At 44.1% G+C, this 144179-nt stretch overlaps 3 protein-coding genes and 1 long non-coding RNA gene across 9 annotated transcripts in view; 2 read left to right on the forward strand and 2 right to left on the reverse strand.

Moving 5' to 3' along the window:
* The window catches only part of AMZ2 (archaelysin family metallopeptidase 2), a 17008-nt gene extending 10991 nt beyond the window's left edge, over positions 1-6017 (reverse strand). Inside the window, exons 1-3 of one of the 4 annotated variants that reach the window (XM_083427884.1) lie at positions 5675-5845; positions 2761-2896; positions 1196-1478 (exon numbers count right to left, since the gene is read on the reverse strand). In XM_083427884.1, coding sequence (XP_083284010.1) covers positions 1196-1478 — 283 coding nt within the window. In that variant the 5' untranslated portion in view covers positions 2761-2896; positions 5675-5845. The other 3 variants (XM_083427886.1, XM_083427883.1, XM_083427885.1) reach the window with 3 other exon arrangements.
* A 5371-nt stretch (positions 6018-11388) lies between these two features.
* Positions 11389-40013, reverse strand: GNA13 (G protein subunit alpha 13). Its single transcript, XM_083427827.1, has 4 exons — positions 39502-40013; positions 32893-33119; positions 17522-17572; positions 11389-15708 (listed from the first exon to the last, which is right to left on the reverse strand). The coding sequence occupies exons 1-4, from the start codon at positions 39782-39784 to the stop codon at positions 15133-15135; spliced, it is 1137 nt and encodes a 378-aa protein (XP_083283953.1). The 5' UTR covers positions 39785-40013; the 3' UTR covers positions 11389-15132.
* On the forward strand, positions 16159-27358 carry LOC310671780. Its single transcript, XR_014508182.1, has 2 exons — positions 16159-16612; positions 20221-27358. It is a non-coding gene; the product is annotated as an uncharacterized lncRNA (long non-coding RNA).
* A 4963-nt stretch (positions 40014-44976) lies between the features above and the next one.
* On the forward strand, positions 44977-112756 carry RGS9 (regulator of G protein signaling 9). 3 transcript variants are annotated; one of them, XM_083427511.1, is made up of 19 exons: positions 44978-45191; positions 53032-53128; positions 60762-60812; positions 61638-61744; positions 66183-66234; positions 69083-69141; positions 70002-70078; positions 71872-71953; positions 76191-76253; positions 83000-83029; positions 85774-85835; positions 87577-87690; positions 89279-89394; positions 90003-90090; positions 90973-91111; positions 93418-93506; positions 100407-100524; positions 107589-108088; positions 110401-112756. In XM_083427511.1, the coding sequence occupies exons 1-19, from the start codon at positions 45129-45131 to the stop codon at positions 110555-110557; spliced, it is 2064 nt and encodes a 687-aa protein (XP_083283637.1). In that variant the 5' UTR covers positions 44978-45128; the 3' UTR covers positions 110558-112756. The 3 variants fall into 3 exon arrangements, with proteins under 3 accessions (XP_083283638.1, XP_083283637.1, XP_083283639.1); XM_083427512.1 differs by lacking the exons at positions 107589-108088; positions 110401-112756 and having other exon boundaries at positions 44977-45191; positions 100407-101858; XM_083427513.1 differs by lacking the exons at positions 100407-100524; positions 107589-108088; positions 110401-112756 and having other exon boundaries at positions 93415-93506.
* Positions 112757-144179: the final 31423 nt, after the last annotated feature.

Below are 144179 nucleotides of genomic sequence, written 5' to 3' on the forward strand. Positions count from 1 at the left end.
TTATATAACTAGGACACCCTTTTTAAAGTTCTTTTGCTCAGCAGTAGAGTGCATACTCCTCTCTGAAATCTTGGAGAACTGCTACCACTCAGTGCAAACTAGAGGTTGGAAGACTTTAGGCTTGTAGCCCACCTTGTTTTTTACTAGAACATCAAGAATCAAAGCCATGTGCAAAATACATACATTAGTTTGAATAAATGAGGGTGACTATAAGCAAACTCTGAGCTTAGGAATTTGTTTTCAATTCTAGAACTCAATTTTGCTCACAGTCCTTTCACACAAATGGCCTCTCCTGTTTAAAAAGGTAAAGGACCCCTGACAATTAAGTCCAGTTGCAAACGACTCTGCGGTCGCGGTGCTCATCTCGCTTTACTGGCCAAGGGAGCTGACGTTTCTCCGCAGAAAGTTTTTCCGGGTCATGTGGCCAGCATGACTAAGCCACTTCTGGTGAAATCAGAGCAGCGCACGGAAACGCCATTTACCTTCCCGCTGGAGCAGTAACTATTTATCTACTTTCACTTGGATGTGCTTTCGAACTGCTAGGTTGGCAGGAGCTGGGACCGAGCAACGGGAGTTCACCCCATCATGGGGATTTGAACCGCCAACCTTCCGACTGGCAAGCCCCAGGTTCAGTGGTTTAGACCATAGCGCCACCTGCATCACAAATACCCACTCCTGTTTAGCCTTCTTTATTTCAGCAGTCTAATTTAGGTATAATAAACCGCTTTGTTGTTGCTACAGACTCCCTGGCTAGACATAACTTGCAAACCACCCAGAGATCTACCAGCAGATTCTGATCTACTTTCTGCCCACTTCTGAGCAAGACGTTACCCAGGACTCTATATAAAGCAGGTTTCTATGCTTCTCATGTACCTCATTCCGATCTACCAATTCCTATGTGTCATGAAACACTTTCTAGACTTCAAAGGACTGGATATACAATAAGGCACATGGTGATGCTTCACAGGTGTCCTGTGTCAACCAAGTGCACCCCAAAATATGAGTGATATCTGCTGCAATGTCCAAGGGCTCTGTGGTAGATGGGCACAGACTGTTCAAAGTGAAAAGGCTTCCCTGAAGGTGGAAAGCTTGAAAAACAGCAGCTTAATTAGCTCCTATTTAATGACTCATTAAAGAACCTGCCTAGCTTGGTTAGCATGCTTTATTGGCCATAAGGTTCTGTAGGCAGCATTACCAATGGGCTGAACATAAATCCGATTTTTCTGGGGAGTTGGTGTCTTTCTGCAAGGGTCATGATAAAACTGTGCAAAATCCTGGGTGGGTTCTGGGTGTGAGGAGATCCAATCCGACTCAGAATGCAGCGTGATGGGCTTGAAAAGAACACTGCCTGGCCGAAATGCTTCATTTAGCAAACCCTTCTCCTTAGGGTTAAACTTCTCATAAAGTTTTGCAAGCTGTGTGTCCTTGGAAACCAGGGCTGCCTTCAGCACCTCCTCAGAATGTTTAATAACCTTCATCTAATGAAAGAGAAAGACGAAAAGTGTTACAACATCTGCACACATTTTTTTTATTTTAAACTGTTCCCTTTCTTCCATCACTCCTCACAAGCTCCTATTATTCCTTTCACGATTAGTAACTAGCCACCCACCAGCCATATTTTGCAGCTTGCTGCTTACTCAGCAACCATCAAGTCCTACATGTGCAACATTCAGCTTCCTCATTCCTGTCCTATTTCCATACCCAACCATCATTTCACAATCAGCTTCTGCTTTTGGACAAGACGAGCATGTGAAAGGCTTGCTACAAACTCACGTCGTCAGCCTAGTTCCATACAATGTTCACTGGGTCACTACATCCCAACTTTCACCAAAAAAAAAATATCTAGCCACATTTACATCAGTCTGAAACCCACATTGTAACAAGATCTAGGTGGTTCTTAAATCCAGTTACAATTCATGACGTCTGTCCTAATGAAATCGAAGCAGTGGTTTATTAGACTCGTCACTCTGTCTTCAACCACAGCCCATTCTGAACATCTGAGAAACATTAAACAGCACAGGAAACCTATTCTATCATGAATGGCCTTTTAAAATCACATATTAATGATGAGCAGTGCCATCAGTACAGGATGTTGTGGTATGTTCTTATCTTCCTCTTCTGACATGCATGTGTTTGGGGCAGGAGGCGGGGAGAGGTGGAGTTAGAGAAGAAGTCCCAGACCCTGAATCTTCCCTAATGAGAACAGCAAGACACACATGGCTTTGAAAACTATCTGTATGATTTACCAATTTGCTCATTTACGTAGGCATTTCTGGGTCTGCGTTTTCAGACTATGCCCTCAGAATATTTAGAGGAATATCTAATAGCTATAGGAAAATCCCAGTAGAAAAGCGACTTTGTATATGTGGCAGTTGAAGATCTATACCATTATGTACTATATTGTCCTTTGTATTCTGAACTGAGAGCTAAGTATATTCTTGAATTGTTATGTAAGATGACTGAAGCAGACTACTGAGTAAAGATCACGTATTTGTTGTCTGACTTGATAACTTTGTGATAAACAACATGGCAAGATTTGCAGTTGCTGCCCAAAAACTAAGAAGAATGTTCATCAAGGATAATATCGTGGACTGCAAAGATCTGATCATCAATGAAATATAGAAACTCGTGCTTTGGTTTGCATTTTAAGATATATACGTATATGTATCAATTGGCTAATACTGACTTTTAATGGTGTATCTAGGTACATACCGTATAGCATGGATAGGATGTATACAGTGGTAAAAAAGGTAAAGGTACCCCTGACTGCTGGTCCAGTCGCGGATGACTCTGGGGTTGCGGTGCTCATCTCGCTCCATAGGCCAAGGGAGCCGGCGTTTGTCCGCAGACAGCTTCCGGGTCATGTGGCCAGCATGACTAAGCTGCTTCTGGCGAACTAGAGCAGCGCACGGAAACACCATTTACCTTCTCGCCAGGGCAGTACCTATTTATCTACTTGCACTCTGACCTGCTTTCAAACTGCTAGGTTGGCAGGAGCAGGGACCGAGCAACGGGAGCTCACCCCGTCACAGGGATTCAAACCGCCGACCTTCTGATCAGCAAGCCCTAGGCTCTGTGGTTTAGACCACAGCGCCATCCGCATCCCATGTATACAGTGGTACCTTGGTTTAAGAACAGTTTAGTTTATGAACAACTTGGATTAAGAATGCTGCAAACCCGGAAGTAGGTGTTTTGGTTTGTGAACTTTGCCTTGGAAGCAGAACATGTTTCGCTTCCTGTTGAGTGTGTTCCATTTGTAAACTGAGTCCTCCGCTGCTATGGGAAAGCACGTCTTGGTTTAAGAATGCTTTGGTTTAGGAACAGACTTCCAGAACAGATTAGGAACAGACTTCCAGAACAGACCAAGGTACCACTGTATTTATTTGTAGTAATGGTTTGACCATGATGATCGCAAATGACCAGGATGGCCACAACAACAAATAAATTCTATTCTGATTTGTATTTTACAGGAATATGTCTGTTGTAGGTGCCATTAAAAACTCCAGGAAACACCAAAAGATTACTTTAGGTCTGTTCAAGAGCTTGGGCCTGTCCAATGGAAGTTTAAAGGAAAAAAGAAGGGGGGGGGGAACCATTGACATCTTAACATATCCCAAACTTCTTTCAAAAGTTCCCTCAGTTTCAAAAACAAATTGCTACTTTACTTGGGGAAGAAAAGCTGCTCTTTTACACCCATATGCCAAAAGCCACCCTGAATGCATGAAGCTAAGGGTCCTAGACTGGGTTTCATGGGAGCACTTCTTAAGGCACACTAGCTTCAACTAATTTTTCGCAGCTTGTTTCCCGAAACAATTTTCTATAATTTATTGTTTGTTTGCTTATTTAATACATCTTTCCCTTGCCCTTCCTGCTATCAGAGCTCAGGACACCTTGGCAATTAAAAGCCATAGAAGTCATCATATGAACATAACCTTAAAAACAGTAACTACTCGTCATGCTCAATACAGTAGAAATAATGGGCTGTCATTCCCAATCACCCTTCCCCAAAGGCTTAGCCAAGTATTTATTTTTACTGTTAGCAAAAAGAAGACAATTATATAGACCAGCCACAGTTCTGTGAAGAAGGTTCTGACAGAACAATGAAGCTGCTTAGCAAACCTCTTCATCATCTAGGCTATAAAATATATTTTTGTTCCTATATGCATTGAACAGTGTGCAGTTACCCAGACCCCTTGCTATTTTATTCTAAGCAAATCAGGTGCCATTGCCATACACTTACAAACACATGACAGGACCAACTTCAGGGGCTCCTTGGGCAAGATGCACCAAATGGGTCCCTTTTCAGAATGGATTTAATGGATTTACCTCCTCCTTCCTTCACCCCTCTGCTGACTTCTCACTCTTGTTCCCCCAGAGCAGCCTTTCTCAACCTGTGGGTCCCCAGACGTTATTGGACTACAACTCCCATCACCCCTAGCTAGCAAGGCCAGAGCTCAGGGATGATGGGAGTCGTAGTCCAACAACATCTGGGGACCCACAGGTTGAGAACTGCTGCCCCAGAGGGAAGGCACAAGGCAAGTGAAGGAAGCTGCTCTGTCTTCTCTCTTGTATGCTCAAAGGGGACAGGTGAGCAGGATGTGACAGTGAGGAGGAACAGGGCCAGGAGGCGGGGACAGATGTGTTAGCAGTGGACCGACCGCAGAGATGGGGCCCTCAACAATGCTGCTTTTTGTTGAGATTCCTGCATTGCACAAGAGGACTAGAGGAAATTGAAGGACTATTTGAATAAATATTGTAATATAGAAAATTAGAAATTACTTGAAAGAAACAAATAGGCCTAGGATTAAACTAAGTTATATTTAAATAAATGGGATTTAGAATGTTAACCAAGTCAACCAAGATGTTTAAAAGGTTAGATTTGTGAAGAATTAAGTTTGTTGTTATTGTTTATCTGTTTATTGTTCCTTCCCCTCTCCCCCCCCCCCCGTTTTTGTGTATCATTTTGCTTTGTGGTTTGTGTTATCATTGTGGAAAAATCTAATAAAAAATTATTTAAAAAAAGAAAAAAAGTTTCCTGCATTGCAGGGGGTTGGACTAGATGACCCTCCGGGTCCCTTCCAACACAACAATTCTGTGATTCTCTAACTTTTCAAGAGACTGCATTTAATATTTCAGTTTCCGGCTAAGTGCGTGTGCTTTATATTTGACTTGGTTTTGTAATGTTTGGGTTGTTTTATTTGATGTTTTAATATAGGTTATAAACTGCTTTGAGATCCCCCCCCCTTAAAAATATAGAGAGAATCTCTCTCTCTCTCTGTGTCTGTCTGTCTGTCCCTGGGAAATGGGGACTCTTGGGAGGGCCTGAGCAGTTTGCACCCCTGACCCAGTACAATACACCACCCCCCTGCTCTGACTGTGACACCTTCATCCTTACCGGAACTCATTGGTGTAGCCAAGGGGGGCAGCTGCACCCCAAATCAATCAAAATCAATACATGAGGTTCTGCCCCCCCCCGCCCCCAGTAACAAAAGCCTGTCCCCTCCTTAAGAAAAATCCTGGCTATGCCCATGCTAAAAGGCCGCCCTCCCTCCCTCCGGCGTCGTCCTCGGGGCCCTCTGCCTTGACACCCACACCCAAGCACCTCTCCCCACACAGCTGAACCCCCCAAACAAGGCGCCGCTTCCGCGGGCCGCCACGCCCAGGCGAGGCCTACCTCCTCAGGCACGCCCCTCTCTCATAGCCTCGCGGCTCGGCCTGCTCCGCCCTTCCGCGTCGGCCGCGAAGACCGGCTCGGTTCCAGCCGTTGCCAGGCGGACTGAGAGGGCGGAGGCCGGGCGGGGAGGAGGGCTGGCTCGGGCCTTCTCCAGACGCGAGGGCTCTGCTCCCGGATTCGTAGCCCGGCCGGCCGTGAGGGAGGCAGCAGACCGGCTTGCCGGCCTTCCTGCCTCAGAATATGTAGGGCCTGGTCGGCGGAAGAGATGCTGCCATCCCAGCTTCGGAATATATATATATATATATATATATACGCCTACGCTAAGGCACAGTCATAGGAGCTAACTCCTAGGGGCCGAGGTCCCTTCGCCCTCCCCCCCTACAAAAAAATAAAATATTTGAGGGGGCCCCCTCCCCTAAAAAAGTTTGATGGGCATTGCGGCCCAAAGTGGCTGGGGAAACTCAGCCAGATGGGCGGGGTATAAATAATAAATTTATTATTATTATTATTATGGTGGTGGTGGTGGGGGTGCGCCCCATCATGAGATCGATTATGCAGGCTTACCTGGGCCTCCCCCCCCCCCCCCCAGAGTATATTATTCAAGTTGGCACCCCTGGGCACAATGCAGTCACACGCAGGTAGTGAGTGTCTCTAAGCATGTGCCGAGTGCATTTCTCTCAATGCTGTTTTAAGGGGGCTGCCGCTATGGCCGTATCCAGGGATTTATGTTGGCACATCCACCTGTCATCCTCCTCTGTCCGGCTCTCTTAAGTTTTGGAATGAAATGTCTCCACAACAGCTCTTTTCAATTACTTTCTTTTGACCCCAAGCACTCAGGAAAATCTGTCCAAATCTTCAGTCATTTGCAAAGTAGGAAGTTAAATGAAAAAAACTGCATCAGGGAGAACCTTTCATGAGGTTAAGGACTGTATTTTGCAAAATTACAAAGAACATGCCTTTTTCCATTAAAAAAAAATATCTATAAACTAAAACAAGCTTTCTTGGATTTGCTGAAAACCTTTTCAGCACTTCTCAAATTCCTCCTTTCCCCACCATAGTTTTTCTGTGCATGCTCAGTAAGCATAGCCGATTGAGATGCTCCTGTCGTCTTCAACCTTAGCCAGGTCTTTACTCTGCAAGAATGACTACTCTTTGGTACAAGTGACCACAATGAGCATTTTAATTTCAAATATTACTTCAACTTTTAATTTGTTTTATTTATTTGATTTAGGGGCAGCTTTACCCTCCCCCCTCCAGCTACTCCCATGGCTCTTGCTGCCAACCTGGTCATAGGGCAACCAGGCAAGTTCCCGTGCAGGATCTCTTGAAAAGAAGCACTGGAATATACAGTAGGGCAAAGTAATATGTATATTATGCGATGAGTCCAGCCCAGAACATCACGTGAGGAGACGTGATGCCTTTAGTGTAAAACTAAGGTTTCGGACTGGTTTTCATTTTGAACAGGAGCCTTTTCTAACTTGATGTGAGTTTTAGGAGATTAGTATATCAAGTATAGATTTTCCCTCTGCAACATGCAGAAATTTAGTTTTTAGATTTCTCTATTATGTTACTTTTATTGCAGAACCAAACAATGACAAGTATTCTGATTTCATTAGTGCAGAATACGAACAATAGGGCAATGCTGGGGAAGGGTGTGTACTAAATGAAAAATAGCTATTTCCTGTTGTCCTAGCTGCAAGATTGTACAGAATAAGTGTGTGTGAATGAATTGATGCTCTGGGATGGGTCTTACCTTATTCAGGAAGAATAAAGTTACACTTTATCATCGGTCAAGAAAAAAGCTCTCTACCTTTCAATGTCATTTCCACTTTATTATACAGTATATATTCTTGTTGCATCCTAGCTTTGTTCTCCACTGTATACACGTTGCAGCATGTGCAGTTCCCACATATATGAACCAATTCATCAAATTTGGGCTTTAGCTTTTCTTCTATTAAAAAAATAGAATTTCTGCAACATATCCTAATTTTGTATGATGGTACGCTGAAAAACTGCAGAGGGGGTATCAAGAAACAATTGTCAAATAGGTAGATTCTGAGATAGCAAAGCCAAGTTTAGCTTCTACAAAAGAAATTAGTTTGGTGTTAGCATAATGTTCTGAATTAAGCAATTTTTTAAAAAAGGTTTGTGTAATGAATGAAAGAGAAACAATTGCAGAGACACACTTCTGTCCAGTCCAATTGTGCAAAGGGTTTTACGGAGGAGGTACAAGCTTTTGTACAAATGAACACCACTTCCTTATCTGATTTCCTGTAGCAGAAAATCCTCTTGCTTAGACACACCCCAACAGTAATACTGTGTCTCAAATTCACAATAAGAGTGTGCAGCTTACACTATTGTCTAAATAGCATATTGTGTTTCTAGGTGTGCCAATGTCAGTTTATTTGGGCTAAGTAATTGGATTACACTGGATCTATAGGATATTTTGTGTCAACCCCATTTTCAAATACTGCAAGACAAAAGAGTACGCAAGAGTACTCCATTTTTCTTTTTTACATAATTCTCTAAAACTTTATAGTAAACTCAAATTTAATGTAAATTAAGTAGCCATATTTTTGAGAATATTTTTAAATGTTAAGTTCTACTGCTATTACGAAATCAGGACAACATTGTTTGTTTCTAACAGCAGTACAGCATGCAATTTTTTTTGGAAATGCAATACTGTGACAATACAATTGAATCAAATATTTGATGTGCTCAGAAACGTGTTCTGTGTGTATTATAGAGAAGCCTTTCTTTTTAAAAAAATATTTCCTGTGACACATACTCAGAGAGGGGAAGATTTTATCACAGTAACATTTCACTTTAAAGTAAATAAATGAAATGTGCCTTTGCCTTTTGCACATTTTAGATACATTTAGTTTCTGGAATTCCTGGAGATAAAAGAATGAACTGTACCAACTAAGTCTTGAATGCATACATCAGAGAAAATAGTGAAGTAGAATGTGTTCAGGGAACAAGGAAACAGAAAATAGGGGTAATAATGTTCTTTTTTTATAGAGGGGAGAGTCAAAATTAAATATCAAGCCTTCTTGTTTTTAAAGTTTAAAAAGTGAGCAGACTTGCTTGATATTGGCATATAGATAGAAAAGCAAGCAACACCATCTGAAAATCACCACCTAAGACCCTTACTAGTTTTGTAAAGTTTACATTTCCTGGTGTTCCTTCTGCCTCTTAACTAGGTTGGAGCTGTGTTTGGACGAATAGCTAAAAGGCTTTCAAATCTGTCCCTGTGCTCCAGTAGATAGAACAAAGGCAACAGGTTTTTACAAATCAATTTAGCTCAGTATTTCCTAATGATATGCAGCACCTCTCCAGGATTTCAGACAGGTCTTTCCCAGCCCCACCTGGAGATGTCAGGAATAGGTGCTCTGCAACTGAACCACAGCCCTCCCGTGATGTCAGACACCCCTCAAGGTGTTTCATGGCCCTGAAAGGCAATATAAATATCCAGTTAAGTTTTGCATCACCAGAACAGGGATCAATGTGGTTTTAAATGATTTTGCCATCTTTCTAAATCTGCCCAACCCTTCAGAGCAGCATGACACATGATATAGGAATATCACCTCAATACCTATTCCACTGACAAGGCGCTGCTGCATCAAAGAGCCTTAATATCAGTGGAGGCACACTCATTGGATGCAGCCAAAATGTCTCAATTGCTTTAGCCTAGGGTAGCTGGAAAACTAAAGTGCTCTTCTGCAATTCCTAATGAGGTTATGTCGGGGTAAAAAGGACTCCTGTGGTTGGAGGCTGTATTCTTCTAAATACCAGTTGCTGGAAACTACAGGCAGGGAGAGAGCTCTTGCACTCAGTTCCTGCTTGCAGGTTTCCCATAGACTTCTGGTTGGCCATTGTGAGAAAAAGAGGCTGGACTAGATGGGCCACTGGCCTGATCCAGCGGGCTTTTCTTGCAACTGCACCCAAGGGAAAAGGGACACTTCTTTCCTTCCTTTTGCCTCTGCCACCCAGGAGATTTGAATTCTGAATGATTTGGCTGGTTGTGTTAATTCCACACAATTGCATGTCCAAAACACTACATGGATCATTTATTTTCTAGATTTGCGAATGCTTAAATGCCATCTACCCCTTCATGGATCACTGCCTTGCCGTGGCGAAGGGGCTTGAATAACTCAGAGAAGCTATGAACTATGCCGTGCAGGGCACCCAAGATGGACAGGTCATAGTGGAGAGTTTTGACCAAACGTGATCCATCTGGAGCAGGAACCAGCAAGCCACTCCAGTATCCCTGCCAAGAAAACTCCATAGGCAAAGACAACAGGCCTGAAGTTGAGACTCCAATACTGTGGCCACTTCATGAGAAGAGGAGACTCCCTGGAAAAGACCCTGATGGTGGGAAAGATGGAAGGCACAAGGAGAAGGGGACGACAGAGGACGAGATGGTTGGATAGTGTTCTCGAAGCTACCAGCACGAGTTTGACCAAATTGCGGGAGGCAGTGGAAGACAGAAGTGCCTGGCGTGCTCTGGTCCATGGGGTTACGACGAGTCGGACACGACTAAACAACAACAAACAACAACAAATGCCATCTTGGACTGTGTATAAAAGAGGTATTAATTAAAACAAGCACACACACACACAAACAAACACACAAGTTGAAACTTCATTTCAGCTCTGATAATCCTGACCGGAATTAGGAATGCACTACCACAATGAGGCCACTCAGTGAGTGTTTAGCAAAACGTCACAAAAGGATTGCTCTTCCACTTTTTTCTGCTCATTGTGCAACCTTAAAACTACTTTCAGAGGAAGGAAGGCTTGAGAAATTTCACTCAACACGTAGAGGGCTTCTTGGGGAAAAGAACGAACTTCAAATCAAGTCACATGGATGTATCCCGTAAATAGAGACCATAAAGCTCTTTCCTAACACTGACCTATTGGTTTCTAAGTAGCTCTATTACTCTGCTAAGTCAACATGCTAATACTATTGTGCAGACTGCCATCTGAAAGTTTTCCTTTTATAGGCAAGGATCAAGCTCTGCTTCTAAATACTTGTTTGTTTTGGGCAACGTGACACCAGCACATGTCTGAGAATAACTACTACATGCTGCAATACTATGTAGAATAAAACTTAAATAGGAATTACTTACAAGTTATCAAGGTTAGGACTGTACTGCTAGTGACATGTGAAATGTGAAATAATTGAGTTAGTAGTCATGCCTACAAAATGCCTTGGACTGCAGAATATAAAACCTAGGACTAATACAACCAGAATTCTTTTCAACGTTCCAGCCTTGGCAAGCCCTCACTTCACTCTCTATGCTTCTACTCTTCCCACTATTCTCCTCCTCTTCCAAAGAAATTCCAAATTACACCAAAATTCTGTATTTCAACATAGAGTAGCTTCCAACCCTTGATATTTTTGTTTCTCTTCTTTGAATTCTTTTCCAGAATTGTATAGGATGAGATTCAATGTTTAGTAAACTTTTCGCTTAAGTATTGGACACTTGGGTGTGTCAAAACTCTAAAATGGCACTTATTTTTCCAATGTCAAGAATGCACAGAGTTGCTTATTTTGCAGCTAGAGAAGACAACGCAAACCCACAAAATACAATTAAGTTCCACATACATTAGAATTTTAAATGTTTCAAAGACAGGCAGTTGTCAAAATCTGGCTGCATTGCCAGCAAGTTATAAAACATCAAATATACACAAAGATACAAACTCCATATGCACAGTGAGGATGTATATTGTTTATTTACCGTCAGTAATTTACATAAGGCAAATATTAATAGTTGGAACACCTGCAATGTATGTACAGAGAGCAACGTAAATCTCAAAGAGGCTTTTGTCTATTAGTAACCGAACCATTTTAAAATTATGCCTTTAAGACCTTCTTTAGAAATAATTTATTGCTGATGCTGAACTAAGGCAAGAGGGATTTTTTTTTTTTTTTACAAAGTAGCAGATTCTCTTAGTCCCTGGAAAGTTACAAAAGTTACAAATATAAAAAAAAAATGTAAAGCCACAAAACACCCCACATTTATACAAAGCTAATACAAATCCTGGTTTCATTAGATAAATATTATGTGAGGTTGTTACCAAATATATTTTTAGAGAAAAGGTTTCTAGAATGTAAGCTCTCAATGTTCTTGAAGAATGAGAAAGCAGTTTTAAGTAAGTGGCAATTTGCTTTCAAGTACAAGATAAAAGAAAACTGCAAATGGCAGTATTACAATGCTGTGTCATCTTTACAAGTCTGGTCTTAGGGATGTCTTTGTTGTGGTACCAGAAAAAGGCCTATTAAAAAAACCTGGTCTTTGTGCAGTTGACTCTAGCACAAAGAAAATCTAATCAGGGGCTCAAGCAAGAATTTGCTGCCAATGTGGACTTAAGTCATGCTTAGAACAGATCCACTGAAATCATTATGGGAAGAGTCCCATAATTTTCCAACTATGACCAAGTCTGGATTCAACCTAGGCTTCTTCTTAAGATAAGTTTCCAAATAATCTTACAAGAAAATCACATTTGGTTTAAGTGAAAAGCATCTTGAGAGTGTGCAACCATCACCTTGTCTTCAAAGGCTGTTTTCAAAGTCTCCCTCTAGTTTTTGGGTTCTTCAAACTGCTCTCCCACACTGCAGTGAACTTTTCAAGAAGCCTGAGAGTGGGCCAGCAGTAGTCTCATCTTGCACTTCAGTGATAAAAGAGGGTTCTTTAAGCTTTGAAAAGTGGCTGTTTATACAGTGCTACTCCAAAATAAGGCATGAGGCTAAAGGTAAGACTGGTTTTTTGTTGCTTAAAAAGAACAGTTGCCTTAATTTTTCTACTTAATTTTTAAAAGAATTTTGACATTAAATGTTTTATTTCAGACTTTAAAACGTTGAATTTTGTTACAGTCTAAAATATTATATGCAAGATCACTCCATGTTTATTCCACGGAGGTTAGAATGAAAATAAACCTCTAATTTTACTTAAATACAAATCCCGGAATTTGCAGAAGCATCTTGGAAGCATTTTGTTAAGCGACACTTGAGAAAAAGTGTTCTTGCAAACCAGCCCTGTATTTGAAAGTTACATCTGAAAATGTGAGGTTCTACCAACATGACACACAGTTGTGTGTATCTTTCCCATGACTTTTTTTGAGGTTGCCATGAAAGGTTAAGCGGATGAATAGCCAGGAGCTGCTTCACTCTTTTCCCTCTAGCTGATTTTCCTATCAAAATGACACCCCCACCACCAAGCTGTGGAGGAAAAGCAGCTGTGTTATGTGTGAGACTGAGTGGGAAAGCTGCCAGCCGGGAAAGGACCACCCCTCTCCTCCCCAGTTCCCTTAATTAAATTTGCAGCCCCACCCCCAAATGTTTCCTTTTGGTTAAAAAAGTCAAATACTCCAAATCTCCCCACTTCTAGCCATTTTTCTGGAGTACAATGAAAAATTTGTGCACCACACACTTTAAAAACTATACCCATTAGCAACATTATAAAACTGAACCAATGAAACCATTTTGTTTCTTCCTATTTGCTTGTAGTTCCACATAAATCATGATTTGTTAACACATTTAAAAACAAATACTGCCCTTAACTATATATTACTTAGAAGACTAGCAAAAAGCGCTTTGCATACCGATTTTGATTGACTCCTGAAAGAATACAGGAGTGGGAGAAATATTATCCTTAGAACACCTACACCTATACTGTTACACTTCAGAATATCTGAGTGGGTGGTTTCATTTTTATTTTCAGTATTTTCTAGCAAATATGCAACATCTCTGTGCTGTAGCTAAGTTTAACCTGGCAATGGAGTCCCCACCCCACCCCACAAAAGGCCACATTCTGAAACATTGGCATTTGTGTTAAGGCCACCGCAAGGAAAAGCAATTAAGAGGCACTTTAGGTTAAAGGATTCTGCATCAATTAACAGCGTTTTCTGATGCTGTAATAGGCTCACTATTCCACACTGAGCCTGTTCTATTAAAGCACTTAATTGGCACGAGCTCTCAAGTTACCTGGATCTAGACAGCAAAACTAAATTGGTTTCAAACCTATGGATTTTGCTGACTGACTTCCTTCCACAAAGATTACGGAATTACAATAGCAATGCATCAAATTTGGCCTGTGTAACAAAAAAAGGGGGAACTGTGCTGCTAATCTCTGATCATGTTAACCATTAAAACATTGATGAGAGTAAAGCGTTAGAACAGGCATAAGTATCCATTGCTTTTGTAGATGTTCCCTTTAAAGCATAGCATAAAGTTATGTTTATAGTTAACTTGGAAATCCAGAGTAACTAGTAGCATATGGGCTTTTAAACCAACACCTGAGAAATCAAAAATGTCACTAGCCTCCTCAGAATTGAGATGAAAAAAGGCAGTTAGTTCCACAAAACGGTTGTGTTTTCAGTGAATGAGGTGCTTACAAGGCGGAGTTATTGAGGTGTGCAGCAACTGAGGTGGAAAGTGGAGGCCTTTTAAAATTTCACTGTCTTGCAATATGGCATTTCAAGGTTATCATTCAGTTCCCTTATAATTTTTGATAATCACTTTCTGCCTTTTTGGCCAGCAATATAATATTCAGTCCTGTATGTTAATACAGTTATGTGCATTCTCAGTATTGTCAACACTATAGATGCACCTGACATCTATAAACACTGCTGCTGCTTAACAGAAACAAATCTCTCGCTTGGTTTCCTCCATCATCCAAACCATAATGTATGAGCTAACTGAACAACAACAACAATCCTCAAGGAACATTCTTAAAACAGCTAATTCACAGCAACTGGCAGACATCTAAAGCTGCAAACAGCTGTGTGATTTAAGCTAGTTAGTTCCAAACTTAAAGCATAGATTTTTTTGTCAAACCACATGATCTAACAATGACCAATTAAGATCAGAAGTCCCTTTGCATGATTCTTTTTGATTAAAAAATTCCCGGGTAGCGGACCTCCTTTCTGGTACCATTTGGCGAACATCCTATATTGGCATGGAAGCAAAAATGCATTTGTAAACTTCAAAGACAGCTTAATTATTTGACAGGGTGGAGCTATTTGCCACAAAGAACTGACGGCGGTGGTTGGCCAAGCTTGGAGAGCAGTCCAGAGTTATACAAATCTCTTCTATAGCCCTTTCACATGCCAAAACTGCTTTTTAAACTTAATCAAGTTTCCGAAGTAAATTCTTTAAACTGCATGTCTACAAGTTACTTGTTATTGGAGTACAGGCTTCGTCAGGCTGAAAAGAGGGAAGAGGTTAAAACTTGTGAGTTAGCTTTAAAAAAGTTGAGGTCTGTTAAGAAATGAAAACTCTTTCAAGACACGAGATATAGCGGAAAAGATTTAAGCCTGAATTTTGAGAGAAGTTGGCAATTAACTGGAACAGCAGCAGCTTTACCCCACACATCGTGAGGTCGGACAAGACCTTTTTCCAACTCCTGCTGTAAACTATTAACACAAATCAAAGTTTTTTGTTGTTGCTGCGCATCACTGTAGCATGAGCTGCTTGAGGTTGTCATGAAGGATGGTATCCTTTACATCACGGAATACCAGGCGGATATTTTCTGTATTAATAGCAGTGGTGAAGTGGTTGTACAAGGGCTTCTGCTGCTGCTGGTCCCGGCGTTTTGTGCGAAAACAATCCACCAGGAATTTTTGGACGTCTGTTAAGTTGTGGGGATCCCCTTCAAACTCTGGGAAATAGTCTTTGATGCTCACTTTTTGCACTTTTTCCTCAAGTAAGTCTGTCTTGTTTAGGAAGAGGATTATGGAGACATTGCTGAAAACCCGGTTGTTGACTATAGTTTCAAAAATGTTCAGAGATTCTGTAAGGCGATTTGTTAGTCGATCCTCCATAAGTACCTGGTCGAATTCACTCGATGAAACCAGGAACAATATAGAAGTGACGCTGTCAAAGCATTCAAACCAACGTTTTCGCTCTGACCTTTGGCCACCTACATCAACCATCTTGAAGGGAACATTTTTAATCTCAAAATCATACTCATGAATCCCTTTTGTAGGTCTTCGTGCCAGTAGAATATCTTGCTGGGAGGGAAGATAGTCCTAAGAAACAAACAAACAAACAAACAAAGTTAATTAAGGTGCTGTGAATGGTACTGAACATTAAAATGAACTGCCCTGGAATATTTGAAACAGAAAAGATTTTATCATCCTTTGTTATCTAAATGTGTGGTTTTTTAAAAAATAACTCAGTAGTTGCGTGTACGATATAGTGCCAAAAGTATAATGAGAATGATACCATTCTAAGTTTATCTCATTTAATTGATTAAAAAGTTTTCAGTGACAAATATATGGTTTCAGAAAGAGAAATTATTGGGGGCAGGGAGAGAAGAGAAGGGAACCATTTTCTATGATTGTGTTTTATTCAGGAAAGCACTTACCTAATTTCTAACATTCTGCAAAATTAGCTATGTTATTAAGTAACTAATAGTGTGTCTGAACATTAAATAAAGCCCCTCATAAACTTAAATTCATAGAATTTAAAGTTGGAAAGCAGAATTAAAATGCTAACATATCCTAGCTGATTTGTTCTAATCAAGAAAAGAAATACAGAAGAGCTTAATGTACAGAAAAGGACACAGCTTGCTACTTTTCAATCTTTTTGGCTATGCAGATTTGCAATGCTATTTCTTCTCCGCATAATATAGTTCAAGTTTAGGATCTTTATCTTTCAGAAGCAGACACCTAAGCCCAGAATAATGCTGCTTAACAAGCAGAAGAATGTGGAAGACAAACACGAGAGCTGAAGAAAGGCGTGTGCTGCTTGATGTGAAGGCAAGATAGATTGAGAAATGCTGGGAGCTTTCCCGCCTTCCCAAGACGCTTGTCACGACTTCGCTGCTGCTGGGGCCTAAAGCCCAATTCAACAGGCTCACAAGATTAACCAACTCAACTAAAACAGAACTGTCTAGCTGAAAAGTGATTATGGCTCAATTTGCACATCATGGTAAGCAGTAAGTCAGGGGTCAGCAATCTTTTTCAGCCGTGTACCGGTCCACTGTCGCTCAGACCATGTGGTGGGCCGGACTATATTTTGGGAAAAAATTAAAATGAACGAATTCCTATGCCCCACAAATAACCCAGAGATGCATTTTAAATAAAAGGTCACATTCTACTCATGTAAAAACAAGCTGATTCCTGGACTATCCGCAGGCCGGATTCAGAAGGTGACTGGGCCGCATCCGGCCCCCGGGCCTTAGGTTGCCTACCCCTGCAGTAAGCCATGGCTTGCCGTGAATAAGCAATGTGCTCAAGCACACTGCTCAAATTGTTCCTGCTTCATCGTTCCATCCAGCCTAGAGATGTGAGAAACAACCATGAAACCCAGGCTTAGTGTTAACATGCAAACCAGCACTGGTAGTTTGTTTCTCTCCAAACAAATCATAAACAGAAGTCAGGCTTTGTTCCTTACTTACCCATTAATGTTTAGAGATAAAACAAACCGTGAGCACTGGTTTGCTCATAACACTAAGCCAAGGCCTGTGTTAGCTTCCACCTTTTTCGTATGCCTTTGGAGCTTATAAACAATTCTATAATCCTGATGGAAACTGTGGCCCTGAAGGCGCTGTTATTCGCTTTACTGTGTTTTAGAGCTGCCCAAGAACTGGGCAACATGCAATTTGAGCAGACAAAAAACACCATTAGCATCAACCATAGCACTCTGAGTTAATGGAGGAAGCTTAGTAGAGGACGCCAATGACTACTGAACACAAACACCACATAAGCAGTTTGTTGGCATGTTTTCTCACTTTTAATTTGCAATATAAATTAACTTTCAACTGTTACAAGCTGTTAAATAAATAAAAACATTCCAAACATACCAGACTGCTTTAAAAATCAATGAAGTTACACTTACTTGTTCTCCAAGTTTATCCAAGTTATCCAGAAAATATTTCACAGATTCCCCCTAAAATGAAGGAATTGTACAGTTAATGGCTTTTCATAGGTAATATATGAATACAACTATCTAATGCAAATTAGATAAAGCAGGTATATTGCACCCCATTCCTAAACACACTTGCTTGAAAACAAATGCCACCAAGATCTGTGGGACTTGCATCAAATCAATGGCCACAATCTATCATAGGGCAAGCACATTGATTCCAGGGAATTTAAGCATTCTGAACACTCCTGGATTGGGACCAATGTACATGGGATCAGGGTGTGCAAGGTAACTGTTTAGAAATTCTGCTTACAAGGAGGTAAAGATGGGGAAATGACTCCAAGTGTGACAATGATTTCTGAACTTCTGCATAATTTGCCTGCACAAATTTGCTGCTCATCTGTTTAAAGGGGGAAGATTGATCCATTGACATTCATATGAGTTACATGCACATAAGATTCTATTTCAATAAATACAACTGGCTGTAGCAAGCAGCAACCCAAATTTCAAGGAAGTGCAAAGTCACTAATAACAGAGAATGTTGGAATATAGCTCCCGCCATGTTCACCACAAACTAGTACATCTTTTTAAGAAAGTGTTTTAAAAAACACACATTTCAAATTACCTTTCCATGCATACAGAAAGTTAATATAGCTGGCACAAGCCCGAGATGGCTCATCATCCGGGGGGGGGGGGCGGCTATCATTTGACTCAGTATCCTTCAAACAAAATATTCTTTAAGTAGTTAAATGCTTTGTTATGTATGGCAGGTTTGAGAAAGATTACAACTGCCCTATAGTACTGGGGCTAGCACAGTGTGATTCCTAGAAAACACAATTGCTATTAGAATAAGTCAGCATGCCCTGCAACAATGCTGCAGTGTACCCCACTTCTCTTAAAATATGTGCTCTTATCCACCATTTGATGCAGCCATTCTCTCCAAGCAGAGCATTGCACTCTGTATCCTCCACACTCCAGTATTTGCAGTTCTCATTGGATGTTTGCCTTTTTCGTTCCCTTATTTTTTCTTTTTTCAAAGTTTACTTTTTCCCTGCAAATCTCAGAAAACGCTCAAGCATGCTCTTTTTAAATCTAAAAACATTTATTCCATATTTTCCCCCAAAAAGAACCCAGAGCAGTTTAAAGCAATAAAACAAATATGCCCAGATAATTTATTAAAACACCATCACAATAAAGCAGAACACAAGAATAGTACTCCAGAAAGCACCAGTCCATAAGACTGAACTCAAGATAAAAGATAAAAAGAAAAGCATCAACATACCACTCATGTTTCTCACAGCCCCCTTTATGGTTACAATCCTGCTAGTACTCACAAAATGCACAAAGCATATCTTCAGGCTTTAGATTTTAATTTGGTCAAATCAGGTTTTCATAATAAGAAACAAATCTGCATTTAGTGCAACTGCAGGGCCTGGGGCTGATGCATGTAATAACCACTGTGAACAGTGACAAATTCTGGAAGGATAACCGTGTCATTCTCCTGACGTAAAAAAAGAATCTTGAGGAACTGTAAGCATGAAGATTTACTGTGGTGTAAACATGCACTCTATTAGATGTATAAATGTTTATCCTCAATTGGAAGATTTTCAAAGATCCTCTTTCCCTCTTTTAGCCACTCCCTTTTCTCTGTTCCCTTTCTCCCACACAGTCGTCCCTCTCACTTTCTCTCCTTTTCCATCTTATGTGTACAGTTATCATCGCCATCAATCACTGCCAGTGTGAATGGACTCTTGCATATATCTCACATTCCATGACGATTTGGCCTCACTAATGAATTTTATCTTTCCTGTAACCAGTCTCCTGACTCAGGATCACATTTCTTGCACCTAATGAAGTGGGATTTAGCTTGAGAAATCTTGTGTCACAACAATCGTGCTAATGTAAATGTCCCACCCGACTTGTGTTGCACGAAGCACTCCTGTTTGCCAATGTGAAAAGTATGCAATGGTTACTCATAGAATCTCATAGAAAACGAAGTTCCAGCCAAGGACATGTTTTCACTTTGCATAAACTACATACAGGGTAGATATGGGACAAACCTGAGGCTCACATGCATCTTTGACCCAGAGAATATGTGGAATAAATCTTGGCTTCCAAACTGTTGGGGAAAGTCATGCAGAGGTATGAGGTTGAAGTGTCATCACTGCACTGATGACACTCAGCTTTACTTCTACGTTGTTCTGCACAGCACCATATAATTGCAATTGCGTCATATAACACTTAGCAGTGGGGAGGGAGAAGAAATCATAAATACAACTGGTATGGTGCAGCAAGGCAGCACTCAGCACATCTCCTGGAATCTTCTCAGTGTCCATTCACGAATTGCATGAACTTCCGTTGTTCTTCACCATCTTTCAATCTGAGAGTTATTTTAATCAGGGGAACATGCTGTAATCTCACATCCTGTTTTATTAGGCTTTAAATCTATATTAATGTGTACTGGCCACCTTACCAGGATACCTGATGTATTCAGTGGAAGCAAACTGTTGCCACAATAAAACATTTAGGATTATAGATGTTACAGTACTCATTCAGAATCATTTATTGAGAAATACAGTGTGCTTGCTTGCTTGCATTTCACTTTCTCAGATCTGTGCTTACTCTAAGGGGTTATCCACTGTGCAGGTAACATATGATGAATTCATTCCCAGATCCCCAGTAGTGATGTATGGAAGTGAGAGCTGGACCATAAAGAAGGCTGATTGCCCAAGAATTGATGCTTTTGAATTATGGTGCTGGAGGAGACTCTTGAGAGTCCCATGGACTGCAAGAAGATCAAACCTATCCATTCTGAAGGTAATCAGCCCTGAGTGCTCACTGGAAGGACAGATCCTGAAGCTGAGGCTCCAATACTCTGGCCACCTCATGAGAAGAGAAGACTCTCTGGAAAAGACCCTGATGCTGGGAAAGATTGAGGGCACAAGGAGAAGGGGATGACAGAGGACGAGATGGCTGGCCTGTGTTCTCAAAGCTACGAACACGAGTTTGACCAAACTGCGGGAGGCAGCGGAAGACAGGAGTGCCTGGCGTGCTCTGGTCCATGGGGTTACGAAGAGTCAGACACGACTAAACAACAACTGATCCACTGTCCAGAAATTTCCATGACATATATTGTGGCATTGAGGATCAGAGTAAGTTTACAGTTCACCATTCATGTCTATGTCTATCTATTCCTTCATTTTACAGAGGTTAACCCTCTTCTGTTGTTATTCTGAACACACTTACCTGGTAGCAAATCCCAATGAACTCAGTGGAACTTACTTTTTAGTAGATATGTGCAAGGCTATGTTTTTAATCATTCCTAGACTATGCTTTTAATGATTCCTAAATTATAGATTGCGCTATAATTTAATCTGCACCTTTAAAGAGGAAGAGATCAATCACTCGGTAATTTGCTTGAGGTCAAAAAGAACTCTGTGGTGAAAGAGGAAACTGCACTGAGGTTTCTTATAACCAAGGATAGCATTAAATGATGAATTTTTCAACCACATAGCAAACCATGTTCTACCAGCAAAAAATACAGAACAATTTAGACAAACTTGCAAGCCTATAGTATTGTCTGACAAGCTTTTGCTAACTTAGGGAAAACTTTTACAGTACTCACCAAATAACTAATGTTATTGTTTGTAGGCTGAGACAAGCTAGTTCTGAAGGTTGTATTTTATGTACTTTGGGATGCCAAGTGTGAATTTTGCTTTCCCCTAAGCAAATGAATAAATAGTATTTTACCTGAAATTTAAGATGATAGCCATTTGTTCTAGATGTCTATAAAATCCAGACCACTTGCCCAAACTATGAAATAGAGCACCTAAGTGCTGAATGCCGTACTCATATGAAATCTCAAACATTTCTGTTAAGAAGTCGCCAAGATACAGCAAATATCTTTCCTTGTTTCGTTTCTGTCATCCCCATTTACAACTCCCGCTCCACAGTGTATCTTTGTTTCCCCCTTTTCTTTCACCTAGAGATGCATCAAAATTTCAGGAGAATGCCAAAGGACTTGCTCTTCCAGGTTTTTGTGCAAATCCACTGTGTATTTTATTGAATATCAGACTTAACTATTGTAATGCACTCTACGTAGGGCTGCTCGTGAAGAGTATTTGGATGCTGCAGCTTGTGCAGAATGCACAACGAAGCTGCTAACGGCCAGCTCTGACCAGACATGTATTACACTAGTCCAGAAATCTGCATTGGTTGTGAATTTGCTTTTGAGCCCAATTTAAGGTGTTAATACCGGAATATGATGCCCAAAATATATGAAGGAGAGGCTACACTCAAATTGGGCATAGAGCACTAGAATATCCCATTTAAAACCATCACAGAACATGTCAAGATGAAAAGTATAAAAATATGAGAAAATCACAAGCAACTTCAAACACACATACATGCCATTCGTTTCCTTATACAGTCAGAAGCTATCAGTAACCAAGTGTTAACTCTCTAAATCTAACAGACTTATGACCACTGATATCTGAGCTTGGATGTTTCCACAGGGTTACAAATAGAGATCCTCCAACCCTACCCTGTAACTGAACATTGTATGGATTTCTGTACACTAAGATGGCAAAGAAGCTTAACAACATCACTGGTGTACAAAGTTAAAAAAGGCCTTCTGTCATTTTGCTGGCCTTCAGCCAGTGTCTCTGAATGCTCACGGAACATCTGCTCTCTTGTTGAATTCATCAGCATTATCCAGGGCCAAACTCAGCTACAAAGCCTGGTCTTTTTTTCCAACTGAAAGATCTGAGTAATCTACAGATGCGCACTGTTAAATACACTGATTCATAAACAGCAAGTATTCCGTTTTCAGAGGGGCTGTATTTAGATAGCATGTGGTTCTCCCCGTAGTCTTGTGATCAACTGAAGAAAGTTTAAGCAAACATTTTAGTACAGTTAGACAAGTGCTGGTTTGTGATGAACTGTGAGAAAGGAAATACTTAGAACCTAGAACTTGATGACACATCCAAAGCAAAATCTGTATTTTCTCCTTAAATATTGTATTCATTTACAGAAGCCTAGCCTATTTCCATCTGAGTCAGACATCTGGCAAATTAGTCATAGAATCCAGTTTCAGTTTGCAAACAGGCAACAGCAGTAACTATCTATGCACTATAAACCAATGTGCCCTTCTGCAGGCGAGGCAGTCAGAATTATTCACAAATGGGAGAGCTGAATATCCAAAAAGGCTTCTAAGAAAAGATCCCTTGCAACTTAACTGCACAATTAAGTTGCCCAATGCAACATGTGTTACTTGTCACACCCGACCTGGGTCTCCTAGTACCACCAGTTCTCCAAGTCAAGCTGTTCCATCCTCTTCAAATGCAAAGGGTACTTAAGATGCCTACCTGAGAGACCTGAGCAATTGGCTCTGGACCCCATTGTTCAGCAAGTCAGAGGTCACCCCCTCAAAAGACAGGGGAAAGAGCCTGTAAAGAAGCTGAGCTGCCCTGCAGTTATGCTCTTCCCACCACCAGAGATACAGACCAGACTATCCTTGCCCACTACTTGTCAGTAAACCAGAACAACTATAATACGCTAGGATTGGTTCAGTTTTAGAGCCACATTATTCTGAATTCTGTTCTACTTTGTCCTTCACCCTGAATGAGGAGGAAGAGGAAGAAGAGCTGGAGTGGGAGGACCTGGCCCCCCAAGAAGAAACCGGGGGAAACTCAGATGTGGACACCAGCTTCCTGCCTGACGGTGACAGGAGGAAGAAAACCGACGATGAGGTTCTTCACCTACGAGAAGAACTTCGCCAAGAGTGGGAAGCCAAACAGGAGAAAATCAAGAGTGAAAAAACCCCTATACCAGAATGACATTCAAACAAGGTTATATGACTCTTTGCTAGTTACTCTGTGCTGTCCAATGAGAGATTAAAGCTTGCAAGTAAAAATGGAAAAGGGTATGACTACAAATTTCATTATGTGATCTGGCACTGGGGTTGGGCATTTGACTCGTCAACAAAGATTTAGCTGATTGATCGGTAAAACATTTGTCAGTGTTTTTTTGAAGCACTGTTAAAACAAAGTAATACTTGAATCCAGTCTTCCCCAACTTAGTGCCATCCAAATATCTGGAGGACACTAAGTTGGGGAAGACTGGATTAAAGCATTGATTTGTTTTAACAGTGCTTCAAAAAAACACTGACAAATGTTTTACCAATCAATCAGCTAAACTGGCCAGAAGAATACCATGGTCAATGGTACTGAAAGCCACTGAAGAACCAACAGGGTCACATCCCCTCTGCCCCACCCAATCTACTCCCTAATGTAAGCCGTCCACATGAGACAGAGACTGTTCTTACCCAACCTAAGGTATGAAGACTGATTGAAACAGATCCAAATAATCAGCATCAGCATGTCAAGTTGGGAAGCTATCATATGTTCTAATACTGTGACTAATAATGAAATATTAGCGATTGGAGGCTAGTTCAAGGTTTGTGGATTCAATAAGGATTTACTGTATTTAATGAATTTAACCACCACCTCCAGAACGATAGGAACCACACCCTTTTTTCTGTGAAATGTTCACTACCTTCATCTCCAGCCCAGTTCTATTGCTGATTTCAATAGCCACAATTGTCAAGGATCCAGAGTATACATGTTGGGATTCAATTATCTAAGAAGCTTATCCACATCCTCCAACTGCACAAGCCATGAAATTCCAAGGTCCTCCTGACAAAGTAGCCTAAGCGTGGACATTAAAGTCCTCAACCCCATTGCCTTGGAGTCTTCAATAACACCCTCAAGACCACCTGTATCAGTTCAAATAGGGTTTGTGGGCAGAAAAACAATAGGTACAGAACTGGCCAACTGCTGAATAGGGCATCTGATGAGGCAGATGCTGTCCAGAGTCCAAAGCTATACATCCTGCCCCTCAAATTATGCTTGGTGCTACATCCAATAGCTTGGGCATCCGGGAGAGGTTCATACCTCCCTCAATATCCAGCAATGTCTCAGTAACACAGCCAGACAGCTCACTGATCACAAATCAACACTTATAGTGTTTTCCTCCACGGCTTACCAAAACATTCACAATTACAGTGGTACCTCGGGTTAAGTACGTAATTCGTTCCGGAGGTCCGTACTTAACCTGAAACTGTTCTTAACCTGAAGCACCCCTTTAGCTAATGGGGCCTCCTGCTGCCGCTACGCCGCCGGAGGACAATTTCTGTTCTCATCCTGAAGCAAAGTTCTTAACCTGAAGCACTATTTCTGGGTTAGCAGCGTCAGTAACCTGAAGCGTATGTAACCCGAGGTACCACTGTAAAATGCACAATACTAAAAGCCTTTGTAGTATGTGCTAATGACTAAGTAAAATTCAGCACCCACCTGATGCCCACTAATTTCTAGCTCTCATTCTCCCCCCCCCCCCATTACTAGGGTCAGAATGTTATAGACAAAGGTGAAACCATGACTGCCAAACCACCACTTTCAGGGTCTACAACCCTGTAGCCCTAGGTTTCATGAGCCGCATATGCCCCCCCTCCCTCACCTGTCTATTTCCATACTGCTGATAATTCATAGTCCCTAGTTTAGTTTTGCCTCTGACAGCTTTCTTCTTGGTTCCTCAGTTCTGTGCCTTCGCCACTGTTTCTTCATGCCCTCCTTGTCAGTCCACAGCCTGCTTTGTCCCCCTTCCTTCAGCCACCTTGTCTTTTGACTCATCTTCCTTCCTGCCCCACCCCCACAACCTTTACTGATCTTCAGGGTTTTCTTCGGATTCTCCTTTAGCTGCAGTTTCTTATTTCCTTCATCCTTTTCCTGAAGCCTCGTTCTCCAGTTAGCCTTCCAGTCCATTCCCAGTGCTGATTTCAACATCTATATAAAATTCTGGAGAAAACTAAAAGGAAAAGTAGGCAAATAAATAAAGCATTTGAGTAGTATAAGCTACTCATATGAAAGGCCTGCTGCATTTAGCAAACTGTTTTTCATGTCTTTCCACTGACAACATTTGTTTCTGTATCGCCTGCATTTCCTGCCTGGGCTGGAAAACACAGTGTAGCAACTTCTTCATGTCCTAATTTAAATTTACTTCTATGAGATCAGAGGAGAGAGTACTGCAAAAGTTTAATCCAGAAATATTCCAACAGGCGAAATGCAGCCTCTTAATAAGGGTGAAAGCTAACTCCTAGTGATGAACAGCGGATCAAGTATTGAACTTGGACGGGGGAAATCAGTGTTCATGTCCCCATTCAGCCACGTAGGTTCACAGGGGAACACAGAGAATGGAAGCTGAACCCTTATTGCATGTCCATTGCTAATCTCTTTGCAAGTCATCCTTCATGAGTTCTTTTCTTATCTCCAGGTTCAGCGTCCTTACAGGAGAAAAGGAATTCTGGAAATCAAACACCCCAAGCTTTGTACCTCACTAGGTCAGAAGCAGGTTTAAACAAACGGGTCTGGCGTCATCACATAAAACTTGAGCATTGAAGACATACAGAAACAAAAAGTTCAGTGAAATATAGCTACACAGCCATGAGCATTTCTGAGGCTGGCTCTCTTGTTGTTTCTACGCTGGTTCCCAACCGATTAGATCAACCCTATACATAGCTATTCAAAGACATGCTGGTAAGCTCTCATGCCAGTTGTTTACATGCCCAACCCTTTCCCCCTCTCCAGCTTCATATTTTCTAGTGCTAAAAGCAATTCAGGCCTTACTTTTATGGTATTTTCCTTAGTGCCACTGAGATAGTGACATAGCTACACACAACCTAACCTAGCATGATTCTTTAAGCAAGGTGGTAACACTTTAACGTTAGATGCACAGCACCAGTAATTCAGCCTTCATTGCAGAGTATTCATTCCATGTTTTTTGTCCTCCATATATTTTACCATTACAGGATTATAAATTCTTTAATGCTGTGATAGCAAGACTGACACAACATACTGTAACTCTAGGCTAGAAGTTGAACATATTTATCACTACAGCATGGGCCATTTCCCAATCAAGTGTTCACCTAGGGATAGGCAAGTGACAAATCACAGGGCTGCCAATTGCTTACGTGGATAATGAACATTGCTCTCCACTGCTTTTCATGCTAAAAAGAGAAACAAACTGTAGAGATTCTAACCAAACACACCTTTTCCTGTCATTGACAATCTGATCAAAGGCTTGCAAGCATAGTCACAGACGTAAACAGGATTCTGAAGAAAGACACTGTTCTAATTCTTCCTGGAATGGTCTTGCACTAGTTTTAATGGCAATTCTCTTTCAAAGTTGTTAGCAGACCAAGAGGCCAATTCTACATCCAATTTCAGTTAAATGACAGAAGTGAGCATCCAAAGCTCTGAATACTGTATGACCATGTTAAGAGAATATTCAAATTATTTAGAGAGATGCTAAATCTACAAAGAAGCCACAACAGTATTCAAACGCAAACTGTTCCTCACTGGATTTAAACAAATATATTCCAGTGTAAAACTAAGCAGAAGCAAATTAATTCAATTTAGATTTATCCAAATTGTTCTAACTCCAAATTTAAAATTAAAATGCAACTGGCTTATATAGTTGTATTTACAGTTAGACACTGTTTGCAAGGTTTTTCTATTCCACTAAATATTCCTTTCGCTAATAATCTTGTACAGAAATAGTTGATTTTGTTTAAGAAATAAGATGCCACCACTCTAAGACAGCTCTCCCTTCCTCTTACATGCTAGCCCTTCAAAAACTTCTAAAGTGAAGATCAGCATCAGATTAAAAACAGTCACCTGATTATGCCATTGACATCACAAAAAGCTATTAATTTATACCTGTATCACTTGCCCCATGAATCTATACAATTGAATCTCAATTACACTAGTACCTACCACCAGACAATATATTCATTCCAATCACACAATACTATTTTAGTCGCAAGCTCTGATCACCGGACTCTGAGGCAAATATTTTCGCTACTCCTTATTGGGGGGAAATAAGAGAGTGATCTCACCAGGTAAGTTCTCCTAGAGAGGAGCTACATCTACGGCGGTACCTCCGGTTACAAACTTAATTCGTTCTGGAGGTCCGTTCTTAAGCCAAAACTGTTCTTAACATAAGGCGTGCTTTCGCTAATGGCGCCTCCCACGGCTGCAGCGCAACTTCCACTTGCACCCCAGGGCAAAGTTTGCAACTGAGAGCATCTACTTCTGGGTTAGTGGAGCTGGTAACCCGAAGTATTCGTAAGGAGGACGGTACGTAACACGAGGTTCCACGGTAATGTCAATTCATTCTAAAGCACAGGTGTCATGTGGGAACTGCTCTGCATGACATGAAGTAATTTCAAGTGAGACTTGATTCAGAAACACCGTATTTTTCCACATTGTAGCAGAAATCACCAAAATCTTGCAATGTACTTTATTTAGTACTCAAACATGTTAAGCAGTGAATAAAAGGCTAGCACACAGAACCTACTAAGCAGAACAATTGGAAAACAGTAAAATTGAAAACAAGCAGACTGTCCGCTACAAACAATAGTCACTACCTAAACAGTACTACGCATGTTTGTTTCAGGCCAAAATGTCCTCATGGCTGATCTTTTATTTAATGCATAGATCATTTAATTTATGGTTTACATCTATTCAGTGGATTTCTATTATCTACTTTGAGAGTCATCTAAAACCTTTGGTCAACTCTAAGGATATATTTGTATAACCTATTTAATGTTATGACATGTTTACACAATAGTCCCTTATAACTTGAAGAAACATGATCTATGATTCATATCTCAAAATAGATCACACTGCCTCGTGAATTAGACAACTACACAAAAAATATTGGCATTGTATAGCAAACCTGGAAGTTAATTAAATAGAGCATTACTTTGATCTATGCATACTATGGGATTATATTTGAAAGGGGTAGCAATGTTGCATCAAAAAAAAAGTTTTGTAGCATTTTAAAGACTAGCTGGTTTATTGAGGCACACACTTTCGTGGGCTAGAGCCCAGTTCAATCAGTTTTATCGAATGAAAAAGTCTCTAGGCTAGGAGTATATTCCACACAGTATGTGGGACCTCAAATATAACAATAGTGTTCCCTTTAGAACCAAGATTTACTGTTGCAAAATGAATAGCTTATGCTAGCAGGGGTGGACAACTGGATCCCATCCATCAGCCAGCTCCTGACAGTTCCCCAATCCCAGCGATGGGTGGGCATTTAAGTTCAGTGTGCAGTGCAAGCCTTGCTTGTAGTATGGATCTTCTCAGTTCAGGAGCCTTCCAAATACAGCCCAACTCAAGGCGCCAAATTTAAAATGAATCTGAAGCACACTTTTATCTCCCCCACATCTGACATCATTTGATATTGAGAGTAGAGATCATAGGCACGGCTGTGAGAAAATGGCCTTGCAAGTCAAATTAGGATCCCAGCTTGCCCAGCATTGTGGGCAGAGGTTCCCCAAGCATGCATTACAGGTACCTAGCAGAGACATTCATGGAATCATAGAATCATAGAGTTGGAAGAGACCACAAGGGCCATCGAGTCCAACCCCCTGCCAAGCAAGAAACACCATCAGAGCACTCCTGACATATGGTTGTCAAGCCTCTGCTTAAAGACCTCCAAAGAAGGAGACTCCACCACACTCCTTGGCAGCGAATTCCACTGTCAAACAGCTCTTACTGTCAGGAAGTTCTTCCTAATGTTTAGGTGGAATCAGTTTGCAGTCTTCATCTTGGAAGACAATTTAGAAGCTGACCATATGGCACCGAGCTTAATTCTCTTACTTTTTTTGCTCTTTATTCTTCCTCATCCTCCCCCACACCCTTCTGCTTTAACATCTTGCCTGGTGAAGAGTTCTGGAGAAGTTGACAGCTTGCCAATATTTTGTAACATTTTGGTTGGCCCTAATAAAGGTATTGCCTACCTTTTTGGATTTTGGAGGGGGGGTTTCTCAGCTGGCTTTACTCTTAACATGCCTTTTATTACACTTTCTTACACTTCTGCAATATTTACTGGGAGCCATTTGTGACTTTGATGGAATAAGGATTGAACTGAACTCCCATGTTCAGACCAGAACTGCAGTTAGTTAACTTTTATGTTCCAAAAAAACAAACACAAGAGTTGTATTAAAACTTGGTGTTAGAAGTACAGCTGACTTCACATATTTTCACATGTCCAGATCTTCTGCATTAGCAAGAAGCCACAACTAAGCAAAGCAGACAGTGGAAAGTATTGCAACAACAAAGTTCTCACTGTACAACTCCATGGGCAAAGCAACAGAAAAGTTGTCAAATTTGAATTTAAAAGGTGAAGAGTAGCTAGCAATTTTGCAAGCTTAAATGCCAGTTAAGAGTTACTTTGTATAATCATCTACTTTTGTGGAGGTATATTCTACAGTATACCAGGCACCTCACCGTGATACTCAGGCAATAAAAGCAAAGCAGTTTTATATGCAACTAGACTATGTGAACTTTGTAAAGAACAGGCTATTGCCAAATTCTAAAGTGTTAATGTTCACATTTCTATTTGGGGAAGTGGGAGGGAGAGGGATAGGGGGAAGGGGAGAGAGAGAGAGAAGGAAATGACAGCTGTGTGCTGTTCAAACATTCATCAAGCCAGGAGACCTTGGAGTATGGATCGAAAGTGAAACTGACTAATGTTTCCTTCCCTTCTCTTCCATATACCTCAAAGCCAAGATGCAATTATTGCTTAAAACAGTACATAAATCAAATAAGTTAAAAACACAAACAAAAAAGTTGTCACTTGCAACAAAGCATCACACAAATTAAATGAGGTTTCTGAGATTTGAAGTAGTTTGCTTTAATGATTTAAGGCATTCTAAGGAACACCTTCCTTTCTCCTAAATTATGTCACGAGAACTGGATAAATACAAAAGTTTGTAATCAGAGGCTGGATTCAGTTACCTAGTTCCACTAGTGGTAGGAAGTACAATGGCTCACGCTGGCATGTCAGGCCACCCCCATATTGGCTTGGGTGGGGTGGGAGAAACCCCAGAAGGGTGTGCAGGGGGAGAGGGGAAATCTGGGCTAGCAGAAATGCTTGAGCTAAAATAACATCTGTATTAGCACAACGTTGAATTCCTCTCTTTGTTTCCACATTTGCCAAAGGACTGACAACCTGAATGAAAACCTTCCAAAGAAACTCTGCATATACGTGCCCATTTATTTTTCTTAAAATATACATGCTAAGAGTTTTATGTCTTATTTCTCTTGTTGTTGTCATTGGCTTGGACCCAATATTGCCAACCAAAAAGGCACTTAAATTAGCAGAAAGTCATCCCCGTCCCTCTTTTATGATTCTGCAGCTCCCCACAACACATTCCATCCCATTCCATTCTGGAGGGTCCTTTGACCCTTAGGAGCAGCTTTTCAAGGGCTGTAATGTGGAAGACGGGGCAGGAAAGCCCCATTGTGTAAGGAGGATTCTACACGTGCCTCTTGGAATCCAGGCTGTTACTGCATATATGCTATTCTGGAAGCAGAGGTAAATTTTTGTCACAGTTCTTCATTTCATAATATGGAGATTGAGAAGTATGGGCAACAAGAGCATGGTTTCACATATAATGACAAACCATAGGGTGTCTCTACATGAGCAAGTCTTGGGCTCACACACTTCCACCTTCCCCCATTTCTCTTGCAGAGTAAAATGATCTTACTTACGGTTTCTACAAACCATAGTTTCCCGTTATGTCTGAACCAGCAAATTATAGTTTGATTTTGACATAGTTTCAAAGTAAATGAACAAGCCTGGAATGACCCTTAGGCTTGCATATTCACTCTCTCTCATGTGCTACAATGCCTCATTTCCTTGATCTGTAGCAAAACAAAATTGGCCCAACATCCAAACCAACAGGACGTACCAGAATTGTAAACCAGTTTGATCTTGATTTTCAAAAGCACATAGACAGACAATTTAATGTAAACGATGGTTTACATAATTTAATGCACTTTAATGCAAACAATGGTTCACCTCATGAATATTAGTGAATGAGGTGAGAAGGATAAACTGTGGTTTTGAGAACTGGGAACACAACTGGGAAGTGCAACGAAATGTAGACATATGGAAGCCTTCCCTAAGTAACATCTTGCTTTCCCCCATATTTATTTATCTACTTGATTTATATAGTTGCCCCATATCAGAAATACTCTAGAAGCCAGTATGCTGTTGTGTCTGACTAGGATCTGGGAGACCAGGGTTCAAAGACCCACTCAGTCATGATGCTCACTGGGTGACCTTGGGCCAGGCACAGCCTCTATAGCAGCCTATAGACCCTCAACCTGTGGGTCCCCAGATGTTGTTCGACTACAACTCCCATCATCCCTAGCTAGCAAGGCCAGAGCTCAGGGATGGGAGTTGTAGTCCAACAACATCTGGGGACCCACAGGTTGAGAACCGCTGCTCTATAGGGTCTTTGTAGGGATTAACTGAGGAGAGGGAACCATGTACTCAGAGAAGGGGGGATATAAATGCAATAAATAAGGTCTTCTGTGTACCTCCTTAAGAAAGCTGGAGATGCAAGCCAGATGGAGATGTCAGTTGCCAACCTGGCATCCAGAAATCTCCATGTGGTCGTAATTGGATCCGCGCCAATAGCAAAATGTGCCTGGTACCCGGTTAATTTCTAACACTGGCAGTTCATATGCTCGTGTTTAGCATCCTAGGACTCTTTTGAGCAAAGGTAACATTACCAAGAGTTAAGTGATTGAGAATAAGAGGAGCCATAGCTGAGTGGTAGAGCAACTGTTCTGTATGCTGAATGTTTGATACCTTGCATCTCCAGGTACGTAAGGAAAAGACTCCTGTCTGAAATCCCGAACAGCTGCTGCCAGTTAGTGTAGATAACACTTAGCTATAGAGACCAATGTTCTGGCACTAAGGCGGTTTCCTATTTCCCATGTAAAATAACACCATGCTGTAGTTATTTGTGCCTTGCTCCTCTAGAAACAAAATATTCCCACATCATTACCCCTGACTGTGTTTATCATCATCCCTAAACTTCTTTCAGAACCTACACCTGATTTTAACCAGACATATGTGGTGCACAAGTAGCTTGTAATACCTTTTTTTATTTTTGTATCTTTAGTTTATCTGAAGTAGATTAAGAGCAGGAAATCATTCTTATATACTCTCAAGGCCAGGTTCAAATTTCAGGCTCTGCTACAATTATGGTGGGCCTTGTGGATATTAGGTTCTGTGTAATGATTCTTAATAATCAATTTGTAATATGAAAATCATAGCAGACTAGGCTATACATCTTTGGAGTATTTTGATCATGGCTAATGATAACTTTTACAACGGCTCAGTAAGGAACCATTATTTCACCTGAAAACATTTCACAATATGCGATCTCAACAGGAACAACAAGTATCAGATGTGCTTCTTACCAGTTGAAATTCTCTGCGTCTGTCGTAGGCATGCTGGATACCACTATCTGCCCACAAGCTTCTTATTGCTGGAAGGAACTGCAAAAAAACTTGGGTCTCCACCATTCCGTGCGCCACCACTCCTGAGCGAGTATCAAAGGCCATCAGCATGTCACCATTTCTTTGGTTAGAAGGATTTCCCCAAGGAATATGAAGTTTCTCTCGAGCATCCACAAGGACTCTTACACCTTCAACAAAATTGAAAGCACTTTGTTATTTTCCTAGTGGTATTTATTTTAGGCCCAATAAACAGCTTCTCTCAAAAAGCAATGAGTGACACACATAGAGAGACCCAATCTAATGACAAGTACTGTAATGGATAGAAAAATGTCTGTAGTAGCCCCGACTGTTTTCTGCATAACCAGATCCTGTGCAATTTTGGGTCTGGAGAATAGCTGTTTCATATATGCCTAAGACAGCTGCTGGAATAGGACACTTAACAGAGTCCAAAGTGGTAATCAGAAATAGGGAGGTTATCAGCTTTGACAAAGCATGTCTTCAAATTTTCTTTTCAAATAATGAACTATAGACATGGTAATAACTTGGGATGCAATTGCAAAACTGGCCTAACACTTTAATTCTAGCACATCGTGAAATAGGGTTGAGTGAGACCTGGTTTTCAATCTTGTGATATATCGCCAGCTAAACATCATGATATACCAATATATCACGTCAGAAATAAGGATGGAGCTATGCAGAGGCACTGGCTAGCTTCACAGTTTTGCCCACATTGTGATTTTTGCAAAGCGCACACACACACCATGATTTGCAATATATTGCCAGGTCAAAAATTATGAAACCGGTATCACAATATGGACTTCGAACCGTTTGGGACAATTTATCACCCAGCCCTATCGGGAAATAAGTCCTACAGACTTCAGTGCAGTCCAGCTCATCTTGAAAATGTGCTGAAAATACTTTCCTTAAAATATAAGGTAAAAAATAGAATGTGTACAAGCTGTTACATTTTACTGATAAAATGAAAATACTGGTGTAATGGAGGGGCTAAGGGATTCAGTCATGAACAACTTGTGGGTTTAAAATTTACCTGCCATGAAGTTCCTACGTAGCTGTAGGTAGGCACTCTTTTTCAGCCTCAAGACACTTAACACTAACATATATTACAGGTGTGCTGCAAACATAATATCTGAAGCAAGGCATTTTTAACACTCTACTGTGCTATATGAATACTAAGTATTGTTATTTGATGAAAAGGGAAATACATGTATAAGACCAGAACAACCTACTTTGGTGTCAAAGTTAAAAATATATTTGTAGTTTCAAAAACACTATTAAGTATTTTCAGTAAGATATTGATTATCTAGTATCAGTTATCATGCTCCTGGAAAAGAGTTGGTGAAATATATTCAGTCTCTCTTTCAGACTCTCTTACTTTCAAAGTAAGAAGAATGGGAGAATTTTAGTTTTAAATGCCAAAACAGTTAGAATTGTGGCTATTAGTTGAGATCTTTTCATTTGGGAGTGTTGATGCCTATAAAGAAAAAAAGAGGGACCATTTTACTGCAGATAGTCATGACGATAGAACAATATAATCTCTCTTTTGTAAACATAGGCTTGTATCCAACTGTATCCTTTGGCTCAACAGAAGGCTCTTTCATCCATCAGAGGCTTCCATGAAACAGGGAAAGGCAATTTTCATCAGTTTCCCTTTCCTTCTGGAGCCCTCAAACACCTCCCCCTACCCCTTTGGAACAGCGTGGGAGGTGCTGCAGAATGGGGGCTCTAGGGAAAAGGGAGCCAAAAAACACCCCCTCCTTCCCCTTTTCACTCAAGAAATTCTCTACTAAGTGAAGAGCCTTCAACTAATGGAATGGCAATCTATAGCTGTGTAATATATCTGCATAATTTTCTCAAAGTGTCACCACTGTTTGATTCCCAAGAAGCCCAGCCATGTAAAATTCCTTCAATCTTAGGTGATCTAGTGTAACAACTGGGTGGAAAAAGCCTGAGGCAGCTAACATTTAGATCAGGTAGGAGAGACAGGCACATCCTGATGACACATGTGAAGAAGACATATATTAACCTGTGTAGGAATTTAAGAGAGCATGACAGCCCAGAAGGCATATTTTCTTGGCACAGAAAGTCTCAGCATGACAAGATTATGCTTACACTACAGATAACTCCCCATTCTTGTGCTCGTGTATAAATTAAGCACCACCATAGACAAGGCTCAGAAGCCAAGAGCCCCATCTTATGATTTTTGAACAGATTCTAGACACTTCAAAAACTGGAGAATCAGAGAACAACTTTCCCCTACATACAGATCAAGGATATAAGCAGCTCCTGCATACGTGAAGCTTGTAAGCTGTCTTATGGTACAACCTCCTGTACGCATCTTTCCAGAGAGCTATCTTCAAATATCTGAATGTATACAGTTTTTGGTAGATACTTGAGATGGGATGCACTTTCAGCTTTAACGCCTTATTTTTGCAAACATATGTTCTGTATGGAGATGTGAGGGCCCATGGGGGAAATGGAAAAATTGAAGGGGGTAGAGATGGTCCCCTGAAAAATATTTGTTTCTCCCCCGCAAAAAAGAAAAGAAAAGGATTATGAAATATTTTCATTTAGAATGACAAAGAAAGTATTTAGGACAAAGTGTTCATATATTTTCCCCACCCTGCCAAATGATTTCTAAAACTATGCAACAGGAAGATTTTTATGTGAGACTATGTATGTACGGTATCAAATCATTACAATTCCTGCACAGTGAGAACAAGTCCTGAGCTGTCAACTGAGAGTACAATGCTCACATGCAAGAGCAAGATGCATTTCGGACCCTTGGAGGGCATTGTCACCGTCACATGAGAAGGAAGAAGCATTCAATGCCATCTTTGCTTGTGGTCTTCCTCTTACTGGCATATTTGTTGATCTTGTTTCTGTCCTCTCATTTAGGCCTCAAAGGACTGGGAGTGGGAGCTAGTACATAGCAACATTATTTGTTGTCATCTAATCACGTTGCTGTTGGATCCAAGATCAAAGTCATAAATGATGATAGTACTACTTCTGAATATGATCAAATTACAAAACAAACAGCACACTTAAGGTTTGTTGTTGGAAAGGTGCTTTCAAATGCTGCAGGCTTCAGAACATCTTCACACATTTGGTCAAGGAATACAGTGTGTGGTTGTGCCAAACATATCTCGCCTGCAGAATGATGGCAAGGTCTCTGCACAACAAAGTCTCCCCACTTGTAAGCACTGTTTCTTACATACTTCAGATTCCTCCATCTGCTCCAACATGTGAAAGAAACTGGTCTGTGTTTGAAACACCAAATCAAGAAATAAACTGATTATGTGAAAGGACAGGAGTTTATTTCAATCTGGGGAAACCTTCAGCTTTTAGAAGTCCATGATAATATGAAGAAACAGAAAGTGATACCACAGAAAAAGAGACTGTTCAAATTTCATGTACTGTAGTGTTCCCTGAGTTTTGTTCCTCCTCCCATCTTTCTCTTGACTCTTTTTATGTCTGTTTTATACTGTGGACGACTGAAGAAGATGACATCATAATTTTCTGAAGAATCATTTGTTTTACTATAATGTTGATGGTCTCTAGTTATTGTTTTTGCGTGCTCATTTACTGGCAAAACCAAATAAATGCTAGGTTCCTCACAATTTGTAGCTTGTAGTTCCATTTTTAAACGAAAACTTTAAATTCCATTTGCCTGAACAAATGTTATTTTAAATATACTAGACATGATAATTCTGTGGTAAATCAAGTTAGACATAATGCATCTAATGTTCCTAAAGTAATAACATGCCTTTTAATATGTAAAGAGTATGTAATGTACAAGTATTGTATTTAAAAATAAATAAATCCAAAAATTTCCAGGGAAGGACATTCAGGGGAAACACTGAGGAAAAACCTTCCTCCCCTCAATGACTTCAAAATTCCCAGAAATCTTACATCTTTAATTCTGTGCTTTTTTACTCAATTGAGATTTGTACACATCAACTCTCATTGTGCATAAAAAGAGAAACTGTTAGGAAGTTGAAAACGAGACTGGACAGGTTAAAGCTGGAATCTTAGACTGTACCATATTGTCACCAGTTGTAGCTTGAGCCAAACCCAAATATTTTGTAAGCCAGGAGGGGGCAGGGAGAGGAAGCACACAAGCCAACTGACATGCAAAAATAATTTGTTCCTATACTACTCACTTCCATGTCACAAGACAGCATTAGAATGACACTAAGCAACGGTACAGATATATCCATTCTTGGACAAGTTTTGGACATATTTCCATAACTGTTCATCACTTTGTGAAAGCTAAAAAATCCCTCGTCCCATGCCTACCCTTCTCTCCTCACTACGTAACCACCAAAAACTCTCCTCGCTTACCCTTCACGTCCCCAATTTCACATGCAATAAATTACAAATGCAAAAAACTACAGACACAACTGAACTGTCAGGTGTCATAAGCAAGGCATGATAACAAGCTTATATGAACTCCTGTTTGATAAATCTCAAGAATATTCTTTAAAAATAAACTCCCCAGGCAGGATTTGTACACCATTCCACATTGTTCCGTTATGGACCATTCACCTCCTGCAGCAGACATTGAAACATTTGGCTGTCTAACCTTGAGTGACTATAAACACACACATGACTACTCACACTTATAATCCATTTTCACCATATGCAAGCCTTACGTTTTTAGGTCCACAATTCCTCTGTACACTCAGGTAACTGACGTCTGGAAACTTTTCTCTGAAGCCCCTCATTAACCTTGCAATTGCAATTCCTATGCCTATAGTGCTATGCCTAGTTTCGTCTCTCTACATACCCAGAGCCACAGCTTCATATCACAATATACCCATAACATAATATATATTTGCTACAACTACTGGCACACTACAACAGGTATCTTCAACCTTTTCAGACTCAGGACTCACTTTTAACCCTAACATGCATCTGGGGACCCATTCTTAATCTTTCATCACCTATATGCATGGCGGTAGTACTTCTGCTACACCCCACTTTGGATCAGGTTGTGAAGTGGGTTCCAACCCGCCAACTGATGGCCAACGAGTGCACTACAGAATCTGGCACAAGGCCATCCTGACCACCACACTATTAATTCCATATACAGTACATGCCAGGACCCCAACTACTCCAACATAAAAGAGCACTTGCATCTTTAAACCAACATACTGAGCAATGACAAACCTAGACAGCATCCTAAAAAGCAGAGACATCACCTTGCCAACAAAGGTCCGTATAGTTAAAGCTATGGTTTCCCCAGTAGTGATGTATGGAAGTGAGAGCTGGACCATAAAGAAGGCTGATTGCCAAAGAATTGATGCTTTTGAATTATGGTGCTGGAGGAGACTCTTAAGAGTCCCATGGACTGCAAGAAGATCAAACCGATCCATTCTGAAGGAAATCAGCCCTGAGTGCTCACTGGAAGGACAGATCCTGAAGCTGAGGCTCCAATACTTTGGCCACCTCATGAGAAGAGAAGACTCCCTGGAAAAGACCCTGATGTTGAGAAAGATGGAGGGCACAAGGAGAAGGGGACGACAGAGAGATGGATGGTTGGACAGTGTTCTTGAAGCTACCAGCATGAGTTTGACCAAACTGCGGGAGGCAGTGGAAGACAGGAGTGCCTGGCGTGCTCTGGTCCATGGGGTCATGAAGAGTCGGACACAACTAAACAACAACTGACTAAACAGCATGCTTCCAATTCAGGATTCAAAATAAAAGAGCGCAAGCCAGCGTTGCCACCCAGACTCTCTGCGCCCCCAACTCCGCCTTACTCCCTCCCTCCCCTTCTTCATCATGCTCTGATCACGTTTCTCCGAGTTATGTTGTACCCACGACATGTCCACCACCACTAGCTCAGTGGTAGAGAACATGCTTCGCCTGCAAAGCGTCCCAGTTTCTCAGTGCCGTAGAAAGCCATCCGTTCTCACATGGCAAAAGGCAGCTGTCAGGTTCTTTATAAAGGCCCTGTTCGAAAATCCCCAACTCGTCACAGCACAGCCGAGTCGGGCGACACACGCGCGGGGGGACCTTCCCATACCCAAGCACCCTCCAAAACCGATGACACGTGTACTGAAAAAGTGAAAACAGGAAAGCTGCGGCGAGGGCGGCTGGGGATCCCAAGGGCCAAAAAAAAAAAAAAAAAAACGGGGCAAGAAGTGAGACGTTCGTTCTGGCCCATCTCCCTCAAGACACCCTCTCCAGCCGCAGCCGTCACACGCGTGTTTTCTTTTCCCCACGTACACCCTCAAGGCTCCAGCGACTTCGCCTCCGCAGACCTTTCCCACCCTCTCTTTTTTCCTTCTCTCTCTGGGCTTCCGTCTTTCACTAGCAGCAGCAGCTGAAGGATTTCTCCCTGCAAACGTTGCGGTTCTTTTTTTCTCTCTCCCCCACCCACCGCTTTTTTGTTGTTTTGCTGGCTTCCCCCTCCCCCACCTCAACGGATATCGGGGGGCGCGCGCCTCTTCTGCTCCCCCCTCCCTCTTTCCGGTGGCCCCAAAGTTTGGGGAGGGGGACGGACGGGGGCGCGCGCGAGGGAGGGAGGACCCCCCCTTCCACCCTCACCCTTGATGACGTTGCTGTAGATGGTGGCGCGGAACTCCTCTCGAGCGGCCCGGTCCCAGTCCTGCCCGTGGATGATGCGCATCTGCTTCAGGAAGGTGCTCTTGCCGCTCTCGCCCGCGCCCAGCAGCAGGATCTTGACGAGCCGCTTGACGTAGGTCTTCTCGCGGTACAGGCACTTGTCGATCTCTTTGGACTTTCGCTGCTGCTCCGCCTCGCTGCTGTTGAGCAGGCAGCCCGGGAAGCAGCCCGACAGCGGGGACCGCGATGGCAGGAAATCCGCCATCTTAGCGAGCACTGCCAGCCAGGGAGCGGCCGCCGCGGCCCTGCGCCGCTCTGCGCCTGCGTAGCTCCAGGGGACGGGCAGGCCGCTCCCCCCCTCACCAGCCCACTCCCACGTGACGCGAGGCGCCGCTCCGAAGGCGTCACGTGGCGAGCTGCCCAATCAGGAGCCTCCCTGTCCGTCACGCGGCTGACTTCTCGCTTTCCGTCCGTCGACGCTCCCGCCGTCCTCCGTCACGTGGCCGTGCGGTGTACTCCCTAAAAAACTCCCCCGCGCGCTTTTTTGTCACGTGATTTCTCTTCTGCGAGGCAGAATCCCTCTCGTATCGGTTGCTCGTATCGGTTTCCTTTCACGGTAGCCGAGGCGCCTAAAGTATAGTGAGAAAAGTGCTCAGAGCATGTGCAGAGTGCGTTTCTCGCCAGGGGCGGGCGGGGAGGAGCTGCACTCCGCCCAAAATCAAGTAATTAAATAAAAATACTTCACTAAAAGTAGAAATTGTAGAATGATTTTGACAATTCCCCTCCCCCAGCACGGGTTAAAAAGAAAAATTGAAACGACTGCTGTTGAGACGTTTCATTCCAAATCTGCTAAGCAAAGCCAGAGAGAGGCATAGGCATAGCCAGGATTTATTTTAGGGGCGCAGGCTTTATGTTGCGGGGGGGGGGGGGCAGAACCGAGTTATCTGTGACGCAATTGGTCAGTTATTTAAGCATTTTTATTTATTTACTTGATTTAGCCGTGCAGCTGCCTTCCTGCACCCACTGACAGTAGATGATGACAGGTGGGTGTCCTGTCAACCCCTCTAACATAAATCCTAGCTATGCCCATGTTTCCCTCTGCCCTCAAATACATATCCGAATCGGATCACTGGAGGGTGAAGAAGAAGAGGCGGCGTTTGGATTTGATATCCCGCTTTATCACTACCCGAAGGAGTCTCAAAGCGGCTAACATTCTCCTTTACCTTCCTCCCCCACAACAAACACTCTGTGAGTTGAGTGGGGCTGAGAGACTTCAAAGAAGTGTGACTAGCCCAAGGTCACCCAGCAGCTGCATGGGGAGGAGCAGGGAAGCGAACCCGGTTCCCCAGATTACGAATGTACTGCTCTTAACCACTATACCACACTGGTTTTCTGGTTCTCGAATGTTGCTTCGAAGCAGGCTGGGGGCATCTTCACCTGTCCTGTTAGAAATTAAGCATTCCCGCACAGAAGAAAGGAAGATCTCCCCATCAGGTTGAGCCTACTCTGATTGCGTTTGGCTGCAATTCTTCAGAGGAAACACATGAGACCATTGTTTTGTCCTCAGAGATACAGTTCCCATTAGCCTTAAACTACAGTTCCGAGGATAAAGTAATATTCTTTATATGTGCATTGCTTGTATGGTGGGAATCTGCCCCACTTGTAAGCACTGCTTATCCCGATTTTATGAAGCAGCCACATCTGGTTGCCATAAGGGAAGCACGTTTCTTTATATATACAATAATAACAATAATAAATAAAATCAGCAAACACAATTTAAAACATAAACTGTGAGGTAGGGAGGAAAGGAAAGACAGAAAAGCTCAGGCTGTGATAATTACATTATTAATAGTGGCCATTCACAGTTTGATTGATGGCACAGATATGTGTGATAAGAATCCATTGTGCCAATTCAATCCACAAATGATAGTACTGAATTTCTGAATGAACTAAAATTCAGCAGTTTCTGAAGCAAAGGCCTTCCACAGGGAGAGCGCCACTACCGAGAAGGCCCTCTGCCTGGTTCCAAAGTCTGCCACTTTATACTTACCCACAACGACTTCTGTTGTGGAAAGAACATGTAACTTCAAATTAGTGGCACAGCCATGGGCAGCTGCATGGTTCCACAGTATGCCAAGATCTTCATGTTTGACCTTGAATAACACTTGCTTATCTCCCATTCCTCAAAGCCTTTCCTCTACCTGAGATACATATATTGATGATTGTTAGCTTTATCATCTGGACTCACTGACTGGGGATATCTGAACAATTCCACCATGACTCCAGCGATTTCTACCTCACCATCAGTGTGATCCTAGACCAGTCTGCACAAGAGGTTCACATGCCGATGTGCAAGTTCATAACAGAGCATCTCTTTATATAGGAAACTCACATACTAACATGCTTTCTGTTTTCACCCCATCACACCATTGTCTACAGCTAATCCCTATGATGTAACCACATATGCTCAGATTCTTATCACAACAACAACAACCAGCGATTCCTCTGAGTACAATGTTCCCCTAACAAAGTGAAAAAACAACAGACCAACAAGAACAGATTAATACTTAGGAAGTATTATCTATTATCTAGAAGCAGAGGCAAAACTAGGCTTTATTTCACCCAGGTCAAAGACCCAGTTTGGCCCACACCCCATGTGCATTTGCGTACAAACACATACAGGCTGGGAGCCTCAATGGTGCCCTTCTGGAGGCTTTAACCAGAGCAAAAATTCCCCCAATAACTACAGCACTTTCTAGAAGAGAAAATGACAGGCCACATTTTTTGTCACCTCAGATCCCAGTTAAAATCCTTCGAGATCAATGATATACAGTGGTACCTCAGGTCACATATGCTTCAGGTTACATACGCTTCAGGTTACAGACCTGAAATAATGCTTCAGGTTAAGAACTTTGCTTCAGGATAAGAACAGAAATCGTGCTCCGGTGGCGCGGCAGCAGCAGGAGGCCCCATTAACTAAAGTGTTGCTTCAGGTTAAGAACAGTTTCAGGTTAAGAACGGACCTCCGGAACGAATTAAGTACTTAACCCGAGGTATCACTGTACAGTATATCCTGGACAACAGCGCAGGCCTTGGGTGAAATCCTACACCTGCTCACAGGCAATTCCACAAGCTAAAATACTGTAGCTACTAACTAGTAACAACAACAAGAAATGTAGCAGAAATGAACACAGGAATCAGGTCTCGTAGCCAACTCTGAGCCTATGTCTACTATAACAAGACCTAGTGTCATCCTCAACAGGGTGCCAGCAGCACCCTACTTAAGGCACAAATGTTGAAAAACCAGGGGAAAACATTTCAAACTCCCAGGATACCCTACCAGTGACCTAAAGGTGGCCATCCTTGAACCGAAGGAACTTCAAAGGGAGATTGCAAAGTGAAACCGCTCTGATCACAAGAGACTTCAAGAGGCTCAGTGCTATCATTTGTGTACTGAATGAGCACAATGGATTTTCATCACACTACATGTGTTAATTAGCTTGCTAATGTCAATGTTATTCACACAACTGTTTGCTTATGTGCTAATAGCTGCTATTAATAATGTAATGTATCCCTGCCCCTTTCTACATTTCATTTCATTTTCTGACCTCACTGTTTACAATTCCCCCCCTTCCATCACCATGTGTGTATATACCTGCAACTCAGGATAAAAGGGCATGTATCTTATGAAGTAAGGACAGTAACAGGGGTTGTTATAATACCCCTGATGTGTCAATTGTTGCTATATATAAAAATGCTCTTGATAATTTTTCCAAAATGCATTTGATAAATGCTGACTTGTAATGCCATAGTTTCTTCTGTTCCTATCCTTTGTGTGTGTTTATGGGAGGTGATTAATGGTGTTACCCTACTTTTGCGATTGGTTTCCTGCAATGCTACACATGAGTACTCAGAAACAAGCACACTGAGTTCAATTAGGCTTTCACCCAGATATACGTGTAGAGAACTGCAACCTTAAGTGCTTGGGGACATTCTGCCATATTCTCTTGAAATCAAATTCTAATTTATTCTTTTTCATTTACAAATTGTGGCCTATGAAACAACTCAAAGCAGTATGGCAGTTGCGTTTAACACTCATATGCTGGCTAGGATCCTTATAGAGCATCTTTCAGTTTGCCCCAGGACTGGGGAATTTCCAGGGATATATGATGATGATGATGATGATGACGACAACGACGAACAGAAGACCTAATTGCCATATTACAATCTGCCTTTGAAAGGTCCCCTCAATTCAAAAAACGAATTGCCATACGTTATGTGGAGAGCTGTTGTTTTAGAAACACAAACCCAAAGCTAACTTAGGTCTGCAGAACTAGTTGTGGTTGTTTGGAAGCCAGCCAACATCGGTGGTATGAAGGAAAAACGTACATTTCCAACAGGAACAAATAGTAGGCTCACAAGGATGGCATCTCTGAAAACTCAGGTTTTGACACTTTCTCTGTTCATTGGAGCACTGATCAAATACAGTGGTACCTTGGGTTAAGTACTTAATTCGTTCCAGAGGTCCGTTCTTAACCTGAAACTGTTCTTAACCTGAAGCACCTCTTTAGCTAATGGGGCCTCCCGCTGCGCTACCGGAGCAAGATTTCTGTTCTCATCCTGAAACAAAGTCCTTAACCTCAGGTACTATTTCTGGGTTAGTGGAGTCTGTAACCTGAAGCGTCTGTAACCTGAAGCGTATGTAACCCGAGGTACCACTGTACTAGTTATTGGGGGGCAAGAACAGCAGGTGGCCATGGGCTGAAGTTTTGACTCCAAGCACCCTCTTGTGTTTAATATGGCAAGGCTGCATGCAAAGGCATTTTCAGTAGCTTCTGCTATGTGGGTTTTCCTCCCCATGGGAGATATGTCCAAGCCTTAGCATCTTCCTGAAGCTTACAACAGCCAAACAGGGAGCATCATCAGGTGAGGCCATGAGCTATGGAGACCCCCTCAGTCCGGATTCTGAATATTTGTGGCCTGGATCTCGACTACAGCCCAGAGAATCTCCACATCAGTGGAATGTGGAAAATATGCATCCTGTATTTTTCTCGGTGCAGCCGGCTGCTTTACAGCTTTATAATGTTACCTGCGGGTGGGGATCTAAATAAATCCAGCGTTTCCAGCTAAACAGCGTTTGAGATTGAAACAAGTCTGTTTCCCCATATTTTTCAACACCTCAACTCATCCTGAAGAAGAAAGAAAAGAGCATCTGTTCCAATTTTGTTCCTTTGCTGGGACGTGCAACCTGCTAGCAATTTCTAATCTCGTAAACGATTCAGATTAGTTTCCGATGCGAATTCTCCTTCCGTTTCTTATCCCGTTAGTATTGTAAATAGATGAGTGGGCTCCCCCTAATGCTGGCAGCTTGGAAAGACTCCAAAAACACATGCAAATAAGACCTCGGCGCTCCTTGCTGATTGGCTATGGCGGGACAGTGCCCGATTCCACCGCTGTCTTTATTCTCTAGGCAGGGGATTTCGAGTCATGCAGTTTGCCTGAAATCAGTAACAAGAGGACCAGCTTCCCTGCAATCGGTTAGGCCGGTTTTTTTTCTTTTCTTTCTTCCTCTTCTTTTTGTAGCTTTCGGCTTGGCTAAGTAGACCACCATGACCATCAGACGCGTAGATCAAGGGCAGCGTTACAGGCCAAGAATGGCATTCCTGAAAAAGGTAACTTGCTATTATTTTAAGAGTCTACCTGAGAAATAGATGAACTGGCTAGTGCAGGAACCCTGAACACATCTGGGAAACATCTGCCCTCTGACCAAAATTGTATATCACAAAGATTTTTGCATGCAAACAATAGGCATGTTATCCGGATAAGGTGTGCTGTTTCTTACAGTTTTCAGAATTAATTATTTTCCAAGGAGCCTATGATTCCATTAGCGGAGTATTTTAAAAAGAACCTTTGCTTGCTGTTTCCCCCAGCCCTTTTGCTACAGAGCAAATAAAGACAAAAATACCCTTGTTTTCGGAAGTCACCGGATGAAAGCAACCTGTTACACACAGTTTGTTTGCGAATGGGAGCAGCAATAGCTGCTTGAAATAAAACTGAGCAGCTATAAGCATTTTGGATATATCATTATTTTTTATATTAAAAAATAGCTCTTATTATTTTACCTCATTCATAAGGCTACAATTTCTTGCATGGAGGGTATTTTTTTGCTTTGATGGCCATTAATATTTTAATTTTGAGGGATAAAAGCTCATCACCCCGGGGTTTGCAGCCCTAATTCAGCACTGAACTGTAACCCGGTTAATTTCACACCCCCCTCCAAGCGTTATTCATTGCTGCAGTTCTATCCTAACCCCATGTAGACCCAGATGTTTTTATGCTGAGGTTATTAATCTAGAGTATCTACAACCCCCTGGTGCTGTACTCCCAGCCTTTCGCATAGATTTGAAATCCTATTTATTTAGATAATTTATGACTGCTTAACATTTTTAGGGGGGAAAACCCAACAACTCTAAGCAGCTAACAGATTGGTCTACATCACATAATCCATTATCCATTATTTGATTTTGGAGAAGAGAGCCAACCTCATTTGCATTCATTTACCTCACTCATAAACGTGCAGAGGAAAGGATGAGAAAAACCCACCTTTTTTTCATCAACCTTTTTTGGAGGTAAATGACAGTACAATCTTAACCATATCTGCTCGGAAGTAAGTCCTATTGAATTCACTGGGACTTACTCCCAGGTAAGTGGGGTTTAGACTGCCGCCTAAGCCATTTATTTGAGTAAATATACTTGACATATTGATGGTGTCTTTCCGCCCCCTCAAAAGACGCTGCAAGCTGTTTTCTCTGCCTGTTCATGATCTACTTTAAAGTGGGTGTATATATGCCTTTATAATAGTTTAAGCCTTACAGACAGCATGTTGACAAATAACTGTGTTTGGGATTAACTACCTCATTCTTTCCCCCAGAGCATCTATATAAAAGCATTTTATTAGCACCAATATGTGAAAAGAGTTTAAGCAGGCAAGGTATTAGCCCAGCTTTTCTCCCCTGAACGTTCCTGCCTTTCTTGTCTGTGGCTTATCCTGCTGAATAGAATTAGCTGACTTCCCAGTGATATGGACAACTGCCCATTTCTGGTGTGTGTGTGTGTGAGATTGTGTGCGCACACACTATGGCACAACATAGGAACACATTCACATCTAAGCTGTTTTAGCTGAGTATCAAACATAGGAGGCAGCGACAGGATTACAAGCAAAAAAGAAAAGAGATGAGAGGGAGTGTGAATTTATTTTGTGTCACAATATTTGTCATACATCACCAGCACTTGTACTTTTCATGCTCAAAGCGGGATACCACAATGTTTTCCTTTGGAACTGTTTGTTCCTAGAGCCTGTCAAGATTTATTTAAAAGAGCAATTGGGCCATGTTCTGTTTTGATTTACATTCTTGCAAATTCCACAGAAGGCAAGGAGATCAGCTCCGGAAGGAACAAAAGATCAGTTTAGGAATTACATTTTCCTTATATTAAGACAGCTGGCGTAGTTTTGGTTTGTCTCGCAGGTCAGCGCAAGGAGGTCAGCCTAGGAAGTTTGGAGGTTCCTCTGTCCTCTCACATGCAGATTCCACAGTGGAAGCTGAGTTGCACCCTGATAGAGCATGAGAGCCCAATGTTGGGCAAAGTATTCCCGTATTTCAGGGGGTTGGACTAGATGACCCTTGTGGTCTCTTCCAACTCTATAAATTCCACGATTCTACCAGAATATGCCTGTACCTAAACCAAAACACACACGGAGATATTTTTCTTTCTTTTCCGCAGATTATAATAAATTATCCTCATATTGTTCACTTATCATAAAGCACAAGATGAAACTGGATCCAGTTTATAAAAAATGCCCACAGGTGGTAAAGATGGGATAGTAGTGATCATGTCTGCATATTTGTCTCTTCATCTTGCCTTCCTCTAATATTTAAAAAGAAGTTGCAGGGCTCACCCCTTTCCTTTTTGAGCCTTACTGCAACATCCTAAGTACATTGTCTTCCGTTACTTGTTTCTAAAATTTAAAAAGCAGTTCCCATCGATGCCTGTGGGAAGCTTTGAGGAAAACGGGGCCTCTTGCGAGATGCTACTGCATACTTCATACCTGAGAATTTGGTCTAAAACTCAAGACACCTGTGGCCACCACTCTGCTGAAGTTAAGCAGGTCTGGGCCTAGTCAGTACCTGGATGGTACTGAGAACCATGCTGCCTTGGGCCCCATAATGCAATGAAGGTTAAATTATACTGCAGTGGTGTTGCCGACCTTTGTCTACTCAGAATAAGCCAGCCTCTTTCAGTTCATTGGGGCTTACTCTCAGGTAAGCGGGCATCAGAAGATTGCAGCTGCAAATGATTTTCCCAAACCAGTCAGTCATGCGCTCCTCTTAAGTAGAGAGTCAACAAGGGATGGATTGACAGGATTTGTAGATCGGTATCTCAATAACAATAGAAAGATGCCGAAAGCTCAATGGGGGAGGGCTATTGTGTGAGCCTTATTATATAATACATTATATAGGGCATCTGGCAACCTGGAACAAGGTGACAGAATGTAACATAGGGCTGTTGTATGTTCAGAATTTCTCAGACATAGTCAGGGTTTGTCCTTTGAAAATGGCGTCTAGGCAGAATTTTCTGAAAGTGGTTAAAACGTCTGGGAAAACCTGGGTATATGTTAGCACATATTGGAAGTGTTGATTTTTTGGCAATTTCCCTAAAAAATAGGTTAAAAACTTCATTTTTTGTTGAGATTTTTTTGGGGGGAGCGCAATGAACAAACAAACCTCAAACAACTTTTGTGTCCGGATTTTCACTTTTTGAAATACGGCAACCCTATGTAGCATAAAGATACTGAGAGAGCAGTAAAAGCAGGTAAGGAAAGGCTTGGGACATCTTTTGACACACCAAGCTGAATGAGAGGTAAAGGACTCCTGGACAGTTAAGTCCAGTCAAAGGCGACTATGGGGCTGCGGCGCTCATCACGCTTTCGGGCTGAGGGAGCTGGCGTTTGTCCACAAACAGCTTTCCGGGTCATGTGGCCAGCATGACTAAACTGCTTCTGGTGCAATGGGACACCGTGACAACTGCCAGAGTGCACGGAAATGCTGTTTACCTTCCCACCGCAGTGGTACCTATTTATCTACTTGCACTGGCATGCTTTCAAACTGTTAGGTTGGCAGGAGCTGGGACAGAGCAACGGGACCTCACCCCGTCGCAGGGATTCGAACCGCCGACCTTCTGATCGGCAAGCCCAAGAGGCTCAGTGGTTTAGACCACAGCGCCACCCATATCTGGGAGGTACTAAGGTATGGCAACACTGATGTTTTTGCTGCCTGCCCATGACCACAAGGATAAGACTGTTAAGTATACAGTACCCTTATTCCTTTAGTTAAGTTTTCAGTCAGAAACCTATTTCAAGGCATGCCTGCCGTGTTTCCTGCTGCTTCCCCTCAAGTTTCTTATTCAGTGTTTAGCACATCAGTAGATCCAGGGCCTTGTTGGTACTGGCCCATGGTCCTTCACATCAGAGGGCACACGCACAGCCTCCCTCATTCAGTTGTGCAATATTTGCTGGGGTCATAGAGCTGCACCAGATAGCTCCACTGTTTGCCTGCCTCATCTTCGGGATAGACAGATCTGTTAATTTTGGTTTGTCTCGCAGGTCAGCGCAAGGAGGTCAGCCTAGGAAGTTTGGAGGTTCCTCTGTCCTCTCACATGCAGATTCCACAGTGGAAGCTGAGTCGCACCCTGATACTTTCAACAATTTCCATTAATATGTGTACTTTCGTCTTATATATACATTTTCATACAATTTAATTTGTTTAAAGAACCACACCGCAAAATTTGTAGAAGTGTGAATTTCAAAAGACAGCCTTGTTTCAATTTGCTATATTATTTCAGGAAGTGCGAATGAGGTAGGCTTGCGCTGAAACACAAACTGAATTGAATTCCTCCCCATCCCTTCCTCGACTGTTATGCAAACTAGCCCTTCTGGGCATTGGTTGGCCTGCCAGCATGGCTAGCAATTTTTAATATATCGGAACTCTTAATAAGCAGCCACTTTCCTCCTCAGATGAGGGAAAAGGCCTGCTGCGTTCTCATCAGCAAAAGGCATGGTTTGTGGCTGAGTCAGTACAGCAGCACCTAATGAAAGCTTCCTACCCAATCTCCCTTGTTCACTTTGATATATATTACATTTCTTAAATGACAAGAGGGCACTCGGCAGGAAGAGGGAAGTGACAAGCCTCTGGAGTTATTTGCTCATTAGAAAAACAGTATGCTCTGCACCATCCGACTGATGCGAGTTTTCTGAACACACTGTTTGCTCTTTACAGAGGCAAGTACATAGGGATGAGGCAGCAGTAGGGATGTGTTTGTGTATGTTAAGAACCTGCGGCCTCAAAACAGCACAGCCTGACAAATTACTTTCGCCAAAGACCTAGAGGGGCTTGGGAGATTCGCTTCGTTTTGAACACAGTGAGACTTGCAGCAAGATTCTGATTTTTACTGAAGATTCTACGGAACGTTTCTGACTTCTTCCTGTTGTTCAGGGGAATTAAGTTAGGCAAATGCATGAAAATCTGGTCTGCGACACTTGAAGGCATGGGCGCGTATGTACTTGGCCATTCTTTGAATCCTTGAAAGGACTTGTTCGCATATACATATTATGATTTCTGCAAGAAACATTGGGGTTTCCTGCAGCAAACACAAATGGCGGATAGCATACATTTAGGGACATGTGTCCGGGATCCATAGATGTATTACTAGTGCTTTTTGATGCAGTTATTTGGGTGTGAATAGATAAGTGTTAAGACATAACCACCACGTGCCAGGTCCTTGCCACATGCATTCTGGGTTATGTTCAAGTGAATGAAAGGTGAACAGGATGGAACCGTCTTCAGTGGCATCAGTAGATATTGGGAATGTCATTGTTCCTTCTTGACTTACCGTACCTTTCACATTTGAAAAAAGTACACTATGCTCCAGGCTCTAAGCAATCCATTTTATTCCACTGTGACCAGAGCCTTCTTGATAAAATGGAAGAGATGTGAGCGGCATTACCACTTTCCTGTAACCTCTCCAACTGCAGGACATACTTTTTTATCCCTCCCATAGACAATAAAGTTTTTTAAGGAGAAGGACATACCGTATTTTTTGCACCATAACACTCACTTTTTTCCTCCTAGAAAGTAAGGGGAAATGTCTGTGCGTGTTATGGAGGGAGTGCCTACGGGTGGCATGCCTACGGATTTTCCTCCTCTAAAAACTACGTGCGTGTTATGGTCGGGTGCGTGTTATAGAGCGGAAAATACGGTATTTCCAAATTATTGTGGGTTTTAGGTCAATACTTTCAAATCAGGAGACAATTTCTCCAGCCCCATGTGTTGTGTAGTCGTGCGGTCTTCATGTCCAAAAATGAGATGTATTTGCCCCTTTCTCACAGAGGTTGAATGTTCCTGCAGTTACTCCAGCCCCTACCTGCATACAACAGCTGCTTTATTTTAATACAGAACGACAAGACGAGGGGCAGAAGTCCTTATCCCAACCTGCACGTTCTTCAACTCTCCACACTGAGCTGGGACAGGCCCTATGATCTCTTATGAATATATTGTCGAGTGTAGAGTTCTTTTACCCCCACCTTTTGTCTTGCATCAGGTTCGAACAACAGGCAGATGCCCTTTCGTTCCCCCCTCCCTTCTGCTAGGAAGAAGGAAAAGAGCAAAAACAAATGTGTGGCCTGTAAGTCATGAGTCACACAGTGGCACCATTTTATAGCTCAGCACACCTTCAGTACCAGCAAGAGGAGCAGATCAGCAGGCCTTGTCTACTGAGTGCTTTGCCAGAACAGGTAGAGCAACATTCTGGCTCCTGCTCTCAGGTGCCCTTGTCTCCTCCTCCCCACCACACTTCCATTTGAATCCCCTTTCTGTTCCTCATACCAGTGGCTGCCGTTTGCTTTCCAGGGACAGCAGACATATGTTAACAGCAAGAGCTCCTGACTGACACACAGTTCTTCTCCGTAGTCAATGTCAACCGAGGTTGCAGTTGTCTTGGTCCGCAAGTGCAAGTGGTCAGCTGGTTTGGTGAATGTGAATGTGGCAGTACTCCTTTCCCTCCCCCCCCCCACTATCTAGTGTAGTGGTCTGTGGATCATAAGAAAAGAAGAAAAACTTGTTACACCTTAAGGCCAAGGGTAGCCAACTGCTCAGGTGCTGTTAGACCACAACTCCTATAATCCCAGGACTTTGGCCATGCTGGAGGGATTGATGGGTGTTGAACAACATTTGTATTGGCACCATGTTGGCTACCCCTGCCTTAAGCTTTCTCCTTTTGCTTTGCCTTGTGTCTGTGCCTTTTGCAGCCACCTAGATTCTTAATTTCTGCCTGCTTTGTTTATTTGTTTCTTATGATTAGGGATGGGCAGCCACCCACCTGACTGGCTCCCAAACATGTTGGGTTGCTCATGTTGAATAGTAAAAATAAAAAACCTCAATAAAGTTTTTAACTACGTTGATGAATCTCAGCCGTGCCTAGCAATGGACTTTGAGGCTGGAATTTCAAGGAATACTTGAGCAACCCAGTTCTTCCCTATTTCCTTCTCTCCTCTTCCCTGCTGTTATCTATCTGCCCCAAGAACATCATAATCCCATTGGGAAATGTGGGGTGGGAATGGGAAGCAGGAGAGCAGGATGAGCTCTGGCAGGTAAGAGTGTTGTTGTTTAGTCATTTAGTCGTGTCCGACTCTTCGTGACCCCATGGACCAGAGCACGCCAGGCACTCCTGTCTTCCACTGCCTCCCGCAGTTTGGTCAAACTCATGCTGTAGCTTCAAGAACACTGTCCAACCATCTCGTCCTCTGTCGTCCCCTTTTCCTTGTGCCCTCCATCTTTCCCAACATCAGGGTCTTTTCCAGGGAGTCTTCTCTTCTCATGAGGTAGCCAAAGTATTGGAGCCTCTGCTTCAGGATCTGTCCTTCCAGTGGTGAGCACTCAGGGCTGATTTCCTTCAGAATGGATCGGTTTGATCTTCTTGCAGTCCATGGGACTCTCAAGATTCTCCGTCAGCACATAATTCAAAAGCACCAATCCTTCGGTGATCAGCCTTCTTTATGGTCCAGCTCTCACTTTCCATACATCACTACTGGGAAAACCATAGCTTTTACTATACGGACCTTTGTTGGCAAGGTGATGTCTCTGCTTTAAAAGATACTGTCTAGGTAAGAGTACCTGACTGCTAATGTAATGCATTCCTAGTGAGAAGTATGTGTATTATAAATAGTAGCTGTCACTGGAATGCTTTGACCACCAAATGCAACAACAAGCATCATGGGACACACGAAATACTCATTTGGTTTTTCTGTAATAGAATAACACCACTGGAATAGCTATGAAATTGATGGGATATTGGAAGAGAAAGTGAGGCCGACCAAACTTCTTGACTCTCTTGATTTTGTTTTGCATGCTCGACACATTCCCCCTGTTTTTCTTAACATGTATCTGCTCCAATTTGCAGCTGGAAGTTCTGTTGGTGGAGATGCAGGTCCCAAGTTCTGGCATCAAAACGCACGCTCAGAAGGTCACGGTTGTCGATATCCCGCATGCAATTACTGGTAAGTCTGACAGTACAAAGTGCAACAGAAACCATTTACCCCCTTTTGTATAAAATAATCCAAGAGTCAAAATTACTTTTCTGGTGCTGGGAGGACAGTCACAACAGCAACACAGTCCTTCAGCCGCGAGGGGACTGCCATCCTGACACCGCGAAAGAAGACAATTTATGATAAGGAATGTTTGTGCTGTCGTGGGATCACAAAATTGGGAGCAAAATATCCAACCTACCCCTATGCCTGTAAATTACAGCAGTCCTTCCCTCAGAACACGCTGAATCTGAAATAGGCAGGTAGCGGTGCTGCTTTGAAGTTGCGAGCCTGTCATTACTGTCTATTGAGTATTCTACAACAACAATTGTACTCTGGTGCCTGCCAGCTATGTTCACACAAGGCAACCCTGCAGACATACTCTAAGCACCTCTTTGTGGATTGCTATTATTATTATTATTATTTTAAAAAAGCAAGCTCCAGAGCATGTTGTAAATACTTTACTACCGTTTTGCCCTTGTCATATGTACCAAACCCTCTTCACTGAAGACAAAGGTGTCCTGGAAGTCAGTTGAAATTAGCAGGTAGAACTGGAAGGGGAAGTTATGGTTGACAGTAGTTCCTTTGTGCCTTTATGAGGCAGAGGCATACCTAGGTTCTCTTGTGCCCTTGGCAAGGAGCTGTATTTGTGCCCGCCCCCATCCCTTGTGTTTGTCTGCTGAGGCGCCCAGAGGAGATGTGTGCCTCACCTGGTTGCCCAGAGCAGTGGAAGAGTGGCCCAGTGAGGACTCGGGTAGATGGGTGGGTGAAATCCTAGCCACTACAAGCCAAGAGTGGAATGGCATGGTTTCTGCACTCTCCTGGGCCTGCGTCCTTGGCAGGGGGTCAACCCTGACCCACCCCTAGGTATGCCCCTGTTATGAGGAGCATCGGTGTGATCTTTCTAATGAAGGAACCAAACTGCAGAGCATCGCCAAGTGCATTGTGGTTGAATTCAATGGAAAACCAGAACCACACAAATGTGCTTAAAAGCTCAGTCCAAGGGGTAGATTCACAGAAGAAAGTAGAACTTGTCCGTTTCTTTTTAGCCACTCGGGTGCTGATTGTATGACAAGTTCCACCATCCCCTGGTAATATTCCAATAAGTTCAGGAGACCAGCTCTTAACCCACCGATTGTTCCTTGACATGTTCCAAGGCACTGAGAGAAAGTGCAGCCCCTGCCTGTCCCACACTGTTTCTTTGCCAATCTTATGATTGCTATAGCCAGCAGATTTTAATTTCGCTCCACAACAGACAGAGGAGAGGAGTAGGTCATGTTCACCAGCTGCATTCTGTCATTGTGTCTTAGAATATTTAAAGGCATAGGCTCAGTCTCTCAGTGAAGAACCGGCAGCCCTGTAGGAACCTGTTTTAGTGAGTTTGCCAAATGAGCATGGACTCACCCGGAACAATTGTTGACTTACTCAAAAGAATGAGGTTGATTTTTAACTTCGCTACAAGGTGTGTACGGAAAGTTGCCCTGAGGTTGGGGAAAACAGTTCTGTGAAATTTTCCAAGACCATGCTCTGTCTGGCCACAAGCTGAACACTCAATTTGTTAAAACTGGTTTTGATTGGTATTTATCTCGACTTTATTGCTGTTTCGTTTGCTTTGTTTTCCCTCCCTAATATTGCTGATAGCAATATTATTGGTGTTGCTATTATTATTGCTAGTTGCCTTGAGTGTTATTCAACAAAAGATGGAACAAATTTTTGACTAATGAATAATAAGCACCTGAGAGATTTATGTCAAACGCCAGGAATGGAGAGATGACTTGAGAAATGTATACTTCTGAGACAAAGCCAGCCTCTTCTTGGTTGATAGTATCACTGAAGTCAACAGAATGAATTAAGAGTGCTGAAACATACATTGCAGCTGTTTGCACTAAGCCAAACCTTGGTTTAGCATGGCATGGGAGTTAAAGAACTGCAAAGCAACTGTGAGTTCCTCTCCAGGAGACTGGATATCAGTGCAGTCTTGGTACACCATAGTTTGACTGGCTGTGTCATGTGAACCAGGACTCACTCTTATCTATCATCTATCATCTATCTATCTATCTATCATCTATCATCTATCTATCTATCTATCATCTATCTATATCTATCATCTATCTATCTATCTATCTATCTATCTATCTATCTATCTATCTATCTATCATCTATCATCTATCTGATATATTTGTATGTTGCACTGTGGTTAAAAAATTCCCGGGCAGTTTGCATATTAAACAAATAGAATCCAATCTAGGTAGTCAGCATTCACATGAGAATATCAACATTCACCAAACTTTTAACATCTCCTATAACAGTATAAAATCAGTCTCGTCTCTGACTGAGGCAACAGGAAAATGGGGTACTTTCTATTTTGAAATCATAGCTGCCTTTCTCTGGATGTTAAACATCTGTACAGTCCTGCTAACACTGCATTTTTATTGGTTTGATGCTGATAATTGAGAAGGTTTCTGGGGGTTAGCAGCTGATCGTAAGGCTTCCAACAAGTAGGGGTACAGTCTTCCATGTTTTCCCCAATCTCTGCAGCTCCAGCTCCTGAAATCATCTTCAGAAGGTTGGGGAACTCTCCAGAGCATGTTTACGGCGCATTGCGCATTTGTTTGGTTTCTGCAGGGTAGAGGGGGGAATAACTGAAAATTTCTTTCTTATTGTTATTAACTAAGTTTCTATGCTGCTCTTCAGCCGAGGACCACAGGGTGGTTTGCAAAATAAGGACCCAAAATTGCATACCATAGTAACAAATGAAAACAATACCCCGCAGTTTTAAAGGCCATAGATTGTTTCATTGCCCAATGGCACCTAAGAACATATGCAATGAAGGAAACCTTATTACTGCAGTGCATTGCACAAGGGGCTGCCTTTGAAGATGGTTCAGAAACTGCAGCTAGTGCAGAGTTTGTTGGCCAGATTGTTGATCAGAGGTAGGAGGTCTGAGCATATAGCTCCGTTTTTAGCATAGCTGCTGATCATCTCCCAGACTCAATTTAAAGTGTTGTTTTTGAGCTATAAACCCCTATGAGGATCAGGACCCTAATAACCTTAGGATCTGCCGCTCTACTCAGACCCTGTGTTTGTCATCTGAGTCCCACTGTGCCCCACTGTCCCACTGAGGGAGGTCTGGAGGGTGTCAACACAGGAATGGGCCTTTTCATTGGCGGCTCTCGAATAGTTGAATGTATGTGGTTTCAACGATGCTCCTGGCACTATCATTATCAGGTAAAGATATTCCTGTTCACCCAAGAGTTTGGCTCTTAGGGTAAGATTTCCCGCCTTTGTGTTATTGCAGGATGAGCATTTTTAGTCAATAATGTTTAATATCATTTGGATGCATTTTATTTTACACACTGTACAGTGGTGTCTTGGGTTACATATGCTTCAGGTTACATACACTTCAGGTTACAGACTCCGCTAACCCAGAAGTAGTGCTTCAGGTTAAGAATTTTGCTTCAGGATGAAAACAGAAATCGCGGCGGCAGCAGGAGGCCCCATTGGCTAAAGTGGTGCTTCAGGTTAAGAACAGTTTCAGGTTAAGTACGGACCTCCGGAACGAATTAAGTACTTAACCCGAGGTACCACTGTATATGTTTTTTTTTTTATCATAAGCCGCTTTGAGGTACTTTACAGAGTAAGCGACGAATAAATGCACCTGAGCAACACCATTGGCTACAACTGTATGAACTTTAGAGATCTTAGGCCACAGTCTCGCCTGGAATAAACAGGAACGGCTCCACTCACGTCGTGCCAGGGATGGATGATGTTTCCCCAGCATTCAGAAAATAAGCACCGCCTCTTTAAGGGAAAAGAACAGGTGCAAGCTGGGTTGCCTAGCACAGGTCTGCGTTACAGGCTAATCTTTTAATTTCATCTATTTCAGGAAGCAGATAGTCGGGATAAGAGCTCCTGGCTGCTTGGCAAAAGTCTCAAGTGATCAGCACAATGTCAGGAAAGGTTAACATTTTTAATCTGCATTGTGGAGGCATTTGGAGATGAAGATTAGGACATGCTCAGGGAGGGAGTGCATTCCTGAAGCCTTGCCCTATTTAAAACTTCTAGTTTTAACCTGTCCTACAGTGCAGAGTACAAAGACAGGTGGCAGAAACAGGGGTGGCTTAATGCCAGATTCATTCATGATATGTATTAAACTCTTCTCCCGACTCCAACTGGTTGATATTATATTTTCCCCTGTTTGTATCTATGTATGTATATTTTTAATGCCTTTGAAACAAAGCACTCTGTGGCTTATTTATCATTTTCCTCCACCCAGTCAATTCCCCTACAGCTCACCAAACATACCTCTGTTGAAGATGGTAATGTGTCCTTTTGTACCGGTTCCATGCCTCCTTTTATTTTGCTCCCCAAGTTACAAGCTCTGGCCTCTGAAACCTGACATCTCTCTTTGTGTTCCGTTTTAATTTACAAACCACTAATTGAATTGCACAGTTCCTGGCTAGCTTGCCCTTTCTCTTTCGCGCAGGAAATAATAAGGTTCCCAATGAGTCACCTTCTCGAGAGAACACAATTCCGTTTCCCCTGACGTTGGATTATGATTTAGCCTTTCAGTGGCAATCCTGAATACTCTCCCTCTTTCACAAAAGTATGCAGTAAAGCATATGCATTGAGAACTGGCAGGAATATGAGCTTTTAGAAAGCAGAGGGATTTACATCATTAGAGTCATAGTATTGACTCCTGACGCGGGTGGCGCTGTGGGTAAAACCTCAGGACCTAGGACTTGCTGATCGCATGGTCGGCAGTTCGAATCCCCGCAGGGGGGTGCGCTCCCGTCGCTCGGACCCAGTGCCTGCCAACCTAGCAGTTCGAAAGCACTCTTAAGTGCAAGTAGATAAATAGGGACCGCTTTCTAGCGGGAAGGTAAACGGCGTTCCGTGTGCTGCGCTGGCTCTCCAGATGCAGCTTGTCACGCTGGCCATGTGACCCGGAAGTGTCTCCGGACAGCGCTGGCTCTCGGCCTTTAGAGTGAGATGAGCGCACAACCCTAGAGTCTGGCAAGACTGGCCCGTATGGGCAGGGGTACCTTTACCTTTACCTTTATTAACTCCTGAAGTGTTTTTATTTTAATTTTTAAAAAGACCAATTTTCCCCAACCTGGTGCCCTCCAAATGTTTTGGTCTAAAACTCCTGTCAGCCCATTTGCTATGAAGGAGTTGGTGGGAGGATGAGAAGGCAGTTATTTCATCCTACGGCTTTTAGAATTTGAACAGGAAGTGCAACATCACAAGAACAGAGCATCTCCTGTCATCCCACCCCTCTCGCCTTGGTTGCTGTATTGCTAAGACTTCCATGCCACCTCTGATGTCTGTAACCAAATGAACCAGAATAGTTTACTGCCCTGAAACTGCTTTGTTCCCAGATAGCTAACTTTCAACTTCAGATTCTCTGTTTTTCCATTCCCCCCACCACACCTTAATTTTAGTTCTCCACATTTTCAAGTCTGTTAAAAATGACCCAAAGGATTTTGAATGCTCATCAAAGAAAGGGATGTAAACTCAAATATTTATTCATCCTGCTTTTTTTTAAAACAGAGCTTCATTAAAAAAAGGTATGACCAACCAACCTGTGACTCAGAAACTGTGTTAGAAAACTGAAATATGAAAGCTAGGAGCTAAATGGAACCTTAAACCTAGGTTATGGGTGCTGCAATGGAGTGTTTGGGCATGCTTTTTTATAACAAGAATACAAAACTGAAATTGAATGAAGTGCAGCTAAAGTCTTGTGTTCATTTTTCACGTGGTCTAGTCCTCATCTAAAGACTGCAAAAAACAAAGCCATGCTTCCCTTGCCCACCCCTCTGATATTCTTATGAGGGTCCCTTCTCCATTCTTCAGAGAGTGGCTGGAAGTGGGGAGGCAGAAAAAGGCCCTCCTTTTCTTCCAGCAGTGGCAGTTTTGATCTGAAATCTTAGGCGCAGTAGTGCGCCCAGAAACTAATGGCATTAATGAAATCCCCTGTCACAAAATGTGCCTGGGACAATGGGAGTTTCGACAGTGGCGTAGCGTGGGGGGTGCGGGGGGGGGGCGGCCGCACCGGGCGCAACATCTGGGGGGGGGTGCGCTCGCACTCGCAGCTCTCTGCCCCTACCTGGCTCACTCACTCTCTCTCACTGCAGTGCTGGCTGTGTGAATCCGATCCGAGCCGCCGGGTCGCCGCCCACTGTGGAGGGGAGGGTGCCAGGCGTGCGGTGCGGTGCGGAGAGAGAGCGAGGTACTATCTGGGGGAGGGACAGTGCAGTGGGGGGGCGCGCGCAAATTACTTGCCTTGCCCCGGGTTAGGGGGCGCAAATTACCTGCCTTGTCCCGGGTGCTGACAACCCACGCTACGCCACTGAGTTTCGAACACTGTGCACATGGTTTCCCAGATTCTCCTGGTCCCTGTTGGGAGAGTTGTGAACCACAGCTCACTCCCAGTGGCGTAGCGTGGGGGGTGCAGGGGGGGCCGGCCGCACGGGGCGCAACATCGGGGGGGGGGGCGCTCGCACTTGCAGCTCTCTGCCCCTACCTGGCTCACCCACTCTCTCTCACTGCAGTGCTGGCTGTGCGAATCCGATCTGGGCCGCCGGGTCGCCGCCCACTGTGGAGGGGAGGGTGCCAGGCGTGCGGTGCGGTGAGGAAAGCGAGGGACTATCTGGGCGAGGGACAGTGCAGCGGGTGGGGGTGCGGCAAATTACTTGCCTTGCCCCGGGTAGGGGGCGCAAATTACTTGCCTTGCCCCGGGTGCTGACAACCCACGCTACGCCACTGCTCACTCCATCAACTCTGCTGTGGCAGGGCAGCTGCCTCCTCTCCCCTCACCTGTCATTTGCAGGTAGCCATTCCAGCTGCATCAATGGGGGAAACAGGAAGCACGTGTCACTTCATCAGCTTTGCTGAATGCAAAGTTCCATCGAGTATCTCCTTCCCCAGAACTGCGCCAGCTGGTCATCATAGGAACATCTGGTGTAGGAAATTGGTGGCCAAGCTTTGATTTTGATTTTCCTTTCTTTCCTTACTGTCCCTTGTGTGTCAAGGTTGTCCGCTTTTCAGCGGGCGGCGTTGCGGGTGGGCATCGGGCTCGCAGTGATCTGGCTGGGGGCGGAGGCCAACGCTATCCGGCCGCTGTCCAATCAGCATTGGCGAGAGGCAAGGCTGCGGCAAAACTTAAACCACGGTGCGGCTGGGGGACCGCCCTCTCGCACCCTTCACCGGATCTCCTGCCCGCCTGCCCTCTTTTTATGCTTTGCTATGACACTGCCTTGCTATGGACAAATGTTTGCCCTTCTGAAACAAATCAATAAAATATGAAATACAAAGAGAAGTGAAAGTGGGACGAGCGTACGTACACGTGGCTACAAGTGACTGTCACTTTTTCAAACCACGTTTGAAACCTATCTGAGAAAAAACCAAACTGTTACCCATTTCCAGTCTGACAAGTCTCTTGTAGGGGCTGAGGATGGGAGTTGCAGGTCTGGATCTGTATTTTCCTGAGGGGCGGGGGCTTTCCAGATGAGAGGTGGTTCCTGTAAGCAGGTCGTGGAGGTCAGAATGTGAAATTTTGTTATTCTGATGATTTACACTGTCTGCTCTTGCTCTTGCTTTCCAGGTTCCGATATGCTACAGTGGCTTATGCAGCGCTTGCAGATTACCGACGAAGGTGAGTTTTGGTAGGAAACACAGGTGGCGTTTAGTCAAGCTTCCTCCCCGCCCTTTTGCTCTTCTTTGCCCCCCAGTACAGTATGGTGGTACCTTGGTTCTCAAACTGTGAAAAGCTGGAAGTAAATGTTCTGGTTTTCGAATGTTTTTTGGAAGCCGAATGTCTGATGCAGCTGTTGGCTATTGTTTCCAGGGCACCTGCACCAATCAGAAGCTGCGCCTTGGTTTTCGGACATTTTGGAAGTCATACTGATTTCCGGAACGGATTAAGTTTGGCGCTTTAGTTTGTGCTGTTTATTTTGCGCTTTCGTTTTTGAGGCTTTGTCAGTTAATTTGTTTTTGTGACTGTGTGGAACCCAGTTCAGCTACTGATTGATTGCTTGCTTGATTGTGTGACTGCGGAAATGGATAAAAGCCCCCCAATCCAAACAATGACTATTATCAACGCAGGGAAGAATTTTTAAATTTTTTTTTTTTATCATCTACGATACTGTCTTATTTATTGAATAGTACAGTACATTGGTTATTGTTTTCATTTTATGGATCGATGGTCTCGTTAGATAGTAAAATTCATGTTAAATTGCTGTTTTAGGGGTTGTTTTAAAAGTCTAGAATGGATTAATCCATTTTGCATTACTTTCTATGGGAAAGTGGGCCTTGGTTTTGGAACGCTTTAGTTTTGGAGCAGACTTCTGGAACGGATTAAGTTTGAGAGCCAAGGTACCACTGTATTCAAATTCTTGTCTTTTTAATAGCTGATTGTTTCTGCATGTTTGGCTGTGCTCTGTGTGCGCCAGTGAAGGCAGCTGATATCTTTCTTTTTTAGAGGCACTCAGTTTGGGAAGTATGATTATCAGGTACGGATACATCTATCCTCTTCAGGATTCGAAGAATCTGAATCTCAGACCAGACAGCAGCCTCTACAGGTTTCAGGTGAGCAGAGCAGTGAGCCACAAGCAGAAGAAATGGAAGTCTGCTAAGGTCTTTTAGACTTTTCACATAAACCTCATTCACATATTAGGTTAAAACCTTTTTCAACTCAAGGTTCACATTGCTTCATAGACAACTGCACTGGGGCTGCAACCCAGAGGAACCGGGACTCAAGCTGCAGAGGGAGCTCTTTACATTTCTACAGTCAGCAGTGCTCCGGCCATGCAAAAAATGGACTCTCCATCCTAGCAAGGAGGTTCACCACCCTTCCACGAAACCATGGATAAAATTAACAGTGGTTAAATGTGAAAGAGCAGCATGCTAATTCTTGTTGCTGAAATAGTGGGCGCTTTGCTCTTACCCGAAGGGACACAGGTGGCGCTGTGGGTTAAACCACAGAGCCTAGGACTTGCTGATCAGAAGGTCGGCGGTTCAAATCTCTGCGATGGGGTGAGCTCCCGTTGCTTGGTCCCTGCTCCTTCCAACCTAGCAGTTTGAAAGCACGCCAGTGCAAGTAGGTAAATAGGTACCACTTCAGCAGGAAGGTAAACGGTGTTTCCATGCGCTGCTCTGGTTCGCTAGAAGTGGCTTAGTCATGCTGGCCACATGACCCGGAAGCTGTACGCCGGCTCCCTGGCCAATAAAGTGAAATGAGCGCCGCAAACCCAGAGTCGGCCACGACTGGACCTAATGGTCAGGGGTCCCTTTAGCTCTTACCCAGCTCCAACTGGTGCCACTCTAAGGAGGAAATAAGCCAAAGCAGGGGTGCCAACAGGAATAAAATGGGGGGGGGCAGGTAAGCCCCACCCCACATAATCAATTACAAAACGCCCCCACCATTTGAATGGCAACGCCCATCAACTTTGAGGGGTGCCCGCCCCCCCATATTTTATTTGGGTGCAGGGAAAGGGACCTCAGCCTATAGGTGTTGGCTCCTGTGAGTCATAGTCTGGTTTGGCATCTTTACTGAACCAGGACTCGTTTTCACCAAACCACGAGCGGTAAGCCAGGAACAAACCTTGGCTTCAGATTGTGGTTGATTTGAAGAGAAACCACAAGCCTGGCTTCGGATTTAATGAAAAGCCAGAGTATTACTTGATTCTTCCCTAGTGCTGTAGCATGTAGCGTGGGGTCACAAACAGGGACCTTTCAAGCAACATCCACCTGCAAGCTGCTTGTTCATGTTAAGCAATGCTTTTATTTTAACGATGGTTTAATAGGATGGGTGAAGTGGGCCACAGTCTTTAAGACTTCTTTAAAGCCTTTAGCAACTCATTCCTGCAGGGCCCAGCCTGACTCCCTCCTCTGGCAACCTGCACAGAATTTTGCTTAACGGTTGCCATTAATTTGACTTTAATTAATTTTTATAATGGAATGTTTTTAGAATGTCTGATTATTTGATTGTTTGATTATTTAATTGTTGTTAGCCGCCCTGAGCCCGGCTTCGGCTGGGGAGGGCGGGATATAAATAAAATTTATTATTATTATTATTATTATTATTATTATTATTATTATTATTATGTGTTTACTCTTAACTCTGAGAAGCTTCTCACAGTCCTTTCAATCTGTGACTTTGCCTTATTTTTCTCCTCTGTCCTTCTTTGTCAGCCTTTAGGAAACGTCGAAAGATACTCTTATTTGCAAGACTTTTTAGTGGCTTTATTGTGCTACATTTAGCTTTTTTAAATGTTTTAACTAGATTGTTTTAATGTTAGCAGGTGCGCAGCGTAGGGGCGCCGTAGAGGAAGGGCTGCAGCTGTAATTTTACTGTTCATTATTTTTATACTGTGGTCTGTGTACATGTCACTTTACAAAGTATAGGTATGACGGGTTCCTCCCCTCAGGGGTTCAGCAACCTAAAAATACACACAAGGAAAATTATTCTCTTCTTTGTTGGGTCCCTTTCCTGGCTGTGCTGCACTGTGAGGGCAGTTTTTGTTAACTCAGCAAGGCCCCAGCACTAAGTTAGCCACAGGACATCATTTTTATTGCAATTTGCTTCACTGTCCCCCTTTAAATGAATTTATTATTGATCTCCCTTTCTCCCTCTAGGTCTCCCTTTCTGCACCACTGCAGGCCTCACTCACCTTCTCTTTTAACCCTGCAGCCTTCTGCCTCTGTACCCATCCTTGCTTCTTTCTCATTTGACCACCAAAAGCACTCTTGTTTTTGCTTTGAAATAATTTTAATTTAGGGACGCGGGTGGCGCTGTGGGTAAAACCTCAGTGCCTAGGACTTGCTGATCGTATGGTTGGCGGTTCGAATCCCCGTGGCAGGGTGAGCTCCCGTCGTTTGGTCCCAGCTCCTGCCCACCTAGCAGTTCGAAAGCACCCTTAAGTGCAAGTAGATAAATAGGTACCACTTTATAGCGGGAAGGTAAACGGCGTTTCCGTGTGCTGCGCTGCTGCTGGCTCGCCAGAGCAGCTTCATCACGCTGGCCACGTGACCCGGAAGTGTCTTCGGACAGCGCTGGCTCCCGGCCTCTTAAGTGAGATGAGCGCACAACCCTAGGGTCGGACACGACTGGCCCGTATGGGCAGGGGTACCTTTACCTTTACCTTAATTTTAATTTGATTTTACAAGTGCAAAGTTATAACAATACCAAATATATGTTCAGGTTTAAAGATTTCTCTGAATCTCCAGACCCACCACCATCCCCTCCCTGGGTCCTATTGTCAACATTTTCAACTGCATAATATTTCATCATCCATATTTTATATCTCTCCATATTGTCCATAGTCTTTGTTACATTACAAGTGTTATTAGAATCCTCCAGTGTTTTCATTTGTTTACAGTGGTCTCCTAAATAAATATTTCCCCATAGCACTCTTGCATTGCCACATGCCTCTCATTTCTGTTACTCATCCAACATGTCTGTTTGTCCACCCCTTTCCCCCTCTTTTCCCCTCTCTCCCTTCGCACCATAGTGCTCACCAAGCCCAAGCAGAGCTTGTCTGAGGCCCTGGGTAGGAGTCGTTTTAGAATAAAGTTATAAACGCAAACAAAAAAGCACCTGGTTCCTTGCAGGACCCCCTGGCTGGCTTTGGCCTCCTAGGCCCAGGACAAGTGTATATTTGGGACAGTGGCGTAGCGTGGGGGGTGCAGGGGGGGCTGGCCGCACCGGGCGCAACATCTGGGGGTTAGGGTTAGGGGGCGCAAATCCATGGGTTGGGGGCGCAAATCCACGGGTTAGGGGGTGCAGATTACTTGCCTTGCCCCGGGTGCTGACAACCCACGCTACGCCACTGATTTGGGACCCGCACCCGTATGTCTGATGCTCGGTCTCTAGCCCTATCTTGGTTACTTCCTCTTTCCCCATCTTACTGGGTCCTCAGTTGCTCCCTTTTCCTTCCTCCAGTTCCCGTTTTCCTCTGCTTCTCTTTATTGTTCCCCCACTCCACCCCATCTGTACTTCTCCTCACTGAATTTGTCAGCAACAGTACACAAAAACTCTCATTTTTAACCCCCTAACAGAATCTGTCAGAGACCCGTGGCCTGGCAAGTTGGCAACAATCCAGGCGAAGAGGAAGCAATGGCAAAGTAGTGACACAGCATCCTCCCATTCCACCCCCCCCCCCCCGTCTCTCTCACATACATACACAGGAAGGGTGTAGAGATGTTGGGAAACTCTGGTGGAAGGAGGAATGGAAATTGTTGATGTTCACTTACCCATCTCATTTCCTGGACAGACGTCAATTCGGCGAATTTGATTTGCATTCACTGTTGTTGTTATTTTCAGTCTGCAGCTGTTAGTCTCCAGTGGATAACTCTCTCCAGTTGCATTGTGTTTCCTTTGCATTGAAAGGAATGGTGTGGAATAACATGATAATTACATGATTACGGTAATTGTGTAAAGTTTTGCTATAGCAGACAATGTGACCGAATAACATGGCTGTACTGCAGTGGAATGGAAGCAGCGCTGCACGTGACAAATATGGGTCGGAACGGAAACCAATGCCTTCTTACATCCCTAGTTTGGGTGGACCTTACCTATTTGGACCAGAAAGTGGGAAGGGGCTATGAACAATCATTTAAAACCTCACAGTAGTGTTCACATGGGGAGAGAGCTGCAGCTGCAACATCCAGTGAAAGTTACTATTCTAAGTGTTGTTGTTAATATTTGTATAACCACCCTTCATTTGCAGATATCAGGGTGGCTCAGAGCATAAAAACACAAAATACATATAAAAAGCAAGAACAGAAACAAAACAATAGCCCCCAGCCCCAAAGATTGGGGGCTTGCCTCTCCCTGCCTTTTTTATTTGATTTGATTCTTTTGTTTTCCAGGCCTCATTCAGAATGGATATAAAATAGCTGAGAACATACATTTACAAAAACATGAAAAATATGCAGGGCTGCCAGCTGGTAGAATGATTTAGAAGAATTTAGTTAAAGAATCAATTGATAACCTGGGTCTTAGTTTTTGTGTTCTTTCTTACAGACACCGTATTTTTGGCCGACCCAGCAGTGGGCAGCAGATGACACAGACTATGGTAAGCCATAAGATCGGGGAGGTACTCTCTGCCCTTTTAGTGAAATCTTAAAGGTGTAGATCCATAGCTGTCAACTTTTCCCTTTTTTAAAAGGGAAATTCCCTTATTCTGAATAGGGTTCCTCGCAAGAAAAGGGAAAAGTTGACAGCTCTGTGTAAATCATGTGCACTTGGAGGAAAAGATGGAGTAAGTGTTTGTATGAACTCCACAGATGATTTTTGTAGAAACTAATCAGTTCTGGGAAAGGTCCAGTGGTACCTTGGTTTCCTAACATCTCTGTTGACGAATATTCGGTTTACGTACGTCGTAAACCTGGAAATAAATGCTTTGGTTTTTGAACAAGCCTCGGAAGTCGAACATGCCACGTGGTTTCCGCTGAGTGCAAGATCCTGAGGCCTAGCTGTCGGCTGTTGAGTCCTTGGTTTTCGAACGTTTCAGAACCTGAACGGTCTTCCGGAACAGATTACGTTCGAAAACCGAGGTACTTCACTTTGAAGAGGAGGGTACCCACTTACACTCTCATTTCAACTATCATTTTTAAAAAATGATTTAGAAAACATTCAGATACTGTGGTACCTCGGGTTAAGAACTTAATTCGTTCTGGAGGTCCGTTCTTAACCTGAAACTGTTCTTAACCTGAGGGACCACTTTAGCTAATGGGGCCTCCCGCTGCTGCCGCACGATTTCTGTTCTCATCCTGAAGCAAAGTTCTTAACCCGAGGTACTATTTCTGGGTTAGCGGAATCTGTAACCTGAAGCGTCTGTAACCCGAGGTACCACTGTATATAATGCGTTGGACCCTTCCTAGGACTGTAGTACTTCAAGGTATGCATGGGATGTTCACATGTTTAAGCACCTCTTCATATGAAGGCAATCCATTCATATTGAAAACTGGCACCAAGGAGAAAGCTAGGTCAGAATCCCTTTTCCCTGACATGCTAGCTATCCACAGGTGGGGAGTTTTTAACATAGCAGAGCATTTGAATTTACAACCTCCCACCTGTAGTCTGGAGTGTAACAGTACAGGTAAAAGCTGTGTCCCTTGATAATTCTGAACATCTTTAATTGCCTTAGGCCTGGTCAATGGTGTGGTAGCAGGTTCCTGAAACTATAGCCTCATAGACGCTGTTCCATGTGGCAAGTTGCAATGTGAAGCAGTACCTCGCACAATTCTGGCAGTGCTGAAACCACCGAAAAGAAGGATTGAAATGACATGTTAAGGCAATCCACACACAGAAAGCCAAGATGCATTGATTGCATATGCAAATTGGGCCATCTGTTTCTTACACTTTTTAGAGAATGTATGTTGAATTTTGTTCCCCACTTTAAGCCTTAAATAAAGAATAAGATTATGTTTTATTAAAGAAATATTCCACAGTCTGATACACCCTTACGTGGGACTAAGTCAACTGAACTTTGGTTTAGCTCAGGGGTAGGCAACCTAAGGCCCGGGGGCCGGATGTGGCCCAATCACCTTCTCAATCCGGCCCACAGACGGTCTAGGAATCAGTGTGTTTTTACATGAGTAGGGTGTGTCCTTTTATTTAAAATGCATCTCTGGGTTATTTGTGGGGCCTGCCTGGTGTTTTTACATGAGTAGAATGCACGCTTTTATTTAAAATGCATCTCTGGGTTATTTGTGGGGCACAGGAATTCGTTCTTCTTTTTTCAAAATATAGTCCAGCCCCCCACATGGTCTGAGGGATGGTGGACCCGCCCACGGCTGAAAAAGATTGCTGACCCCTGGTTTAGCTATTAGTTTACTCAGAGTAGACCCATTGAAATGTATGGGCATTTCTAACTGAGGTCTGTTCTTTTCAGTTGGTCCATTTTGCATATAGCTTGATTGGATGCGGCCCTTACTTTTGCATAAACGTGCTACAGGATTGGACTAAACTTCTTCGGCTTAATTTGGTTTGTGGAATGTGTTATTAGAAATGTGTTACTTTGGCTCCTTAACTTGCCTTCCTCTGCACCTCACTGCCGCATGAATATGTAGCTGAGACACCAGAAATTAGCAAACTGGCTTTAACCAGAGCACAAGGTTAGAATTCAGAGCGGGAAAATAAAAGCGGAGCAATAAAAACACCACACAAATTGAACAAACCGACACACACACCCTCAGAACATTTTCTCATGCACGGCACCAATTTTGTGTTGCAATGAAACTGCCGTTCCTTTTCCAATCATGTTGGTATTAGCCAAACCTGCAATTGTGCTGCATTCATTACCCTCTACCTGTGTTAATTATACGCTGCTTAAATTGCTCGCTTTTATGGACACACTGCCTAGTTAGGAGAAATAATTTCCATAGCTAGATATTTAGTTCAAAGAGCTTCAATAAGACTTCCCGATAAAACGAAGCATGGGAAAGATGGCTGCTTACAGTAAATTCTAGATGTGCATGCCAGGAAAATAGGAGCACTCTCTGCTGAATGGGCTTCTGTAGGAAGTGTGGTCATTTGTTTCTTGAATTCAAAGCCATTCAGAACAACATACAGCTGTTCTGATCTTAGTCCTATACACATTAGTCCTATACACATTAAGAAAAAAGTTACAATCACAGTGAAGCTTACTAACACCACTTAGAATATCCGCCCCCCCACATTTGCCCTAAGCTTCCCGCTGCACCAGAGTTGTCCCCCTTAATGCAGATTCCTTTCACTACTCCTGTAGGAATCACCTTTTGTGAAAAACAGCATTGGCTGGAGACACAAGCTTATGTGGATCTTGCGCCATGTGGATTCACCCGGGACAAAATCTTTATTTGGAAAAGATGTAATTTTACTTTTCTTTCACTGGGCCTTCTCATTAATTACATGTGTATGTTGTTGTTTTTCATCCCCAGCCATCTACCTAGCCAAGAAAAATATCAAAAGGAAAGGAGTTTTAGAAGAATATGAAAAGGTAAGAAAGTATTATGGCATATTGTGCAAGCTTTTGGCTAAGCATCTTTTGTGCAAGCTTTTCGGTTAACCTAAGGTTGAGGGGCCCCAGTGGGACGTCATAGAAGGCTGCACCAGTATGCATGATGTCGAGAGATGCCACAGGGATCGGCGCAGCCTGGTGTGAGGTCACATTGGCCTGTGCAGTGTCTCCAGGTGCTGCAGGAATCCATGCTGACTAGTGGAAGGTTGCACCAGACTGCCCAGTGTTGTATGTGACAACATGTGTTGGCTCCCCCAATCTTGGGGGCAACCTGCGCCTCTGGTAAAGCACATCCATGGCGGTGGAGCATTAAAGCTCAGTAGTGGAACATGTGCTCTGCATGCAGAAGATCACAGTCTCTGACATCGGTCTGGCAGGGCGCCACTGCAGGTTAACTGCAGAAAATACTGGGCTACCTAGGCTGATGATCTGACTTAGCAGAAGGCAACTTCTTGTGTTCCTGTAATTCAGCCATGGACTACCAAGATTAGCAGCAGCCCTGAGCTTTTGGATAGCATGTAGTTCCAGCATCATAGATTCACAACTGTGGTGTTTCTGAAGTGTTTCTGCCCCCACTTCTCTACTTTCAGATTTTGGTTTCCCCCCTCACCTATTAAACCACATCTGTTAAACAAATTTGTCAGCTTAAATATACACCAAATTGCTACAACAGCAGTGGGCTAAGCTAATAAATCTTACTGAGAAATCTCATCAATCTTACTTGTTCTGTGTTTCGTACGTGTGGCCGTGTGCTGTAGCACTTTATCACATCCTTCGCACTGCGAGCGAAACAGAAGTCTGTGTCTTTCCTTGCTGTCTCACTGCTGCTGTTTTTCCAGGAAAATTATAACACGCTGCACAAAAAAATCAACCACAAATGGGACTTCGTTGTTATGCAGGCCCAGGAACAGTATAGGTGAGATGCTTAACACTGTTTCCCCCCCCCTCTTTTCACCTTTGTTTTGAGTGATGCAGTGAGCAGTAAGCAATTTTCAAGTTCTCAGTAGCCGAGGAATTATAACACATTCCTATTCTCTCTAAAACAGCTTTAAAAAATTGACACGGACTCCTGCTACATCTGTGAAACTCTGCCTTTGCTTTTGCACCTGTCTGTTACCAAATGAGCTTGCAGTTCTGCTTACAAATAACCACACTGGTGCCAGTTTGTGCTGCCTGCTTGAAAGGTGTAAATACTGCTTTCTGTCAATGCAGTTTCATTTTTCTCTGATAATGAGGGTGCCTGACTTGGAAATCCATTTTCAGAGAACTCTTCTACTGATTCTCAGTAGCAGGTTTTTATTTTTTTTAGAGCTGTTGGCAGTAGCTGCTCTTTTGCACTGGCGGGCTCATTGTGCTGGTTTCAGCTAGTGGAATTGGGTGGTTGGATCTGGCTCAAGCTGTCGGTGTTTGGTGATGTCCATCAATATCTTTGACCATGTACTAAGCCAGGAAACCTTAGCAAAATGTCTTAAGTGAGTCTACAAAAGCAGAGTTGCTGTGACCTCTGTGGTTGCTGGTTAAATGGCCTTTCCTGTGAGATAACTTGAAAGGATGATTGTGCTCACACTTAGGGAATGTGTCTTGTCCTCACATCAAATTTGGTAGTAACCATTGTAACTTTCCCTTTACCAACAAGGTCTGCAGGCTCTTCACTGCAGTTCGTCCATTGTCTGCTTGCACAACATCTGTGGTATTAACTCCTCCCCAGTTTGGTGTCATTTGCAAATTTGATGAGCCATCCCCTTAATTCCTTCACCCAATATATAAAAATGTTGAACAGTAATGGGCCAAGAACAGAATGTTGTGACACCCCACTTGTCACTTATTTCCAGGATGATGAATAACCATTAGTGAGCAATTCTTTGGGGCTGGTTGATTAACCAGCTACAAATCCACCTAACAGTCACCTCATCCAGGCCACATTTTACCAGCTTCTCCACAAGAATATCATGGGGGACTTTGTCAAAAGCCTTTCTGAAATCAAGATACACTGTGTCCACAGCATTCCCCTGATCCACCAAGTCTATCAGAGAGAGAGAGAAAGGAATTCGTCTGGCATGACTTCTTTTTGAGAAACCCCTGCTGCATCCTAGTAAACAAAGCATCCTTTTCTAAGTGCTCACTGACAGACTGTTTAACTATCTGTTCTAGCACCTTTCCTTGTATTGACATCAATAGTGACCTAGGTCTTCCTTTTCCCCAACTCCAGTCCTCAGGTGCCTCACCAAGAATTCTAAAATGCTGGTTGCGATTTGAGCAGTCTGGTAGATGTGTGGAGCCCTTGGGCCAGGGAACTTTCTGTTCCCTCCTATCATTCTGTGGATAGTTATTTTATTCTATTTAAGTAGCCCACTTTGTACGCGGTTCACCATGGAAAAGTAGTGTCTGTATAAACAACACTGATGGTGATTTTAGGGGGGGGGAATTCTACTCTGACTTTTGGTTCAGTCGCTAAAGGGTATAGTCATGTAGACAGGAGAGGAAGGATGGGAGGAACAGTGCCTGTATCCAAAAAGGAAAATACTCACAATAAAATCGTAGGCAGTGGGCCATTCTGGAACATGAGAATTAAGAAATAATTTCGTTATACACCAAATTCCTGGTCCATGTTATGCTACTTGCCAGGGATGTGCAGGTAGTCCTGTGACAGGGAAGTGGGCCTATTCTGCTTTGATTTGTTGAAATGACACTTCCCTCCTGAATTTGCAGGACAGGAAAAGAACGAAAGAAGGAAGATCGATATGCTCTGGACTGTCAGGAGAAAGCCTATTGGCTAGTGCACCGAACAGCTGTAAGTGAAGAAAAGACTTATCTAGTAAACAATGTGGTTCTGTGATTCTCATTAGAGTAATAATAATAGGATCATATTATTGTAGAGTTTGAAGGGTTATGTGGTCCAACTCCCTGCGCTATAGTTTTGCACACCCGAATCGGTGAGTTCTAAGAGGTCTAGGGGGCTTTGGCTTAACGTTTCCTTAGAATGAAGGTCATGGGAAGCTGTGGTTTCTTTCTGCTGTATGGTTTTATTTCAACGTACATGGAAACGGAGCATATGAAAGAGGTTCACAGCATGAACACCCTTATATTTTATGACACACCTTATTTCTGTAATTGTGAGTTGTTTGGAACAGTTTTAATATTGTGTTTTAACTGTTGCAACCCACCTGGGATCTTGGAGCAAAAGGTGGACAACAAAACTGTATTAGTAATACAGTCATACCTTGGGTTAAATATGCTTCAAGCTGAGCGCTTTCAGGTTGCGCTCCGCGTCGACCCGGAAGTAACAGAACGCGTTACTTCTGGGTTTCGCAGCTCTCGCATGCGCAGACGGTTAAAATGATGTCACGCGCATGCGTGGAAGAGATGAATTGCAACCCGCGCATGCGCAGACGCAGGTTACATTCGCTTCAGGATGCGAACGGGGATCCGGAACGGATCCCGTTCGTATCCAGAGGGACCACTGCACAAATCTTGAGCCGTTATTAAGTTTTTGGTGGTTCCGTCCCCAAAACAGTAGCTTTGGATTCAGTAGAGGTCAAGTCAAGTTCAAGATGAGACTGACTATTCTTCAACACTTTCCTCCTGCTGGGACCCAATTTTAGCTCACCTTACAGAAGCCTCTGTAGCTAGTAGCTTCTTTGGTAACCAGTTGCCTGTACTCTTTAGACATTCAAGGAGACAGACTTGACAAGAGGCGTCAACTTAACAAAGAGACTGGTTTGTCCACTTTGGCATTATCTTTTTTCTACAGAATCTCATCTCACAGTTTTAACTCTTGCAATAGGTAGTTTGGAATCACTGCAAGGGAGAAGGGAGGAATGGCTCTTCTGGCAGAGAGATAAGGACGCCCAGATATCCTGCTTCCTGCAGGTGGGGGAAGTGAGGCACAAGCTTGCACAGGAAGCAGCTGGGGTTTAAGCCCCTGTCTTCTGAGAACTGTGCATGCTGCATACATCTGTGTCGGGTGCATTTTGTTCCTTGAAGTCAGCTCCTGCAGCTTGACCTCAGTAATTGCAAAGGGTTGCGATCACACTCCCACCCGCCAAATGCAGCAGGAAGAATGGAGGCAAACCTGATACAGTGGTACCTCAGGTTACATACGCTTCAGGTTACATACGCTTCAGGTTACAGACTCTGCTAACCCAGAAATAGTGCTTCAGGTTGAGAACTTTGCTTCAGAATGGGAACAGAAATCGTGCTCCGGTGGCGCAGCAGCAGCAGGAGGCCCCATTAGCTAAAGTGGTGCTTCAGGTTAAGAACAGTTTCAGGTTAAGTACGGACCTCCGGAACGAATTAAGTAATTAACCCGAGGTACCACTGTACACAAACGCACGGCACCACTGCCTCCTCTCATGGCCTGATCTATCCACGTTGATCTTTCCACGCCCACAAGCGCTTTGGGGCGAATCTTCCATGCTGGGGAAAGACTCCAAGCTGTGGAGCGCAGCGCCGAGTTTCTGTTATTTTGGAGGCACTTCTGGCAGATGTCGGTGGGGTGTTTTCCTGAGCAGTGCCGCACTGATCACAGCATGCCGCATGGCTCTGACACATGCCAAAGAGCTACATTCCCTAATCCCAAGTCATAATCAAAGATCCACTTTTAATTGTGCACACGGTGTAAGCGGCCAACTGAGAGCCCAGCGGTTAACAGACAGAGAAGGTATAAGCCTCCGGCAAATGTCAGGCTGTAATTGGAGCTTAGCTTGCAGGAGGGCGGGGAAATACCATCTGTAGAAAAGGCCCCTGTGCCACAGCAGCCCCTTTGGTCCTAGTTCATCTTCCCTGCTGAATCCCCTTTGATCACACCAGAGCTGAATTTGGATCCTTCTCTTTCTTGAGCTGTTTCCCCTCTTTTCGCCCTTTTAAGATAGCGCTGGCTGGAGTTTAATTATTGATGGCCAAACTTCAGCAGACGTCAGATAGCTGATCAAAAACAAAGCTGTGCTCCAAGCAGATGCGACAGCGGTACCAGTCTGTTTGCCATGTCGAGGCACCCCCTTCCCTCACTGGGCAGGGTTTTCTCTGCATCGTCCCAAGTTCCCATGCCAATAATTTTATTTTATTTTTTGCTGAAAACACGCTTAGAAACATACAGAAGGTGCTGTTATCGTTTGGTTTGTCAGGTGCGATGAAAGACGAGACTCGCGTGCTTTTAAGAGACCTGATGAAAAGGAAAATTTGCCCAGTGGTGCTATTCTCAACTGTTCATTACCATGGCCACTGCTAGGATAAGCCCGCTCACCCTTTCATGTGTGGCGGCATTGTAGGAGCCAGTGTGGTGTAGTGGTTAAGAGCGGTGGACTCATAATCTGGTGAACCGGGTTTGATTCCCCGCTCCTCCACATGCAGCTGCTGGGTGACCTTGGGCTAGTCATACTTCTTTGAAGTCTCTCAGCCCCACTCACCTCACAGAGTGTTTGTTGTGGGGGAGGAAGGAAAAGGAGAATGTTAGCTGCTTTGAGACTCCTTCAGGTAGTGATAAAGCGGGATATCAAATCCAAACTCATTGCGGGATGGAGGAGGCTTCACTGGGGCCCCTATGGAGGAATTCAACCTGGCTGGGCTCTTCCTGATGGGCGGAGGGGGCGTAAGCCTATCAGGAACCGGATCCTATGCCTGCACCCAGTGGTGGAGCTTCATGCTCCCCTTGGACCCGCCCCTCGCTCATTTAAGCAGCCAGCACCCTGGGCTCAGCTGGTTTCTTCCTGCGCTGGGTTTTCTCACCAGTCTCTTTGGTCTCTCATTATACGGGTTGGGTTATGGGAAGTCCGATGCCTGGTCCTGCAAGAACATGATAAGACTTGAAGACTCGACCGCCTGGGATACTGGGCCCATAGCAAGTGCGTCAATGCCAGTGGGCACTGCCAGGATGCCAGGGCTCTGACACCTGCCCAGTGGTGCTGGGTGCTAATGCTGAACTCAGCTATGGCTGTGCATAGTCCGTGCCAGCCTTCGCCATTCTGGTGCCCTCAGAATGTTTAGGACTAAAACTCCCATTAGCACCAACTGTGCTGATGAGGGCTGATGGGAGTTGAAGTCCAAAACATCTGGCAAAGGTTGCTCTGACCTGGAAACGAAACAGCGTTTTCCACCAAGAATTCTGTGCTCTGTGGAAATTTGCAAAATGGAACAAATTTGCATTTGTTTCCCTATAGCTGCTTATTTTTATGTATTGAATAAGCAGTTGTAGAATATTGAATTTTGTCTGCTTCTCTTAACCCTAGGAATAGCCCAGGGATTGCTCAGGCAGAATTGTAGAGAACACACAACGCTAGCTGTGGCATATTAATTAATATTTCTGCAGCAAACACAACTAGAATAAAGGTCTTTTGTAATTTAGGCTTAGATCTGGTGGACAAGCTGGTGGAGCTGGAGAAGTATTAGGAAGGTTAAAAAATAGGAGTCCTTTTCATTGGGGATAGATTAGATGGAAATTCCCAGGTGTCAAAAAATGTTATTTATGTATGTCACTACTGTGGCCTGTGTTTTGTTAGCCCAAAAATGGAAAATGAGTGAGATCCCAACTAATGGCAACTTAAGTTGATGGAATATGCACAGCTTGCAGACTTAACATATAGAATAAGAGAACAAGAAGAACATGCGTTTAGAGAAGATTTGGAAATGATTATTGAATATACGGGGGGAAATTGTGTACGCTTGGAAACATTGGCAGCATTAAGATAAATTCAACAGTGTAAATAAGTTTTGATGGATGTAATAATGGAATAATGAATGGTTTAGTTTATGTAAAATATGCAGGGATTTATGATATGCAAAATGAACTATGGAAAGAGAAGAAGGGAAGTCACTGATATTTTAAGGATGTTTAAATGAGTATTCTAAATTGTAAAACAGAATATATTGACCTATATATATATGTGGATGGAGGTAAAAATTGTTCCAAAATTTATTTGTCTTACCACTGGCAGCTAAATAATTGATGCAATCAAACTTGTTATTATAAACAACATTTTTAAAAAACAACACAAATATGTAATTGTGTGTTTTGTTTTTTTTTACTGCAATAGCCAGGGATGCAGGACACACTTGACTATGGCTTAGACCGCGTAACTGATCCCTGTGAAAATACGGTAAACTAGGTAAGTTTGCATTCCTTAGTAGCACTCTGATTGTATTTTTGAATGGTGACAAAGCTTTCTGTATCTGCATTGTAAGGACATAAGACCCAACGAAGTCAAGATTGGGACTGAATGTCCGACAGCTGGGGGTGAAAATGGGCAGATATGGAGGGGGTATGATGCAGTATTGAGAAGAGAAGACTCCCTGGAAAAGACCCTGATGTTGGGAAAGATTGAGGGCAGAAGGAGAAGGGGACGACAGAGAACGAGATGGCTGGACAGTGTTCTCGAAGCTACTAACATGAGTTTGACCAAACTGCAGGAGGCAGTGGAAGACAGGAGTGCCTGGCGTGCTCTGGTCCAGGGGGTCACAAAGAGTCAGACATGACTAAATGACTAAACAACAACATGATGCAGTATACAATCATTATGGAGTTCCAGAAAATGTTTGATCCACACTGATCACTCAGTTTTGAGTACCAACAAAAAGTATGAGAGTGCTAACCATTTCTGCCACTGGGTGTTTTCTTCTTCTCAATAGGAATAACAACTTAATACAAATATAATGTCTTGCTCAGGGTTTGTTTGACCTAGTTCTTACTAAGGCAGTCAACCTATATCCTAGATGTTTTTATTTCAGGGTGATAGTAAACAAGGCGAAGGAGATCTTTGAGTGGAACCCCTATCGCTTTTGATTTGGGCAAATAAGAGTTGCAGGGGGGAGGGACTGGGTCCAGACTGGGGCTATGGTGTTGCTGGGAGAGAGGGCTTAGCTATTTGCTTCCTTGTGCCATTTTCCAGGTGAAATAGGCTACGACTGCAGCTCCTGTTTGCTGCCTTAGGGAAAATCCATATGCCTGGGAATTTTCCCTGAAGTCGAATAGCAGCTTGGAACAGATAGGGGGGTCAAATTTCAGCAAGCAAACCAGGTGCAGGGGAAAAGTTAAACCCCTCCTTTCCACCAGTGCCCTGGTCCTGAACTGAACTACATCCCTCCCACAGCCAAAATACAATGGTACCTTGGGTTACAGACACCTTGGGTTAAAACACTTCGGGTTACAGACTCCGCTAACCTGGAAGTAGTACCTTGGGTTAAGAACTTTACCTCAGGATGAGAACAGAAATCGTGTGGTGGTGGTGTGGCAGCAGCAGGAGGCCGCATTAGCTAAAGTGGTACCTCAGGTTAAGAACGGTTTCAGGTTAAGAACGGACCTCTGGAACGAATCAAGTTTGTAACCAGAGGTACCACTGTATAAAGAGGTATGGGATGTGATTATGGATGCCCGCCATCTTACTTGACCTTCGGACTGCAGCTGGGATTTAATTAGTTTTTACGTGGAAGAATTTCGATTTAAAAACATCACGGGCACCTCATGGAAAAGGGATCCTAGCCTACCTTCCCATATTAGGGTTCTGCGTTGGAGTGGGATTATTCGTGGGGGATATTCAGCCATGCAATAATGCATAGGGAAGAGAAGTTGTGGCAGCAATAGTTTAAAGAGATAGTTTATGGGCCTGCAGCTGAAGGTGAGGCTTGTATGCTGCCTGTCCGAACCCTCTTTATAGCAATTGTTTTCATCAAACCCAGTGCAGTACTAATCAAACTTTCCATTTGCGTGAGGACTCTCAGCTGCAAATAATTGCGGTGGCCAAGTGGGCTTGGTTGCCATGGAGACTGAAGAGGAGAGCTAAATGCTGAGGCTGAGGATTTACCTCTTACCGTTAAGGGGAGGTGGCTGGCATGTCTTTTTTGAAAGGAGAACAGGAGTCTATGTCAGCCGGTAGGGGACCAAATATAGACTTCAGGAGGAGGTTATCATGCCAAGCTATGTCATATCGTGCTCGTATTTACAGAGTCCTACAGAGAGGGAAGATTTTGGTGTGTTTTTTAATGCTGCAGAATGCTACTCTCCCCGGACCTGTTTACACATGCAAGCCTCAACACTTTCAGAACTGGCTGCTTACCATCTTTCCCCCAATCCTGACTAATAAGGCTTCTGTCTTTTTAAAATCTCTTCCCTCCCTGCGATGTAGTTGAATGCTCCATTTTTCTCGAGACTCAGAAGCGCCTCTTCTGTTGGGGAGAGGTGCAGATTGAATTGGGGTACTGGACGGGAGAGGCATTTCATAGTGCACTCATCAATGCTTCTTCACAATGAGCGGAAGCTGTGGGAGCAGCAGGTTGTAAAGAGACAGACTTAGACGCAGAAAATCTGAGAGGCAGGAGCTGTGCGGGGAAGACGAGCTGGTTCCTCCCCTTCCTGGTGAGCAGAGCGGATGAGAGTACCTAGGACAAAATAGAGTCCCCGTCCTCCACAGCAATAGCAGACAGACACACCTAAATGCCGGTGAAATGCAGCCCCTTAGTAATTGACAGACAAGCACAGGAGTGAGGAATTTGTGGCCCTGTAGATATTAATTCATGGGACGTGTAGATATTAATTCCTGTAGATATTAATTCTTGGGACGTGGGAGGCGCTGTGGGTTAAACCACAGAGCCTAGGACTTGCCAATCAGAAGGTCGCCGGTTCGAATCCCTGCGACGGTGTGAGCTCCCGTTGCTTGGTCCATGCTCCTTCCAACCTAGCAGTTTGAAAGCACGCCAGTGCAAGTAGGTAAATAGGTACTGCTCCAGCATGAAGGTAAACGGCGTTTCCGTGCACTGCTCTGGTTTGCCAGAAGCGGCTTAGTCATGCTGGTCACATGACCCGGAAGCTGTACGCCGGCTCCCTTGGCCAATAAAGTGAAATGAGCGCCCCAATCCCAGAGTTGGTCACGACTGGACCTAATGGTCTGGGTTCCCTTTACCTTTAGATATTAATTGGTCTTCAGCTCCCATCAGCCAATGATAAAGCCAATGATAAGGAATGATGGGAAGTGGAGTCTAACAATATCCGCAGGACCACAGTGCTGGGCTGGTAGGAAGAACGATGCCTGGGTTCTTCTATAACAGATGCCCTTTCAGGGTGACGGCATCTGGAGAACACACACAACAGTTTGGGCTAGGAACGCACATCCAGAAAAGCCCACTGCAAAGGCAAAGATAGTTGGGAAATGTGAAACGCGTTGATGCTGTTTGGCCTCGTTTCCCTTAAATAAGCATCCCATGAAAATACAGATATAATATGAACTCTCATGGCAACTAGTATCAAATAGATAAGTGAAAGCCTGATTGAAGGTGATAGAGATTTGTTTATTTGTTTGTTTGTTTGTTTGGAGGAAACAGCCCAAATAATAACATGCCAGACTCTGACTTCTTCCCTGGTGCTATGTTTTGTGATTAGCGTAAATCTCTTTGAAGTCCATACTGGGTAAACAGCATTTTTACATTTTTTAACTAGCTAATAGAGCGCAACAGGAACACTTTTGTATGGAGTCCCTTTGTCCAGGCCCTTTGCGCTTTGTTGTTCATCAATGTCAATGTCAAACGAGAAGATTATGTTAAATCTGGAGAGACACTTTCATGAGCTCCCGTATCGATGGGCGGAAATGCAGCAAATAGCTTCTGTAAGACAGTTCAATGCATTGTGAGTTTTGTTACTGTTCTCAGTGAATTCTAGGATTTGTTCAGTTGAGTCCATGACCATTAGAATGTAGGGGTGACAACCCTAAACTAACAGCTCGTTGCATTTAGAGAAATTATAAATAGAGAATGAATGAATAGTAAATAACAAAGCAATGACTAAAATGGAAGGGGGGGGGGAAACAGCATGGACGATACTATTCACGTTGGAATTGCAAATATGATAACCATTTAATTAAGAGCTTTGTTTCTTTCTGAAATAGTTAATTAACCATTTCCCCCCTGTCTTTCTTTTCTCTTTCTTTCCAGTTTATTTTTTCTGGGATGTGTGCATGACCTTCCTGTCTGTGAAGTCCTGGGTTGATTGTTCCGTAGAAGACCTCCATATGAGTCACATTCTGTTATTTCACCTCTGTTCCCCTTATACAACTGTACTGTGTACCTAAGAAATGTCATCTGTGGAAATGAAGATTAATGAGAATGAGGGACAGACCTAATTTAAATTAGCAACTTTTTTATCTTTTAATGCAAAACCTTTGCTTTCTGTGGATTAGCCACACAATTCAATTAATGTTTCCTGGGAACTCTGATGGGATTTGAGTGTAACTTTGGACTTTTCTAATGGGATGATGAACTGCCTAAACATGCAAAAAAGTTTCCATTTTAGAGTCACGCACCAAGTGAAGTCTGTGGGTGCATTTTTAACCCCCCCCCCCGAATATCAGTTAATAGTTGCCATTCACTCCAAAGGGGGAAATCAACGTGCTTCATTTGGGGGCAGTTCTGCCCATCACCCCTGACACAGTTGCCCAGCCTCAAGGACTCCATTGGAGAAACCTTGGGGAAGCTACATTGACAGACAAGCCATCTGCTGAACTTGACATTCAGTTTAGTCACATGTATCAACAACCACAGGGATAGATTTCCTCACTGCATTGTGCACTTAAATCACATGTAAAGTCAAATGCGCAATTGTAGCTTGTGAAGAAATCCTCATACAGTTGTAAGTTTTGATACAGTTCATTATTGTCTCCTGATTGTCAGGCTTTTTAAGTGTTCACAGCATAGTTCCAGAAGTCAGTAGCATGAAGCAACATCTACTGGTATTCCCTATGCTGTAGCATTGCAGCTGGCAGAAAGCCCTGGTTCATCCTAAGAAACTAAGGGTGTTGATAGATGAGACATTGGCAGGACCTGCAAGCTGTCATTTCCTAAAGGTTTTAACAGCCACAATTGGCCCTGGTATCACTTGGGACTGCAGTGCTGGGAAAAGCAGGTTAACCTTCCCCCAAAATGCTGTTTTCCTGTTGAAAATTGCACCTGTCTCTGAACATAGGGGCAAAATGTGCAGGTATTATATAGACACTATGTGGCTCTTCAGGACGCGGGTGGCGCTGTGGGTTAAACCACAGAGCCTGGGCTTGCCAATCAGAAGGTCGGCGGTTCGAATCCCCGTGACGGGGTGAGCTCCTGTTGCTCGGTCCCTGCTCCTGCCAACCTAGTAGTTCGAAAGCACGTCAAAGTGCAAGTAGATAAATAGGTACCGCTCCGGCGGGAAGGTAAACGGCATTTCCGTGTGCTGCTCTGGTTCGCCAGAAGCGGCTTGGTCATGCTGGCCACATGACCCGGAAGCTGTACGCCGGCTCCCTCGGCCAATAAAGCAAGATGAGCGCCGCAATCCCAGAGTGGGCCATGACTGGACCTAATGGTCAGGGGTACCCTTACCTTTACCTTATGTGGCTCTTCTGGTGTCATGTCATATTGACCTGGTTTGGACAGTCAACTCATGGTTAAATAAGCCAGGATATGCATGAGCTCTGCACATCTTCACATAGCTTCTTTGCTTCCGCTCCACTCTTTCTGTTGCGAGATCAGCTAAGCAAACCAAGAAGCTGAAGTTAGCTATAGCTTCCTGCTAGATCTGAACCAGCAAACCATAGCTAATGGCTTCTTGTTGAGCCAGGAAATTGGTTTAATGGTTTAAAGCTGGCTTTCAAATCCAGATGTGCTTGGAAGCCATTCTCTACAGTGCCTGGTTTGGACATCATGGGAGCCTGTGATTAATCACAGGGAAGGTTCTACATGCAAGGTGCCCAGAGCTTCATTCATGCCCAGTGATTGTCTAAAAGCAGCTATTGTGTCGATTAATTCTTGCATGCTTTTATTTGGTAAGCGCTGTCCCTTTGCATATTGGATTAAGGGCCTAGCTACATGTTACACACTAGTGTGTATGACAGTAGTTCAGTCCTGCTCTTTAAAAAGCAAAGCCACTTGAAGGGGTGGGGAGCACGGGTGCTAAAACCCCTCCCTTCTAGCTGTTTTCTGGGAAAATCATCCTCCATGAAATGCAAATATCCATTTGGAATCCAGCGGGGTGGGTGGGGTAGAAGTTGGGGAGTTTTGAGTAGAAATCTGGCTGACAAATCCCTCGCCCTCCTCAAATGGCTTTCCAAGAAATACAGAAAGAGAACGGGCGCCCACATCCTATTGCATGCATTTGCATATTATAATTAGTTAGCCCCTTACACATGGCAGGTTTGCAAGGCATGAGCTGAGTGCCTACTTGGATGTCATGGAAGGAAAAGGGCCTCCACAAAACTTGGAGGCTTTCCTGACAGCCCTCGCTTGGCGTGCCTCTCCTCTGTTTCCATCTGCTTATTCCAAACAAAGTCACGGCATGATACTTCAAAGGGAGCTGCAGGAACAAACAGCCTGCAGTTAATTTCTAGCTTTCAGTTGCTTGCTGGCTGGTGGATGACACATAACATCATCTGAGCTATTTAAATAGCAGCATAAGCACAGCAGATATTGTTTCTGAGGCTTTTAATTGCTATGTTTATGTTTTGCAATATGTCAGTTCCTGTCGCCTTTAACTAATACTGAATGATCTAATCCCTGTCTCCTAAATGAATCTGTATTAACTCCATTAGAATAACCCTGTAATTAAATGCACACACATATATGGGCTGAGAGGGGAACAGGCAACGCTATCTGCAAAGTTAGGCTTTACAAAATCGTACAGCGGGTGGAAAACTCTTCACATCAATGTTCTCTTTGTTAAATAGGCTCGGTAGATGCTAGTCTGAATTTAGTGTTAATTGTTAAAGTGGGTTAAGTAGAGAGCAATGCACTATTTGTTCAGATACAGCTTTTTTGAACACCCAGTCAATTATTGTTGTTGTTGTTGTTTGTTGTTGTTGTTATTATTTTGCTACCATGTTCCTTTCTTTTACAGAAAAAAACCATGGATGTTTACAGGAGAGAGGTAATTTCTTTCCCACATATTAATCAGTGATTGTTGTTGCTGTTAATAACAACGAGTAATAATACAGTCCTGGTAAAAACCTCATTTTCCTTGAAACCTTATTCACAAGCCTTCAACTAAGTTTTACTCAAAGTAGACCCATTAAAATGAATGCTGGCAAGAGTTTTCCACTTCTCACAGCATGCTGTGGCAGGGGGTGGGGGAGAGAGAAGACTGTGGCAGAAAGAGAGATGACAAGAAAACAAGATGGCAGAATGAGAGGAGGGCTGGCCACACCCACTTTTGACCCCTGGTCCCCATCTGTCATTGGGCTTTGGTCCCATTCAAGGCCAGCATGCAACCTCCAGCAAATCAACTCCAAGGGAATATCATCCTTAACGATCCCGGGAGGGAGGGATTTGTACTTCTGCTTTACAGGCAGCCAGATAAGGCTTCTTGGGGAGCTACAATCTGGGTTTTCTATCTCTTGTGTCCTTGGCATGGCAACAGCTTTCCCCTCCAACAGTATTTCATGATACCTTGGTGCAGAAGATCTAAAATCCTCCCCCTGCCATGGTAAAATATATAAAATTCCAAATTATTTAATCATTGGTGAAGGTTCGGTAACCCCTCAGTCCACACATGCTGTTTAATTGCAGGGACAGCTCTTTGCCCTCGCTCCCCGACTCCCCAGCTACCAATGCTCAGCCCAAATTACCAGCTTGAGACATTTGCACTTACATGTCAATTAATGTACAGCCCTCACAGTTCACCCACCCATGCACAAGTGTGTGTGTTTGTGACTTCATCCCATGTTGGTCCCCTTGACTATTCATGCCTCACATTGTTGCAGATGGAGGTGACGGTAGGAATAGCCCAGACTGGGCTCTTTGCATAGCAGGGGATGCGTGGATGGAAGAAGAGCTCTGCTCTGGACCAGGCCAAGGGCTCATCTAGTCCAGCGGTTTGCTCTCAAAATGGCCGACCAGATGCCTACAGGAAGCCTCCAAGCAGGACTTTAAAAAACACACACTATTTAACCATTTTTTCGATACAAACATCAACCACAAAAGACACATACAACAAAAACCATAATAACAATAATAACACAATTTGACAATTCAGATTTGAATACACTGATATATCTATGACTACACCTTTTTAAACAATATTTCCCCACCTCTCTCTCCTCCCCCTACTTCCCACCAATATCCGCCTTATCGCTTAAGGCGGATTCGTTCCATATTTCTTCATATTTATCCATTCTTATTTTGTGTCGACATGCAGTTTGTTCGTATGTAGCTAATCTGTCCATATTATCAATCCATGTGCTCAATGGAATCTTTTTGCGGCTCTTCCAATTCATCAAAACAAGTTTTTTTGCTTCTAATATAGCACGGTACACCCATTTTTTTTGCTCCCTTGAAATCTCCCACATTTCCGTAATATAATTTAGAATTAAATTCAATTCCCCTAAATAACAATTTATTTTTATTACTCTTGCTATAAATATCCTCACCTCGCACCAAAATTATCTTATCATCGGGCAGTTAATCAACATATGTACTAAGTTTGCATTTTTACTCCCACATCTCCAGCAGTTGTCTGCATTTGTTATTTTCTTCTGGTATAATTTTGCTGGAGTCCAGTGGACTCTGAATATTATTTTCTGTTGAATAAGTCTTAGATCCATAGAGGCTATTTCTGTTGATTTTATACTTGACTCCCATATATCATTTGTTATCTGTACCCCTAACTCTAAACTCCATTTTTGTCTTTCATATTCTAAATCATATTTCTTCCTGTTGAGTAGGGTTTTATATACTGCAAGTGTAGAGTTTTTTGTTTTTGTTGCACTCTCCCCACCTGTGATTCCTGGCAACTGGCCTTTGAGGACACGCTCCCTCTGAGAGCCAGTGTGGTGTAGTGGTTAAGATGGTGGACTCGTAATCTGGTGAACCGGGTTCGCGTCTCCGCTCCTCCACATGCAGCTGCTGGGTGACCTTGGGTTAGTCACACTTCTCTGAAGTCTCTCAGCCCCACTCACCTCACAGAGTGTTTGTTGTGGGGGAGGAAGGGAAAGGAGAATGTTAGCCGCTTTGAGACTCCTTAGGGTAGTGATAAAGCGGGATATCAAATCCAAACTCTTCTTCTTCTTCTGACAGGGGAGGTTGAATGTGGCCATCATCATCAATTAGTGGCGCCTCCTTCCCAAAGCCCAGGAAGCTTCTGCCCAGCTTAGGGAGGGAGGTGCAATGCTCACATGCGCAATGTCAGGACATGAAAGCTCATGTGACATCGCCCTCACAAACTTGCACCTCTGGCCCTAACTGTTCGCCTATGAAAAGTTTCACCACACACCACTGATCATCATCCTCAACATCATTTATTAAATTTGCATACCTCCCTTCATCTGACGATCACAAAGAATACAAAATGCATAATGAAACGAAAGCTAATCAATAGCCCTGCTCCCACAAGCACATCTAAAAGGCCCTAGAATGCAGCTAGTAGCTTCTGATAGCCTTCTCCTCCATGAATGGAGCCTTCCAAACCGTATCTGCTTCATCAACTTCTCGTATTTCCATTGTGAGAAATAGCACACACCCTGAATTTTACAATTTAGGAAGCTGATTTCTGGTCACTCACCTAGGTAACCTTCTTATAAGGGTATAGGAAACCTCTTGCTAGCTTCTTGGTGGATGAGGATTTCTCACAAGCGCCTGTGGTTCTGCTGACATAATGAAAACTGTTTTCCTGCTTAGATCATGTACTACCAGCAGGCCATAATGAAAACCACAGTAAAGTCTTCTGTCTCCCTGGGAGGGTAAGTGCGAACTTTGTTTTAAGGCATAGCATATTATGCCCTTCCATTTCTTAGTGATTGAGGGCTTACACGCACTTAACTTTTCCGCCACTCTTTCCAAGCGCAGTCCGTGACTTAAAGCTTTTTGTCCAAGCAGACCCACCCACCCCATTTTTTGTTTGTTTGTTCTGGATCTTTCCGTTTGAAAACCCACTCTTTAAAGCTCAATCAGAGCAAATGTCAATCCACAGAAAACCTGAATTGATGCTTGCTCCGATTCAGCTTTAAAGAGTGGGTTTTCGTGGGGAAAGCTCAGGGCAAAAAATTAAAAATGTCACAGCACAGGCCACAGCACAGGCCACTGTCTAGAAAGAGTGGGCCCAAAGGTCAGTGTGGATAGGTCCTAATTCAATACTTTCAATAATGTGATTTAGCTAGTGATTATTTTAAAAAGAAAAGAAAAGAAATGGCAGGAAGGGTATCTGTTTTGAGCTTTGCCCTTTCTGACCTGGAAGCCTTTCTTTCTCAGATCATAGAACCATAGAATTGTAGAGTTGGAAGGCTCATCTATTCAAGGCTAAGTTACACGAATCCACCTCCGTTCAAGAATTCCTGGCCTGAACGGAATAGGGCAGTGGGGAGTCTCTTCTCTTCGCCTGATACACTGCCTGCCCCGGGAGACATCGCCATGTGAATCTCCCCCTCTGAACTCTCCTGCTCTTTGTCAGGCTGGGCCACCGAACGCTCCCCATCCTCCACAGGCTGGGAAAGGGCAGGGGGACAGAATCTTTCCCAGCGGAAGCATCTAGAAGCAGGAGCTTTCTATTAGCCTAGAGGGAAGCCAAAGCTAAGGGGACCAGATGCACGTCAAATTACACTTGCTAAAATTCCCTGTTCTGCACAACTGTTGAAGAAAGTGCAGGATCACTTTACAGTTTTGCACCTGGCCTCCTCAGCCAAAACGGCCGTCTGTTTTTCTGGCATGCATGAGCAAGCAATAGCTGGAAAGCACTGCCAGGTTGAAAAAAAAGCCCAGGTGCATGCCTGCACTGAAGCATGCAAACACCAGGAATGCAGCCAGGTTTTTGAGTTTTTAAAGTAAGATAACACAAAGTTGGATACCTGCCAGGTTGAGTGTCTGCTAACGGAGGCCCAGCTCCCATCAACTCATTGCATGATTAAGCAAACTGGTTGCCTAGAAACATCATTTGGTGCAGCTCTTCCTGGACATTGGCACGTCAGACTGCAGGTTTTAATAATCTCCCATGTTAAAATAGCTTTCTAGAGAGAAACTACCATATCTACAGGAAGGCTAGGCTATGCCACTTTCCCTCCATGTAGTTGCTTTCTGCTACATAGGTGGGGTTTTTTTTTATACATTCAGGGGTACATTTAAACCCATGATCCCTCACCTGCATTCCAAAGTGGTGGAGTCCAGGCTAGGCTTTGCCAGGTGATATTCTGGAATGTGTTGTCCAGCTTTGAGTTCCCCATAGGCATATGCATGTAATGGATTGTTCAGCCTTTTCGCTCTTCTGCAGTGAGCTTAGAACCAACACAAAATTTGTAACTGTTTTGTGAAATGACGGGTCTAAAAATCACTGTTGGGGCTAGGTAGGAAGGTTCCAAGTGTTATAATTCACAGCACAGAACGTCCTTCATCTTGTGCAGTCGTTGAAGTCCTTCGTAGTTTCCTTCCTACCGTGCTGTTTATGATGTTGCCCACAGATGATCACCTTGTTTTCATCTCCAATGTTTTCAGAATTGTGAAGTACTGCGAACAGTTCCGCTCCAATGACTGCATAATCTCAGGATGCCTCCCCAGCAACCCCTGGATCTCAGATGAGGTTGACTTTTGGGATTACAATGCAAAGCTGTATGTACTACATTTACATTCATTTTGTGAGTTACAGTGACTTTACCTAAGCAGGGGTGAATCTGTCAGTTTCAGTTTCTCTTAGGCTCTCATTTTCCCAATCTTAAACACAATTCTCCACATTTCCACATCAGCTTGAGATTTTATTTTATTTAAAAAAAGTTCACATGAAAATTCACCAGCCTTTTTTGTGCAAATTTCTCCTAACGTATGTTTCTGTGCAATTTTGCTTGATATACACTTTTGTTTTTGGCAAAGCAATTTCCCCTTATATAATGAACACTTTATCTCTGTTATATGCATTATATTCACATTACTTGGCTGAAGAACAAGTGTGCATTTTGAAGGATTACTGTGTTTCGGTTTTTACAGTACATTGTTTTTGGAAAATGTGTCTTTGGAAAGCAGAGGAGAGGCATTTGTAACACGGATGAGCATTCCTGACCGAGATAGGTTTTACCTTCCCATTACAAACCTGTTTTCAAAAAGAGCTGCTTCAAGCCTCATGAATGTTGGCCTAAGAGAGGGGTGCAGAATCTTTGTTGTTGTTGTTAGTGAGAACTATGCTGTGTCAGGAATAATCTGTTGGCAGCCATGCTGTTGGTGGACAGAGTCAGAGTCAGTGGTGGAAAGTAGCAGAAACCAGTGGCTGGCAAAAGTGGACGAGACCAGAGCTAAACACAGGTGAGACAAACTGCATCCTCTCTGTTTGGCCTTCTTTCCTGTCTCTCCCCTGTTGCCACCTACAGGAAGTTAGGTCTAGGGCTGCACACTTCTCACCCTGGGTGAAGAGCATGCTCTGGTGTTAGTTGCAGGTGCCAACGCAAATATATATATATGCCTCCTTGTTACAGTGTGCCTTCTCCAAAATGTAATTAGGATTCGTGCTTTGTCATTGGACAATGGGAATCAATAATACCTGCTCAGTGAAGCTATTGCATTAGGAATCAAATTAGAATCAGACGCTTTGTGTATAAACGGCCTCGGTCCAGCTCCATTGTTCTGCCCGGAAACTGAGGTCCAGCGCCGAGGGCCTTCTGGTGGTTCCCTCACTGCGAGAAGCCAAGTTACAGGGAACCAGGCAGAGGGCCTTCTCGGTAGTGGTGCCCACCCTTTGGAACGCCCTCCCACCAGATGTCAAAGAGAAAAATAACTACCAGACTTTTAGAAGACATCTGAAGGCAGCCCTGTTTAGGGAAGCTTTTAATGTTTAATAGGTTATTGTATTTTAGTGTTTTGTTGGAAGCTGCCCAGAGTGGCTGGGGGGACCCAGCCAGATGGGTGGTGTATAAATAATAAATTATTATTATTATCCTGCTATATGCAGCAATGCTTAATTACTAGTTACTTGGACTCGAGAGCTCATTGTGGTGTATTGGAAAGCAGAGGGGAAATTTCTATGCTGTCAACCTGGTATGTGTGGAGAGTGTGTGTGTGTGTGTGTGTTTGTGTGGTGTGTGTGGGTGTGTGCCTGCGCATGGGGCTTCTGCTTTCTGTTAAAGCACACAAATAGATAGACTGTTTGAATCTCACAGGAAATGATTTCAGAAAGAAACAGTGCAACCTCTTTGCCATTAAACTTCTGCAGGGTGGAAATCCCCACCAAATCACGAGTGGAGAGATGGGCCTTCAATTTTAGCGAGCTGATGAGGGATCCCAAAGGCCGCCAGAACTTCCAGCTGTTCCTGAAGAAAGAGTTCAGCGGTGGGTGTGAAATTGTGTCTCTGCTTTTCCACCTCTCTAGCTCCTCTTTAAAGTGCTGGAGGACTTTGATGTCATACGTGGCTCCCCTGAGATGAATCTCATTTTCCCAAAAAAACCTGCTTCCTTTCTCCCTTTACAATAGGTGAGGTGCCCCGAGGTAACAGTGCAAAGAGTACAAATCTGTCCATTATAGCTTTTGCCCATGGCTTTACATCCAAGTGGCTCAAGACATAAAACAATACAAAGCCTCCCGCCACAAAGGGGCTGCTGTGATGTATTAAAAGGGCTTGAAAACGCAAAGCTTTTTGCATATTGTAGCTCCTCTCTGTATCTGCAAGGCCACAAATGAATAGGGCAAGAAGTAGTATGCCCAGATACAAAGACAGAGAAAGCTCCCGTACTTCTGACATTTGTGCAAAAGCAAGAATTCTGGGAAGGGCAACTTTCCATGAGGAGGAAATAAGAAAATCTCTGCAGCTGCTTCTAGAAGAGCCAATTCAGGGTCCCCCTTTACATCACCACGCTAGAATCACATTCAGCCGATTTAGGCTATTGACTTAAAATATTATATATCACGCAGGATTATTTTCCTTTCTCTTTTAATTCAGGGGAGAATCTGGGATTTTGGGAAGCTTGTGAAGATCTGAAGTATGGAGACCAATCCAAGGTGAAAGAAAAAGCAGAAGAAATTTACAAGTGAGCACAGTATATAGTGTTACAAAAACTTCCCCTGGTGTCCTTTTCCTACATTGTACCAGTTTTTGTAAAAAAAATAATGAAACGAAACGCTGAGTTGCAATTTCTTTCATGTTTTTAGTAGGATTTCAAAGCACTGGTAAATCCATGCAGAAGTCTTCATGTGACCTAGTTGCACATAGATTTCTGCCACATGATAGATGCAAAAAAAAAGAGCTACTTTACGGGGAGAAGAAGGGTCACACAAATTCATCATAAGAATATGATTGTAAGCACATTTGCCAGGCAATAAGCCATGCCGGAACGTTCTTCTTTCTAGCGCTGGAAGACTATCTACATGGCCTGAGACTTTTGCACTGAGGAGTCTTTAGAATACAGTGGTACCTTGGGTTACAGACGCTTCGGGTTATAAATGCTTCGGGTTACAAACTCTGCTGACCTGGAAGTGGTTGCTCCAGGTTAACAACTTTGCCCCAGGATAAGAACGGAAATTGCACGCCAGTGGTGCAGTGGCAGCAGAAGTCCCCATTAGCGAAAGCGTGCCTCAGGTTAAGAACTTTTTCAGGTTAAGAACGGACCTCTGGAATGAATTAAGTTCTTAACCCAAGGTACCACTGTATCCTAAGTGAAATGTCAGCTGGAGCTGCTGGAGTGGTTCCAGTGGTGGACTGGTGGCATTAAAGCTACACATCATTAGGTACAAGTTCAGAGTCCGAGATAGCAGGAGACCTTTAGTGATACCTGTTCACGTCAAAGAGTAAGAATTGCATTCCGTCGGTCGACGGGAGAACATTTAGAGCTGCCTCAAACAGGAAGTATGGCCCTACAGCCTTTCTTCGCCAGCTTTATTTTAATCCCCTTTATTTTCATTTTCGATTTCAGGACCTTCTTGGCACCTGGAGCCAGGCGCTGGATCAATATTGACGGCACCACTATGGGCATCACGGTCAGAGGCCTCAAACACCCTCATCGCTATGTCTTAGATGCCGCACAGACTCACATTTATATGCTGATGAAGAAGGTTTGTTTTTTTTTTTTGCTTATTAATTTTGGCTGGCTGTCCTTCCCAGTTATTCAAGTGGCATCGCCATCACTCCCACTCAAGCCTTTTTGAGAGAAGCAGTATTTGCCTGTTGTCCAAATCTACCCTGGTGAAGTTTGAAGAAAACACATGAAATAATCTTTTTGTGACAGTCTTGGGACACCTCCTTTTGGGGTTGACTCGGCCCTTATTTTGGCCATGCAAAAATAATCAAAGCTACGCTTTGATGAGGGAGAAACTACCGTAATATACCATTTATGCAGAATAAAATTATGTAAGATCTAAGAATGCCCAATGTATACAATGGCAGTATTTTTGAAATTAGAAGACAAAACAGGATAGCTTTGATCTTTTGTATAACAGAGCTGCAGTTCTTAATTTCTCTGGCATTTTCCTATAAAGTGGCCCCGTCTGCACTTAAAGCAAACCCATGGTTTGATTGACTGAACTGTGACTTCTGTTTGAACATCTAAACCCAGTCTAACAGACTAATCATGGTTTGTTTTCTAATGGAATCCATTATGTGAAGCCATGGTATGGTGTTGGCTTACAAACCATGGCTCATTTTAACTATGGTTTAGCCTTGGCCACCCTACCTCAGATGCTTGCTAAGCTGCAGAGGCACAAGGCTGAAGCAGCTGAAAAACACACTAAAGCTTCGGGGAAATGCAGAATGACCTGTTTGCTCATCTACGTAGGAAGCTGTCTTAAGCCATTTCAAACCGTTGGTCCATCTAACTCAGCGTGGTCTAAACTAATTGACAGCGGCTCTCTGGGATTTCAGGTGCAAAGGAGCTTTTCTCCTGAACTATGGCCCTTCATTCACCGGCTATGGGATGACTTGTGGTTTGCTGAGCAAGCAATGGTTAAAACAAGACTTAGCGTTATGTGTGAACACCCCCTTTCCCATCCCTGGGCACTTTTTTTCAGATGAAGGCATATCTGCCTCTTTTCCTGTTTGGCTGACCTCATAACATTACAGAAGCAGTGGCCAAATGAAGAAGGTTGCGATGGTAGCATTCAGTTCAATAGTCAACTTATTTCTCTGGGGTTCAGCTTTCTCAGAAGACTTTAAAGCCTCTTCGTGTGCTTTCAGAAAATGTAATGCAACCACAGGAAACTTAATTTCAGCTGACACCGACGGCAGCTTGACACAGGAGATGGATGGAGGAAGCGAAATAGTTTAACCACAACATTTGTCCTCCCCACCCCACCCCCAGCAAGTTTGACAATGTGACTTGAAATGTGTTGGGGCAGATGGTGGCAAAATGATGTGTCATTACAAGAACAATAGATCCAATAGATTGAAGAAACCAGAAAGCCATCTAGCCCAAACGGCATCAGCGTTTCCGAGCACAATTCAAAGTGTTGGTGCTGACCTTTAAAGCCCTAAATGGCCTCAGTCCAGTATATCTGAAGGAGCATCTCCACCCCCATCGTTCTACCCGGACACTGAGGTCCAGGACCGAGGGCCTTCTGGCGGTTCCCTCACTGCGAGAAGCCAAGTTACAGGGAACCAGGCAGAGGGCCTTCTCGGTAGTGGCACCTGCCATGTGGAACGCCCTCCCACCAGATGTCAAAGAGAACAACAACTACCAGACTTTTAGAAGGCATCTGAAGGCAGTCCTGTTTAGGGAAGCTTTTAATGTTTGATGTGTTACAGTATTTTAATATTTTTTTGGAAGCCGCCCAGAGTGGCTGGGGAAGCCCAGCCAGATGGGCAGGGTCTAAATAAATAAATAAATAAATAATTGTTATTGTTGTTGTTAGGACCATCTTACGTCTTCCAATCTCAGTTAGGTAACCCCACCACACTTAGGGTATGTGCCCTGCAAAGGTGCTTACATAATATAGTAGCTCTGGGTGACTCGAGGTATATCAGGCCATAGCCTTCAAGGAGTCATAGCATATATACCCTTTAATAATACAATTCCCACTTCCTTTCACTGGCTTTGAATGGCTGAAAAGCACACTTGAAGAAGGGAGCGTTGGAGCTTATGTGATGTTTTTTCCTTCCTAGGATGAGAACCTCTCCCCCATCTCTTACTGAGTGCTCTGGCCACAGATTTCTAACCACATGGGCGTTAATTTAACCAGTGGTTTTCATAACACATATGTAATATGGAGAAGAGATGTTCCGTTGTGCTCTTGGGCGACATTATTCTCTTCCCTTGCACGCCCCCCCCCCCGCCACTTTGACTCCCAAACAGCTGTAAGGAGAGATGATTTTAATTAGGATGCTTGTAATCTATAACTACCGTTTCCCCTTTCCTTCTCCCCAGTAGGATTCGTTCGGTCGCTATTTAAAGTCTCCGATATACAAGGAAATACTGTCCAAGGCAATTGTGCCGCAAGAAGCCGCTGTGAAGAAAAGGCAAGCTGATTGGGGTTTAATTGCGGGTTATTTGCTGTTGGTTTAAATGAGGGCACAAAGTGATTTAAGCATTTGCATAATTTAAAGTGGGTATTTCATGGTGGGCGGGACAGACAGATAACCCCTCATTTTGGACGCTGCAGATGCTTCGCTTCCAAGAAGGAATGGCTATTGCGGAAAAGCCTTTTGCCCTAGCAGGAGTTTCCTCTGGCCACTAGCCTGCACCACATTCCCCTCTTTCTTTAAAGCATAGCTGGACAGAAACAGCTGTACCTTGCACTGCTGTTGGTTGTCATGGAAACCACCCTATGGTAAGCCCCGTCTGCAGGCTCCTGAAGCTGGCTTATTGAGCAGCAGCAATAAGAAGAGTTGTTAATATTAGCAGCAGTTGTGTATTGATGGAGTGGTTTCCCAAGCAGCTTGATGGGCGTGTTCTCGAGATCCTTACTAGCATCCTTGTGTAGTAGGCCTGTATGTTTACCCTCATGTTGCAGAAGGGGCTGGCTGGGGCTGAGAAACAGGGGTTCCCTACAGGCCAGGCAGCCTGCTGACATGCAGCGCAGAAGACAAGACTAGTGGCTGGCTTAGCATTCTGCCTTCTGGAATGTGCAACTCTCACGCAAACTGCAAAGCTGAGAGCTCACCCTACAGGTGAATAACATGATGCAGTTTCTCTTTCAAGGACGTGTTTGTCTTTACCTTTAAGGGACGGTTCCCTCAAACCACCTTTGCTGCTTCAGATGGCAGAACAAGGTGACTTGTTTCCAGCAAGCTTTTGAAATACAGTGGTACCTCGGGTTAAGTACTTACAGTGGTACCTCGCAAGACGAATGCCTCGGAAGACGAAAAACTCACAAGACGAAAGAGTTTTTCATTTTCTGAGTTGCTTCGGAAGACGGATTTCCCTATGGGCTTGCTTCGCAAGACGAAAACGTCTTGCGCCTTTTTTTTAAAACCGCCAATGCATTCCTATGGGAAACTGTCAATGCACAGTGGTGCTTCGCAAGACGAAAAAAATCACAAGACAAAAAAACTGGCAGAACGAATTAATTTCGTCTTGCGAGGCACCACTGTAATTTGTTCCGGAGGTCTGTTCTTAACCTGAAACTATTCTTAACCTGAAGCACCACTTTAGCTAATGGAGCCTCCCGCACCGTTGGAGCACAATTTCTGTTCTCATCCTGTAGCAAAATTCTTAACCCAAGGTACTATTTCTGGGTTAGCAGACTCTGTAACCTGAAGCGTCTGTAACCTGAAGCGTATGTAACCCGAGGTACCACTGTATTCCGACTGCTTCTTTATGAAAACTTCCCCCCCTCCCCCCCCACTTTTGTTGCTGTTGCAGCAGGGCTTTATTTGTTCTTTGCGTGCTGTTACGCCATGCACGTTTTTAGTAAGCTGCTTTCTGAACTGCAAAATTACGAGAAGTGCGAATTTCGAAAGGCAGCTGCATTTCAGTGTTGTTGAGTTCAGAAAGCGTGAATTAGGTAGATTCGCCTTTAAATGCGAAATTAATCAAAACCCCCCCCCCATCCCTAGTGTAGAATGACATAGGGCTACATCAGGGGTCAGCAACCTTTTTCAGCCGTGGGCCGGTCCACCATCCCTCAGACCATGAGGGGGCCCGAACTATTTTTTTTGGGGGGGGGGGAAATGAACCCCACAAATAACCTAGAGATGCATTTTAAATAAAAGCACACATTCTACTCATGTACAGTGGTACCTCGGGTTAAGAACTTAATTCGTTCCGGAGGTCCGTTCTTAACCTGAAACTGTTCTTAACCTGAGGTACAACTTTAGCCTCCCGCTGTCGCCGCACGATTTCTGTTCTCATCCTGAAGCAAAGTTCGTAACCCGAGGTACTACTTATGGGTTAGCGGAGTCTGTAACCTGAAGTGTCTGTAACCTGAAGCATCTGTAATCCAAGGTACCACTGTAAAAACACCAGGCAGGCCCCCCAAATAACCCAGAGATGCATTTTAAATAAAAGCACACATTCTACTCATGTAAAAACACGCTGATTCCCTGATCGTCCGTGGACCGGATTGAGAGGGCGATTGGGCCGCATCTGGCCACCGGGCCTTAGGTTGCCTACCCCTGGGCTACATCAAGGGAGAAGCAGTAGACACAGAAGGTAGCTGAAGCTGGCTTTTGCTTTGAAAACCAACATAGAAATATATTACCCAATGAATAAGTGCTTCTTCTGCCTGCTGCTTCTCCTCACACTTTTCCCTGGGCTGTCCCCAAGCTGGACTTCTTTCTAGTCTTCGGGCTGGTTGTGAGGAAAGTCAGCAATATTTGAGCCCCCTCCCTTGCTCTGTGGCTCTTTGGCAGCCATCATCCCTGTTCTAAGACACAGTTCTTACTTCCGTGTGTATACACTCAAATGGAAACATGTGTTATATCCCTCTGTTAACAGCAGTTAGAATGGGCAATGTGGCTTCCCATAAATTAACAAAGGGTTCAGAGGACTAGATATCGATCTCATATCCCTGCTTGATAACATTTGGATCTACACTAAGAATGTGAGTCTTGGGTTCTGTCTCTTAGCAGGAGAGAGAGTTCAACGTTACCCTGTATAAGATTTGTCTAGACAGAGAATTGCCGTAGTTTAATCAAAACCAGATTCTAGGAAACCCAGATTAAGCATGTGTTTGAATACTCTGTGTATAATCTTTTGAGTGTTCTATTTTTTAGGACTGCTCCGCTTTTTATGTGGCAATTGTGTTTGTTGTGGCAAGGCCAGTGTTTCCTTCATTAAGTGCATAAAGGCTGTGCACACATGGTAGTTTAAAGTGGATTTGATGCGTCTCATGTTGTCCACTCAACACTGTCCTCATCCAAGCGATTGCCAATACACGGATCCTTTTGGATGTGGGATGGGGATACTTATACCTGGAGTACTGACATGCACAGAGGCCGGGAATGGGACCCCCATGCAAAATGGTCATCGTCTATAGACTTCCTTTGTGAGTTAGAAGTATCGCGCCCCCCAATTCACATAACAACCTTTTAATCCTGAATTGAGAAATGAACAAGATATCTCATTCACAGCAGTAGCATGTTCTTGCCATATATGGTACACTCTTCCAAAATAATCCTGTTGCGGTTGCTCGAGAGTAACCAGGCAGGACTCCGACCTGTATTTTACAGGCTTTATTTTGGTGCAAACTATTTACAGTGAAGGCCCCCAAAGCTCATGTCTGGCTCAATCGCTAGCAGAATCCGGGAGTGATCTTCTTTTGGACCTCCCCCAACATAAGAGTTTTGTTACCCCCAACCGTCTCCGCCCCTCTCTGCGCCTCAGACTACTGCGCAGGATGGGCGATGGCAAAGGCGTGTTTCCCTCCTGTCTGGCTTGCTCAGGAGCAGTGTTAAGGCTCCCACCAGCATCCTCTGGTCCTTGCACCTTTCCCCCCCTGGAGGTGGGGCTTTCCTCTTCCCTGGAAAAGGAACTGCTTCGCAAGATTTTTGGAGGCTCCCTGTAACACAACTGCCCTTCTGTTTCTCACCTCTGAGCCAATGGCAGTTCCCTGACAAATCTCATTGACTTTAATCGAAATGTTGCCTCCCTGCCTTCCCCTCCCACCAATGGATGTGGCTCTCTTATTCTGGGACCACACTGTCATTTGGTGTGTGTGTGTGTGTCAGTGAGGTAGATGGAACTTAGTCTAGGTCTTTTATATACAGTGGTGCCTCGCAAGACGAAAAGAATCCGTTCCGTGAGTCTCTTCGTCTAGCGGTTTTTCCGTCTTGCGAAGCAACCCCATTAGCGGATTAGCGGATTAGCGCTATTAGCCATTTAGCGGCTATTAGCGGCTATTAAAGGCTTAAGGGATTAGCGGATTAGCTGCTAAAAGGCTATTAGCAGCTTAGTGCCTTAGAAAAAGGGGGTGGGGAGCGAAAAAAAATCGCAGCAACTCGCAAGACATTTTCGTCTTGCAAAGCAAGCCCATAGGAAATTCTTTTTGCGAAGCACCTCCAAAACGGAAAACCCATTCGTCTAGCGGGTTTTCCGTCTTGCGAGGCATTCGTCTTGTGGGGCACCACTGTATATAGTTCCCAGTTACCAAAGTCTCACAAAGAGAATTTCATATGCCTGTTTCAGGGTGTTTGCAAATGCCACCTTCTATCTGCATTTTAACAAGGTGTAAAGGGAAAAGGTAAAGGACCCCTGGACAGTTAAGTCCAGTCATACTTGAACTCTGAAGTGTGTGCAGCCCGCAGCTCTCTAAAATACCTGGCTGCCACCAATGCGATTTTCAAACGCTGCTATGTGGCACAGTTTTGCAAGTAGCACTCGCAAATGTAGTCGTGTTTGCTGTGAAGTGCTTCTGAAAAGGCTTCGCACATAACCAGAAGGCTGCAGACAGCATTCAACTGCACTTTGGAATAATTTGCAGGTACAGAATGAAGTGGTGGCACAGAGCAGGTGTGTGTAAAGCTGAGAGAGTGATCTGCTACCATCTTTCAGCCATGAATATATCTCTGGAAGCACTTGCAGGCTGAAAATCTAAGGAGAGATCTTGTTCCTCCCAAATGGAGTTTGGTTGCTAGCATTAATAACAGAAGTGCATGCTTTTTAAAATGTTTTGCTTAGGATTTAGGGAGCACATATCTATAGAATCACTAATTATATCTTAGGAAGGGGTTCGCATTGGGGGACAGGTCCTGAAAAGTACACACACATACACACAGAGAACAATTAGAGGTCACTATCTCAAGCTTGTTGACAGACTTATCCGTCAAGGAATTCTAGGATATTTCTACTATGCTCCCTTGCTGGCTATCCTAGATAATTTTCAGATCTCTTGGAATTCTTTATAGTACTCTGAACCTTCCCCATCAGAGATCTCTACTCAAAAATGTGGGTGTTTATTGTTGTTGTTGTTATTTATTCAACATATATTTTGCCCTTTATCAGAAAATCCCAGGACAGTGTACAATATTAAAAACACATTACAAAACATCAGTGATAAAATGTATATAGGCAGCCAATAATCAAATAGTCATCTTAATAACAGTCCACTCCCTCACGCTTTCACTGGCCATAGATTATTTAATAGCCATAGGCCTGGGTAAAGAGAAATGTTTTTGCCTGGTGCCTAAAGACATGTAGTGATGGCACCAGGCAAGCCTTTCTGGGGAGAGCATTCTGCAATCAGGAGCCACCACAGAAAAGGCCCGTTCTCTTGTTGCCACCCTTTGAACCTCTCTGGGATGGGGGACACAGAGAAGGGCCCCACTTGACAAGCACAGGGTCCAGGTTGGTTCATACAGGAAGAGGTGCTCCTTAAGGTGTTGAGGTCCTGAGCCGTGTAAGGCTTTATATGTGTCCTGGTTGCCACCCAAAAGTGATCTTTATTAAGGCATGAGTAAAGCTGCGGCAGGAAACGAGCTAATGCTGTCATGAAGATCTCACAAAGCAAAGGGTTGGTGGGGATGAGCCCAATCTAGAAGCCAGGGGACAGGGTTCACAAGTCCAGGGTTGGTAACAAGAAGTGCAAGGCTGCCCAGGAGCTAAGAAGTTGTCCCAACAAGTTTCCCACACCAAGCCATCAAGTTTTAAGGCAGACCTTCCTTCTCCAGAGTCATGGCCTTGTCCTGGGAGAAAGTATCGGACTCACCTCCCTATCTGAATCCTGCTCGGCCACCCCAAGCTCAGAGTCCTCCTGAGACTCTTGACAGTGCTCCTGTCTCAACATTAGAACCAGATGAGTTCAGAGGGAGGCTTCCATCTGTTGCAGCCTCCTCCTCCCATTCTTTCTCGTCTCTCTGCTCATCTTCCCCCAGAGTCTGCCCTCCTGAGTCTGAGACCAGCGGCGCCAAAGGAGTAATGACGTCATGTTATTTGATGTAGGAAATCTTGCTCTCCCTTTGATGTGCACACATTTGCCACTGAAAGTGTGGAACATTGATGTAGGTGCAGCAAATATGCTACAGAAAGGGTGGAGCTACCTCTAACCCTGAGATAGGGATGGGGACCTTGCAGCGCTCCAGATGTTGTTGTGGACTCCCAACTCTCATCAGCCCATGCCAGCATGGCCAACCTTTAGGGCTGATGGGAGTTGGAGCCCGGCAGCAGCCACATGTTCTTCATCCAGCCCTGGGATGAAAGGCAAGGACCTCTGACCTTTCCAGCATTTGCTGTCTCCCTTTCATAGAATCATAGAATTTCAGAGTTGGAAGAGGCCCCCAAGGGTCATCCAGTCGAGCCCCCTGCAATGCAAGAATCTCAGCTGAAGCATCCATGACAGATGGCCACCCAACCTCTGCTTACAAAGCTCCAAGGAAGGGAGAGTCCACAACCTCCCGAGGGAGACCGTTCCACCGTCTCTCCCTGTCAGAAAGGTTTAGTCGGAATCTTCTTTCTTGTAACTTGGAGACATTGGTTCGAGTCCTACCTTCCAGAGCAGTTTGATTCACTCCCTGATTCATTCCCCCTGTCTGTATAGAAGAAGAAGAAGAGTTTGGATTTGATATCCTGCTTTATCACTACCTGAAGGAGTCTCAAAGCGGCTAACATTCTCCTTTCCCTTCCTCCCCCACAACAAACACTCTGTGAGGTGAGTGGGGCTGAGCGACTTCAGAGAAGTGTGACTAGCCCAAGGTCACCCAGCAGCTGCATGTGGAGGAGCGGAGACGCGAACCCGGTTCCCCAGATTACAAGACTACCGCACTTAACCACTAAACCACACTGAGTTTATGGGATGTTATCCCAGGGCAATTCATTTTGTAAACTGGCACTGATTAATCCATTGGTGCAGAGCTGGGTTTGATGTGGTTTCTCGACGCTCCTGTGTTTTTCTGCCTCCCCCGATGCCCTCAGATACGTCCGCCTTCCACTGTCATACACAACGACCCTCCCCTTACTGTCTTCTCCTCTGTTTTCTTTTTTAGCTCTAATAATCCGTTTGCTCGCCGGCACCTCCGCTCCAGCCCCAGCCCCGTCGTCTTGAGGCAACAGGAGGAAGAAGCCAAGGCGAAAGAAGCAGCGGCCAACGTGGACATCACCCAGGTTATGAGCAAGCTGGATCGTAGAAGCCAGCTCAAGCAGGAGCCCCCACCTGCTAAGTAGGGCTCAGATGTTGGTGAAAAGGCCAAGCGGAGGAGTCGTGAGGGTGTTGGCTGAATGTAGAGCTGCATTTCCTGTCTCCTCCCTGCAGGTGGCAGTGGTGCTTCGTCATTATACGAAACATTTCTCTGTGCTTTCCATCCCTCCTTTCCACACAGCATGTTGTTGCCATGGCGCCCAGAGTAGTGTCACTTCACAAGCCATCGCTGGTAGAATCGTTGAACGCAGATGGCAGAAGTTGCCATGTGAACCTCACAGTGACTTTCTCCATATCAAATGGGCTTGTGTGTGTGTGTGTGTGTGTGTGTGTGTGTTTTAAACAAGGCAAGGAAACAATGTTTTCTATAAACTGCCTGAAACATCCCTCCCAGTTCTAAATATTCGGAAATCGAGATACCATGGCAACTGGCTTCCCTCTTCTCCTGCTGCCTGCAAAGGATGGAGGGGAAGAGATGGCAAAGGTGTGCTGTGAGGCACAGGGCAGAGCTTATTCTGGTTTCCGGGTGCTGTTAAGGAATCCTAAATAAGGGTGCATACTTAACACAGCTCAGGCACCCCTCACCTTGCCATGCAAACAGTTCAGACGGTTAAATATCAAACAAAGGGTAGATTATTTCCCCCCTTTCTTTTCAGGGTATGCTTGGGGACTAGGTATTCTGATCAGTATTTGTTGGTGTTAAGCACAGAACCAAGCGGCCGCAGTTGGCCCATACGAATTAACAAGCAGTACGTACTGTGGTCTTGTGCATGTAAACATGCATTCTGCATTTCCAAAGCAACTTGAAGCAGCTGTCTGCTCAAATGCATATTCGTTTGAGCGGAATAGGAGTATCAGTTGGCCGGGGTGCAACTTGGTCATAGAGAGGAGAAGTCCTTTATGGATTCAGAGCCTTCCTAACAGGGAGGGCCGTAGCTTGGGGGGGTGGGTTGGAGCATCTACTCTGCATGTTGAAGGCCCCAAGTTAAGTCCCTAACATCTCTGGATAGGGCTGGAGATATCCCCTGGAAAGCTGCTGTCCATCAGGGTAGAGAATACTGAACTGGATGGATCAATAGTCTTGACTCAATATCAGACAACTTCCTATGTTCCTTAGGGTTCTTGTATTAAAAGGTAAGCTAACAAATGGAGAACATTCGTTTTCCTCCACCTAGCTCCAAGTCCCATTTGGTTTTATTTGCTGTGAAATTCCCCAAAGATGGGAACCTAATATCTTAGAGGCACATGGGGCTGCCGTGCTGTAAAGTAAGAAGACGGGTGCTTTTGGGAAGGAATCTTCCTAATACAGTGGTGTCTCGCAAGAGGAAATTAATTCGTTCTGCGATTTTCTCGTCTTGTGAATTTTTTCGTCTTGCGAAGCACCGCTGCGTATTGACGGTTTCCCATAGGAATGCATTGGCGGTTTTAAAAAAAAGGCGCAAGACGTTTCATCTTGCGAAGCAAGCCCATAGGGAAATCCGTCTTGCGAAGCAACTCAGAAAACGAAAATCTCTTTCATCTTGCGAGTTTTTCGTCATCCGAGGCATTCGTCTTGCGAGGTACCACTGTATTCTTGCAGCACTCTACGGCGGTCTTCAGGCCTGTTCTGGCAAGCAGCTGGCCTGTGTTGACTCCAACAGCCAACCCCCTGGAACACAAGGCAAGCAATTTGTATGCATCTTGTTTGTGGAGGGAGGATCACATGACTGACGAGTGGTAGCCATGTTGACTACCCCTGCATTTGCTGAAAGTTTAAGAATTGAGATATGGTATTCTAGGCAAGAGGCTTTTTCTGTGCCGTAGTGTGGAAAGCCAGTTGACAGCCATAGGGATCTATCCCTGCTTGCTGTGTAGACTGAAAATAACATAGGTCAAAGCCATCGGAGTTGTACTGACTGGAAGTGTTGAATAAAATGTAGCCTCTCTTGTTTTCTTCGTGAGCATAGTCAGGAGGACTTAAATGCTTGCCTCCTCCCACCCTCTCAAAAAACAACAACACAACCCCTAATCCAAAAACAACGGCAATATCATTTTTTCCTTAAATGTTCAGTGCTTCATAAGTCTGGATCAAGAAGTGTTTAAAACATTCCGGAATCTTATGGGCATCTGAACGGAATCGGGACTCCCTCCTCCTCATCTCTTTTCCCATTAAGTTATTTCAGCTGTATGATTTATATCTCTTTATCATCTGCTCCATCTCTGGGCTTGCTTGCAGTTTCTCTCTCCTCTTTGTCACTGCATTTCATCATTTCCTGCAAAATGCACTCTGACAGTGGCAGACAGAACACCACAGTCAAAAAGGCTGCAAGAAAATAACACAAAAATGCAATATTAAAAGCAGTGTAGGAGTGATAGCTTCTACCAGCTCAAGGAAGTGTAAAGGTAGCCAAGGGAAATAAATAAAAATGTTGTCCAGTAGCACCTTAGAGACCAGCTAAGTTTGTTCTGGGTTTCCGAGCACAATTCAGAGTCTTGGTGCCGACCTTTAAAGCCGTAAACCGCCTCCGTCCAATATACCTGAAGGAGCGTCTCCACCCTCATTGTTCTGCCCGGACACTGAGGTCCAGCGCCGAGGGCCTTCTGACGGTTCCCTCACTGCGAGAAGCAAAGCGACAGGGAACCAGGCAGAGGGCCTTCTCGGTAGTGGCACCCACCCTGTGGAATGCCCTCCCATCAGATGTCAAAGAGATAAACAACTACCAGACTTTTAGAAGATATCTGAAGGCAGCCCTGTTTAGGGAAGCTTTTAATGTTTAATAGGTTTTTTAATATTCTGTTGGAAGCCGCCCAGAGTGGCTGGGGAAACCCAGCCAGATGGGTGGGGTATAAATAATAAATTATTATTATTATTATTTATTATCATTTTCTGGTTATAAGCATTTATTTCGTAAGCAGAGTCCCATGAAGCACTCAAGTTTGAAAGTGTGACTATGGAGATTAGCTCATTAAAGGAAACCCCATACCTTGTCTTGCCTCTTTGTTTATCGAGGCCAACATGGAAACAACAGAAGAGCCTGAAGCAAGAGGTTTCAAACTGTGCTTCAGGCAACGTTGAGGTTCCTTGGGGACTTCTTCAGTGGTAACTTCAGCAGTGGCAGCCAAAAAGTGCATGCCCATCAGTGTTGATGCCCCCCCCTGCAATGTACAGTGACAGAAGAGCATTGGAAGCATTGTAGGTTACACTCTCCTTTTACATGGGATGACTGTAAGGCCAAGGACATAGTGGGTGAGATTCAACTAAGTTGTGTGCATTGAATGACGTCCGCTCGCCCCTTCTCCCCATCTGCTCTGGAGGTTTGGTTGTGCGCAAATACCTCATTTAGCACTACACTGAATTCCACCTAGTATGCCCTAAAAGGTACCCTAAAACCCTTTGTAATGAGTAGGTGGCCTTCAGTGTGGAAAGAGTTCAGGTTCACCAGTAGAAAGCTTGAAAACTGCTTAAGATACCACAGAGCTGTAAGCCTGTTTGTTGGCCTCTAAGCTTGTGCTGTCTTCCATCTTTCTTTCCTTGTAGCAAATATGTCAGTGCATGTATATGATGTCATTGCTTTTCATTTTCTGTTAAATGCCCAAGATGGAATGGGCTTCACATCTAGTTAAATAAATTAAGAAGAGGGGGACTTCTAGTGGGATTTCAGAATACTGCTTTATTTTTCTCACTTTTCCTTTCTTTTATCTCCTCTGGTCAAATAAAACTAGAAAGCGAAACCATCACTGTGCTTGTCTGTCATGTCTTTTGCCTCTCTTCTGTGCGTCTTTCATTTGTTCATACTGTGTTGCCTCTGTCCCGTTGGTTTGAATTGGTTTTCCTTTTCTAAAATACTGGTGAATAGTGCATACGTCGATCCTTAGTGCTTCAAGAGAGCTTGAAAAACCATTGTGTAAGACAATGTCAAATTAGGTAGGCTTCTACTTAATTTGTCAACATTAAGTCTTGCTACATGTCTTAATCATAAGGTACCATCTTCTAAAACTGCCTTCTACTGGCTGTGTTTGTAGCAATACCAGAGCCTAATAGTCTTCAGAAGCTCCTCATTTACATCCTTATCCTAACTATACACACCCCAGTCCTATACACCTGTATTTAGACGTACTTCTAAGTAAGTGGGCATAGGAATGCAGCTTTCATAAAGGGAAGCTGATTTCAACCTGGCCACTATTTGCTCCTCTATCCCACAGTCACATGGCAGGAAAAAGTGGTGGTGGGGAAACATCGCAAAATTACTGGGAACACAATTGTGCTACTGGAAAGCGTGTAGTGAATCTAGTGAAAAGAGTGAAGTTACACTTCCACAAGGGGTGACTGCCTAAAAGGCATCCCACCTCACGCGTGAAGGACAATTCCTGACAGTAGTCGCAATGTAAGCCCAGTATCTGTGCAAGATCACACCATTCTGTCTCTGCTTGATAGGCTACTCCTATATATTCTCCATTATATTTGGTTTAGGATTTGTGGATCACTTCTCTACAGCGTGTCTAATTCAACAAACAGAGAAATTAGATATCTAATTAGCCACAAAGCAGACCAGAAAACAACAAACACTTAAATAACCAAACCAAACCATTTTGAAAAGCAGAGCTCAGTTAGAAACCTTGTTGCACAGATTAAGTCTTAACCTGATGCCGAAATGAGACCCAAGAAGGCAATTATTTGATCTTTTGGTGGAGGGACTTCCAGAGACAATATGGCAATACTCAAAAAGGCAATCTCCCCATACATAGAGGGTTCTCGGAAGAAGACATTAATGGTCAGGCAGGCTCACATAGTCTGAACTGTTCTTCAACATGATAATCAGCTATCAGTTAAACTTTGAACCTTCCCTTTTTTCATTTTAGAAAAATGACGACACAGAACTAAGCCACATTAGAGTTTGCACATGAGTTAGTTCTTTAAAATGCAAGGCCACCCACTGAAACAAATAGCCATGTTTGAATACTTTATTGTTTTTTAGGTTGCATCCAACTTAAATCATTGCATGTGCAGAACAACTCCCACAAGCACAACCAAACTCCACTCTAGAGGGTGGGGGGGACTCAGAGCAGATTTAGGGGGAAAGCAGGGGGGCGGGAAATTCCTTTGCACTTGTGGGATAATTCTATGCATGCAATTATTTAGTTAGACAGAAATATAGGGTTGGCTCCATCACATTTTTATCGGTCCACAAGCCTTTCGTTACATATGGTACATGGCACAAAGTAAGTGAAACATGCAATTTTTATGAAGTTAAACAATCCAGGGCAAATGCCCTATAAAATATCAAGCCATTTTGCTAGAGGTTATTCGAGTGTCGCTGATGAATTCCTGGATTATCGTCCTTGGGTACCTGCCATCAAACATCACTTCCTTCCGGCTTGCACCAGTATGACTGGCACCATTTCGTTTATTGGTATATATCAAGCCTGTGTGTAAATTCATATTCCCCATATTTTCTCCCATCTGTCTTCATTTATTCATTCCACCAGCAACATATCTACATCAGCAGCTTTGGCTTTGTCATTCAACTCCGAATGTACTTCACCTGATCATTGAGAAAAGAAGAGAAAAAAATGTTTCTCTTACCCTACTTTTGAAAAAAAATTAAGAACTTGGTAAGAGATGGGAAGGGGAAGTTGACATTCAAAGTGAGATTCCTTCTTCCGAGGACCATGTTTTTTAAGTGGAATACCAGAATTTATTACAGTGTGTCAAAGCTTTAATTAAACATCTTTGCTTGAATTGGATAGGTATTACTGTACAGTGGTACCTCAGGTTACATACGCTTCAGGTTACAGACTCCGCTAACCCAGAAATAGTGCTTCAGGTTAAGAACTTTGCTTCAGGATGAGAACAGAAATCATGCTCCGGCGGCGCGGCAGCAGCAGGAGGCCCCATTAGCTAAAGTGGTGCTTCAGGTTAACAACAGTTTCAGGTTAAGTACAGACCTCCGGAATGAATTAAGTACTTAACCTGAGGTACCACTGTATTTTCTCCCCCCCCCTTTTAATGCACTAACTTTTTTCCATGTTTAGTAGCAACTTTTATTGGTTATTGGGTGCCATCTTTGCTTTGTACATTGCTTTGCACATAACTGCATTGAAAGGCAACTTTGGCAGTATTCAGACCATCACTTTCGTCTATCTTCGTGATGTTCCTTTTCACATTTTATGTGATTGTGGTGGAATCTAGTGAAGGTTTTAACACTCATTTCCATGTGAATTGTTTGCAACCCTGCCAACTCGGAGAATCACAGGAGTTTTGCACTGACAAAATCTGGAGCATTGTATCAGCAAACTCTACTGCCATTTAACATTTAGCATGACATGCAGGTATATTGATCAAGAAGCCATAGTTCCATAACACAAGATACTGCGATGTAAAGGGAATGTTAGAACTCGGGACAGAACTAAAGCAATAAGCCCCACATCTGACTGAAGATCTGAAATCTTCAGTGGGTGGGGACTGCTGGATAGAATGGAGGGTGGGGAACAGCAATAAGAAGATCAATCGAATTATGTTCATCCTTCAGATGAAGCAAGATGGTTGGCTGGATTAGCTAATGTTTCAAAGAATTAAATCGCTGTGGTTTAAACCACAACCCATAGGGTGAGCTCCCGTTACTCGGTCCCTGCTCCTGCTAACCTAGCAGTTCAAAAGCACGTCAAACTTCAAGTAGATAAATAGGTACCAATCTGGTGGGAAGGTAAACAGTGTTTCCATGCGCTGCTCTGGTTTGCCAGAAGCGGCTTAGTCATGCTGGCCACATGACCCGGAAGCTGTACGCCGGCGCTCTCGGCCAATAAAGTGAGATGAGCGCTGCAACCCCAGAGTCGGTCACGACTGGACCTAATGGTCAGGGGTCCCTTTACTTTTACCTAAGTAGCTAAAGGTGAGGTGGGAAAAAGATCCAGGACCAGCTCCATGGTTTTGTGGGCCTTCAGGTAAAGAGGTGGGAGCATGAGAATGGCTGGCAGATACAGCATGACCATGCTTCCTAGGAATTCCACTCTGCTTCCTGTGCTATAAATGTTCTCCTTTTCTTCCATGCAGTTGTGCCAATTCACTGCTCCTGTTCCCCATCTGGCCATTTACAGTGGTACCTCTGACTCTCCATCGACGTCCAATGCTTTCTCTTCCTCCCGCCGTGTGCCTAGCGATCGTCCTCTCCAGTGCCCTGGGCGCATTACTCTACCAAACAGCGCTAGCTCCTCCTCTGTTAAGGTAGCTCCAGACAGCACCTCTGTCACGGGCAGGAACTGGGATGGGCCTAGCTCTAACTCCGCCCCTTCCTTCATGGAAAGCACTGAGATCGCCATGGATTCTGAGCTGGAGCCCTGCCGCAGCTCCCAGTACCCTATGAGCTCTAAGACCAAGCTGCTGCCCAAGCCCCAGATGTCCTCATCCCTCGGCAGGTTCCTCAAACTGGGATGCTTGAACTCTCCAATGTTTGCAACATTCTCACCCAAGTGCCCTGGAGTGACTCATGGGAAAGTGCAACCACTCGATGGTCTGAACCCACAACTGCAACAGAGGTCCAAAAAGGTGTCCAAGTGAGTATCCCTTTGAGTTATTCCATTGTGCTTTGCTTTGAGAGGCACTATAAGGGGAGATGGGACGCGGGTGGCGCTGTGGGTAAAACCTCTGCGCCTAGGACTTGCCGATCGCATGGTCGGTGGTTCGAATCCCCGTGGCGGGGTGCGCTCCCGTCGTTCGGTCCCAGCGCCTGCCAACCTAGCAGTTCGAAAGCACCCTTAAGTGCAAGTAGATAAATAGGGACCGCTTACTAGTGGGAAGGTAAAAGGCGTTTCCGTGTGCTGCTCTGGTGCCGGTTCGCCGGAGCAGCTTCATCACGCTGGCCACGTGACCCGGAAGTGTCTGCGGACAGCGCTGGCTCCCGGCCTCTAGAGTGAGATGAGCGCACAACCCTAGAGTCTGTCAAGACTGGCCCGTACGGGCAGGGGTACCTTTACCTTTACCTTATAAGGGGAGATAAGGATTGGGGAGAACTCTGATTGTGTATGCATCTTAATGAGAAAATACCTAATTTGCCATTGTTATATAACCAATACAGTGGTACCTTGGTTTGCATACGTTTTGGATTATAAACACATCAAACCCGGAAGTGTGTGTCCCAGTTTGCAACCTTTTTTTTGGATTACAACCCATTTTTTGGGGATTACGAACATATTTTTTGGGGAGGGCCATTTGCGAAAGCGCACCTTGAGTTACAACCTGTTTTGGTTTACAAATGGACCTCCGGAATGGATTATGCTTGTAAACCAAGGCACCACTGTACATGAATGGAAATGTCTCTGAACTGTGGTGGTTCAGTTCTCTCACCAATGTGTACTAAAATACATCCATTAGGTGAAAGTGTGCATAAAAATGCATCTCCTGGTGAAAATAACATGGAGAAATGCATTGCTATGTTAGGGAAAATTGCTTGCAAAAATGTGTATATTAGTCAAAACTGCATGCAAAAATGTTTCGCCCCCAAATATATTTTCTTAAATTTCCACAAATCTCACATAAAATCCCAATACATAATATTTTTTTCTTTTGTTTTATAGACTTCCCATTCCATTTTTGTTGGTGTTTTCCCCCCACCTCTATGCTGCACCCTATCTTCCCTCTCTCGTATCATAATCATAGTACAATGATTTCTGTTGCTCATAGTTCAAATCCTGCTCACGAATTCACCATATTATAACATTTCTTTATAAATAGTCTGAAAAAGACTTCTGTTCTTCAGTGAAGCAGTCATTGCTAAGTTCCCTTATTTTAGCTGTTAACATTGCTGATTCAGCATAGTCCATCACCTTGCTTATCCATTCTTCTTTGATGGGAACTTCCTCATCTTTCCATTTCTGTGCATAAAGAATCCTAGCTGTTATAGTTACATACATAAAAAAAACCTGACCATCATTTTTGGAACTACAAAAATGTTTTTATTGGGGGGAAATTTGCACTAAAATACTGATGGATTTTCATGGGGATTTTTTAAAAAATCAAATATGTCTGCAGAAATGTGGAGAACTGAATTTAAGATTGGAAAAATGAGAAACTCAAATTAACAGATTCATCCATCTCTAGATGGACATCCCCCCTTGTGTGTCTTTTGGAAGAAGCCACCTCTGGTTTAGCCATAAGTTCTGAACTGTGAGAGCATTTCCATTTTTTTTTTAAAAAAAACTTACACCTTAGGAATTAGCAGCCTAGTAATCCAGTTGTATTAATTTATTGTGATTGGGAGCCACTTTGTAGATTTCAATGTAGAACTGAAAGGTGGGATACACACATTTTAATAAAATAAATAAATCCATCCACTTCTTAATTCAAAATACATCAGCCAGCCACATCTGTGAGGCAGGTGCCTCTACACTCAGAATGCAAAGCTTTGCCTCCAACCATATACCGTATTTTTCACTCTATAAGACGCACCAGACCATAAGACGCACCTAGTTTTTGGAGGAGGAAAACAAGAAAAAAAAAAATTCTGAATCTCAGAAGCCAGAACAGCAAGAGGGATCGCTGCTCAGTGAAAGCAGCAATCCCTCTTGCTGTTTTGGCTTCTGGGATAGCTGCGCAGCCTGCATTCGCTCCATAAGACGCACACACATTTCCCCTTACTTTTTAGGAGGGAAAAAGTGAGTCTTATAGAGCAAAAAAACCAGTACCCTCTGGTTGCCCCAGAAACAATTTGAGGCAACCATAGTAATGGGGAACTGATTGGCAGATGTGCTGGAAGATCCCCTGTTTTGATGCTATCACAATAGCAAAAGTCCAGGCCAAACAGCTTGCTCTTGGACTGTCTGCCTGGCAGATGCCCACACTGTGACGAGTTTTTCATTTTGCATCCCAGCTTCTTCCAGATAAAAATGGAAATACCTCTGGAGAGCAAGGTCTACCCAATAGATTCGGAGGAGGAGGAAGAGGGCAGCCACTGGGCTTGCAAGGATTCTGCAAATGAAGTTATCTGCCCATGGGAGAATCTGATAGAAGATGGAAAAGCTGGATAAAAAGAAGCCTTTGACGCTATTTGGATATTTTTAAATGGCTAATTTTTTATCCTGCTCCTGAATTAGCAGGTATTATTTCCTACAGTTCAATTGGTTTCATAATGCTGTTAAATGGAGTGCAATGGAATAAAGAATGAGAATAATCCACATGGATTGCAAAGCAAGAAGCCAGATACATATTTATTTCAAAATTCAGAAATTTAAGGTTGGCCTTTATTTTTTGGCAGTTCAGTGCCATCACTTCCTGGTTTCTTTTATGTAACTCTTAACTACATCAAGTGTATTTAGGAAACTCTCCTGCTTTGTTAGCCTTTCAGAACTATTGCAGTTGTATTTATTATGCCTGTGCCCTGCTCTTCCTTTGGAAGGTCAGATTTACGTATATCTCCTACAGATCTCCTAACCAGGTACTGATTAGGTTGACATCTGCTTGGCTTCAACAATGCTATAGCATCAGGTACTCTTTAGGCCTGATATCTAACTCTGAGTTAGACTCAAATCTTGGAGCAGAAAATATATGTTTGATACAACATCATTTTCATTTATCAGATAAATATGACCTTTTTTCATTGAACTTTAATTGCCCTTCACAAAATCCTTTGCAAACATCTGTGAAGGGAAGATTGATATTTCCTTATCAGGAAGTTCTACTGCAATTCATGTAGCTAAATTGACACATATTTTTCTTCTTTTTTGTTGTTTCATATCGAATGTTATTTGCTAAATCCACATGATTCTTGGTGATGATGAAGGTTGCCTTCTGATAAACGGCTTGTAGCTTCTGAGTGAAATCAGACTCAGGTTTTGGACAATCCTATGTCTGGGTAATTATAAAGCTGGTGAAATATTGGTAGAAGGATCCTGCTTTTTTATGTTGCTCCAGCCTTGCAACATAGTCCATATTTCAGCGAAGCCAAAGACTTGACACGACAAATTGGAAGTCCGTTGTCTGTTCTTACTTTTAATCCCTTAGAGAACAGAGAACTTTCAACTGCAATGTTATTCATCCTTTTTATCTTGTTGCATTCTCAACAGTTTTGTAAAGGTAAGTCACCATCGCTCCTGCTTTATATATAAATAACAGCTGAAGGGATTGACTTTCTCTGTAGCCAAACAGACAGACACAGGGCATCCCTGTCTTTGTCCAGCTGTCCACACACTGAACCATTCTGGATCTCATCTGCACCAATTTATCTGCCTGCGATGCCTGCAATAACTTCATGTTTGTGATAATCTTATGGTTGACCAGAGGCCTCATTTCATGCTATCATGCCCTGTGGAACGCCCTCCCACCAGATGTCAAAGAGAAAAACAACTACCAGGCTTTTAGAAGACATTTGAAGGCAGCCCTGTTTAGGGAAGCTTTTAATATTTAATAGCTTATTGTATTTTAGTGTTCTGTTGGAAGCCGCCCAGAGTGGCTGGGGAAACCCAGCCAGATGGGCGGGGTATAAAGAATAAATTATTATTATTATGTTATTATAACACAGTTAAATCCTATGAACACTTCTGTATACCAGCCATGCATTCGGACTTGTATCTGCATCAATGGCACCGCAATATCTGATCTGTTCTTTACTAGGTCCATTTTCAATCAGTACTCTCCCCTCCCGCATCCCCACGACCTTCCCTACAATTGGGACCAGTCACGGGATCAGAAACACTAAATGCAAAACACCTCTACAAACAAGCTGGGGATCAGACTGTCAAATCTAGTTTGATTTGGTTCAAACAAGTTTAAAACCCATTCCCTCTTCTCAAGCAACTGTAGGATTTAGTTCTGTATGGAAAGAATAGTTTTCTAACAGAGTTATCAGCACCTCACCAAACCATTCACATAATATTTGGGATGTAAAACCAGTCTAAACTGTAGAGCAGATACTTATATATTCTTCTGAAACACCAGCCCCTTATTTGTTACCCACTTTCTCACTGAGGTTATTTTTTGCTTCTGTTTCCCTGTGGTTCAGCTGAAATTTGCAGATTGACTGCATTTCTATCAAGCGTTCCTCTATGTTCATATATTTGCTTTAGCCTTTAATAAACCAACACTGCACAGCTCTTTCAGCTGTCTGCCCTCATTACACACTATAGCTGCCTTTCTATATGGGTGATTTCCTGATAATTGAGTATATTTCCTTTACCTGTAGCAAGTGTTTTTGCTTCTAATGAGTTATAAATAAAACTACTTTGAATGACTCTGCTTGCGATAGGATATTTATAATCAACATGTTGTGTCTCTCTCACATTTTACTTGTTTTGATTTCGTTTATTTTTTATTATTATTTATCAATTCGTATATCACATGCCAAAATGCCTTCCAAGTGGTTTACACGTATAAAATCAATACATGCACAACGATAAATCCATCGGAGCATAAAGAAATCCTTAATTAAATGCGCCAGATTTGCAGAAGTTGCGGGCTAATGCGTGGTGGTCACTTTCCAACAAAAGTGCTGCCTTCATGTCTGAGAATGAAGACTTGAGTGTTTGTACACAAACATGTAATGTAAAGCAGCTCTCTTTATTAGGTTTTGTTCCAAGGTGCTGGGATTATTATTATTCAAAAAACAACATCCTGGAAACCAAATTTCCTTTTAAAAATTCCTGTGGCCGTAACTTCTTGGTAGAGTTCACCGTGTTCTCATTTTTCTCAACTTTGATCATCGTAATAGAGAAAATGTGTGCGCCTTTGTGTGAACACATTCTGCTTTTCACCTCTTAGCGACTTACATTCTCAAGAATCTGGTGCTCCCCTCTTGCTGCATTGTGAAGTTTATGGTTATGTTTTAGTGTGACTTAATAATAATTAAGAACAACAACAACAACAACAACAACAACAACAACAACAACCATGTTTGCAGCCTGTCTTCCTCCAAGGAGATCAGGACTGGGTATATTATCTATACAGTGGTGCCTCACAAGACGAAAAGAATCCGTTCCGTGAGTCTCTTCGTCTAGCGGTTTTTTCGTCTTGCGAAGCAAGCCCATTAGCGGATTAGCGCTATTAGCGGTTTAGCGGCTATTAGCGGCTATTAAAGGCTTAAGGGATTAGCGGATTAGCTGCTAAAAGGCTATTAGCAGCTTAGTGCCTTAGAAAAAGGGGGTGGGGAGCAAAAAAAACCCCCCAGGAATCGCAAGACATTTTCGTCTTGCAAAGCAAGCCCATAGAGAAATTCGTCCTGCGAAGCACCTCCAAAACGGAAAACCCTTTCGTCTAGCGGGTTTTCCGTCTTGCGAGGCGTTCAGCTTGCGGGGCACCACTGTATGTCTTGACTGAGGAGATAGTCAGAAACCCAATGTTTAAAGTTGTTTAAGAGCGTGGGCAGTCCAAAGCATTTAAGCACCTGAGGCAAAACACCCCATTGCTACCCCCGTGATACGCCGGGGGGCGGGGGCGGGAGACTCCATAAGGGCTTCTTAAGAAGTTTCCTCGTTGGGTTGTGGTGGACATCCTTTCAGGATCCCTGCCCTCCAGACTGGTGGTGAAGCTTTGCACTGGCTTCTCCCTTCAGGAGAAGATGATGCAAAGCCCTGTCACACTGCCAGATTGGGGGTGGGGGAGATGTCTGGCAAAGCTGGGTGGCTGAATGTGTCCTCTCTCGCCAACTAGGCAATAAGGGAGGTGTTCTACAGAGCTTTGCTGCTTGTTGTTGTTGTTTAGTCCTTTAGTCATGTTCGACTCTTCGTGACCCCATGGACCAGAGCACGCCAGGCACTCCTATCTTCCACTGCCTCCCCCAGCTTGGTCAAACTCATGTTAGTAGCTTCAAGAACAGTGTCCAACCATCTTGTCCTCTGTCATCCCCTTCTCCTTGTGCCCTACATCTTTCCCAACATCAGGGTTTTTTCCAGGGAGTCTTCTCTTCTCACGAGGTGGCCAAAGTATTGGAGCCTCAGCTTCAAGATCTGTCCTTCCAGCAAGCACTCAGGCCTGATCTCCTTAAGAATGGATAGGTTTGATCTTCTTGCAGTCCACGGGACTCTCAAGAGTCTCCTCCAGCACCAGCACCATAATTCAAACATTTGCTGCTAGTCCTTCTCTATTCTGGAAGCTGGGCAGCAGAATGTGGGTGCCACACCTTGGTGGCGGCGGTGTGGGGTGCCACCTGAGGTGGCTGCCTGATCCAACCTCATGGGCCGGCCAGCTCTGTTCAAGGGCGAAGTCACAGAGGCTGAGGGAAGCCGTGCCTGGCTTGGAAGCTAATGGCAAAATGAAATATTTGGTCTGCTGCTCTTTGGGAGCATGCTTGGCCATCATAAGAGGAAACTGACTCATGTCGATTGGCTTAAAATGGCTGCCGATATCAATCTGTCCCCAGGCACAATCAGAAACTAGACCTTTTGGGGGTGAGGTCAGCTTGGTTTCTATTAGCGCACGCAGCAAAATGTCTTCCAATTTGTACTCCTCCCACCAGTCCACCCGAGATGAAAGGGGAAGAACCTGAAGAAGAAATTAGGGTAAAAGTTGAAGACTTTAATTTTTAAGAAAAGGAGCTAAATAATTGATGCAGCCTCGGTGCCAAAGGTAATTTCAGCTGTGCTCTCTCTCTCTCTCTTCCCCCCTCTCATACAAAGACATTTAGCATTGATTGAGATCAAAGTATTTAAAACCCCTGCTGTTGAACCGAAAGGCAAAACTTTCAGCTGCCTTTCTCCACTCTAATAATATCATCTTTATGTAGTTAATAAACTGCACACTTCAGTCAAACTATATCATTACAGAAGACTTAGGGAGCTAATAATTTAAAAGCAAAGAAGGTGCCTCTGTTCTCTGCTTTGAACTAAACAACATTCTGTTGAATGAGGGGGACATCAAAGCTTAGTCACTATTGCCAGTGTGGATGGAGCAGAGGGTCTCGCAGAGTGTGTACTTCAGTCATCTGAGGTAAAAAAATGGGGGGGGGGCAGGTTGAGATTAAAGATACTGGCTTATCAAGCCACCGGCAAAACCAGGTGTTTTCTTTTTCTGCTGCGCAAGCATCAGGTGGTTTGCTTATCAATGAGTTTGCTTGTTAAATGGATGTATATGAATTAGGCTGGGCCTGGTGCTCTCACCCCCAGCCAGCTTAATAAGATCATTTGGTCCCATTCAGCCCTTCAAAAAAAAAAAAAAAAAAGTATGTTGACAAAAATCACAGTTACACAGCAGGGGACAGGGAAGGATGGAGGACACTGAACGTTGAGAACTATTTGCCCTTTTCTGAAGATGTCACAGAATTATAGCATTGGAAGGGACCCCAAAGGTCATTTAGTCCAGCCCCCTGCAATGCAGGAATCTCAGCTAAAGTATCTGTTAAGTTGTGGGTGAACATATCAGACGACACAGCGATTTTTCAAACAGCTCTTGTTTATTCACAGGCCAGAACAGAACTGAACTGAAGGGTTCAGCCAGCCTGCTTATATAGAGCTCCACAAGAACACAACAGTAACCATTTTCTGTAACTATCCAATCACTGAACGTCACTTTCAATCACTTATTTGCATATGTGGACCTGAGTGAAAACTATCTACAGTATCCCCCTGCTGGCCCAGGGTGAGAACTTCAGTACATAACAGTATCCATGACAGATGGCCATACAACCTCCCCAAGGAAGGAGAGTCTACTACCTCTTGTGGGAGACTGTTCCACTGTTGAACAGCTCTTGCTGTCAAGAAGTTTTTCTGTATGTTTAGTCGGAATCTCCTTTTTTCTAACTTGAATCTCCCTTTCTTGAAGCCTGTAATGTCAAACCTGGTCAGTCATTCAAGGTTTGAGTGGACTGCTGTAATATGCTCTCTGTGAGGCTGCCCTTGAAGACTGCCCAGACATTTCAAATGGTCCAGAATATGGCGGCCACAAAGTTGCCTGGAGCTAATAGGATGGGCCATGTTAGGGCAACCTGGGGACCTAATTCAAAGTGCAAACTAAAGGCGGCCCTGTTTAGGGAAGTTTTTAATGTCTGATGCTGTATTGTTTTTAATATTCAGTTGGAAGCCGCCCAGAGTGGCCGGGGAAACACAGACAGATGGGTGGGGTACAAATAATATTTATTTATTTATTTATTTATTATTATTATTATTATTATTATTATTATTATTATTAATGGTTAAAGCCTTAAACAGCTTAGGAAAAGGTCCTCTCGAGAGTCATCTCCTCCCATACAAATCTCCTCAGGGATCCCTCCACTGATGGGAACTTTCAATTTCTCACACCCAGTGATCATTCTACAGAGGTGGCTCCCACATTGCTGGCTTTTAAATGGAAACTGCTGTATCTTGAGTCTGAACATTTGCCCACCTAGCCTGGAATTGTCTACTCTGGCAGTGGCTCTCTTTCTGCAGTCTTTTCCAGCCCTGTGACCTGAAATTCTTTCAACTGGAGTTGTCAGTGATTGAACCTGAAATCTTTTGCCTACAGAGCAGGTGCTCTACTGCTGAGCTCCGAGACCTTCCTTTGCACGTGAAAAGCTAGCCATGTGGATTAACACAGCTGTGGGTGGATCATTTCCAAGCCAACCTCCAGATGTGCCTCTGGCTTGGAGACATCCCACATTGATTCACATGGCTAGCTGTTCACATACATAGGAATAGCTGGGCATCAACCATGCATCTGCCATCACTTACAAAGCTGGCCTCATCCACTCGCAGGCTCTTTTCTGGCTCTTCAGTTTCAGGCCAGGCTTGTGCAATGCACCTGATCCAGCAACTATAATAACATTGGAAAGGAAACAGTATGCGGTGGAGACAAGAATGGGGAAGTCGTGGTTGTCTGAGGCATCCTGACAAAGTATTTATAGACATGGAATTAGGGCCTCCAGCCTTTCAGCTGGTCCCTGTTAGTTGTGCCTTTAAGCGCCTCTTGATCTTCAGCAATTAGCATAAGGATAACATTTTAATTCCGTCTTATGAAGAGCTTCATCTTCTAATTCCTGCAGAACAAGCCCCTGTTAAAGGCCTAGATGCAGAGGCTGCTTGAAGAGCTGGCAACCTGACACACACAGCTCCCCCATCAAATCCTGAGGTGTCCACTAGGGGACAGGTGGTGATATGACCTACAACAGGGGTCAACAAACTTTTTCAGCAGGGGGCCGGACCACTGTCCCTCAGACCTTGTGGGGGGCCAGACTATATTGGGGGGGGGGGAGAATGAATTCCTATGCCCCACAAATATCCCAGAGATGCATTTTAAATAAAAGCACACATTCTACTCATGTGAAAACACCAGGTAGGCCCCACAAATAACCCAGAGATGCATTTTAAATAAAAGGACACATTCTACTCATGTAAAAACACGCTGATTCTCGGACCGTGCGCAGGCCAGATTGAGAAGGCGATTGGGCCGGATCTGGCCCCTGGGCCTTAGTTTGCCTACCCATGACCTACAACTACAAAGTTCTTAACCCAAGGTACTATTTCTGGGTTAGCGGCGTCTGTAAACTGAAGGGTATGTAACCTGAAGCGTATGTAACCTGAGGTACCACTGTACAGTGGTACCTCGGGTTACATATGCTTCAGGTTACAGACTCCGCTAACCCAGAAATATTACCTCGGGTTACATACGCTTCAGGTTATAGACTCCGCTAACCCAGAAATATTACCTTGGGTCAGTGGCGTAGCGTGGGGGGTGCAGGGGGGCCCCGGCCGCACTGGGCACAACATCTGGGGGGGGGGCGCGCTCGCACTCGCAGCTCTCTGCCCCTACTAAAATCCACGGGTTAGGGGGCGCAAATTACTTGCCTTGCCCTGGGTGCTCACAACCCACGCTACGCCACTGCCTTGGGTTAAGAACTTTGCTTCAGGATGAGAACAGAAATTGTGCAGCGGCGGCATGGTGGCAGCAGGAGGCCCCATTAGCTAAAGTGGTGCTTCAGGTTAAGAACAGTTTCAGGTTAAGAACGGAGCTCTGGAACGAATTAAGTACTTAACCCGAGGTACCACTGTATAGTGAAAGCTATGGTTTTCCCAGTAGTGATGTATGGAAGTGAGAGCTGGACCATAAAGAAGGCTGATCGCTGAAGAATTGATGCTTTTGAATTATGGTGCTGGAGGAGATTCTTGAGAGTCCCATGGACTGCAAGAAGATCAAACCTATCCATTCTGAAGGAAATCAGCCCTGAGTGCTCACTGGAAGGACAGATCCTGAAGCTGAGGCTCCAATACTTTGGCCACCTCGTGAGAAGAGAAGACTCCCTGGAAAAAACCCTGATGTTGGGAAAGATGGAGGGCACAAGGAGAAGGGGACAACAGAGGACGAGGTGGTGGGACAGTGTTCTCGAAGCTACCAGAATGAGTTTGACCAAACTGCGGGAGGCAGTGGAAGACAGGAGTGCCTAGCGGGCTCTGGTCCATGGGGTCACAAAGAGTCGGACACGACTAAACGACTAAACAACAATAACATTTTCATCAGAGAATTGTTGGAAGGTTTGGATATCAGTAGACCACAACTCCCATCACCCTTGACTGTTTGCCATTCTGGCTAGGACTGATGGGGAGCGGGAGTCCAGTAACATATCTGGAGGGCCACAGGTTCCTTGTTTCTGCACTGCAGGCATAACCTTAGACCTGACCAGGAGGGTGCCGTGGAGGCTGTTCATGTGAAAGTTACTGTGGTGGTGGGACAAAACACCAAGAACAGTGAACAAAATGAGCAAATAGAAACGTTCAAGGGGTGTGCATATGAATAATGATTTAGGTCCACTTTTTCTGAAACATGCTAGGACATCCATGAGAGAATGATTAGCCAGAGTGGGATACCCCCATCACTTTTCTATAGCATGACTCCAGAGGAAGGATACAACGAGGGTTGTTGTTGTTTCCCACCCCACCCCCAAGCTGGAACTCAGTTCTGGCACCTCTCAGGTGGGCGCCATTGCATTACAGGAGAACAAGGGAGGCGTTCATGGTGAATTCCGGGACCTCTTTTTCTAGAAAAACAACACTGGATACAATGGTAGCTCTCCAGATGACTTCAGAAGAGTGGGTGGGAGTTGTTACATCAGAACTGGATTTCCCTGTCGCACTGCATGTGAGGAAGCGATAGTGTGTGTCTGTACCTGAAATTGTGCGCCGCACAGGCCTCCTTTCCCCAGTGGACCCAGAAGAATGAGCAGGCCCCAGTGGAACTAATCAAGAAGTTTCAATGACTGAGGAGATCAAATGCAGCAAATCTCCTCCTTCTTCGGGCTGCATTTAGTTTTCTAACCCATTCCCTGGCTTCTTCACTCCCCACCACCAGCACCACCCGCAAAAAAGGGAAGCATTCTGGCCTGGTCCTCAGCATCTGATATTACAATATTCCAGCTCTTTCCTCTGAGCCATTTTCAAGTGTTCAAGTTAAAAAGAAAATGTTTTATTTGAGGCCAAATTCAGTCTCCTCCTCCTTTTATATTTCCCTTTTCTCTCTCCTCCCTCCCACCATCTCCTGCTCGCAACACACACACACACACACACACACACACACACAGAGTCTGGAAGGAAAACAAAGTGATTCAAATCAGGACCTAAGGAACTCTGTGTATATTTTCCGCTGGGACTTCATCCCCTACTGGGTTGGGGTTGAGCTGATTGAAGTGAAATGTAATCCCCTCATCATTTGCCATCATGCCATTTCTATGGAAGAAGTAGAAGAAGAAAAAGCCTGCATCTGAATTTCAAACGCACTGCAGAGTTATTCAGGCAGGGGAAATTATTTGGTAAGCTTTGGTTGAGGGGAAGGGATAAATAACTGGCGGAGGACCAAGAGGGTTTTCAAGGATTTGTCGCCATGCTAAAAATGCAAGGCGTATTGTCATTCCTTTACTCTTTGTGTGGCTTGACAAGCGCCTACCATAATACGTGCTGGGCTCCGATCTGTATTACTTGGGATGTCTAGGTACAGAAGGAAGAGAGGAGAGGGAATGTGTGGTGCAATGGCCAAAGTGTTGAGTCTGGGAACAGGAAACGTGCAACTCAATCCTAAGCATGCTTATCCAGACTCCTGCAAACATTTTCTTGGACCCCCCACCATGGCACTCTGTGGGGCTTATATTTCCAAATCGGTGTATAGGATTAGGTCAGTAGATTTGGTTTTCACATTTACCAGTGCAGTGGAGCTGTTGCATACCCTCCAATATTTCTCCAATGAAAATAGGGATGTCCTATTCCATATTATTATTATTATTACTATTATTATTATTACCCTGCCCATCTGACTGGGTTGCCCCAGCCACTTTGGGGCAGGTTCCAACATATATAAAAACATAATAAAACATTAAATATTTTTTAAAAAATCTTCCCTATACAGGGATGGCTTCAGATGTCTTCTAAAGGTTGTATAGTTACTTATCTCCGGGGGTTGTGAGTCGTATAACCCCATACCCTCCAACACTTCTCTGATGAAAATAGGGACATCCTAAGGAAAAGCGGGACATTCTGGGATCAGATCAGAAACTGGGACGGTGTCTGTAAATCCGGGGCTGTCCCCCCAAAATAGGGACACTTGGAGGGCCTGTTGTTTCTTTTCAGTGTTTCGCTCTCCGGTTACGCTTGAGGTGCCACAAGAAAGCTGCTGTTGGCTGCGCCATTACAGTGGTACCTTGGTTCTCAAACTTAATCCGTTCCAGAAGTCTGTTCCAAAACCAAAGTGTTCCAAAACCAAGGGGCGATCTGCCCAGGGGGGATTTTGTCACCCCCCTGGGATGACCGCACCCCCTTCCAACGCCCCTGTGTCCAGGGTTGTAGGCAGTGATTACCTAGGAGTCAAGCTGCTATTGTGGCTTGCCACTGCTGCCTGTTTCTTCTGTATGGGATAGCTTTAAATGTAAACATTTGCCTCAGTATTTACACTGGCATTATAGTCCCGTGGTACTGGCATAACAGGTTTCTGGTAACAGCGAGAAGTGAATTCAGCCAATGACCATAGATGTGGCATGCGACAGCAGCATTTGTTGCTTGCAGGAGGAGCAAACTGTCGAGTTGAGGCACTCTCTGAAAGCCCCATCTGATCCACAGGCCAATTGGATTATTTGGACTTAAGTCACATCAGCCCCATTTGAATTAATGAGACCTTCACATCAATTAACCTGGAGAATTTGAGACTTAAGCCAGTTTAATGAGATTTGCATTCATAAGGTTACAAAATCGGGAGTTGGGGAATTCAGAATGGGCAGCTTGACCTGAAGGTATCATTAAAATGGCAGCTGCTGCAATACAGTGGTACCTCAGGTTAAGTACTTAATTCGTTCCGGAGGTCCGTTCTTAACCTGAAACTGTTCTTAACCTAAAGCACCACTTTAGCTAATGGGGGCCTCCTGCTGCTGCCACGCTGCCGGAGCCCGATTTCTGTTCTTATCCTGAAGCAAAGTTCTTAACATGAAGCACTATTTCTGGGTTCGTGGAGTTTGTAACCTGAAGCATATGTAACCTGAGGTACCACTGTACTGTTTTGTACTGGAGAGAGAGAGAAACAAACAAACAAACAAACAAACAAAAATGGTACAGCCTTCCTGGGACTATACCACATTAGAATGCAAGTGCGGCATTGAACCCATAAAGTACCAATGATAAGCTGAAAATTGGTTTTGCAGGGCCCGCAACCTCAGCTTTCAGCTCAGACAGGTCTTTACCTGCCCCACCCCTGACATATGACATCACATACGACATCAAGTGTGGGGCAGGTGGGCATAGCTTGGCCAAAATGGCTTCATGGGCCAAATGGGGAGGTCCTGTGGGCCTGATCAGAGGAATGGTGGCTAAACTACTATAGGACTAAACATTTGCTATTTACCTTTGGGTTTCATGAAGTTACACTGTATATGCTGTTTTAAATTAATTGTTTCTCCCCACCCTAAGCAACTGAAATAGGTTGAACTACACCAGCCTTCCCAACTCGCACAGCTGGGGCTGATGGGAGTTGTAGTCCAAAATGTCTCGAGGGTCCCAGGGAGGTTGAGCAAAAATGTAGATCTTATTTGGCAAGCTCAGACTCGAAGCTCGGAAGCTCTAGATTCAAGCCCTAGATCCTGGAATATTTTTCTAGCTTGCTAGCAAAATAGCAAGCTCTCTTTCCCACCACCTGTGGGTTAAAAGTACTACAGTGGTACCTCAGGTTAAGTACTTAATTCGTTCCGGAGGTCCGTTCTTAACCTGAAACTGTTCTTAACCTGAAGCACCACTTTCGCTAATGGGACCTCCTGCTGCCGCTGCACCGCCGGAGCCCGATTTCTGTTCTAATCCTGAAGTACAGTTCTTAACCCGAGGTACTATTTCTGGGTTAGTGGAGTCTGTAACCTGCAGCGTATGTAACCTGAAGTGTATGTAACCCGAGGTACCACTGTAACAGTAAAAGGAAGATCTGCTACTCTGGGGCAATTTAGAACCACTCCCGCTGAAAGCATCATAAACAACCCATGCAAGCAAACCGAGGGGCTCTCTCGGGAAGAGAGAGAGAGGGAACTTTGATCCGTTGCAGGTGGTAACTTTTCCTCTGCTCAAAGAGGAGTGGCCCTGCCGGAGAGCTCTCTTGTAATTGCGATACTTTTGGGAAAGCAGAGTGTGGTGCAGCCCCAAGGCTTTAGCTTGCACCTGTGTGCCAAGGCGATACAAAGTGAACAGGCAGGGTTGTAATTTAACACACACAGCCGGGGGAACATCAGCTGGCTTGGGAGCGAGGGAAGGGTCTTTTTCATCTTCTGTCAAGCCCCTTTGGCTCAACTGAGCGTTTCCAAAACTTCCTGGCATGGCTGGAAAGCGGCTTTGCAAAGCTGGCTTGAAAACCTTTCCAGGTGGGCATGATGGCCCGTGCCATATCTAGACATGTGTGGCACAGGTGCATAGCTGGGAAGCAAGCAGGGCAAAAGCGAGAGTGGGGTGGCGGTGGAGAGAATCGCAGGGCAATTGGGTGGCTGGTGAGGGAGAAAGGGGGACATAACTGAAGAGGCTTGAGAGAATCTGAGTGGTAGACTCAACCGACGAGGATGGTAAATGGATCTGAAACACCCCCACCTCCCTGGCAAGAAGGAATAAATGTGAGGAAAGGGATGAGGTGAGGTTCCCCCCCAAAAAACAACAACAACAACAACCAGTGCTGCATATTCCAGTGTTTAATCAGAAGAATGAATAGAATGTTCACTGAGGACAGGCACATTTGAAAAGTGTACAAAGGGTTCCATTCTTTAAATTTATGTTTCATCATCAACAAGCTTGCATGTTATAACCATGCAATCTAATATGAACAATGCCCATATGAGGTGGTGGCTTTTATTATCCATTTCACTTGTTCACTGGTTGTTTGTATTTATTTTTACGGGTACTGCAAGGGAAGGGGAGTTAGGAGAGATACGATACGATACGATAATCTTTATTGTCATTGTCCCATACAGAACAACGAAATTGAAAAAAATCTACATCATTGCCTATGATGAAAGAAGGGAATCTGCAGGCAGGGTGGGCAATTGTGGAGAAACAGCTATCCCTAGAGGACACCATTCATCCACATATATAAGGCTGTACCTCTAAAGTACACTCAAAGCACATTTTCCCCCTCCCCAAAGCATTCTGGGCATTGTAATTTGTTAAGGGCTCTTGGGAACTGTAACTCTGTGAGGGGGAAACTACTGTGCCCAGAATGCTTTGGGGAGGGGGAAAATGTGCTTTGAAGGTGCAGTGTGTATGCAATCTGTGCTATCCAAGCTTAGACTGGTTGTGCCTCATAAACACATAGCTTATCTAGAGCCCTTGTTGCCCTGTAGTGTGTGTGTATATGTCTGTGTATGTCTGTGTTCTAATTATCATAAACATTCCTGGAATCAATCCATTTTGATGAGGGGCAGCCTAGAAATATTTAAATCAATAAATATACTGTGGCCAGGAATGAATAGATATTGATAAAACAGTTGCCCTAGCAACAACCGGAAGACCAAGGAGCTGGTATAATCTCTCTGTGTGTCTTTAGTAATCGCCACAAAAATAGAGTCGGTTTTTGGCCACCTCACTTTGAAAGGCACATGAGGTGGGCAGGGTGTGGAAAGTGAGTTGAATCATAACCTGCAAAAATCTGAAATGCCATCCAAAACAGAACTAGTGTACTAACACTAATAATGAGGAAGTATGGAGTGCTTACTGGTACATCAACAGCCATTTTCAGCTTTTCGTACCTGTTCTCTGAATGAAAGTAAAGCTAGTCGCTGTTCCTTATCCTTTGAGGACAGAACTACACATCTCAACAAACCATAATGCAAATGGGGAAGTGGCACATTCATACAAATTGGTGGATGGGAGGGAGGGGTGCCTAGTTCTTCTCACGGTTATCAATCCTGTCCTTCAGATGCCCCATTGCCAGAGATCGCCCCTCCCACCAGCCAGGCTTACTTGGACAAGGTGTCCCCCCCCTCCCAGCTTCCACATGAAAATTATGAAGCAATCACAGCATCGAAAACCTCGTCTTTGGTTATGCGCCTGAGGCCTGAACACTATTTCAGCAAATCCGTGATCTGTGCTTATAAGCTTCTGCATAAGAGAGCACTTGACACAGGTGGAATTTGACTTTTACATGAGGTATGAAGATATGTATCAGATCTTGCAAATGGGATTTGCAAAGCTGACTTGCAAGAAGGAACATTCTTGACTTCTGAGTGTCAACGTGTGTGAGTGAGTTTGAGTGCCTAGTTTGAGTGCCACCCCTCTTATGGCATCCTAACGGCTCGATTCTAAAGAAAAGCCTCATAGTCTTTGGCAAGAAAACCACCCTTTTAGAGCAGCATTTAATGATGTGAATGGATTTCATAGATTTCTGCTCTCCTTTCATACATGCGCACGCACACCCTGGGTTTTGCAGAGCGCAAAACTGCTAAAATCAGATCTGGGATGTTTAAGAGGCATTCTGAAACCGGTCTGCTTTGCAAACAGTCACTCTCTCCCTCCCCTCCCTTCTCTCGGCATTATCAACAAGGAGGTCATAAATCACTGGCTGTGCGAGAGGTGAAAAGACCACCGTCATGTAACTCAAACAGGCTCAAAGTAAAAAGAGTCCCTTCAGCGTGAGGGTGGTCTATGAAGTTAGGAGGCACCTGCTAGCAGATCCTGGGGACACTAGCATCTGTGTAAACTTGCCCCCTCCCTACGACCGCAACCCTTATAAAGGTGTTGAATGAATGGGTCTCATGAAAAAGGCTCTGTCTGAAACAGCCCCCAAAGCTTTCTAATATACCTCAGCAAAACAGAGGCTGTGTTGTTCTGGGGTGGATTATTAGAGACCACAGGGAAACCTATTAATTATAGTTACAAACTGATCTGTTTGTTGACTGTTGGATTGAGTTCCACGATGCGCATATTACAAAGTAAGATATAAGGTGTCTCAGACATCTTCCTCCACCTCCAGCCCTCACCTCCTATATCTACCCAGCTTCCCAGATTAAGGGATTTTGGATGCCTGTAGATTTCTGTCACTGAAAATCAACTGCACTGCTAAAATGGGTCCTTGCTGCGCAATTTACTAACGGGTTGGGAATAGCAGCCTATAAATACTTCCTGTCAGAAGCACTGGCATTGGACCAGTTCAAGACCGGTTGCATCTCATGACGGGCAACATGATCGATACTTTTTGCAGATCCTGTGCCCATGTCTGTCTCAAACACATTTTGTCAGCAAATTGTGAAATTGCACTTCTGAATACCGTGGCCCCTGACAAAGAATCAGAGGAGGGTGGGTTCGGTCTGCTTCATTTGGGAGTGACCCTTCAGTACCTTCTCTGATACCTTCCTTGCCAGAAGATGTGGCCATACCGCATCATCCTGGGCTCAAGAGATCAGTCTTCAACAGCACCTTCATCTTTCTGACCTCACAGAAGCCAGTAGTTACAATTGCTGCAAAAACAAGAAGGTGGACCAACAACTGAGTAGGCCTTCCCAGCTTACACAAGTCTTCAGGTGGGAGCTGTCCTTAGTCCTGACTTCCTGGCTCTCTGCTTAATAGACTTGACCTACCTTGACCTGCTGTTGCCTGACTTGACTCTGTCTACCAGCTCCACCTGGTACTCAGGCTGAGACCCTACCTGCCTGCAGACTTTCTTGCCAGAGTGGTGCATGCTCTAGTTATCTCCTGCATGGACTACTGCAATGCGCTCTATGTGGGGCTACCTTTGAAGGTGACTTGGAAACTGCAATTAATCCAGAATGTGGCAGCTAGACTGGTGACTGGGAGTGGCCGCCAAGATTGCATAACACCGGTCCTGAAAGGTCTTCATTGGCTCCTGGTATGTTTCTGAGCACTCTTCAAAGTGTTGGTGCTGACCTTTAAAGGCCTAAATGGCCTCAGTCCTGTATACCTGAAGGAGCGTCTCCACCCCCATCATCCAGCCCGGACACTGAGGTCCAGTGCTCAGGGCCTTCTGGCAGTTTCCTCGCTGTGAGAAGTGAGGTTACAGGGAACCAGGCAGAGGGCCTTCTCGGTAGTGGCGCCCACCCTGTGGAACCCCCTCCCAGCAGATGTCAAGGCAATAAACAAATATTTTACTTTTAAAAGACAACTGAAGGCGGCCCTGTTCAGCGAAGTTTTTAATGTCTGATGCTGTATTGTTTTTAATATTCAGTTGGAAGCCACCCAGAGTGGCTGGGGAAACCCAGCCAGATGGGCGGGGTATCAATCAATCAATCAATCAATCAATCATCCCCTATGAGCCTTAAGCCCCAGCAGAGAGGGATATGACTACAGTGGTACCTTGGGATGCGAACGGGATCCGTTCTGGAGCCCCGTTCGCATCCTGAATGCAACGTAAGCCGTGACGGTGTGTCTGCGGTTGCGCAGGTCGTGTTTTGCTGCCTCTGCGCATGCGCATGACGTCATTTTGAGCGTCTGCGCATGTGCGAGCGGCAAAACCTGGAAGTAACGCGTCCGTTACTTCTGGGTTGCCGCGGAGTGCAACTCGAACGCATTCAACCCGAAGCACATTCAACCCGAGGTATGATTGTATTGTATTTACTTTGGCCCTGTAAGCCAATTTTTGCCCTCAGACTCCACTTTCAATATTAGGAGTGAGATTGCAGCCACAGACCTGCCCTCAGCTTGGGGGCGGTTGCCAGCCCCATCCTCTCACATCTGTGTCCTGGGCATCTTAGCCACTGGAATTTTCATTATGAGACTATTTTAAATAATCATAATTCTAATCATTCTGTTTGATGCACTTAGAAACTTTCTTGCAATTCAGCTATGGATGAATCCAACAGCAGAGCCAGCCTGCCCTGGAAAACTCTTTTCACCTCCTAAAATCTGAAATTGCTGACATGCTTCTTGTTACCCTGTATTGGTGGGATGTGGATATGGCGTAAAAAAAAAATCAGCTCTGCACAAAAATCACATTCACAGAAAACAGGGAAGCTGATGAGAGGAGGGCTTGTGTTTGTTGCTGGTCTGTAAAATCTGAGGACAGGCTATCGCTCCTTTGCATCCTTTACCATGCCTTTTGAGTATACAGTGTCTTTTCTCTGCTCAAGCCTTGGAATGTGGGACAGGGGGCTGTATACCTTAAAAACCTGAAACAATTTGCAGTGGATTCTGGGGGCAGCTCCTTTCAAAGTCATTAGTTAAGAGCACTTGCGATGACAACAGGCAGCTGCTTTGGAGATTTCCCTTCATAATTAGTTAATAACCTCCATGTGCTTTTCCTATCTAATTAAGCTGCTGTGAGAGCTTCCACTTTGTCAGGACTGCTAAAGAATTATGGACATGAAGGGTCCTTTAGGCTTCTCCTCTCTCAATCTCTCTGTCTCTCCAAAGATGCCTTTGAAAAAGAAGCAGTTTGCTGGATTAAAAGTTTGCCACTCCTCGCGGACTGTGACTTGAGCTGCAAAGAACCACGTACTATTGCGACCAGCAGGTTGAGGCCCCTGAGCTAAATCTTCCCACCTTCTCAAGGACTGCTGCCTAACCCCCAGACCTGGCAAGTTGCCAGCCAAGAGGGGAAAATATGTAAAGAAAGTGGTGTCTCTAGAAACAGAGTTTGGTCTTCCAGGAAGTGGAAGATGGGAATGTTCTCCCATTTCCCTACCATATCAGCCACCACACTTTCCTCCAAGACTACTTTCTCAGTGCTATCTTCTCATTCTACCCACATTTTAAGATCTTCTTTGGCAGCCATGCTATAGGTGCCCCTACCAAATAAGGTCAGGAACCACCATGGAAAGGGTGTTTTCCTATTTATGGAACAGTCTTTCCAGGAAGGTTTGCCTGGTGTCAGTTCTGTGGTCTCTCTGACACCAGGTGAAGATCTTTCTGTTCCCCAGGCCTTTTAAATAACCATGCAATCTGGACTTGAACTTGCAAAATAGGTTGCGTCTCAAGGCCCCAAGACCCACCCCCAAAATAAATACATACGGACACTTATATTAGTTTAAGTTTTTGGGCAACATTTTTGGCCACAAATTTATTGAAATACAATCACGTGAGCGGTATTGGCTTAGGCATTGACTCCCCACTATAACTGGCTCCACCTCTCAGGGTGATCGTCCAATGGGGTAAACCAAATGAGGGAGCTAGGTCGATGAGGACCAACCTAAGCTCAGCCCGGGGTTCCTGTGGTCCTGGCATGGCCCTAGCCCCTCAAGCGGACTTCGGACGAGATCCAGGACTCCCAGGTTCCTTTAACGGAATACCCAGTTCCTGGAGGGGCAGGTGATGGCCGCACCTCTCCTCCCCACAATCCAACTGAGCCAATGGCCAGGACGTCTTGCTCCTCCGCCCCCCCCCCATTTTAATCCTATGAGGTGAGCTCTTGGGTCCCGCGCGCAACCAGGACCCTCTGTTATGAGGATCCCATTTATGTAAAAATTATACATTGTGTGAATTTACTCCAATTGTATACATGCTGCGGAATTTGGTTTGCACAGGCTTTTGCGCAGAATTTGGATTGCCTGCGCGCAGAATTTTAATTTTTCTTCCTGAAAAGTACCCACAGCCAGGATGATATTCCTATTAGATTTCCCCACTTCCCGCCCACTGACTTCATTTTAAAACTTATGTATCTTTCTCCTGCGAGATTTAATGCATGTCAAACGTATATGAGAGATATGTGTCTGGATATATTTTCCTCTGCCCTATAAAAAGCACTGATTGGATTTAAATATGAATAGCACTGTAACTTTCACAGGTTAAGCCTTTGGTTAAAAGTCCAGGATGTTAAAAGCTATATGGCTGTTTTAAAAAATGTCTTTCATTATAAATACATCCAGATATTTCTGCTGCAGTTTTACGAGACGGTGTTGAAAGCTTTTGTGATATAATGATCTCACGTTGATCGTACATGTGACATTGTTCCCTTTCTCGGTTTCCTCAGCCTAATGCCAAAATAAATTCGGGGACGGCTGTGCTCCTTTACACGTTTGCACAAAAGTAATCCCACTGGAGCTCTGTAGGGCTTCCTTCTGAATAATCAGAAGTTGGGTTGGGTTGTGCTGCTGCAGTCACAAGAATATAGTGGTACCTCGGGTTACAGACGCTTCAGGTTACAGACTCTGCTAACCCAGAAATAGTACCTGAACTTTGCTTCAGGGTGAGAACAGAAACTGCGTGGTGGCGGCAGCGGGAGGCCCCGTTAGGTAAAGTGCTACCTCAGGTTAAGAACAGTTTCAGGTTAAGAACAGACCTCCAGAACGAATTAAGTTCTTAACCAGAGGTACCACTATACAAGAGACCAAAGGCCCATCAACCCCTGTTTTCTGTTTCCAAAAATAGCTAACTACTCTTGGATGCCCACAAATAAGAAATAAGGGGAAGGACCTTCTTCCTGCAGTTTGTCCTCATTGCCTGTATTCAGAGGTATGTATACTTCTTCTGTACATAGATGTTCTGTCAAGTCTATCAAAAAAGCTGCTTACAAATCATGAATTTATCTAATTCTGTGGGGGTTTTTAAAATTCACCTACAACTGTGGTCACTGCCATATCTTTCAGAACTATTCTTCTTATTTCTGCATTTTCCTAAATGGGCATACTTTTGCTTTAGTTACAAAAGTGGTTGATTCATTCAGTTAGGTTCCTGGTCTCTGAAAGACTGATATTGTATTTGGATTGTTTGATAGTGCTTGTTTGTTCATTTTGCTATATACGGGCAGATCCACACCATGGACTCAGCTACATTAGTAAAAAAAATTAAAAAAGAGAGAGCTTTTTTAAAATTACACCAGATGGCGCTGCAGAGTTCAGTCTTTTGGCAACATGATTTTCCATTATGAGGTTTACAACACGTTTCCCTGAAACGTTTTTTTCTTATGTGTCTAGATCCAGTCCATACATTTAAAGTACATTCAGAGCACATGACTCCCTCCCTCCAAAGAATCCCAGGGAATGTAGTTTCCTCCCTCACAGAACTGCAATTCCCAGCACCCTTAAAAAAAACTACAGTTCCCAGGATCCTTTGGGGGGTATGTCATATGCTTTAAATGTATGGTGTGGATCTGCCTTTGACAGGCACCATTTCTCTTCTACGTTACATAGGGCAATGCATAGGAGTTCACAGAGGCTCCAGGATGAGACGCTGAGAGGGCAAGGACAACTTCTCATCTCTCTGATCAGTTTGAAAACTGCAACTAATCCAGAATTCAGCAGCTAGACTGGTGACTGGGAGCAGGGAACCAGGAAGAGGGCCTTCTCAGTAGTGGCACCCACCCTGTGGAACACCCTCCCATCAGATATCAAGGACATGAATGACTATATAACCTTTAAAAGACATCTGAAGGCAGCTCTATATAGGGAAGCCTTTTACTGTGTAATGTTTTATGATGTTTTTATATATGTTGGAAGCCATCTAGAGTGGCTGGGGAAACCCATTCAGATGGGCAGGGTATATAAATATAAAAGGTAATAATTACCTTTAAACAGTTTCTTTCCTGGAGGAGAAGGGACTCTAGACCTGACGCAACCACACCTCTTCTAGTGGTAGATACACGGAGCGCTATCTGTGGTGGTCAGAAAGCATTCTGCACATGCCCAGAGGTGCTGTCTGTAGTATGACTCCCAGCTCTGCCTGATTCTGAATAAGCCTCCTTCATGCCTAGAGAAGGGGTGACACAAATGAAAATGGGTTGATGTAGAATAACATAAATGTGTCTGAAAGGGAAAGAAAAATGCCTGTTTGCTGCCAAGAGCTGGCCACTTGAGATGAACTTTGCCTAGATTGCTTTGTGTTCTGTCTCACTGTCACATACTCATGAGTAGCCGCTATTCCTCCTGAGACATAAAAGGTAAAGAGACCCTTGACCATTAGGTCTAGTCGTGGCCGACTCTGGGGTTGCGGCGCTCATCTCGCTTTATTGGCCGAGGGAGCCGGTGTACAGCTTCCGGGTCCGCTTCCACTAGAGCGGTACCTATTTATCTACTTGCACTTTGACGTGCTTTCGAACCGCCAACCTTCTGATTGGCAAGTCCTAGGCTCTGTGGTTTAACCCACAGTGCCATCCGCGTCCTCCTGAGACATATGTAGTACTTAATCTGACCTCATAGAAAGCCTGTCTGAGGAGTCCTAAAGAATCCACACCATCTTAAGTCCCCACAGAACTTTCCCTGCCTTCCTTTTCGGATTGCCTCAGCAAAACAAACCTCCATTTTGAATTCTTTCCCCCTTTCCCTGACACTAAGGCAAACTTTTTGTCTTTTCCTGCTTCTTACCCCAGCTTTCCTTTTAGCTGGCTTAGTGGGGGACCTTTCCCCCCACCCTTTTTTTCTTTGGGGAAGCGGGAGAGTGCAAGAATTTCGTCCTGGGCCTCCTAAACAACGTTCTCAGAGGAGACGCAGATGGCGACAAAGAAGCAGAGCCCAGATATAGGAGCTCTCCCTTGGAAACGCAGTGGGAATAGCCTTCCCCCGCCCCTCCCTCTCCTCTCTCCTTCTAACCCCTCGACGCTTCTCTCTTCTGCAGCCCTATGATAAATCTATAATACCAACTTTAAGAGAAAGCTGTAAATAATAGAGACGACATCCTATGGGATAATTTTGTAAGGGGTAACAGAGGTAGAATTACTTGATGACATTAGAAATGAAGGCAGCTCTTAACTCGTTGGAGAACAGCAGAGCAATGGGCTGAATGAGACGTGCATAAATTGTCGGAGCATAAGACATTGCTACCCTCAGGAGGTTGACTAGCTCTTTCTTTTCTTTTCTTTCTTTTTTTAATGACTGCACTTCTTGAAGACATAAATACTCAGCCAGTCCTTTCTCTCTCTTTCTTTTTTAGGCCGACTTGGAGCCTTCTGGAGTTGAGCATCCCTCCTTTGATGTGTAAATAATGAGTGACTGCTGATGATCAAAGAGCATTAGCTTGATAGACACGATTCAGATCCTCCTTATTTGATATCCATATAGGACGACTGCAGCCCCCTTGCAGCAAGCTAGATCATTTAGGCGAGGCGGCATGAATCGGACCTTGGCACCCAAAGGGATGAAACGCTTTCTTGGTTAGAGGGCCGGGCCTTGGGCTGTTAACTGGGGCAACCGTGCTCCTCCACTGCCTGAAAGTACCTTCCAGTGTTGGACAGGTTCGAGCTGTGATTTCTTCAGCTGCGTTGTGTGCAGGTTTGCAAGGTGTTTCAGCCAGGAAACAGTGCCACCTATACCTTTAAATGGCAGGGAGGAAAGATGCAAACCTTGGTGTCTCCTGCTACACACCCTGCCAACCACTAGATATTATAAAGTTGGGTTTTGATGAAGCAATGAAATAAGGTACAATTTGGAGAACTCAGCAGCTAAAAACTCTACAACGCATTCTTTTTAGATTCAGCTTCACGGGGACATTTTTATTTTTTGGGCTTTTTAATGTTTTATTTTGGCTGCAAAGTGAGCCTAGTTTTGCACAGGTTACAAGTCCATTTCATAGATGTTGTTATATATTAAAGGTAAAGGGACCCCTGACCGTTAGGTCCAGTTGTGGATGACTCTGGGGTTGCGGTGCTCATCTCGCTGTATTGGCCGAGGGAGCCGGCGTACAGCTTCCGGGTCATGTGGCCAGCATGACTAAGCCGCTTCTGGCAAACCAGAGCAGCGCACAGAAACACCATTTACCTTCCTGCCTGTTTATCTACTTGCACTTTGACGTGCTTTCGAACTGCTAGGCCTTCTGGGGCCTAGCAATGGGAGCTCACCCCGTCGTGGGGATTCAAACTGCCCACCTTCTGATTGGCAAGTCCTAGGCTCTGTGGTTTAACCCACAGCGCCACCTGCATCCCTTTGTTCTACATTACTGCTGTGCTATTTCGTACCATTGTATCGGCCAATTGCATTGAGGTTGTGTCCTAGCTCCCACCCAAGAAAGACAGGCACACTTTCTTTACGTCAGAAGCCAACCTTTAAACTAGCAGTTCAAACTCGGCAGCGGGAGAAGAGCAGAAATTAGCCCAGGTTTCCCCGGGTGCCGGCAATGAGGCCAGGATCAAACCAACTCAAGAGAGAAGCTTCAGTTCCCTAAAGGCAGTTCTGGGGCAAGGCCAGGGAGTCAGGATTCCAGGATCAGGAGCTGTCATCTGGAAATGCACATGAGCTTGAAATTGTTCCAACCATCAGCTCTGCCTGCTCATCATGCTTTTAAACATGGGGAGAGTCCAGCTATGTACTTGCAAGAACTCTTGAGGCACTGCTGTTGCCTTGGAGACAAGGTCAGACTTTTCTTCTCCCCTGACAATTCAGACTGTGTTCCGGAGCTCCCTCCCTCCCCTGGCATTAGGTGTCCTGTTGCCCACCCTCCTCCTTTAATTGCTGTAAGAACATAGGAAGAACCGTGTCAGATTGGACCAAAGGCTCAACTCATCTAGCCTCCTGTTTTCCACAGTGGCAAACCAGATCCTGAACCTGACTTGCGATTGTTCACACAAAAATGAGAGCGACGCCATTTCTGTCTGCCTGCTTGGCCTGTCATGTGACCTGGCCCCTCCATCTTGGGGGCCATCAATGGGCAGTCCACCAGTATGAGGCAGAAATAAAGACCAGCAGTGATTCACACTCTGGCTTTGTCACACTTGATTTCATCCTTTCCTTTTATTCTCCTTTCCATAGTCCTCCTGATAGCACCATGTCTTGCTTTCAGATGGTTAGCCTGAGAATAGGGACTGTGTCAGTTCTGAGGGATGGAGTCATTCAAGCTGTTGCACTAGCAGAAACCTGAAGTGTAGGTGGGTTCCCACGAGGCAAGACACAGTGATAACAGCAAGAACTAACAGAACTAGACAACAGGAGCAAAGCAACTGCTTATGTACATTTCTGAAGGCCTGGGCCACTCCCAGTCCCAACGTGGTTGGCTGTCTAAACTTCCAAGCTGCGAATCATGACTCAGAGTTTAAGGGCCAATGGCAGAGGCCCAAATCCTGAAATGTTCTGTGATTGGATATCATGCATCGAATCAGAACACAGGGACTCAGAATCCTTAGTCCAGACTCAAGCTCAGGCAAACGCAGACCACTGAATACATAACAAAGCCCATCTGCAGTTAGTATCTGGACAACAGGCTAAGGAGGGCCTTCCCTGCTATGGTGAGATGTATTTCCATTTAAGTCAGAACACTGGTATGTCTAAACATTCAGATACACATTTTATACAAAGCTGTGTCTTCATTCATGCTCCCAGGGATGTCCTATAATAATAATAATAATAATAATAATAATAATAATAATAATAATACTCTGCCCATCAACTGTGTTGCCCCAGCTACTCTGGGTGGCTTCCAACATATCTAAATCATAATAAAACATTTAAAAACTTTCCTATACAGGGCTGCCTTCAGGTGTCTTCTAAAGGTTGTATAGCTACTTATCTCCTTGGCTCAGGGGTCGCATAACTCCATACCATCCGACATTTCTCTGATTATAATGGGGACGCCCTACCACACCCTCCAACATTTTTCCGATGAATATAGTGAACATTTCTCCTAAGGAAAAGCGGGACATTCCAGGATCAAATAAGAAAGCAGGACGGCTTATGTAAATCTGGGACTCTCCCTGGAAAATACGGACACTTGGATGACCTGTCTTTGTGATGTTGTGTAGGGGTGGCCACCTTACATGAGGCTCCCTGTACAGGTTTACCGAAGGTTCAGGTGTGGGTGGATTGCCCATCCATTGGACCTAACCAGGCAACCTGTTACTTTTCTTTGAAGTGGAAGAAGCTCTTTGAAACCCGCAACCCAGCAGGCCTTCTATGCTCGCCTGTCCTAGTGAAACCAAGGCCTCCTTTTAAAGCTAAGTGCAGAATTGCAACCTAAGTGCTCTTGAACTATTTCTACCACTCAGGATGCACAGAGTGCAATGCAAAAACTCACCTTTGTGCGTGAAAGCGTGTGTGTTAGCTGCACAGAATCATTAAATCACAATAAAAGAAATCTTTGGAAATCTCCCCGGGGCGACAGTAATTGACCCAGGAATTTTCCAGTACAAGGCCTGCATATTTTTTTTCATATATATTTTTTTATATTGTAATAACCATGCAGAGATGTAGACACGTACCTCCATTGGGGGATACACCCCCATTGTTCTTCTCAGCCCCGATGCTTTGCCTTCACCCTTTGAGCTTTTCAGAGGATTCAGATTATTTGGTTTCTTTGAAGAACAAAGGCCTAAAGGGGGAGGGGGCATTTTTTATTTTTTTTTAGACGACTGGCTATTTTGATCTAGTAGGTATGCTCACAGTATGATGGAACAAACATCAGCAATCATTAAGGAAAAAGCAGAGGAGGAAACATAATCAAAAGAAGAAGAGCAGAAGCTTTTGCTTTGTCTAGTCATAGGACCTGGGGGTCTGATGCTAAGGCGTCACTTCCAGCTGTGGCACTGGATATATCTTTCGCCACGTTGGAGGTACCCTCTTCCTTCCCTGCGCTACTCCACTCTGCCATTACCTTCTCTGTCGTAAAACAGGGCGAATGAGCCTTGTGATTTTAGGATGCGGCTGGCACTGTGGTCTAAACCACAGAGCCTAGGGCTTGCCGATCAGAAGGTCGGTGGTTCAAATCCCCATGACAGGGTGAGCTCCTGTTGCTCGGTCCCTGCTCCTGCCAACCTAGCAGTTTGAAAACACGTCAGAGTGCAAGTAGATAAATAGGTACCGCTCCAGCGGGAAGGTAAATGGCATTTCTGTGCGCTGCTCTGGTTCGCCAGAAGCGGCTTGGTCATGCTGGCCACATGACCCAGAAGCTGTCTGGGGACAAACGCCAGCTCCCTCAGCCTATAGAGCGAGATGAGTGCCGCAACCCCAGAGTCGTCTGCCATTGGACTTAACGGTGAGGGGTACCTTTACCTTTACCTTTAGGGCTCAATATAATTTGGAAGGTGCCTGGCCAGAGTCTATGTTCTGGCTAAGTCGTGATGCATATGGCTGGAACAGCAGCTGTGTGCCAGGGACAGAGACAGCATGATGAAGGCGGAGGCCTTACACTTTCCTTGCATGCAAGATTGGTGGTGGTGGGGAGCAGTCAACACATGTTTTTCCTGCAACAAATACAAGAAAGAGTTCAGTGGCACCTCAAGGACGACTGATTTGAAGGCATCCATTGTTGACAGCTTGCTGAGCAGGCCTGGGTCTGGTCAGTGTGCCTGGATGAGAGACTGCATAGGAACTCCATGTGCACTGCCTTAAAACCTATGGCAGGCAGAACGTTGGGTGCAATGTAAAGGTAAAGGGACCCCTGACCATTAGGTCCAGTTGTGGCCGACTCTGGGGTTGCGGTGCTCATCTCGCTTTATTGGCCGAGGGAGCCGGCGTACAGCTTCCGGGTCATGTGGCCAGCATGACTAAGCCGCTTCTGGAGAACCAGAGCAGCACACGGAAATGCCGTTTACCTTCCCGCTGCAGTGGTACCTATTTATCTACTTGCACTTTGATGTGCTTTCGAACGACTAGGTTGGCAGGAGCAGGGACCGAACAACGGGAGCTCACCCTGTCATGGGGATTTGAACCGCCGACCTTCTGATCGGCAAGTCCTAGACTCTGTGGTTTAACCCACAGCGCCACCCACGTTCCTTGGGTGCAATGTACCAAAGGCATGAAGTTACAACACAATATTGTATTGTGCAGGGGGCTAGAGTCCAGTTCATCAGAGGCATGAAATGTTGCCCTCAGTTTGCAAGTGCATTAAAAAAATTAAAAATACAGACCCTGCAAGCGTCCCTATTTTCCAGGGTCAGTTCCGGATTTAAAGAAGCAATTCTGGTTTTTTATTTGATCCCAGAATGTCCCGTTTTACCTTAGGACGCCCCTATCTTCATCGGAGAAATGTTGGTGGGTATGAAAATCTTCACCTGTCAACTTAGCACAAAAAGAGCTCTGGAAGAGACCTTACAAGAACCATCGTTGAATTGCACGCAACCTAAGATGTGCAACTGCAACCGGGGCACCTCCATGTAGCCATGTTCAAACCCTGTGAAATAGAAACACGCAGCTAAATGAACACAACCAATGGGATCCCCCCCCCCCCCGCTTTAAGCCATCAGTGCCATTTCTTTAAGGGGAAAAAGGTTCCCTGTGTAAAACCTCCATGAATGAACAATGCACAAGCAACATTAAGCAGCACTGCTTAAAGAAAAAGGCTAATAATCTTTGTTGAAACAGGACCTGGGCACCTGCAAATTCCACCTCCTCCTTCCAACCTCAGCTTAATTCCATTAGATTAACTCTGTAAGTAACGCTTTACTTTAACTCTGGAAAATCAGTTCCTTTAGCAGAGAACTCCTAACCTTTCGGCTGCTTCTTCAAATGAAAGACTTGTGTTTTCAGAAGTGTGCTTCATTTCCATGAACTTGCCAGATGTTCAGATCCAGTTAGTGGGCATACTGCATACATTTTTAAAAAGTGATTAATCCTGATATTGTGTATGTGAGAGAGGGAGGGAGGGAGGGAGGTGGAATCTACACATATATAAAAAATGTTCTGAAAATGCTTTTTTAAAAAAAGTGTTTCTAAAAGTACATTGAAGTTTCCATTAGGCTCACCATCGCCATCTAGTGTCATGTTGTATATTACACTTGAAACACACTTAAAACGTCTTATTTGCAGCTGTATAGCTGAGTCCAGGACATGGGTGGCGCTGTGGGTTAAACCACAGAGCCTAGGACTTGCCGATCGGAAGGTCGGCGGTTCGAATCCCCGCGACAGGGTGAGCTCCCGTTGCTTGGTCCCTGCTCCTGCCAACCTAGCAGTTCGAAAGCACGTCAAAGTGCAAGTAGATAAATAGGTACCACTCCGGCAGGAAGGTAAACGGCGTTTCCGTGCGCTGCTCTGGTTCGCCAGAAGCGGCTTGGTCATGCTGGCCACATGACTCAGAAAAACTGTCTGCAGAAGCGGACAAACGCCGGCTCCCTTGGCCAGTAAAGCGAGATGAGCGCTGCAATCCCAGAGTCAGTCACGACTGGACGTAACGGTCAGGGTTCCCTTTACCTTTACCTCACTGAGTCGAGAGAGAGAGAGGGGGAGAGAGAGGGGGGGGGGAGAGAGAGAGCGCTATGTGCAGGCGTGTGCATGTGATGTCACATGTCCATGTTGCAGCAGCCAGTGTCGGTGGCCACTTCTCTTCCTCCTCCTATCCGCAACCAGTGAGGAACCCTTCTTTTCCACGGGGAGGGGCTCAGACTCGGCTCCATGTCTGAGCCCCACCCCCTGGGAAAGGATGCTTTGCTGACTGGCTGAAGAGGGTGGAGCTGAACGACTTCTCGGATGCAGCACCGCTGCTGCCTGCCAGCTTTTTTCATTGACTTTGTGGGTACCTGACCCCCACAATTATATTACTGTGGGTGCCCACGGCCCCCTGGAGTTGGCTCGTATGCTGTTGGGCACCACTGCCCAAGGTGCATGGAGTGCCTTTTGAGTGGTGGCCCCTCAAAAAATTGCTACCACCTCCCTTCTTTCAGATGTCTCTGAACAATATGGGCCTTAGCAATAGGAATTTTTTCTTTTTAGCCAATTCGTTGTCATTTGCAACGGTGTTTTTATGGATGCTTTTACTCCCCCCCCCCGCCCCCGGAACCTCATAGGTTGTAGATGGCCTTCATATAGGTTTTTGAAAGTGTGGGTTGTAAATGCGTAAATGAACAAACGAACGATGGCACTTGCTACTATAAGATGTGATGATGGCTGCGAATCCGAGTGGCTCAAAATGTTGGTTAGACAAATGCATGGAGGGTATGGCCGCTAGTCGTGGTGGAGGTGTGTTCCTGATGTGTTGCCTCTGACTTCCAGTTGCTGGGAATCACGGGCTTGCCGATTGGAAGTGCGGCGGTTCGAATCTCCACAACAGGGTGTACTCCCATTGCTCTGTCCCAGCTCCTGCCAACCTAGCAGTTCGAAAGCACACCAGTGCAAGTAGATAAATAGGTACCGCTGCAGCGGGAAGCTAAACAGCATTTCCATAAGCTCTGGTTTCCGTCAGTGTCCCGTTGCACCAGTCATGCCGGCCACATGAACCTGAAAACTGTGGACAAACGCCGGCTCTCTCGTCCTGAAGTGAGATGAGCGCCACACCCCATAGTTGCCTTTGACTGCATTTAACCATCCAGTGGTCCTTTACCTGTACCTTACCTGCTTATAGGCTTCCCATAAGCATCTGCTTAATCAGTGTGAGAACAGGATGCTAGATCAGGTCGATCTTTGGCCTGATCCATCCGGGCTCTTTCAATGTTCCTTGCTGGTTGGGATCCTAACAATCTCGCAGCATCGTCAGCTGCTAGCAGCAGCCAGCAACCACACAGATATCAAGTAGCATGTATTGTCGGAATAGCAAAATAAGCATGCATTTGTTCCGGGAGTCTTTTAAAACCTTAGCACATGAAAGTACGCTGTGCAAATGAGTGCAAAGAAAGGCTTCATGCATCCGATATCAAGGGAAACAGCAACACACAACGGAAGGACAACCATTTCTGATTAACTAGCCCACAGTGCCTCAGACTGCACATCAGGCAGGTTTTTTTTTACCTTTGGAATTTGCATCACAATAAAAAGCTCAATCTTTTATTTATTTAAGTTCAAAAAAATCACTTTTGCATCTGAGCTTCATATGTGCAGGAAATGTGCTTTGATCATCTTAATACAGAAGCCACACGTTTACAATAGATACTGTGTTTACTTCCCGTACTTCTTTTTTGTTCTTTGAAAAGATTAGAGCCAAAGAAATGAATAAAGTTATCATGACCTCGTTACAATTTGCAGGGTGGAACAGAAACTGTCAGCGGGGCCTGTGCTGCTGAGTCTGAGTAATATTGTGGCAGAATCGAAGAGATGGTGGCAAGCACAAGCCAATAGGGCCACTAACATATGCCGCAGTGAACAGGTATTGATACATGTCACAACTAACATGCAACAGGAAACCTCCACCCCCCTAATATTAAGCTTCCTTTTTCTGCAGGTTTGAAAGCAGACACTTTATCATGTCGCCACTAGATGGCTCTGTTTCACACCCTCATAGTGGATGTTGGTCATGCTTGTAACCCTTCAACAGGAACACCAAGTATTTATGATGGGGATGGAATAAATCTGGGAGGGGGAAAAACAGCCAAGTCTTTCCACTCCGATTTGCTTGGCAAATTGCAAACTTATATTTTCTAAGTCAAATATTTTGCCCACCTCCCTATTCATCGATACAGTTGAATTCAGTGAGTTTAAGAGATGCCATCTACCTTGTTTACATATCCTCCAACATTTCTCCCATGAAAATAGGGACATCCTGTTGTTGTTGTTGTTGTTGTTGTTGTTGTTGTTGTTGTTGTTGTTGTTGTTGTTGTTGTTGTTATATTATACCCCATCCAGCCACTTTGGGTGGCTTCCAACATATATAAAGACATGATAAAACAGCAAACTTTTTTTTAAAAAACAACAACCTTAGGGCTGCCTTCGCATGTCTTCTAAAGGCTGTATAGTTACTTATCTCCTTGACTCGGGGAACACATAACTCCATACCCTCCAACATTTCTCTGATTAAAATAGGGACATCCTAAGGAAAAGCGGGACAACCCAGGATTAAATCAGAAACTGGGATGGTTTCTGTAAATCTGGGAGTATCCTTGGAAAATAGAGACACCTGGAGGGTCTGCTGATGTAGAATTTTAAGTACAGTGGTACCTCGGGTTACATACACTTCAGGTTACATACACTTCAGATTCCAGACTCTGCTAACCCAGAAATAGTGCTTCAGGTTAAGAACTTTGCTTCAGGATGAGAACAGAAATCATACTCCAGTGGCACAGCGGCAGCAGGAGGCCCCATTAGTTAAAGTGGTGCTTCAGGTTAAGAACAGTTTCAGGTTAAGAATGGAGCTGCGGAACGAATTAGGTTCTTAACCCGAGGTACCACTGTACTGTTACTGGCTGCTTGATTGGACTTGATTTTAATTGTCTTTGCGTATGATTGTATTGCATTTTATGACACAACTGTCCCTGCCTTGAAATGCCTGCATATCAGGCAGAATATGAATAGCTAAGACACACACACACATTTTTAATTGTGGTTTTGGGCTTGCAACCCAGCCCAAATCCCATGGAAGGCCAAGTCTCCCTTTCTCTACATCCACTCTATACTAGCAGGGTCGTCTTTCGCATATGTGCCACTGGGGTGCAAAGATCCGTTCAGAGCCCCGAATTTAGTTTAGCCCCAAATTAACTTTTATTATGCTTATGTCAGACACCATGCTTACACCTTAGGGCAGGGGGCAGAGGAGTTTGCCAAAGCGGGAAAAAACAATTTTTTTGCCATGCTGGTGAGGAGAAGTGATGCTCAGCCTGCCAGCCCTGAAGCCCGCTCCATCTCAGGGTCCAGGAAGGGCAGCTAACCACCCTTCCCCGGCGTGGCTCTCCATCGGCGCTCAAGCTGGCTCGTCAGAGCGCAGGGTCGGGGCGGGGGGGGGGGGGGGAGAGAGAAGGATTAAGACCTTCTGGGAAATGATATATAATGAAATGAAAAAGGTATTCAAATATACCTTTCTGAAGAAACCAGAGGCCTTTCTCCTAGGCATGGTCGGCCAATTGGTGTTAAAGAAAGATAGAACCTTTTTTATGTATGCCACAACAGCAGCAAGAATACTCATCGCAAAGTATTGGAAGACACAAGAGCTACCCACCCGGGAAGAATGGCAGATGAAACTGATGGACTATATGGAACTGGCGGAAATGACTGGCAGAATCCGAGACCAGGGAGAAGAGTCGATGGAGGAAGATTGGAAAAAATTTAAAGTATATTTACAGAAATTTTGCAAAATTAATGAATGTTAGAAGAATATTGGAATGAAGTTACATGGTTTTAGCAGAAGTGTTATTAAGAATTATATGAATATTAATTGTTAATGTGTTAAAGTGGAAAATTTAAAGTTAAATTGTGTTAGGATAAACTAGGGAAAGGATTTGTTGAATTAGTAAATTTGAACTAGAATACAAAAAAGGGAGGTGTGAGGAAGTCGAGGAAATAAGCAAATGAAAGATACAGATATGAAATTTGGATGTGTGTTTAAATGTTTTTGTTTTGTTTATGCTGTATTGTTGTATTGTATTTTTTTATTGTTGACGTATTGTATGTTGAATCTATGTATTGTTTTTCTTTACTGTCTTTCTTTTCATAACTATAAAATATTTAATAAATATTATTAAAAAAAAAAAGAGAAGGAGGGTCCTGGGCCAGGAGGGGGGGGGGGTGCCCACCTGAGGAGCATCTCGCCTTTGCGTGTCTGGGCACCCAGGAGCACCGCCTGGAAGAGGACCAGGAGGGGGACGAGGAGAGGGGCACCGGCCCCATGGAGGCTGCCCACGTCTTTGGTAAATGAGCGCAGAAAGTTCAAAGTCCTTTAGTCAGTAGGTATCTGTTTCGGTAATACCTAGGTATATATGTATTTTGTTTTTCTAGCTTGATCAAAATTATTTATTATTTCATTTTTTAAACGTTTTTATTAGTAATTTCAATATAATGTTTTATCAAAAAGCATATCATCCTTGAATCCCCCCTTATTTTTCCCCTCCCCCAAAACAACCTGATCCCCCCTCCCCCCCAGACTTCCCTCAGCTCCTCTCTCTCGTTTATCAACATATGTTATTTCCTGCATGTTACAAAACTGTACAGATCCTTAACTTATCTATCTAAATGTTATCAATAAAAAGTTAGTAAATGTTTATTCAAAACCTACCAAGGAGTTCAGTTCATTTTGTTGCTTCTTTAAGTACTTTGTAAAAGGTTCCCATTCATCTTTAAAATCACAGTTATCCTTGTCACGTAGTTTGTGTGTCAATTTTGCCAATTCTGCGTAGTCCATCAATTTCTCTTGCCATAGTTCTTTAGTCGGGATTTCCTCATTCTTCCATCCTTGTGCTATTAAGACTCTTGCTGAAAATTATTTATTATTTCATAACAGGTAGATAGTTAAGAGCTTAGGTGGCTTTAGTGGCAAGTGCCTGGAGCCCCCCCAAAATTTGGCACCCGGGTGCCCCGCACCCCTTGCACCCCGGGAAAAGATGGCCCTGTGTACTAGGTTGAGGTTGACAAGAAATGCAGGTGTCACTCTGTAACCATTGCATGGCGTAGCAAAAGTGATGGGTTGCCACTGAGCAGTGGTGAAGTGGGTGGGGCAGTTTTGTGTGAAGAGGCAGAAGGGGCAGATGGTGCTGGGAGGCAAATCCTGGGCCTGAAAGTGCTTCACAATCCTGCCCACCTACGATTCCTTCGCTTCATAT

This window comes from Podarcis tiliguerta, assembly GCF_965153285.1.
Source record: "Podarcis tiliguerta genome assembly, chromosome: 2".
In the NCBI taxonomy this organism is placed as follows: Eukaryota; Metazoa; Chordata; class Lepidosauria; order Squamata; family Lacertidae; genus Podarcis; species Podarcis tiliguerta.

Excerpts from the sequence above, each read along its gene's own strand:
- GNA13 (XM_083427827.1), bottom strand. The coding sequence starts at position 39,784 with ATGGCGGATTTCCTGCCATCGCGGTCCCCGCTGTCGGGCTGCTTCCCG. Across the intron at positions 17,573-32,892 it reads GACGCAGAGAATTTCAACTG|GGGGAATCTGTGAAATATTT; the intron begins GTAAGAAGCACA and ends CCTTCATTTTAG. Across the intron at positions 15,709-17,521 it reads TGGATAAACTTGGAGAACAA|GACTATCTTCCCTCCCAGCA; the intron begins GTAAGTGTAACT and ends TTTGTTTCTTAG.
- RGS9 (XM_083427511.1), top strand. The coding sequence starts at position 45,129 with ATGACCATCAGACGCGTAGATCAAGGGCAGCGTTACAGGCCAAGAATG. Across the intron at positions 61,745-66,182 it reads GCAGCCTCTACAGGTTTCAG|ACACCGTATTTTTGGCCGAC; the intron begins GTGAGCAGAGCA and ends TCTTTCTTACAG. Across the intron at positions 83,030-85,773 it reads TGGATGTTTACAGGAGAGAG|ATCATGTACTACCAGCAGGC; the intron begins GTAATTTCTTTC and ends TTTCCTGCTTAG.